The 143329-nt window shown below is 52.3% G+C and overlaps 1 protein-coding gene and 1 long non-coding RNA gene across 3 annotated transcripts; one reads left to right on the top strand and one right to left on the bottom strand.

Annotated features, from left to right (window-relative positions):
• LOC102172104 lies at positions 35141-88157 on the bottom strand. 2 transcript variants are annotated; one of them, XR_001919830.1, is made up of 2 exons: positions 86924-88157; positions 35141-35605 (listed from the first exon to the last, which is right to left on the bottom strand). It is a non-coding gene; the product is annotated as an uncharacterized LOC102172104 (long non-coding RNA). The 2 variants fall into 2 exon arrangements; XR_309772.3 differs by lacking the exon at positions 86924-88157 and adding an exon at positions 69034-69220.
• Positions 86025-125647, top strand: HS6ST1 (heparan sulfate 6-O-sulfotransferase 1). The gene is made up of 2 exons (XM_018065928.1): positions 86025-86636; positions 122366-125647. Exons 1-2 carry the CDS (start codon positions 86110-86112, stop codon positions 123072-123074), a joined length of 1236 nt encoding a protein of 411 aa, XP_017921417.1. The 5' UTR covers positions 86025-86109; the 3' UTR covers positions 123075-125647.

The following is a 143329-nucleotide window of genomic DNA, read 5'->3' as shown; positions in this document are numbered from 1 at the left end:
TATGGGTAATTATAATAAACTTCCCTTCTGTTGAGTTTCATCAGTTACTCTGATAGCTAAGCAAGACTTACATTGTGGTCTGATAAGGTAACAGTGTATGCAGAGGAAATACTGAAGAGTCATAAGTAGGGAAGGATCAAGGGACTTGAAAGGAAGAAAGTTTGATATATTTCATTAAAAATAATAAAATGTTGATACAGTATACTGAAATCTGTAGCACTAAATGTTACAAAAGAGTCAAATCAATAAAATAAGCTCCCACCTCTAGAAACTAGAAAAAAATTTAAAAACATAAAATTAATCCAAGCAAGCAAAAGGAAGGAAATACCAAAGGTAAGAGCAAAAGTCAACGAAATTGAAAATAATAATGCAAATCAAGAGACAAAAAGCCAGTTCTTTGAAAAGATCAGTAAAATTGACAAAGCTTTACCAAGACTGACCAAAAACAAACAAAAAAAATGCTGACCACTGTAAGGTATGTTACAGGAGCTATCACCACAGCAGCTAGAAACTTTAGCCACCAAAAGTGTAATAAAGGATTACAGTGGGCAACTCTCCACAGATAAATGCACAATGCAGGTAACACGACGGAGAAGGCAATGGCACCCCACTCCAGTACTCTTGTCCGGAAAATCCCATGGATGGAGGAGCCTGGTGGGCTGCCGTCCATGGGGTCGCTAAGAGTCGGACACGACTGAGTGACTTCACTTTCACTTTTCACTTTCATGCATTGGAGCAGGAAATGGCAACCCACTCCAGTGTTCTCGCCTGGAGAATCCCAGGGACGTGGGCTGCCGTCTGTGGGGTCGCACAGACTTGGACACGACTGAAGCGACTTAGCAGCAGTAGCTGCAGCAGGTGACATGAACCACTTCCTCAAAAAGGACAAAGTGCCACAACTCATTTAATATGAAATAGACTGTTTGAATAAATGTATAACCCTCAAATAAATTAAATTTTTAAGTTAAAATTCCAAAAATTAGTAATCTCCAAGCTCAGATGGTCTCACTGAAGAATTCTACCAAACACTTAAAGAATTAACATCAATTCCATACAATCTTGTCCAGAAAACAGAAGAGGAAGAAATACCTCCCAATAAATTTTGAGACCAGTAGTAGCAAAATGAGACAAAAAGAGTACAAAGAAAACTATGGTCCAACATCTCACATGAACATAGATACAAAAATCCCTAACATAGTATTGATTAACAAAAACTGTAAATAAACACAGCAAAAAAGAATTATACACCATAATCGAGTGGGGTTTATTTCAGGTACGCAAGTGTGGTTCAGTATTTGAAAACCAATCAATGTCAATTCACCATATTAACAGACTAAAAAGGAAAATCACATGATCACATATCAGCTGATACAGAAAAGGTGCTTGTCAAAATCCAATACCACTTATGGTAAAAAACACTTTTAAAAAAACAGGAACAAGGGAATTTCCTCAACTTGGAAATAATTGTCTACAAAAACCCGGTAGCTGACATTAGACTTAATGATGAAAGGCTAAACATTTTCCCCCTGAGACTGGAACAAAGCAAGCACTTATCACTCCTAGTCAACATCATACTGGAAGTTCTAGCTAATGCAACAAAAGAAGGGAGGGGAGGAGGGGAGGAGAGGGAAGGGAAACAGGTTATTTTCTCTTTAATGTTGTGTGTGTATGTGTGTGTGTGCACGCACCCTCATACACATATCATCTTGTAACCAGTGAACTTGCTGAACTCTATTAGCAGTTCTAACAGATTCTTCTGTGTAGACAACCATAGTATCTGCAAATAATAAATATTTGTTTTTTCTTGTCTAAACCTTACATAAATGTTTTTAAAGTTTTCTTGTACTGGCACAGTGATGAGTGAAGCAATTATAATAAGTACTTTTGTTTTCTTTGTTATTGTTGTTCAGTCACTAAGTCGTGTCTGACTCTTTGTCTTATATCTGACTTTAAATAAATTATCCAACAGCCTCTCCCGGCTCTCCTTGACAGGGGTCCAGGACATTTTTAATCATATTAAAGCATCTACAGGAATCCATGTAAGAGTTTAACTGGTTTTTAACATGTCTTCTTCTAAGGACTTTTTCATACAAATGTATTGACACTAGCCATTTTAACTTTGATAATAACAGTTCCATTACTTCTATAACTTGTCCTTCCTCATTCTACCTGTCAGAGTTTCTGGAGAAGAAAGATTTTTGTCTTGTAAAGGTTTTTTCCTCCTTTGGGTTTCCTGGATCCTGCGGGGCTGGACCTGGCCACGAACAGGAACCGTAAGTATCCTCCCTCATGTTGCAGTTACTCGGAATAGCTAGGACCCACTCAGGGTGCCGCAGAACCCCCCTGCATAAGATAGGCCTCCCAGTGATGGAACAGAAGGGGTGAACCCAGTGAATAACAAACCCAAAAGGTTGAAACAAACCTCATTTACAAAGGTTGAAACAAACTTTACAAGACAAAAATCTTTCTTTCTCTACAGAAATCTCTGACACGGGTAACAATGAGTTAAAAGAAGGACAACTGTTTATAGAAGTAATTTTGCAATAAACAAAGAGTTATCAAAGTTAAAAGGCTAGTGTTCAATTCCTTTTTAATTTGTATGAAAACAATGTCCTTGGTTTCAGAAGAGGACACTGTTAAATACTTGGGAGAGGGTGGGGAAACAGTTAAACTCTTAAATATATTTTACATGGCAGAAAAAGTTTCCTGTAGATGCTTTTGCTCTGTGAATATGATTAAAAATGTCCTGGACCCCTGTCATGAGGCTGTTAGAAGCCTATGGGAGAGGCTGTAGCGTGGATGGTGGTGGGTCTGCACCTTCTGTGCAGATCATTTCTTTTCCATTGACAGAGAAAAGGAGGGACACTGTGCTACCTCCCAAGGAAGAAAGAGAGGCTTGCAGGACGTAGGCGCCCTGGCAAGGCCCCTCCCCTCTATGCAAACCTTTAAAAACTTATCCACCACTTTTTGATTTAAAAGCGAGATCACCGCCACCTCCCGCTTGCGCCTCCCCAGGGCTCAGAATTCCCCACTTTGCCTCCAAAACCTCCCAGAGCATTGCCTAAAGCTAAAAAAGATAAAAAGTTTTTTGAACAAGTTCAGTTCAGTTCAGTTCAGTTGCTCAGTCGTGTCCGACTCTTTGCGACCCCATGAATTGCAGCACGCCAGGCCTCCCTGTCCATCACCAACTCCCGGAGTTCACTCAGACTCATCCATCGAGTCAGTGATGCCATCCAGCCATCTCATCCTCTGTCGTCCCCTTCTCCTCCTGCCCCCAATCCCCAGCATCAAAGTCTTTTCCAATGAGTCAACTCTTCGCATGAGGTGGCCAAAGTACTGGAGTTTCAGCTTAGCATCATTCCTTCCAAAGAAATCCCAGGGCTGATCTCCTTCAGAATGGACTGGTTGGATCTCCTTGCAGTCCAAGGGACTCTCAAGAGTCTTCTCCAACACCACAGTTCAAAAGCATCAATTCTTTGGTGCTCAGCCTTCTTCACAGTCCAACTCTCACATCCATACATGACACTGGAAAAACCATAGCCTTGACTAGATCGACCTTAGTCAGCAAAGTAATGTCTCTGCTTTTGAATATGCTATCTAGGTTGGTCATAACTTTTCTTCCAAGGAGTAAGTCGTCTTTTTAATTTCATGGCTTGCAGTCACCATCTGCAGTGATTTTGGAGCCCAAAAATAAAGTCTGACACTGTTTCCACTGTTTCCCCATCTATTTCCCATGAAGTGATGGGGACCGGATGCCATGATCTTGTTTTCTGAATGTTGAGCTTTAAGCCAACTTTTTCACTCTCCTCTTTCACTTTCATCAAGAGGCTTTTTAGTTCCTCTTCACTTTCTGCCATAAGGGTGGTGTCATCTGCATATCTGAGGTTATTGATATTTCTCCCAGGCAATCTTGATTCCAGCTTGTGTTCTTCCAGTCCAGCGTTTCTCATGATGTACTCTGCATAGAAGTTAAATAAGCAGGGTGACAATATACAGCCTTGAGTACTCCTTTTCCCTATTTGGAACCAGTCTGTTGTTCCATGTCCAGTTCTAACTGTTGCTTCCTGACCTGCATACAGATTTCTCAAGAGGCAGGTCAGGTGGTCTGGTATTCCCATCTCTTTCAGAATTTCCACAGTTTATTGTGATCCACACAGTCAAAGGCTTTGGCATAGTCAATAAAGCAGAAATAGATGTTTTTCTGGAACTCTCTTGCTTTTTTCCATGATCCAGTGGATGTTGGCAATTTGATCTCTGGTTCCTCTGCCTTTTCTAAAACCAGCTTGAACATCAGGGAAGTTCACGGTTCACGTATTGCTGAAGCCTGGCTTGGAGAATTTTGAGCATTACTTTACTAGCATGTGAGATGAGTGCAATTGTGCAGTAGTTTGAGCATTCTTTGGCATTGCCTTTCTTTGGATTGGAATGAAAACTGACCTTTTCCAGTCCTGTGGCCACTGCTGAGTTTTCCAAATTTGCTGGCATATTGAGTGCAGCACTTTCACAGCATCATCTTTCAGGATTTGAAATAGCTCAACTGGAATTCCATCACCTCCACTAGCTTTGTTTGTAGTGATGCTTTCTAAGGCCCACTTGACTTCACATTCCAAGATGTCTGGCTCTAGATGAGTGATCACACCATCGTGATTATCTGGTCGTGAAGATCTTTTTTGTACAGTTTTGTGTATTCTTGCCACCTCTTCTTAATATCTTCTGCTTCTGTTAGGTCCATACCATTTCTGTCCTTTATTGAGCCCATCTTTGCATGAAATGTTCCCTTGGTATCTCTAATTTTCTTGAAGAGATCTCTAGTCTTTTTCCATTCTGTTGTTTTCCTCTATTTCTTTGCATTGATCACTGAAGAAGGCTTTCTTATCTCTCTTGCTATTCTTTGGAACTCTGCATTCAGATGCTTATATCTTTCCTTTTCGCTTGCTTTTCACTCTTCTTCTTTTCACAGCTATTGTAAGGCTCCCCAGACAGCCATTTTGCTTTTTTGCATTTCTTTTCCATGGGGATGGTCTTGATCCCTGTCTCCTGTACAATGTCACGAACCTCATTCCATAGTTCATCAGGCACTCTATCTATCAGATCTAGGCCCTTAAATCTATTTCTCACTTCCACTGTATATTCATAAGGGATTTGACTTAGGTCATACCTGAATGGTCTAGTGCTTAAGTCTGAATTTAGAGCTTCTCCATTTGCTTTCTTTGTTCTCTGGCATATCTTCTAAGTTCCAACAACACAAGAGAAGACTCTACACATGGACATCACCAGATGGTCAACATCAAAATCAGATTGATTTTATTCTTTGCAGCCAAAGATGGAGAAGCTCTATACAGTCAACAAAAATAAGACCAGGAGCTGACTGTGGCTCAGATCATGAACTCCCTATTGCCAAATTCAGACTTAAATTGAAGAAAGTAGGGAAAACCACTAGACCATTCAGGTATGACCTAAAGCAAATCCCTTTTGATTATACAGTGGAACTGAGAAATAGATTTAAGGGACTAGATCTGATAGATAGAGTGCCTGATGAACTATGGACGGAGGTTCATGACATTGTACAGGAGACAGGGATCAAGACCATCCCCATGGAAAAGAAATGCAAAAAAGCAAAATGGCTGTCTGGGGAGGCCTTACAAATAGCTGTGAAAAGAAGAAAAGCAAAAAGCAAAGGAGAAAAGGAAAGATACAAGCATCTGAATGCAGAGTTCCAAAGAATAGCAAGAAGAGATAAGAAAGCCTTCTTCAGCGATCAATGCAAAGAAATAGAGGAAAAGAACAGAATGGGAAAGACTAGCGATCTCTTCAAGAAAATTAGAGATCCCAAGGGAATATTTCATGCAAAGATGGGCTCGATAAAGGACAGAGATGGTATGGACTTAACAGAAGCAGAAGATATTAAGAAGAGGTGGCAAGAATACGCAGAAGAACTGTACAAAAAAGATCTTCATGACCAAGATAATCATGATGGTGTGATCACTCACCTGGAGCCAGACATCCTGGAATGTGAAGTCAAGTGGGCCTTAGAAAGCATCACTATGAACAAAGCTAGTGGAGGTGATGGAATTCCAGTTGAGCTGTTTCAAAACCTGAAAGATGATGCTGTGGAAGTGCTGCACACAATATGCCAGCAAATTTGGAAAACTCAGCAGTGGCCACAGGACTGGAAAAGGTCAGTTTTCATTCCAATCCCAAAGAAAGGCAATGCCAAAGAATGCTCAAACTACCACACAATTGCACTCATCTCACACGCTAGTAAAGTAATGCTCAAAATTCTCCAAGCCAGGCTTCAGCAATACATGAATCGTGAACTTCCAGATATTCAAGCTGGTTTTAGAAAAGGCAGAGGAACCAGAGATCAAATTGCCAACATCCACTGGATCATGGAAAAAGCAAGAGAGTTCCAGAGAAACATCTATTTCTGCTTTATTGACTATGCCAAAGTCTTTGACTGTGTGGATCACAATAAACTCTGGAAAATTCTGAAAGAGATGGGAATACCAGACCACCTGACCTGCCTCTTGAGAAATCTGTATGCAGGTCAGGAAGCAACAGTTAGAACTGGACATGGAACAACAGACTGGTTCGAAAGAGGAAAAGGAGTACGTCCAGGCTATATATTGTCACCCTGCTTATTTAACTTCTATGCAGAGTACATCATGAGAAATGCTGGACTGGAAGAAGCACAAGCTGGAATCAAGATTGCTGGGAGAAATATCAATAACCTCAGATATGCAGATGACACCACCCTTATGGCAGAAAATGAAGAGGAACTAAAAAGCTTCTTGATGAAAGCGAAAGATGAGAGTGAAAAAGTTGGCTTAAAGCTCAACATTCAGAAAATGAAGATCATGGCATCCGGTCCCATCACTTCATGGGAAATAGATGGAGAAACAGTAGAAACAGTGTCAGACTTTATTTTGGGGGGCTCCAAAATCACTGCAGCTGGTGATTGCAGCCATGAAATTAAAAGACATTTACTCCTTGGAAGAAAAGTTATGACCAATCTAGATAGCATATTCAAAAGCAGAGACATTACTTTGCTGACTAAGGTCCGTCTAGTCAAGGCTATGGTTTTTCCAGTGGTCATGTATGGATGTGAGAGTTGGACTGTGAAGAAGGCTGAGCACCGAAGAATTGATGCTTTTGAACTGTGGTGCTGCAGAAGACTCTTGAGAGTCCAAGAGCACACAACGAAGTAGCAGTCTGGGACTGATGCCTGCCCCCGTGCCATTGCTGGTCCCACCCCCACAGGCCAGCCTCTACCCGGCTCCTGAACACCCTGCCCTCAGAACCGGCTGCTTTCTTTCTGAGATGGCTACTGGCGGGCCAACATTTCAGTTCAGTTATAATAGGTACTGAAGCCCTGACAGTACTTTGGCCACCTCATGCAAAGAGTTGACTCATTGGAAAAGACTCTGACGCTGGGAGGGACTAGGGGCAGGAGGAGAAGGGGACGACAGAGGAGGAGATGGCTGGATGGCATCACTGACTCGATGGATGTGAGTCTGAGTGAACTCCAGGAGTTGGTGATGGACAGGGAGGCCTGGCGTGCTGTGATTCATGGGTCGCAAAGAGTTGGACACGACTGAGCGACTGAACTGAACTGAACTGAACTGATCTGCATATATCTGAGGTTGTTGATATTTCTCCTGACAATCTGGATTTCAGCTTTGATTCATCCAACCTGGCATTTCATGTGATGTACTCTGCGTAGAAGTTAAATGAACCGGGTGACAGTACACAGCCTTGACATACTCTTTTCCCAATTTTGAACCAGTCCATTGCCCCATGTACGGTTCTAACTGTTGCTTCTTGTGTGTTATACAGGTTTCTCAGGAGACAGGTAAGGTGATCTAGTATTCCTGTTTCCTAAAGAATTTTCCACAGTTGGTTGTGATCTACACAGTCAAAGGCTTTAGCATAGTCAATGAAATGGAAGCAAATGTTTCTCTGGAATTATCTTGCTTTCTTTATGATCCAAGAAATATTGGTAATTTGATTTCTGTTTCCTCTGCTTTTTCTAAATCCAGCTTGTATATCTGGAATTCCTGGGTTCACATATTGCTGAAGCCTAGGCTGAAGCCTAGCTTAAAGGATTTTGAACATTATCTTGCTAGCATGTGAAATGAGCACAAGTGTACAGTGGTTTGAACATTCTTGGCATTACCCTTCTTCGGTATTGCTGTTACCCCGAGAGAAACACTCACTTCCTGGGTAGGTGAACCCAGTCCAGCTTCCTAAAGCCTCTTGCCTGCAGGCGACAATGTAAGCCACAGAGAGAACAAAAATTAAATCTAAACTACAATGGAAAAAAATAATTTTTTAAAAAAGATTGTATACGTAAGAAGAGCCATATGTATACCTATGGCTGATTCATATTGAAATTTGATAGGAAACAATAAAAGTCTGTAAAGCAATTATTCTTCAATTAAAAAATAAATAAAACAAAAAATAGAATATATATATATAACAAAAAATTATATATATATATGTACATATGTATAACTGAATCACTTTGTTATACCTCAGAAATTAATGCCATATTGTAAATCAACTATTTTGTTATTGTTTTTGTTCAGTCTCTGAGTCATGATGGACTCTTTGCGATCCCATGGACTGCAGCACCCCAGGCTTCCCTGTCCGTCACCAATTCCCAGAGCTTTCTCAAACTCATGTCTGTCAAGTCAGTGATGCCATCCAACCATATCATTCTCTGTCATCCCCTTCTCCTTTTGCCTTCAATCTTTCACAGAACCAGGGTCTTTCCAAAGAGTTGGCTCTTCGTATCAGGTGGCAAAAGTATTGGAGCTTCAGCTTCAGAACCAGTCCTTCCAATGAATATGCAGGGTTGATCTCCTTTAGGACTGACTGGTTTGATCTTCTTGCAGTCCAAGAGACTCTCAAGAATCTTCTCCAGCATCACACTTCAAAAGCATCAGTTCTTCAGCCTTCAGTCTTCTTTATGGTCCAACTCTCACATCTATGCATTACTACTGGGAAAACCATAGCTTTGACTATACGGATCTTTACTTCAATTTAAAAAATTAATTGTTTTTAAAAAGCTAAACTAACTAAATGTTGGATTTCAGGCTCCCAAATTCTAGGCTGCAAAGGGCAAAGGAGAGATTCATTGACAAGGTCCAATCCTCTCTTCTGATTGTCTCATTAGAAAGCTGAGAGCTTATCAAAAGGGGCCTTCAGGTAAATCTCTTTTCTTTTTTTTTTTTTTTAATTTTTTAAAACTTTTTATTTTGTATTGGAGTATAGCCAATCAACAACGTTGTGATGCTTTCAGATGGACAGTAAGGGAATTCAGTCATACATATACACATATCCATTGTCCCTCAAACTTCCCTCCCATCCAGGTTGTCACATATAAATCTCATTTCTAATTGCTTATCTGGCATGAACTCTTCCTGGGGAGCCGCTGCAGCTATCCTTTTCAGGTAAGAAATACCCAACAGTTATCCAGGAAATCAAGGTAGCAGGTACAGGAAAGACCACATCAGAAAAATAGAGAGAGGCTGACACAGAAGGCTTCAAACACCAGCAAGAGAAGGCTTTGGGGTCTCAGAGGGAAGGGGCAATCACCCTGTGGGAAGATTAGGGTGAACATCACACACTGCCAGGCCCAGAGGGAAAACATCAGGGATGTCTCTAGCTCCCAATTCACAGGGAGAGAAAGTCTCATGGTAGGGTGCTTGCCTTTTGTCTGAGTCCAGGTTTCAAGTCTGAGGCTCATTAAGATTGCACATCTCCTTGGGAAAGTAACCTCCTGTAAGGTCATGGAGGACACCAGAATGTTGCCCATCACGTCTGTCCATGGTCACCTCTGGCACAAACAGCAGCAACATCCACAGATGCAGAAGGGCCAGGGAACCAGAGAGCCCTGCTGCCTTGGGAGGGGGGCCTTAGCAGCCCTCAACAAGCCTCTGCTGAGCGAGGCAAGAGCAGCCTGGGACACAGTCCCTGAGCTACCCAGAAAAAGGCCAGCACTACACACACAATTTCATTTCCCCACAGACCTTTCTTACAGTTTTTTATTTTCTTTTCATAGTCTAGGAAAGAAAATATTATGCATTTTTTCTCATTAATTTACACTTGTATCATTAAAAACAGGTTTTACAAGAATTTTTAGCATCCACAAAGCTCTGTTTTTAACCCCTTCTCGTACTCCTTTCTCAAGGAAGAAGCAAATGAATTTTTGCCAAGAATAAACTCCTTGATTTCATTTCAGTTCAACACTGAGTCTCAGGCTCATACTCCCAACAAGGCTCTCAACAAGATTGAGAAAGGAAATTCCTCCCCAGCCTCAAAGCTTCAAATAATAGCCCAAGTTTGTAACCAGCAGGACTTTCACACACAGACACACGGAGACACAGAGCCAAACAAAACAGCAGAATAAAGCCTGGACAGACTTCTGCAAGCTTGGCGTCCAATCACATCCAGTATCCCCTCTCCCCAGCAGAGCCATCCTTGGGAATCTAGATGGAGTTTTTCAGCTGAGGCACTTCACACCCTGGGCAGCTGCAAGCCCTCCATGGGAGATGCAGTCTTGAGCAATACCCTGTGCGTGGAAGATGCACAGTCAAGCCATCCTGCTCACTGGGACCTGAGCTCTCTGAGTCCTTTAAGAGGTGGCAGCAACATGGCGCCAGGCAGGCACCAAAGGAAGACTATGCATGTGTGGAGGAAGGAGAACTCTATCTGTGCCCAGACGAGAGCTTGGCCGCGCAGTGAATCACACACAGGGAGAGGCAGCACCAAAAGACAGCTGAAGGGCAGGTGGAAGAAAGGAAGGCAATTTTGCTGGTGCAGTCGGGTGTCACAACTGCAGTGATTACTGAACTGAAATTGTCCCTGACAATTCAGGGACACTTAGTGTTAAGAACTGAATGTGTGTGTCCCCCTAAAATTCACATGGTGAATCCCCAACCTCCAGTGTCTGGTATTTGGAGATGGGGCCTCGGTGAGGTAATTGGGGTTAGATGAGGTCATAGGGGCAGGACCCTCATAGCGGGATTAGTGCCCTTATGGGGAGAGACTCCGAGAGCTCACTTAGTCTCTCTCCAAGCACACCCAGACAAAGGGCCATTGTGAGCACAGAGTGAGAAGGCACTTAGCTGTCTGCAGGCCTGGAGGGGGGCCATCACCACAACCCCACCATTGCTGGCACCCTGATCTCAAATTTCCAGCCTCCAGACTGTGAGAAAGTAAATCTCTGGTTCTTAAGCCTCCCCAGTCTGTGGTATCTTGTTAAGGCAGCCCAAGCAGATAAGACATTTAGTCTGAGAGTTTTACTGCCTACAAGGGTGCCCCAAAGTCCTAGAGTTTGCAAGCAAGCTGCCAGAGCACCCAAGAATGAAATCTACCAACTGTGTTGGGCAGAAGGCTGCCAAGTGGACAGGTGAGTTGCCATATGCTTGTTGTCCTGCCTTCATCACTGATTCAGTGAACATGTGTTCCCGTTCCCCAGCTCAGCCTATCCGGAACCCAAGGCCACAGCACCTCTACTCAGCATCTCCCAGGAACCCCAGCCACTCGATCTCTTTTTAGAATGACAGACGGCTTCCCAGACTATACCTGGAGACTCCTTTAGAACATTCTCTGGATCGCCAACAGCACAAGGCCTGAGCCTAACCCCCAAAGGCTGATCCTGTAGCTCTGCATTTGGGGCAAAGTCCACAGAGGCTTCTGGTGAGGAACTGCTGAGGGGATGGAGGTTCTAAAGCCGTTAGAACCACAAAGGCCTGACTTTAAGTCCCAGCCCTGACACTTAGGAGCTGTGAAATCTTAGGCAGATTATGCAAAGTTCCTGAGCCTCAGTTTGAGCCTCACACCTGTGTTGCATTAGGAGAAAGGCAATCTTGGATTCACTCTTCTTGCTGGAAGTAATCCTTTACTAATTCTCCCAGAGAGGCACTGTGTACAATAGATTTCTTGAGTCCTTCTGTGTTCAGAATATCCTTACTCTGCTTTCACACAAAATTGATATATATTAGCTGGGTAGAAAATCTTAGACTCGGCATTATTATTTTATTCCTGTTATTTTCGAAGGCTTTGGTCCATTTCTTATACAAATTTTGTTAATGAGAAGACTGACGTCATCTGGTTCTCATCCCTTTGTAGACAAAAAGTTTATTTTTTTTTCTTTGCTTTAATTTTGGTTTTGATTTTTTAGAAGCTCTTATGACTCTTTTCTGAAATTTTTATATTGATGACCAGCTATGGAGATTTCTTAGCTGTCCCACAGTGCCTCCCCTTATTTTTCTCTATTCTTTCCCTCTGGAACATCTGTGTAGAGGAATGTTTGCACTTCAGAACATATTTTATGTGTCAACTTTTCTTTAATTTTTCCATCTCATTATCCCTTTGTGTTCTAGTCCAGTGCTTCTCAAACTGTAATAGCCATACACATTGCCTGGGAATCTTGTTCAATGCAGATTCGGATTCTGAGACCAGCTGCATCTCTAACAAGCTTCCAAGCGATGGTAATGCTGCCAGCCTGTGGACCACACTCTGAGCAGTAAGGTTCTAGCACATTTTCTCCACTTGGTCTTCTAATCATGAGACGCTCTTCAGCTTTGCCTATTTATTGTCCAACCACATACTGAATTTCCCATTGCCAAAGTCTCTTCATTCACTTTTTTCATAACCGCCTGTTCTTGTTTTGTGGATGTGATAGTCTCCCTCATCTCCTTTGACTTTTAAAGTTCTACTTTCTTTACTACTTTGTTTCTCTGGGTGTAAGCTTTTTCATTTATACACCCATTTCTGATGCTAATTTCAGTACCTTTGAAACTGAATTACAGTTAATTGTCTGTTTAGCTTGTAGTTGATACACAATTATACTGTCTGCTTTACAGTTTATAAACCTGTCTTGGGGAAGATACAGAGGTTTTGCAGTGAGAGGGGAGGGGCAGGAAATACCATGAGGGGGGGATATCCCTACAGCTCATTTTCTTTTTTCCTTTTTAACTGTAGGATGATTGCTTCACAATACTGTGTTGGTCTCTGCATACACCAGCATGACTCAGCCATGGGTATGCGTAAGGCCCCTCCCTTTGAGCCTCCCTACATGCCCTCTCTAAGGTGCCACAGAGCGCTGGCTGGAGCTCTCTGGGTCACACAGCACACTCCCACTGGCGGGCTATGTTACCCACGGTAATGCACGTGTTTCCATGCTGCTCTCCCCACTGGTCCCACCCTCTCCTTCCTGCTCTGTGTCCGCCGCCTGTCTCCTGTGTCTGCATCTCCACTGCTGCCCTTCAAATAGGTTCATCGGTGCCATCTTTCTAGATTCCATATATATGCGTTAATATATGATATTTTTCTCCTTCTGACTTACCTCACTGACTTCCTCTGTATAATAGGCTCTAGGTTCATCCACCTCATTAGAACTAACACAAATGCGTTCCTTTTTATGGCTGAGTAATATTCCATTGTACCACAGCAGCTTTATCCATTCATCTGTTGATGGACACCTAGGTTGCTTCCATGTTGTAGCTATTGTAAATAGTGCTGCACTGAACACTGGGGTACCTGTGATTTTTTCAATTGTGTTTTTCTCAGGGTATATGCCCAGTAGTAGAATTGTTGGGTCATATGATAAATTTATTCCTAATTTTTAAGGGTTCTCCCTACTGTCTTCCATAGTTGTACAGCTCATTTTCTAAATTTGGGTATCCCTATTTATTATGGGTTAAATTGTGTCCCCCTCCCCTGAATTTGTATATTGGAGTTCTAACCCCCAGTGCCTGAGACTATGACCTTATTTGGAAGTAGAATTGTTATACATGTAATTAATTAAGGTGAGGGCATACTAGAGTTGAGTGAGCCCCAATCCAATATGACTGGCATCCTGATGAAAGGGGAAATTTAAACACAGACACACACACAAGGACAAAGACATGTGAAGATGAAAGCAGAAATCAGATGATGTTTCTACAAATCAAAGGACACCAAAGATTGCCAGCAAGCCATCAGAAGCCAGAAGAGAGGCATGGAACACGATCTCTCCCACCAACCCTTCTGACATCTTGATCTCAGATGTCTAGCCTCCAGAACTGTATGACAATACATTTCTGTTGTTGCAGCCACTCAATCTGCGGCCCTTTATTCAAACAGCCCAATCAGACTAATTGGAGAAGGAAATGGCAACCCACTCTGGAGTGGAAAATCCCACGGACGGAGGAGCCTGGCAGGCCATAAGGTTGCAAAGAGTTGAACACAACTGAGGAACTGCACTTTCACTTTTCAAGCAGACTAATACACTGTTCTGCCCAGGCTCCTTCATGCACCTGGGGCATAACTTGTCTCTAACCCATGACGTTACATTCCCTGTTCTCAGTCGGTGTCACACTCCACCCCTCCATCACAGCTATTTGGATCAAGACAAGGGCAAAACACAGAGCACAGACCTCCCAGCTGCTCCCAGTTCAGTTTAGTTCAGTTCAGTCATTCAGTCCTGTCCAACTCTTTGTGACCCCATGGACTGCAGCATGCCAGGCCTCCCTGTCCATCACCAACTCCCAGAGCTTACTCAAACTTATGTCCATTGAGTCAGTGATGCCATCCAACCATGTCATCCTCTGTCATCCCCTTCTCCTCCTGCCTTCAATCTCTCCCAGCATCAGGGTATTTTCCAATGAGTCAGTTCTTTGCATCTGGTGGCCAACGTATTGGATCTTTAGCTTTAGCATCCAGAGAAGGCAATGGCATCCCACCCTTGCCTGGAAAATCCCATGGATGGAAAAGCCTGGTAGGCTACAGTCCATGGGGTCGCAAAGAGTCAGACACGACTGAGCGACCTCACTTTTATTTTTCATTTTGATGCATTGGAGAAGGAAATGGCAACCCACTCCAGTGTTCTTGCCTGGAGAATCCCAGGGATGGCGGAGCCTGGTGGGCTGCCGTCCATGGGGTCGCACAGAGTCGGACACGACTGAGGCGTCTTAGCGACAGCAGCAGCAGCTTTAGCATCAGTCCTTCCAATGAATATTCAGGACTGATTTCCTTTAGGATTGACTTGTTTGATCTCCTTGCAGTCCAAGGGACTCTCAAGAGTCTTCTCCAGGACCACAGCTCAAAAGCATCATTTCTTCAGTGCTCTTTATGGTCCAGCTCTCACATCCATAGCTGACTGCTGGAAAAACCATAGCTTTGACTAGATGGGCCTTTGTCAGCAAAGTAACATCTCTGCTTTTTCACATGCTCTCTAGGCTGCAGTCACCATCTGCAGTGATTTTGGAGACCAAAAAAAATAAAGTCTATCACTGTTTCCATGATTTCCCCATCTATTTGCCTTGAAGTGATGGGACCATATGCCATGATCTTCTTTTTTTTGAATGTTGAATTTTAAACCAGTTTTTTCACTCTCCTCTATCACTTTCATCAAGAGGCTCTTTAGTTCCTCTTCACTTTCTGCCATAAGATTAGTGTCATCTGCATATCTGAAGTTATTGATATTTCTCCCAGCAATCTTGATTCCAGCTTGTGCTTCATCAAGCCCATCATTTCACATAATGTACTCTGCATATAAGTTAAATAAGCAGAGTGACAATACACGGCCTTTACGTACTCCTTTCCTAATTTGGAACCAGTCCGTTGTTTCATGTCCAATTCTAACTGTTGCTTCTTGACCTGATACAGATTTCTCAGGAGGCAGGTCAGGTGGTCTGGTATTCCTATCTCTAAATCCACACACCTATGAACACCTTATCTTTGACAATGGAGGCAAGAACATACAATGGAGAAAAGACGATCTCTTTAACAAGGGAAAACTGGTCAACCACTTGTGAAAGAATGAAACTAGATCACTTTCTAACACCATACACAAAAATAAACTCAAAATGGACTAAAGATCTAAACATAAGACCAGAAACTATAAAACTCCTAGAGGAGAACATAGGCAAAACACTCTCAAACATAAATCACAGCAGGATCCTCTATGACCCATCTCCCAGAATATTGGGAATAAAAGCAAAAATAAACAAGTGGGATCTAATTAAAATTAAAAGCTTCTGCACAACAAAGGAAACTATAAGCAAGGTGAAAAGACAGCCTTCAGAATGGGAGAAAATAATAGCAAATGAAGCAACTGACAAACAACTAATCTCAAAATATACAAGCAACACCTGCAGCTCAATTCCAGAAAAATAAACGACCCAATCAAAAAATGGGCCAAAGAACTAAATAGACATTTCTCCAAAGAAGACATACAGATGGCTAACAAACACATGAAAAGATGCTCAACATCACTCATTATTAGAGAAATGCAAATCAAAACCACAATGAGGTACCACTTCACACCAGTCAGAATGGCTGCTATCCAAAAGTGTGCAAGCAATAAATGCTGGAGAGGGTGTGGAGAAAAGGGAACCCTCTTACACTGCTGGTGGGAATGCAAACTAGTACAGCCACTATGGAGAACAGTGTGGAGATTCCTTAAAAAACTGGAAATAGAACTGCCTTATGACCCAGCAATCCCACTGCTGGGCATACACACCGAGGAAACCAGAATTGAAAGAGACACATGTACCCCAATGTTCATCCCAGCACTGTTTATAATAGCCAGGACATGGAAGCAACCTAGATGTCCATCAGCAGATGAATGGATAAGAAAGCTGTGGTACATATACACAATGGAATATTACTCAGCCATTAAAAAGAATACATTTGAATCAGTTCTAACGAGATGGATGAAACTGGAGCCTATTATACAGAGTGAAGTAAGTCAGAAAGAAAAACACCAATACAGTATACTAACACATATATATGGAATTTAGAAAGATGGCAATGATAACCCTATATGCGAGACAGCAAAAGAGACACAGATGTATAGAACAGTTTTCTGGACTCTGTGGAGAGGGAGGGTGGGATGATTTGGGAGAATGGCATTAAAACATGTATAATATCATATATGAAACAAATCGCCAGTCCAGGTTCAATGCATGATACAGGATGCTTGGGGCTGGTGCAACGGGATGACCCAGAGGGATGGTATGGGGAGGGAGGTGGGAGGGGGCTTCAGGATGGGGAACACGTGTATACCCGTGGCAGATTCATGTTGATGTGTGGCAAAAACAATACAATATTGTAAAGTAATTAACCTCTAATTAAAATAAATAAATTTATATTTTTTAAAAAAAGAATTTCCACACAGTCAAAGGCTTTGGCATAGTCAATAAAGCAGAAGTAGATGTTTTTCTGGAACTCTCTTGCTTTTTCTATGATCCAGTGGATGTTGGCAATTTGATCTCTGGTTCCTCTGCCTTTTCTAAAACCAGCTTGAACATCTGGAATGTCTCGATCCACGTACTGCTGAAGCCTGGCTTGGAGGATTCGAGCGTCCCTTTACCCGCGTGTGAGACGAGTGTTCTGTGCTCCCAGTCCCCTGGAGCTCACACTGACCCCTGCCCCCGTCATGTGTACCTGTGACCACAAGCCCTCAGCCCTGACTGCACACTGGAACCACCAGCCCACAGACTCGTGGACCCTACTCAATCCGGTCCCGTCTGCTTCCTCTTTGCACAGACTCCTCACAGTTTCTTTTCCCCTGAGAGTTCTCATTCTTTTTTAACAGAGCTACACATTTAGTTAGTCTCCTTTTAGACTATCTTTTTCTATACTTTCTAGAGGGTAAAGCTCATGTCTAGTCCATCACTTTGAAACACAAGTTGGAAATTCTTTTCCCAGGGAGACTTAGCCCAAGGCAGACTAAATTTAGACATAAGATATATGTGAACATCCTATAAAATGCATAGGTGTTATCCCTAGTTGATCCCAAGTACTGTCATATGCATGGTACTGTATTAAATGCAAAATATTTCTCTTGTCCACGGTAGCATGTGGGCTGGAGGAAGTGAGTTTGGAAGATGAGGCTCTACGCTTGAGGCTTGTCCTCAGACAGGGTGTGGAGGACTGCCCTGGGCCATCCTATCCCTGCTCTCCACATGCCTGGGGGACAGGTATGATGTCTGATAGTCTGGTCCCAGAAAGATACCCACTGACCCTCACCCGGGCCTTCTGTGACCTAGATTCTTTGGAAGTGAACTTCACCAGAATCCACCACCCTATCCAGGAGCAACTGAGGACAGAGCCTTGTTTCCTCTGCCCTTAGATACCCTGGGCCCAAGAGCATGACCTCAGTACATGTATGAGCGTGGGTGGGCACACCACACACACACACACACACGCAAATATACACACACATCAGTACTTCCCACTACCAGTCAGTACAACCAAATAGCTGACATTTAACTAATTTTATTTCATCATCTTACACCCTAAAGGGTTTAAGTCAATTTACAAAGAGGTGTAAAATAATATGAAATCACATACAGACAAAGCGGGAATAGATCAAAAGTGGGGGACACTGCTAGAGCTAGGAATGAGGCAGCCTGGCTGGGCAACCCTGCAGATCCAGACCTTCCCATCAGGGAAAAAGGAGCCTGAAGGACCCCACTGCTCAATGGGACCATGACATCCAAACAAGTGTCTGTTGTTTTTGTTATTGTTATTACATTTTGGCTGTATCACGAGGCATGTGGGATCTTTTTTCCCCAACGAGGGATCAAACCCATGCTTTCTGTGGTGAAAGAGTGAAATCCTAACCGCTGGACCTCCAGGGAAGCCCACTGTTGCTGTTGTTGCTGTTTTTAGTAGATCAGGAAAAGGATGAGTGAGTAATCCTGGGAAGACGCCTCAGAACACGGGGAGCCGCAGTGTGGGGACAGGTGTCAGGACGCCCACCCACAGCCCCTTCCCCCAGGACGGCCCCTCCTGACAGCTGCATCTGCCTCTGCAATGGACACCCAGGCCCGCTGCCCCATCCCCTTCACCCATGTCCTGAGCCCCAGTGAGGGGATCTCTCACCACAGGCTGCAGTGGAGCCAAGCCTCCCTGCTCAGAGCTGCAGGGACCTTCCTCTGCAACCGAAGCTGATCCGAGCCCCCTCTGTGGCCTCTCCTGGCTCCCAGATAGGCCCTCTTTGTACCCTTGGGGCTCCAGGGACTCCGACTTCCTTGCTTCATTTCCCACAAGGAGCTTCTCTTTCCTGCTGGCTGGCCCTCAGGACTTGCAAAGGCCCTCCCCACATAGCCCTGCCCTGGCCAACCCAGTCATTGATGGCCTGTCATCCAACATGCGCTCAATCGATACCCACCCAAGGAGTTCGCTGTTTCCCAGAACCCAGCATAGCCCTAACACAGTAAACACTCGACAAGTTCAGCTGGATGCGCTAAAACACTTTCCACCCAAGGTGCTTCAGGCACTAAGGAGGGCACCCCTGCTTCTCTAAGGGAAGTGCACATGGATGTGGGGAGCGTGACCCAAGCCTGCCTCCCGTGGAGGCAGCCTGGAAGCCAGGCCACAAGGGCTGCTGCACAAATGCGGGAGGCATTCCCGGCAGAGAGAACAGGAAGGATAAAGACTGGAGGACACAGCCTGCTCATGGGCAGCTCCCACCTGCACCTGCTTGTTGCTGTCTTATCCTCATTTTATAGTGATGAAAGCCAGCAGTTTATCGGTGATGTTAAATATTCAGGAATCTTGTAAGCCTGTTGTTAAACCTTTGGTTGCTTGAAATCAGTCATGGTTGAATTCAGAAACTGCGAAAAGCTGCAAATTATACAGCGGACAGCTTCCCACCCCCAGCCCCACCCCATCATGCTGCGTCTTCCCCACGCTTTGGCTTTTCTGGGAGAATTAAACATTTGAGAAGAAAAGCCCTGCCCAAAGGGTTGAAAGTAAAGATATGTTAGTCACTCAGTAGTGTCCGGCTCTCTGCAACCCCACAGACTGTAGCCTGCCAGGCTCCTCTGTCCATGGCATTCTCCAGGCAAGAATGTTGGAGTGGGTTGCCATTTCCTTCTCCAGGGGATCTTCCTGACCCAGGGATCAAACCTGGGTCTCCTGCATTGCAGGCAGATTCTTCACCATCTGAGCCATCAAGGAAGCCTGCCCAAATGGATGGTTCCTGAGTAAAATGAATAATGGTTTTGGTTCGGTCACTAAGGTTTGAAATGGGCTGTTAAGCAGCCAGATATGAAGAATTTTCCTCATCGGGAAATTGGGGAGAAGTAATAGTACCTTCCTCATAAGGCTGCTGTGAGGGTCCATGAGGTAAGGTAGGCCAGTGCCAAGCCCAGCAGCTGGCTCCTGGCAAGTGCTCAGCAAACATGAGTTCCTCCCCCAACCCCCCCACCCCAGGACTCCCACGCACTGCCATCCCTGTGTTCCATCAGGCTTGACTGAAATAATGATTTTGTCCCAGGACATGATTCAGACTCTTCCACCCTGGTCTGATTAATAATAAACCCTTGTTTTTCAGAGACAGAAAGATCTCAGGGATCTCCACGTGGTTCAGCAGACCATCTGCCTCAGAATACAGATTCTCCTGCCCAGATCTCAGAATCAGAACCATAGAAGGGCCCGGGAATCTGGATTTTCCACAGGATTCCTGGGCAAGCCCATACACATATGCACAGACACCCTGGGTGAGCACATACACACACATGCACAGACACACACACACAGACATACACACTTAAATACACACACACAAACATACACACACACAGACACACACACCTACACACACACACACACACACACACATAGAGACATACACACCTAAATACACACACACACAGACACAGACACAGCTACATACACACACAGACACACACACATAGAGACATATACACACACACAGAGAAACATACACAGCTACATACACACACACACACACACATAGAGATATACACACCTAAATACACACACACACAGAGACATACACACACACACACACATACACACCACAGACACATACACACACCTACAGACACACACAGACACACACACATAGAGACATATACACCTAAATACACACACACATAGAGACATATACACCTAAATACACACACACATAGAGACACACACACACAGAAACATACACAGCTACATACACACACACACCACAGACAACACATATACACACACAGACACACCTAAATACACACCACAACCACACAAGAGACCATAAACACACCCGATAACATACGACACACACAGACACACACACATAGAGACATACACACATACACACAGACATACAGAGCTACATACACACACAGACACACACATACATACACACACACATAGAGACATACACACCTAAATACACACACACAGACATACACAGCTATATACATACACAGACAAACACAGACACACACACATAGAGATATACACACCTACATACACACAGAGATACACACATACACACACACAAAGACACACACACATAGAGACATACACACCTAAATACACACACAGAGACACATATGCACACACAAACATACGCACACACACAGACATACAGAGCTACATACACAGACAGCTACATACACACACAGACACACACATACATACACACAGACATACACACACACACAGAGAGACATACACAGCTACATACACACAGAGACACACACACAAAGACACACACACATAGAGACATACACACCTAAATACACACACAGAGAGACATATGCACACACAGACATACGCACACACACAGACATACGTGCCTACATAGATACACAGACACACACACATAGAAACACACAAAGACATACACACACACAGAGACATACACACAGAGACATATACACCTAAATACACACACATAGAGACATACACACACAGAGACATACACACATACACGCACAAAGACATACACACATAGAGACATACACACACACACACACAGACATACACACCTAAATACACACAGAGAGAAACATACACACACAGACATACACACCTAAATACACACAAACAGAGACATACACACACACACACAGACATACATAACTACGTACACACACAGACACACACAGACACGCACACAAAGACATACACACAAAGAGATATACACACACACACAGACATACACACACTGACTCGGACACACAATCTCCAATCTACCCTTTCACCCAAAGCCAGGTGGGCTCAGCTGTGTCAAAATCCCACTGCAGCAGAGCCACCTGCAATACAGCCAAATCCCAGACCAAAGAGTCCACCTAGAACACGCCGGCGCGGTGATGGCCCAACGCTGAAGTCAGGCCAGCTTAAGTTCAAGACCAGCCTGTACGTCCTTAGGCTTCTTGGACCTCAGCCTCCTCAGTCTGTACACTGGGACGATCCTCTCAGGGTGCCCATCACAGGAGATGATGTACACACTTCCTGGCATGGAGAGAGTGCCTGGCAGCTATCCGGGGCCCCTCCCCCTCTTGCAGGCCCCTGTGGGTTTTCAGTGGCCTTGCCACTATGACGGTCACTGTCACCCACTTTGACATGGAGCTGCTGGTAGTCACCTCTCTTCCTAGAGTGGTCCCCAGCCTGGGCCCATGTTAGGATCATCAGGGCTCCTAGAGGTTCCTAGGAAAATGCCAGCACCTAGGCCCACCCGGATCAAAAGAGTCAACATGTCTAAAGGAGTGTTTAAAAAAAGCCCAGGTGATTTTACTACACCCCTAGAGTGGCCCTAAGGTATGTACCTGTGGAGTACCGGTACCTATTTTATTCACCCTCAGGGCCTCTACACCTAGGCAAGAGCTTTGCACCATGTGTAAAAAGAGTTGAGATGAGGTCAGGGCAGAGCAGAGAGAGGCAGAATGGACCTTCTGCCTCCCCTCTGTTGGGGGCACACCCTGGTTTCTCATGGATCAGGCACTGCTTAGAACTAGGCTTCCCAGGCCCTTTGATGTCCGTGTACCTACCCTCAGACCCCAGCAACTCCCGCAGCAGAGGGATGCAGGCATGCCAGCTCAGACCCACACCATGGCCTAAAAAACATGACAGCAACATATTTTTGTGAAGTTGGGGAGTTCCCATCTTACTCCGTAGTCGATGGACGTGAGTCTGAATGAACTCCGGGAGTTGGTGATGGACAGGGAAGCCTGGCGTGCTGCAATTCATGGGGTCGCAAAGAGTCGGACATGACTGAGCGACTGAACTGAACTGAACATCTTACTCCGCAGCTTTGGTTTCAGAGAAAAGAACAAGAACCACTGGTCGGAGAGATAGCTGATCCCCAAACACCTTTTTCTTTGCTCTGAGCATGGAACCAGATTCAAGTCTGCCTCTTGGCAGATAGCAAACCCTGGCAGGACCATGTGGGCAGCCCCGAAACACCCCTGTGCTGACCCTCCCAACTCTGTCCCCCCAAGACTCTGCAGAAGCTGCCACGTGGGCACGCTGGCAGAGCAGTGGTGGAGGCCCCAGGCGCCTCCCTCGGAGAGGAGCCGAGTGAAAGTGAAAGTGTTAGTCGCTCAGTCGTGTCCTACTTTCTCCAATCCCATGGATGGTAGCCTGCCAGGCTCTTCTGTCCATGGGATTCTCCAGGCAAGAATACTCGAGTAGGTAGCCATTCCCTCCTTGGGGCATCTTCCCACCCAGGGACCGAACCTGGGTCTCCTGCACTGTGGGCAGATCCTTCACCGTCTGAGCCAGGAGCCAACAGCTGATCTAATTGCTGTTTGGGACTCTCCGTGACTGAAAAATACCAGCCCCTGTATTAGGCCACTGTGATTCGGGATGTATCTTTACCATCATGTTTCCTTACTGTTGCTGCTCAGTCACTAAGTTGTGTCTGACTCTGCAAGCCCATGGACTGCGGCAAGCTGAGGTTCCCAGTCCTTCACTCTCTCCTAGAGTTTCTCAGACTCATGTTCATTGAATCAGAGATGCTATCCTTAACTACTCATCAACCCAAACACCGTTGTGAAGGGCAAGCAAGTTGAATTATACGGTCATGTCAACACTGGGAAGCTGGCAGCCACTACAATGGGAATCGTTCCTTGGGTGCTTATCTGCGTCTGTCCCCACGATCTATTGACGGGTGAAAGGAGCGAGGTGCAGCCCCTCGCACATGGCAGATGAGGAAGAAGAACATGTTGGATTACATAGGAACGGAACACTTCTGGAAGAGCGCAGAAGGTGGCAACAGTGATGCCTCAGACGGGAGGGGCTGACAGTCAGGGCGAGAGGGAGACTTTCCATCTTCTGACTGTCACGCAGTTGTTTTCACAACATCTGCTGCTGCTAAGTCGCTTCAGTCGTGTCCGACTCTGTGCGACCCCATAGATGGCAGCCCACCAGGCTCCCCCGTCCCTGGGATTCTCCAGGCAAGAACACTGGAGTGGGTTGCCATTTCCTTCTCCAATGCATGGAAGTGAAAAGTGAAAGTGAAGTCGCTCAGTCGTGTCCGACTCTTGGAGACCCCATGGACTGCAGCCTACCAGGCTCCTCCGTCCATGGGATTTTCCAGGCAAGAGTACTGGAGTGGCCTTCTCCATCTAAGTATTCCCTATTCAAAATAGAACAAACAAATTTTTAAAAACAATACTTTTAAACCAAACAATGTAATATAAAATGTATAAGAAATATTTATCAACAGAATTTTTTCCAATAAGAAAACTTACCATATGAGAAACCTGCACAACATATTGTTCAGTAAAGCAAATCAAACATTTTAAAAATTAAAGGGCAACTGAAGAGAAGGCGTCCCCACATCTGGCCCTCCTGGCACACATCTGGAAGAGCCTCTACCCAGACACTCCCCCACCAGCCCCCCAGGACGCTGCACCTAAACCTCCACGTGTGATCAGCTACTCACAGAGCACACCTGTTACCCAGCTATGCCCACCTGTTTGTTCAACGCAAACCATCAGGGGCTCCATTAGTATAGCCAGAAGCCCTTTTGCTTATAGAAAAAACATCGTAAGTTTCTGGAGCTAAAGGGTAACCATAGGAAGGACTCGTATTAACCATGGCTTTTCGTGTGCCAGGCCCTCTCGTAAGCTCTTCACATGTATTAAGTCCCGTAAACCCTGGTGGAGGAAACTGAGACACAGAAAGGTTTACCACGTACCCACAGCCAGTGTCAGGATGACCCAGCTCCAAACCCGGGTCCAGCCCCGGGCCCACACTGAAGGCGGCCTGTCACTGATGACACCACCATGGCCTCATGATGACACAGTTCACAGCTGTTTACATAAATGAAATACAGGCTGGACATGCCCTGGGAGCCCCTAAGAAGCTCCAGAATCTCACCATGGAGCACCCTGGCCAACAGCAGCCAGCTCTGTGTAAATCTCATCCCCACCTGTGAGTAGCTGTGCAGCCTTAGGCAGGTCCCTCAACCTCTCTGGACTTGGGTTTTCTCATCCACGAAATGGGGAGGATAATAGGGACCTGGTCAAATCATTGTGGGCACTAAGTCAGACAAGGCCACGCTTTAAATTAGACAGCTGGTGCTGCACACCACGGTGTTCATGAAGGAAGGGTTATCTAGAGTGTTGCTTGCGTGCATGCATGCTAACTCACTTCAGTCGTGTCCAACTCTTCAGGACCCTATGGACTGTAGCTGCCCAGTTTCCTCTGTCCATGGGATTCTCCAGACAAGGACACTGGAGTGGGTTGTCGTTTCCTCCTCCAGGGGATCTTCCTGACCCAGGGATAGAATCCGAGTCTCTTACGTCTCATGTATTGGCAAGCGGGTATTTACCACTAGTGCCACCTGGGAAGCCTTACCTTAGAGGGTCCTTACCATTTTCAAACAAGATCTACCATCTGTGTGTAAGAGGTTTCACCCCCTACCCAGAGAGGCCTACATGCTTAGAGCCATGAGGAAGCTCAGCCTCTGCAGAATGGGGCAGCAGCATCATGAGAGCCCTAGGTACCAGGAAGGGGAAACGGACCGGGGGTGGGGGCACACTGCCGGGACCCAGAGCATCACCGGAGGGAGGAGAGAGGGGGAGTCACACCTGTCCCTTGCTTTTTAATCCTCCTGTGAATCCCTTACCCGTTTTACAGCTGAGAAGCTGAACTGCTGCGCTCTCAAGGCCAGCGTGAGAAGCGCTGTGCAGGCAGGGGCTTGCCAGGCTGGCTGGGCTGTGGCCACATCCTCAGCATGAGGACGCCAGCTGTCACGACTCTGGAGCTCACGGAGCCCCCTCCCCAGGACGGCTGTGCCCCAGAGGCACGATGTCTCTCCTATGTGACCAAGTAGCTGGGAGCAGGGGGGTTTGCTGATGGCGCCCACGCTCCAGGGTCCACAGTTCACCAAGGTCCACAGTTCCACACAGCCTGTGCCAGCAGCAGTCGTGTGAGAAGGACAGGAATAGGACCTGCACATGTACGCAAGAGGTCCCCAGGGGCTCCTGTTGGTGGGGAGGTGCAGAAGGGGAGGCTGGAGATGGGGCCCTGCAGCCGCAGTGGAGAGCGCAAAGCCAGGCCGTGAGGCTGCACAGGGGACACACGGAGTGACCACCGTGTCCACCTCCAGCAAGGACTTTGCCTGAGAGGTGACAAGATGGGGCACTAAAACACCCAGAACTCCCGACAACAGAGGTTGGTCTGTGTGTTATGGTGCATCCCCAGGGGAAATACCACGCAGCTTTAAAATACTTCAAGAATTCTAGTCATTTTTTTTTAATGTTTATTTATTTGGCTGCACTGAGTCTCAGCTGCAGCATGGGGAATCTTCAGATGCAGTAATGCTATGTTAGTCACTCACTGTGTCCAACTCTTCTGCGACACCATGGACTGGAGCCCTCCAGGCTCCTCTGTCCATGAGATTCCAGGCAGGAAGACTGGAGTGGGCTGCCATTTCCTATTCTGTACTTAGTTGCGATGCGTAGAATCTAGTTCCCTGGTCAGGGATCAAACCCAGGACCCCTATGTTGGGAGTGCAGAGTCTTAGCCACTGGACCACCAGGGACATCTCTAATGTATCTGAAGAATTTTAACACTAGTGCAGTGCTCCCCACTAAGCGTGCCCCTTCTCCACACTTCAAGCTCTGCTTCACACGGCTACCGGATATTTGGGCACAAGGCCTGAGAATGTGGAGGAGGAGAGCAGAGAAGCTGCCTGAGCCCCCAGCGAGTCCTTCCAGCCAGATCGCCACCCTTCCCTGGGCCCCTGGGCTGTGAACTTCAGGGCACCTTCCACGGAGTTCCAGCAGGGATGAGAAGAGGAAGGCTCTCCAGGGCTCCACGAGCCCTCAGTCCAGCCCCTGAAGTTGAGCGTCCACCCAGGATGTGCTGTGCAGGCTCCAGTCCAGTCAGGGACGGTCCACAGATCTCAGTGTCGAGGCTTTGAACCAAGCTGTGGGTCACGGTGGAGACAGCCAGGCCTCGTCCACCACTAAAGCCTTCAAAGGCTGGCGGGAAGTGTCCTCTGTTGATTCCAACCACATGGCCAATTAAGTTCTATTTAGCCTCTTGCAAAAATGTTTTCCTCTCTTGATTTAATAAAAGCTGGAGCAGTGCCATCCTTGGTAGACAGGCTGGGACCCAGCTCCGTGAAGGGAGAGTGAGCTGCCTGCACCCACAAACTAGGCCATGGATCCTCAGTCATCCCCTCCGCAGACAGCATCTCTCCGAGGACTCTGAGGAAACTTACACCGAGCTCTCCCTCGGCACTGTGATTTCCTCCTCCTTTTTTCCTCTCTGACCTTCTCGGAGCATGTTGGCGTGGACAGAAAGGAGCACAGAGATGAAAGGGAACAGCTGTCATGTCTCCTGGAGCCCAAGCTCAAAGAAAGGCCCTGCTAAGGCACAGTGGACGCCCCACCACCAGACTTCCCGCCTCCCTTTGGTCCCGGGAGCTCTCCCAGGGCCTGTGATGGCTACTCCCAGACTCCAGGGAGGTTTTTACTCAAAAGGCAAGTCTTCACTCCTCGCCACTAGGGAGCCTGTTCCCACCACTCCGCTACAACAAGAGACAGATCCGTGTCCACACTGTCGCTTGGCCCTCAGCAGCATTAAACCAAACAGACCCCTGCCTCCTTCTGGAAGCTCACAACTCTCTCGGCATCTGGAGAGCAGAGCTCCTCCCCAGAGCCAGCATGCCCAGACAGCTGCTGGGAGGAAGGGCTCGGAGCTGCCTCCCCACCAGACCCTGCTCCCAGCGGCAGAGAGCTGCCTCACCCAGAGGGTGAGATGAGGCCTCCTGCAGCCAGGTCACTGCCCACGCCCCCTCCTACACCCATCTCTGCCTGTGCTCCCCTGCCAGGGGGAGTCTGCTGGGTGCCCGCATCGCCTGGATGGCTTGGGTACGTGACCCATGACAGAGAAGGCCTGGGATGCAAGTGGCCAGGACCACGGAGGAACTAAGAGCGGGCTGTCCATGCAGGCTGACCGCAGAAGGGGCTGCCGCAGAATCAGGCTCCCTGGGAGCCGCAGATCAACAGGAGTCCACCCGACAGAGGCTGTGAGTCAGCACCCAGCATCAGAAGCCAGGAGTGCACATTGGTGCCACAAGATCCAAGCGGTGGCCCAAGCACCCAAAGCAGAGTTACGGAGACAGTTAAAGCGCACAGAGTTCCCAGGGGCCAGAGAGACAGGCCTAGAGACAGCTCAGTTTATACAATCAGAATAAGTCAGGGTTGGAAGATCAAAGGCTGAGGACAGAGGCTGCTCTAAGAAGCTCCAATCCCAGGCCTGATGTCAGGTCTAAACCAGCGTTATTCCAGAACCACTGCCTGGAGGAGAGCACACACCTCTGGGAGGAAGGCTCCTGAAGGCCACAGCAAGGACAGTCAGTGGTCTCCCTCTGTCCTTCCCCAGGGGACCTACAGACACTCATTGTGAACTGGGGAGATGAGAAGGCCAGGCCCTCTGGGACTGTTAGACATTGATTCTAGGAATGTGTCCCACTGCCCGAGTGGGCTGCATGGGACCAGCCATCAGCAGAGTCCCATCCCAGCACGGCTCACAGTGGGTCCACAGGGTCCCTGCACTGGCCTATTGGTCTTCACCACCAAGCGTTGAGGCCCCAGGACATACTCCACACCCTTGTCTTTCTCTCCAAACGCTCCCTGCTGCCAGCCAGGCCTCTCTATGTGATGATTCTCAAATACATCCGCAACCCAGGCCTCTCTCCAGACTCTCCACCCCACTGGACCTCTCTGCACCTCCCAGAGGTAATGCACAAACCCTTCCTTCCTCCACCCAGGCCACACACACTGCCCACTCGTTCACCTCATCTCAGCCCCACCTGCCTGCCTTCATCAGGCTCTCCTGGCCAGGACAGACCCAGAGGCTCTCTACATCCACCCAGACCCCTCCCTCCACCCACCACAACCAAGGCCATTGTCTTAAAGCACAGGCCAGACCTTATCTTTCCCTGGGCCCCCATCCTTATGGAATGAGATCCAAAGGCAGGGTATGGCTCTCAAAGTTCTGCCTGGCTTGCATCCTGCCTGGCTTCCCAGTCCAGAAAGTTATGAGTGCTAAATAAAGATTCTGTGGACTGTCCTTGCTAACGGCCAGTTCTCTTCCATGTCCCAGCCTGCCCTGTGCCTCTCTGCTTCCTCTTCTTCTCAAGAACCAAAGCATCAGAGACCCACTTTTCTGTTTCTAAGGAAAGCCATTAGGATATGGATATTACTAGTCATCCCCTGAACTGTAAAAGACACACAAGGAAGGCAACATTCTAGTTCAAGAAAAGACTTTCTAATGGTCAATTTCAGGCGAAAAGACCAAGCCAAGAGGGAGTCAAGTGCTGCTGAGCAAAGAATTGCTTCCATATTTCTTCCAGTGAGCACCAAATCAACATTCGGGAAGGAAAGAAAAACTTCTGCCTTACACTCTTCCGATACCCGGTGCATATTTCTAGCACCATGTTATTTAAAAGTATCTGACTGGGCTAGTGAGCAGCCCCAGCAGTGCTGAGGAGCTCACTGCTGGCTGTCCCCGCAGGCCTAACAGTAGGAGATGCTGCTGCAGAATCAGGCTCCCTGAGAGCAGTGGGAAAGCCAATGTTGCCTGTTTCCTTTCCTGCTCCCCTTCCTAACTGGGAGCTTGCTGCCAGCAGCTGACTGATTATTCCCTAAATCTTTTAACCTCCAACCAGGCGCTAAGCAGGGGCTTACCCAGTGGCTCAAGTGGTAAAGAATCCACCTGCAGTGCAGGAGACACAGGAGACATGGGTTCAGTCCCTGGGCTGGGAAGATCCCCTGGAGGAAATGGCAACCCACTCCAGTATTCTTGCCTGGAGAATCCCATGGACAGAGGAGCCTGGTGCACAATAGTCCATGGGGTCACAAAGAGTTGGTCACAACTACACACACGCACGCATGCAGGCACTGAACAAGCACCCCAGAATTGGAAGAAGGGATAGAAATAGCAGGCAGAGTCCAGCGCCTCTGGGCCTCCTTCCCAGCCCCATATACACAGTGGAATCACTGGGCAAGGTTACCACAGCCCACCTCTGTCTTCCACGCCTGGGTCTGTGGGCTAGGAGCTCTGGGTGGCGGGCATGCCCAGGCCAGCCTGGCTCCTGTGCCAACACCAGCCCCAGTCCTGGCACCCAGAAAGTGCTGGTGAAACCTACTGGCTGGGCTCCTCCAAATGAGTAAGGAATTACTCCCTTTCCGGAGGCTTCATTTTGAAAATATATTTAGTAAGTTCTAAACAAAGCATACCAACCCACCCCGTTTTATTTGTTTAGTTAAATTAATTCTATGTTAATATTTCCATTAGCCATTTAATTTATTCTAAAACCTGGCAACTGCAAAGTAATAAAACCTCTCAAATATTGACAGACAGTAAAGTAAATGTCGCCCAGCTACAACCATCTGTTTTTCCTCCAAATTCCTCAAGATGGAGGGTGTGCTGCCATCGTTTATTTATGAGGTTTCCTGGCACCCACGGCATCTGCTCTCAGCCCTCTCCCATCCCCTGAGCTAGGGCTGCTGAGGCGACACTCTGTAGCCGGTCACAGGGTGAGAGGCAAAGGAGGAAGTGGTCTGGAGTGAAAATGAGAGAATCTGCTTAACAGAGAGAAATAGGCTGAGCCTGGCTCAAGTGTACAAGCCCACTGTTCCCCGCTCCCTGGCCCCACACCGGCAGTCCTCTGACGTCCTTGGTGTGCTGAGCCCTGCTCCCCATCCCCCGCCCCACTCCCCCCAGCCCTCCTGCCTGGCTGGGCTTAGAGAGGAAGGGCAGTACCGGTGCACTGCTGGCCCTGGAGGTCTTCACAGAGGCAGGGTCCGGCTGGGCCCACAGCTCAGAGCCCTGACTCACCTTCCTCTCAAGGGTTTGCGTGAGCACTGGGGGTGCGGCTGGAACCCCAGCTCTGAGGGCTTCTCCCCATGAGACAGATCAAGTGCCACCGGAACTCAAGGCCTCGGGCAGGACAAAGACGTGCTCTGGCTTCCAACCTCCGTCCCACCAAAGCTGCGGAGCCTGGCCCCTCCCCATCAGCTGAGTGAGAGATGGCCTTCCCTGTGGGTTCAGACTATGTCCGTCTGGCCAGTACAGGGGCCCAGGAGGCCAGGGCAAGGTTGCCCCATCTGCCAGAGGCCCAGTGTCTCTGGGGAGGAAGGCTATCACCTGAGCCACCGCTCTCTGAGCCCAGGATATAGGTTAGACATTTCACCCCAGGCTGAGGGGCCAAAGTGGGAGGCCGCGCCACCCCTGGGCTCTTGCACACCCGACATGTGCTTAAATGTAGCTGGTGTGTACGAGGCTCACGTGCTTACAGTTCTTCCCACGCCGCCACTCAGAGCCCAGGAAGCCCCAGCCCTCCCCATGCCCGTGTCCGGATGTGTGGCCTCAGCCCCCTCAGTCCTCTGCCCACCTGCTCCTCCTGGCTCCCCTCCCCGCAGGCTCCAGCAGCGTGGTGACCCCTTAGCATCCTCCATTGAAGACCCAGCTGGAAAGGGGAGGGGGCACCATCTAGGAGCTCAGTCCTGAGAAGAGTCCAGAGGGGACGGAAGTCCAGGCCGTTCCTTTGTCCAGCATCAGGCCTGTCAGCCCCACGACTTGCTCCAGGGATGCCAGACACCTCGAGGTACCCGGAGCCCCATGGGGACAGAGACCAGCAAGTGATGAGATGTGGCTCTGTGTCCCGGAGTCTGTGCTCAGGACAGCCTCATGAGAGGACAAGGAGGAACCTGCAGGTTAGATGGGATCCAGGAGGAGAGGATGGTATAAGGAAAGGGTCAGAGGCCACACGGCTCACCTGACTGGACAGAAGGTGTGAGAAGGAGCAAACGTGGGAAGCCAAGAGCTGCAACAGGGAAGAAAGTACAGACGTTAGCCTGAGGGCAGTGTGGAGCCGAGGCTGGCTTTAGCCTGGGGGAGGAACATGCTTCGGTTTGAATCTGAGACACATCCCTGTAGGGGACATGGAGAGTTGGAGGAACCCAGGCTAGGAGCAGATGCGAAAGAGAGTGGGGAAGAGCAGACTGAGGAAGGGTCTGAAAGACTGTCTCCAAGCAAAGGCCTGCCATGCACCTTCAGTCTGTGTGGCCCCACAAGAGGGCCTCAAGCAGGCAGAGGTAGCCAGCCAGCATCGTGCAGACTGGCAGCGGGGAAGGGAGCGCTCTGACTCAGCAGGGGACCCAGACAACACTGTCGGTGAGGACCTGGGTCTGACATCCTAGCCAGCCAGGGCAGGAACTGTTCACTGGGCAGCTACCGTGCGCAGGCACGTAGAGAGAGAACTACCATTCTGCCCACTGGCCAGAGCTCCCCCTCACACAGGAGTGGGAGCATGACACAACTCCAGCTCGGGGTGTGCAGCCAAAGAGAGCCATGGCGCCTTGAGGATACAGGGGGTGTGAGTGACTCAGAGGGGCAGAGAGGAGGGGGTGGGTCCTGATCCTTGCATCATCACCAAGCGGCTCTCCCAGCCCTGCCCCAGACAACAAGCATCCTGCCCAGATGCTGTCACCAGTTTCGAGACAGCCTTGCATGTGAGGAGTGCACAGGGGAGGGGAGACGCCCAGAGAGGTGGGGCCGTGTAGGAGGACACACGGCTGGGGACGTCAGGGTCCAGCCGGGTGCACCCATCTGCACCCCACTCTGCCCTGCAGCCCCACAAGCCTGCTCTGCCCAGGGCTCCCCTGCAACATGTGCAGCAAGTGTCCCCAGGCCTGTCGTACCCTCCCCTCCCCACACACTGCCTGCCAGAGAAAGGCCACCAAACAGCCCTTGGCAACAGTCCCCCCATTTTTTATCTACATGTTGGGGTCTTCAATTATCTCGACAGGTTCTGCTGACGTCATCCCAGGAATTCACCTAGCCCAGTGCGGCCCATCACACTCACAGCTCAAAAGAAGGAGAAAAGAAGTTGCATATTCACAGCCAAAAGAGGAGTTCATAAATTTCCCTCCGATTACCAGATGTGTGTAATTTATGGCCAAGGCAAGATGCGTCAAGCCCGTGAGGAGCTGAGAGGCGGCTGCGAGGAGGCGCCACCTGGTGAGGAGGCGTCACCTGGTGAGGAGGCGGCCACGCAGCCACAGGCTCTGAAGGAGAGTGGGGGGCGGCCAGTGACGGGGACATGGGCCCAGGGGCAGAGTCAGGAGAGACGGGCAGGTCTGTGAACGTCACACATGCGCATCTGCACAGATGGGGGCCTGGGGACATCGAGCAGCCCCCGGGCCCACCAAGTGAGGGACAGTGTCCAGCACAAGGAGCGCCTGGGATTCAGCAAGACCCTTCTTGCTGCAGCAGACACCTAAGGGCCTCGAGGCAGGGGTGTCACCAAGGTTGGACTGATGGCCAGGGCAGCCGCAGATACCTGGGTGACCAGCTCCCCCTCGTGCTGCACAGTAGGGCTCGCTGCCAGAGTCTGCAGGTCAGACTCCGGGAATCCACAGTCAGCCTTGGCACAGGAAGCTGGAGGAAAAGTCAAGTCAAAGGTCTACAGGCATCTCAGAAAAGGGTCCTCCAGGACCCTGGTCATCTGCCTCCCCATTTTCAGCTGAACACGCTGAGGTCTCAGTGGCTGTGACCTTCCCAAGGTCACACAAGTGGTAAGTGGTCAAGGTGAGTTCAAATCCATACCTGATTGTCTAACCCCCATACCCTCCACCAACTGCTCCTCCCTCCGCGGTGCCGATCAGGCAACGGTACTTGGCAACGTGTTGGTGTCACGGTCATACCTTGTATATTCTGTTGCACACACCAAATGTTTTACTTTAAAAGATAATAAAGAAAAGGTCTGAGAGCCAGCAGAAAGCAGAGGGTTCCTCCGCATATGCTTTTCACACATACAGGCAGACACACTCAGCCAGAGGTCTGAGAAGGAATCTCACCAGGGCAGGCTGTGAGCTTGTCCACGGCCCGTGGCCACCAGGGTTTGGGGAGTCCTTCCAGCACCTACACTCAGATAGGCCTGGAGCTGGTGAGAAGTGGCCCCAGTCCCTGCCAGCAAGGACATTCGGGAGGAGGGAGAGGAAATGAGGACAGTGGTCTCGATCTAGAGCACCCACCCAGCAGCACGGCTGCTGTCACTAGAGAAAGGCAGCAGGCGGCCAGTATCTGAGTGGGGAGAGGTTCTTCAGGGTCAGCCTGGAGGAGGTGGTCCCGGAGGCCGTGGAGGCCCGACTGGCCAGAGGCAGCTGCTGCTCTGAGCACAGGCAGGCTAGACCTGAAGGCAGGGAGGTAAGATTACATCATGAGGAGGCCGGAGGAGCCTTGAGTGACCAGACCCCAGTTCAAGGCTGACCGTGGAATCTCAGGCAAGCTGCTCAACCCCTCCAAGACTGGCTCTCCCCATCCAGGTGGTGGAAATGAGAATTCCTATCCTGTAGAAACATTGGTGGGGGGAAGCCAGGTCCTGTGTTTGCACATGAGACTCAGATAATATCGCAGCTCTGGTTACTAAAGGCCTTCTCTGACGGCCTCCTGCATGCAGGCAGCATGACAGTTATTTCCATTTTACAGGTGAGAGAACTGAGGCTCAGAGAGGGAGGGTATCAGGCAAAACCACAGGGCAGGAAAATGACAGGCCCACAAAGAGGGTCTCCTGGCTCCAAAGACAATGCTCTTTCCCTTATAGCAGCCCCTTCTTCAGCATAAGCCTATTCCTCAGATCTCCCCCTGCAGAGATAAAAGGTAGGGTCATTATTAATCTCCAAATTATCGCTCCTTGAAATGCTAGGCAATTCTTCCACAACGGCAGCAGCACATACAGGAGGCCACGGTGTGATGAGAAAGGGCGCTCATTCTTCTCAGACATGTACGGCAGGGGAGGGGGGGGGTCCCTCGGGGGGTCCCTCCCTGCCCTGCCCCTTGACCTTCTCCACAGGGACGACTGCAAGAAGATAAATGTTTCATTATTCAGAGATGCTTCCCGCCAAGCAGACCCAGGGCAGGCTCTGGGCTCTGGCCACCCCTGACCTCACAGGTCCCCTGGAGGTGACCCTAGATCCTCCACATTCCCCCCCTCCACATCAGGAATGTCACTGGTTCTGCAAGCGACAGCTTCAGATTCTCTGCAGGGGGACTTGAATCACAAGGGTCCCAGGGCAGGGATGGCTGACACTCATGGAGTTCCCATCAATCTTCCCACAGACACTTCAGGCTCTGGCTGAGGAGGATTTACGGGCTGGGAGGGACACGGGACAATGCCATCCTGCCCAGGCCCCACCAGCAGCTTTTTCCCACGGTCAGCACTGCAGTCCCTGAGGAAAGGGCCAGAAAGGCCAGCACGGGCTCCTCAGGCTGGTGGGCTCACCAACCACTTCACTTGCTTTTTATTCTCTTCTGTATGTGTCCAAAGGCTCTGCAAAAAAAAAAAAAAAACGGTGCATTACCTTTCAAATCCAGTGAGGACAGAAAACAATAAGGTTGTCTTGTTGTTTGGTTTTGTTTGTGAGTTGTTCTCAAGCGCTAAGACTGGACAGGCATCTCCTGCCAGCCTGCAGGGAACATGGACCCACGGCAGGGAGGCTTGATGTGTCTGAATTCCCAGGGAGCCCACATCAAAAGCCCCCTTCTCGTTAAGGAGCAAATGCTGTGCTGAGAGCAGGCACAAACCTCCCCCAAAGAAGCCAAGCAGTGTTCCAATCACAGCCCTGAACGCAGGGCCCAGCCGGCTGCCCCATTCAGCCATCCTCCCACTGCCAACCCCCCAACACCCAGAGCTGCACTCTCTTGCCGTCTCCTCTGCCCCTCAAAGCTCCAGACAGTCTGGGCCTGGTCCCTGGGCTCTGGGCTAGGTGGATAGGCCAGCATCCACAACACTTCGCTCAAGAAAGTCTGGGTACTTGGGAGAGCCCTTGATGGCCTCAGAGGAGGCAAACCTTGCTGTGTCCACAACCACCAGTGTCCAAGCCCTCCTACCAATCAGCACAACCTTGGCAAGTTCCTGGCCTCAGTATCCCAATCTCTAACTAATGTACCGAGAAAACCCCTCTCATAGAGAGGAATGAAGGAGAAAAGAGCTTAGGCAGCATCTGTCTCGTGGTCAGTGCCCATGCGTTTGCTCTCAATATTCACATTTCATCCTGCAGCAAACCAGGATCAAGCCCCACCTGAGTCTTTGCTTGAAGCAGCTACCACGACGAGAATTTGCTGCTTCCTTGCCACCTTAGATTCTGCCCACAATCTGGTGCAACAAGGCAAGAATCATCTTCGCCATGGGAAAGGTAAGAAACCTGACTGCATCCACTCACTCTGCCCCAGGTTATTGTTCACCAGAGCCTCTGCAGGGCCTCCCCCACTCCAAGAAGAGTACTAGCCCCTGCTCTGCCTTGAAAACCTCATTCTCTAACACAAGAGAAATAGGTTGTTTCTAAGTCAGAGGCCACAGGCAGCTGGGTAATCAGAGCTACCTGAAGCACAGTGTTGGGGATTCCAAGGCTGCCTGTCAGTTCAGGTGGAAAGTGCTCTGCGGTGGGTTAGTGATGCGTCCTGGGCACAGGAAGGGTCTCTAGCAGTAGGTCAGAAGCAGGCGGTGGCTTACGATGGATCCGGAATCAGATCCCAGATCCTTACCTCAATGTAGTGATCACAGGCATGGCACCACTACAGTGTCTAGAAATTATCTGTAACACTGTTAATTCCTATTTTAATGAAAATGTTACCATTTGCTATGGACTAAATTGGTTTCTCCCAAACTTCATATGTTGAAGTTTCATATGTATTTGACTGTGTTTGTGCATAGGGCTTATAAGGAGGTAATTTAGGTCAAATGAGGTCGTTGGGATGGTGCCTTGGTCTGATAGGATTAGTGCCCTTATAAGAAGAGACATCCAAGAGCGCTTCCCTCTCTCCCTCTTCTTCTCCCTCTCTCGTTCCCTTCTTCTCCCCCCGTCTTCTGCTTTCTCCTGCTATGTGAGTACATAGTAAGAAGGCCACCATCTACAGGCCGGGGAGACACACCTCCCAGAACCCCACTGTGCTGGCACCCTGAGCTCAGACTTTGCTACTCCAGAACTGTTAGAAAATAAACATCTGTGGTTTAAGACACCAAGTTTATGGTGTTTGATTAGCCCAAGCAAGGTAGATGGGCATATATTACTGGGCAATCAGAACCAGGAATGGATGCCCTGTGTCCACAGCTCTGCTCCCCCTGCTCATTGTAACATCCTTGCAAATGTGAGCAGTCACTCCCTTTCTGGTAGCCAAGGGAAGTCCCAGCCTCCTACCACCCCATGCCTCTTCCTCCTGCCCATGCCCTTTCTCAGCAGGATGGACAACTTCATTCTTGAGAATCTATGAGGAGGTAAGAGATGCTCAGAGGCTTCAGAATAACCTCCAATTCATCTCTTCATTCTCAGAAAAGCCCTTGGGCTCCCAGACCCAGGCCCATTTCCCACCCCTCATGTCCAGTCCACAGAAAAGCCGTTAGTCCTGAAGGCAGCCACCTCAGTCCCACCATGGGGGGATGGAACTCCTGGTCTGCTGTGTGGGTGCAAAGATTAGGGGCACAGATGGGGGGCCCAGGCCTGTGTGAGTCCCTAGTGCGTCAACCATAGCCTATACAGTGCTGACTGTGAGCAGCAGCAGTCAACGAGGAAGGGTGAGCAACGCCAGCTCAGTGACTGCCGCTGTGCACCTCTGGGTCCCTCTCTACTGCACGTCTCAGGGGCTCATTCCCGGTCTGGAGTGGGGCCAGAGGTGGTGGGCACAGAGGATATAAAAAGCACACACGTAGGACAGATGGCTCTCCACAGTGTTAGCTGCTATTGTACTTGTCATGTTGCTCCTGTACCAGCACTTTTCACATGTGGCCTCACCAAAGAGTCCTGTGATCCTGTCACCAAATGCGAAGTCTGTGAGCCCCATGCACAGTAGGACCGAATAAACTGAAATGTGGGGGTTTGAAGCAAAGAAAGGTTTGTTGCAGGGCCAAGCAAGGAGTACAGGGGGCTTGTGCTCAATTCCCAGTGGTTTCATGGAGAAGGTTTTAGAGGCAACATTTGGGGTGAGGGCTGCAGGGTATGTGACTTTTCTTCTGATCGGTTGGTGGTAAGATGATAGGGTGGTGCTTCCACGAATCTGTCACGGTAGATTGAGACTTCTGGCTGAGATCTGGCGTCTCGGCATACAGTTCCATCTTCCACCTGGATAGGAGTCTCAGTTCCTGCAGAAGAGCTCAAAGATATTGGTATGATTGTCTCCTGAGGGGGAACCAAGACTCTACTCCAAGGCTGCACTGTGGTTTCTCGGCTGTTCCTCTTTCATTTCTGCATCCCCTCCTTTCCCTGATTAGCAACTCTTTGAACCTGACTATTGAGGAGGAACTAAAAAGCCTCTTAATGAAAGTGAAAGAGGAGAGTGAAAAAGTTAGCTTAAAGCTCAACATTCAGAAAACGAAGATCATGGCATCTGGTCCTATCACTTCATGGGAAATAGATGGGGAAACAGTGGAAACAGTGGCAGACTTTATTTTCGGGGACTCCAAAATCACTGCAGATGGTGACTGCAGCCATGAAATGAAAAGACACTTACTCCTTGAAAGGAAAGTTATGACCAACCTAGATAGCATATTCAAAAGCAGAGACATTACTTTGCCAACAAAGGTCCATCTAGTCAAGGCTATGGTTTTTCCAGTGGTCATGTACGGGTGTGAAAGTTAGACTATAAAGAAGGCTGAGTGCTGAAGAATTGATGCTTTTGAACTGTGGTGTTGGAGAAGACTCTTGAGAGTTCGTTGGACTGCAAGGAGATCCAACCAGTCCATTCTGAAGGAGATCAGCCCTGGGATTTCTTTGGAAGGAATGATGCTGAAGCTGAAGCTCCAGTACTTTGGCCACCTCATGTGAAGAGTTGACTCATTGGAAAAGACTCTGATGCTGGGAGGGATTGGAGGCAGGAGGAGAAGGGGACGACCGAGGATGAGATGGCTGGATGGCATCACCGACTCGATGGACATGAGTCTGAGTGAACTGCGGGAGCTGGTGATGGACAGGGAAGCCTGGCGTGCTGCGATTCATGGGGTCACAAAGAGTTGGATATGACTGAGCCACTGAACTGAACTGAGCTGATTGGTACTCAGGAAAGGTCTAGGAGGTTGAAGCCTTTTTCCCACAAACAAGAAACAGGGTACATAGAAAGCATTTGCACCCAGGAGGGCCCCACAGCATCGGCCTCAGTTTCAAACTCTGTGAAATGATATCATTAATCCAGGAAGTGAGGAAACGGGGCTCCAGGAAGCCAAAGCCATCAGGCAATCCAAGAACCAAACATGAACCCCTATTTCCAGAACCCAGTGGGTAGTGATCCCAGATGCTTACAGTGGGGGAGACAGAAGTGGAGCCCTGGCCACGGGACCCCCCTCCCTGTGCCCTGACAGTGGGTGTGTGCTACCCAGGGGCCCAGGGGAGGGAGCACGGCCAGCGCCAAACAGGAGCAAAGGGGGCATGCAGTGACGATCAGGAGCAGGGAAGGCTACCTTGCAGGGGATCCGGGCAGCTGGCTGAGGAGGGTGCTGGGTTCCGGACCAGCCCTCACCACTCACCTGGATCCTCCAGGCAGTAGCACAGGGAAAGGAGAGAGAAGAGACAGGCTTGGTTATCAGGCTTTTTTCACGTTCTCCCCAACAAAGTTACCACACAGCCTCCAACCAGAAACACAGCTGTTGGCTTCAAGACTAGACTCAGCCCACCCAGGGGCTCCTGCCCTCTTCTGTGAACACTGACCACCCGCCTTCTAGGCCTTTCTGGAGAAGGGAGAGCCAGACCTCCCCAAGCAGCTGATGCCATGGTTCACGGATGATCAGCAGCTAACACCATGGTTCATGGATAAAGAGAACAGGGGAGTGGAAGAGCCCTGGCCTCCCACCCCAAGGGACATGTGGCCATCACTTCTATCTCCACACACCCTAGAGCTTCAGCTGCCCAGGCCTCTTCTCTCCCCAACACCAACCTCAAGTCTCAGATCGTTGTCTGACCAGTCTGTGAACCATACATGAAGCACCATTTTGAACATAAAGTATAACATGTATATGCAAATTCTGAGAGTTCAAAGCAATTGCTCATTTGAGGATTTTCTCACCCATTGTCTGCCTTTTCAACAGCCCTATAAGATGGTTTGGAGAAAGTACCATTCTATCCATTTTGCAGGTGGAAAAAGGAAGTCTCCATGTATGAGTCAGGGTTATTACAGCTGACTGCTATAATAACCAGAAAGTCTTGCTTAATTAAAAAAAAAAAAAAAACCTTATTTCTTATTCATTCAAACCTAGCACAGATGCTCTTCTCTGTGGCCAGATCCAGCCATTTGGGGAAAGCACTGTCTTTGGGGGGGGTCTTTGGGGTCCTCCCCAGGACCCCCTGCAAGCAGCCGGTCAATCCAGGAAAGTGTGGAGAACCACACAGGATGTGGTTCTTCAGGCCTGAAGGTTGGCATGCCCCTGGCTTCAGCCCAAGTGCTATTGACCAAATCATAGCCCCAGCTTTACTGCCAGAGAGGCTGAAAGGTATAATCCAAATGTGCCCAGGAAGAGGAACTGGGGCTGGGGCATCAAGCCGAGGTCCTGCCAGCCCCAGGTTAGATGCCTGGGCCCTCCTCCCCTCACCTCCCCTCATCCTCCCATAGGAGTTCCCCACACATGTTCTCTCTGAGTCTACTTCTGGGACACAGGCTGAACCAAGACTGTTCAAACTGAACCCCCACATGTGGCTTCAGCTACAGGATTTGTGATCAATTAAAAACCAGAGAAGTATAAAGAGACAGGAAGACATTTCCATTCACCTAAGAGGAAATTGCAAGGAGGGAGATTAAAACCACATTTGAATTACAGAGAAAATAATTGGCAAAGTTCCTAGAATCCAAGTGCATTCCTATAATGAGTAGAATTCGCCTCTCCTCCACTGCTAAGCCGTGAGCCTATGATTTCAGAAGGCCCGACTTAATTACAGTCTAGTTGGATATTACAGTTGCAGCTACTCAAGTTCATCAACAATTGCCTAATTACAAGGTCTCAGGAGGGGGGTCTATAATCAGTTTTTAAAAGAATATCTCCTACACGTAGCACCTTCCACCAGTGGCCCCTAGAATCTTTCCAAACGTGAGTTAACGTCCCTTTGGGACATTCCAGGCATGTGAACTTTGCCGTGCATGCATGCCCCATCATGTCTGACTCTTTTGCAACCTCATGGACTGTTGCCCGCCAGGCTCTTCTGTCCATGGAATTTTCCAGGCAAGAATACTGGAGTGGTTGCCATTTCCTGTGAACTTTGGTGATGGGCAAAATTTGGAGTCTCTGTCAGCAAAACAGGTGTGACTCAGATACGGAAGTATGCAGACACTGGTTCAAGGTCCAAACCACTAAAGGGAAGGTACAAAGTAAACATGTCAAGGGTAGAGAGGAGTTTGTCTTCCAGGTCTGGTGGGGAGGGAGTCAGGGGACCCAGAGGCCTATCTCAGTTCTGGCCAGCTTCCATTTCCAGAACACTGTGTTCATGCAAAGAAGGGCCTCAAAACGAGTCAGTGGTCAGCCCTCAGGTCAGGGGGTCTGCAGAGCAGAGGTAAGACATCTGGGTGCAGGGAAGTGGGCTGCGGAGGCCCCAGCCATGGCATCTCAGCACCAGCTGAGGTGCTGGGGGTTTGGAGGGAGGATCTAGCGATGCAGGAGGAGGTGGAGATGCTGCCAGGCAGGGAGGAGTGGGGTGACACCCCCTCTACCTCAGAAGGGAGGAGTCACTTGGACAGGGCACAGTAACAATTGGGAAAGGGACTCCCCAAGGAATGGGGAAGCATCCGCAAAGAGCCCCTGATTGCTCCAAGAACTGCAGGAGTTTCATGGTGACTGACACGCAGTGAGTGTTGGAGGCCGGGGAGAAGCTGGCACAGGGTAGGGAGGCAGGACCTCCTAGCCAAGCCTGGGGTCTGGGCTTCCCCTGACAGGGAGGAATTCCAGGAATGGCCTTCCTCCCACAGTGCCCCCACAGCAGGCAGCGCATCCTCTGGCCCATGAACAGGAGCTGTAGCCCTGGCACCTCCTGCATCCTGTCTCACTCATGACTGCCTCTGACACAGTACCCAGGTCTGGCCGCCAAAACTCTCCAAAATCATCACCTCTACTGCACACCAGAAAATGTGCCTCCAGCTCTCACCAGCTGCTCCTCTGCTAAGGCAAAGTAGCTGCGGGGAAAATCTCAGCCACCTGCCTCAGCCAAGCAGTGAGTGGGGAGTCTTATACCCTCCCCAAGACTGACTGTCCTCTCCCAACCTCCATGCACATCTGTACCTCCTTGCAGGCCCACCAAGACAACCCCACTTTCCTTCCAGGTACTTTCCCTGGGCAGGATTCTCCCTCAACCTTGCCTGATCCACACAGGATGCTCATCCGTCTGTCTCACTACCGGCCCTGGAAAAATGTGGGTTCGTTCCCAGCACTGCACAGCCAAGGGATGGTGCCCAGCAGATGTTGGGAGGATCATATGAACCAGGGAGTTGGTGGAGAGCCGGGAGCTTGGCAAAAACACCTCCTTCCTGATGCAGAAATCTTGTCACCAAAATATTGTTCTTCCTTCACTTTTCAAACAATTTTAAGCTGTTGTCAATCTGACCCATGGTTTATTTGGAGCCATGGGACAGGCATAATTTGTGTTATCTACTGCTGTGTAACAGATGACACAAAAACCAGTGTCAAATCAGAATACATTTCTTATCCCACAGTTTCTATGGGCCAGAATCTCGACTTGCCTTAGCCTCTGATGAGGGGGTCTCTCATGTACCCACAGTCCGGCTCTCAGCTGGGGCTGCCGTCTCATCTGAGGGCTTGACTGGGGGGCTCTGTTTTCAAGCTCTCTCACGCAGTTTTTTGACACAACCAGTCCCTTGCCACAGGGGCTTCTCCATGGAACTGCTTCATGACATGACAGCCCATATCCTTAGGATGAATGACCCAGCAGAGAGCAAGAGAAAACACCCAAGATGAGCCTTTTGTAATCTGATCTCAGAGGTAACATCCCAGCACTTCTGCTGTGTCTTGTTCATTAGAAGTGAGCCAAGAAGACGTCCCTGGTGGTCCAGCAGTAAAGAATCCATCTGCCAAAGCAGGGGACATGGGTTCAATCCCTGGTCCAGGAAGATTCCACATGGCACAGGGCAACTAAGCTTGTGCAACTATTGAAAATTGGCAAGCAGCAATGAAGACTCAGCACAGCCAAAAATAAGTAAATTAAGATTTTTTTGCAAACTTAAAGAAGTGAGCCAAAAAATTCAACCCACATCCAAGAGGAGATTACACAAAGGCACAGATCCCAGGAGGAAGGAATCCATGGGGCCATCTGAGAGGCTGCCCACCACACTCTCATCCCTGCGGCAGGTCACAGCTTCCTACAGCAGCATCTCCCACCCCACGTGCTCTTCTAGACCTTGCTGTTCGCCTGCCATGAGGTGGAGTCAATGTCCTCTCTCCTGGCACCTGGGTGAAGCCTTGAGAATTTCAATCCATATCCAGTGGCAGAGGTGATAGTGTGTGACTTTTAAGGCTTCTACCCTGTTTTCTAGAAACACTCACTTTTGGAAACAAGCCGCCCTGCTTTAAAGAGGCCCAAGCAGCCTGTGGAGAGGCAGCAAGACCTCAGGTCCACAGTCCAAGCCAAGCTCCCAGCTCATAGCCAGCACCTACGTGCCATGCATGTATACCATCTTGGGCAAGACCCCTCAGCTTGTGCCACGAGCACCCCAAATTGAAAATTTATGAAGGAGACAGATTATTGTTATTCTTAAACTACTTAATCTTGGGGTGACTTGTTGTCCAGTGATAGATAACCAATACAGTTCCCAAACGTCCCTTCCCAGTGGATGGGGTGAACCTGAGAGACCCCCAATCTACCACCCCCAGGCCAAAGCTGGCAGGAAGAACTCATGGACAAGGCCAGATAAGAGTGGCCATCTGGTATCCCACAGGTACCAGGCTGAGTCTAAGACAAGAGTATGGTGAGCCACCACCCAGAGTCTGGGAACCCCAGGACAAGTTGGGCAGGCTCACACAGGCAGAGTCTGGAGCCCAGTGGAGGGCCAGACAGCAGACCTGCCACTGTGCAGAACTCGGAACAGCTCCCTTGAAGACGTGTCCCTGGCCAGGAATGCAAGGTCGATTTCAGTCACAGTCAGCCATTCTCAGATCCTCCGGTAGGGAGGGGGACGTCAGAGTTCCCACACAAGGGTGCTGTCAGGAACGGCTGAGCTGGAGAGCAGCCTCATGAAGCTGGGGCTGGGCCAGGGAGACTCCACTCCCTGGCTGACCTGAGGGAGGAGAAGGAGGAGGGCTTGGGAGCAGCATTCAAGCCCAGGCACTAGCCTTGCCAGGCTAGTGGAGATGAGGATGGAGATCATGGAATCCTGTAGGTCCCCAGCCCTCTTCATCCAAGTCTCCAGCCCCCACTTCCCCATAGGTGGATGAGGAAGCCAAGATCAATTTCAGGGAAACTCTTGCACAAGCCCCTTTTATATTTTTATTTTTTTAGGCCATGCCATGTAGCATGCGGGATGTTCATTCTCCAGCCAGGAATCAAACCTGCACCCTCTACCTTGGGAGTGCAGAGACTTAACCACTGGACGGCCAGGGAAGTCCCTACAAGAGAATGCCTTCTGACGGAGTGCAGGTGCCTTCAGTCTTAACCCCCATGTCTCAGTCATGCACATACCCTACAGAGACTTTGCAGATGAAAGTGGCAAATCTTGCGAGAAAAAATGCATGTGTGTGTGTGTCAGTGGCTCAGTCATGTCAGACTCTTTGTGACCCCATGGACTGTAGCCCACCAGGCTCCTCTGTCCATGGGGATTCTCCAAGCAAGAATACTGGAGTGGGTTGCCATGCCCTCTCCCAGGGGATCTTCCCAGCCCAAGGATCAAAGCTGCCCCTCTTACATCTCCTGCATTGGCAGGTGGGTTCTCTACCCACTGAGCCACCTGGGGAGCCCAAGAAAAAGGCAGGATGTGGTAAAGTCAAGGGAAAAGCTGCTGTACTTACACACCAAACTCTGGTAAAGAGGGATCAGCAGGGTGGACAGGGAAGCATCTGAAGAAAGAGAACCCCCTTCTCCAAAGCAATAAGTAGGGGCCCCAGACAATATCCAGCACCCAGCCAACAAGATGCCCAAGGGAACTGGTGAGCTGGCAGTGTTTTCTTTCAAAAGTGACCCTTTCTGTGATCGTATCAGAGAGCCAGATATCCAGATATCAGTGACATCACACACACACACAAACACACATCATCTTTGTATAAGAGTAATCATAACCAAAATATAAGAATAAGATAAAATTGCACTTTTAAAAAATGTTTACATTAAATATCTCAGTGTGACGTCCCATGTAAACCTCTTTTTAAAACAATGGTATTTTGGTGCCTGAAACGTGATAACATTTTCCATGGCCTTTTTCTAGTACCCCATGCCCTGGGGCCAGGTCCCAGGTGAACTGGCCTGCACCTGAGCAGAAGCTGCTGGATGGCCTGGGAAGGCCTGGCTGGGCAGGTTCCATTAGGCAACAGTGTGGAATGGCCACTCCCCCTTCCCCCGACCCTGGGGGTGGGACTAACCAGGAGCCGGAGCTAAGGCTTGCACAGCTCTCCACTTCCAGGCTGAGAGGGGCCTGGAAAGGAGCAGACATGCTTGGAATTCCAAAAATGTACCTCTGCCTCAGGCCTCTGCCTGCTCCCCAGGCCTCCTGGGACTCCAAGAGCAGGGAATGGGGCCTGGAAAATAAGCCCAATTACCAGTCCTCCCAGAGACAGGGTGGAGTTCGTGCCCACCCCCCACCCCCACTGAGTTCAGGATTTCCCACGCTGACCCCCAAAGCTGCCTGCGTGCCCATGGGCCACCTCCAAGGATGAATGCTGGCCCTGCCACCCCTATAATGCAGTCTTCAGTGACCCCATCCACACGGAAATGTCCAGGAGGGGCCAAGGAGCAGACATAAGCGGGGAGGGGGGACACCCTAGTCAGACGCCTGCCCCCTGACACCTGGCAAACTGTTTTCCCTTAAGACCTTTGAACTCAGCTCATGCAGAATATCCTTCCTGACACTGGGGGCATTCTTAGAGGAGCCCACGTTGAAGAAAAGTTTATGTCCCTGAGACCAGGTTGGACAACGTCCAGCAAGCAGGTGTGGGCTCACAACAGTAGAAGAGATGGCAGGCAGGTACAGCAGAGAGGACACAGCAGACGGGGGACAGCAGACGGAGACAGCAGACGGGACACAGCAGACGGGGGGACAGCAGACGGGACACAGCAGACGGGGGACAGCAGACGGGACACAGCAGACGGGGGACAGCAGACGGGACACAGCAGACGGGGGACAGCAGACGGGGGACAGCAGACGGGACACAGCAGACGGGGGACAGCAGACGGGGGACAGCAGACGGGAGGACAGCAGGACGGGGACACAGCAGACGGGGACACAGCAGACGGGGACAGCAGACGGGGGACACAGCAGACGGGGGACAGCAGACGGGGGACAGCAGACGGGGGACAGCAGACGGGGGACACAGCAGACGGGAGGACAGCAGACGGGACACAGCAGACGGGACACAGCAGACGGGGGACAGCAGACGGGGGACAGCAGACGGGGGACAGCAGACGGGGGACAGCAGACGGGGGACAGCAGACGGGACACAGCAGACGGGGGACAGCAGACGGGGGACAGCAGACGGGGGACAGCAGACGGGGACACAGCAGACGGGGGACACAGCAGACGGGGGACAGCAGACGGGGGACAGCAGACGGGACACAGCAGACGGGACACAGCAGACGGGGACAGCAGACGGGGGACAGCAGACGGGGACACAGCAGACGGGGGACAGCAGACGGGGGACAGCAGACGGGGGACAGCAGACGGGACACAGCAGACGGGGGACAGCAGACGGGGGACAGCAGACGGGACACAGCAGACGGGGGACAGCAGACGGGACACAGCAGACGGGGCACAGCAGACGGGACAGCAGACGGGGGACAGCAGACGGGGGACAGCAGACGGGTGGACAGCAGACGGGGGACAGCAGACGGGGGACAGCAGACGGGGGACAGCAGACGGGACACAGCAGACGGGGGACAGCAGACGGGACACAGCAGACGGGGGACAGCAGACGGGACACAGCAGACGGGGGACAGCAGACGGGACACAGCAGACGGGGGATAGCAAATGGGACACAGCAGACAGGGGACAGCAGATGGGGGACCTCAGAGGGGGGACAGCAGACGGGGGACTGCAGACAGGACACAGCAGACGGGTGACAGCAGACGGGGGGACAGCAGACGGGGGACAGCGGTCGGAGTGCGGAGAGGAGATGGCTGATTGGACAACAGCCTTCTCTCTAGCACCCCCACCTGTACTAGAGACCCTCCTTACATTCTTTATCTGTGCTTGAAAGTGTAGGTGGGTAAGTTCTTGCACTAAGCTGACCTGAGTCTGATGTCAGTGGTTTTAGTACAACTAGAATTGATTTCCCCTCCAATCACTACTTTCAGATATGTGTCAAACTTTCCTTTGGGCACATTCTAGTACTAAAAATTCCAATCTGAAAAAAAAAGTGTCCATGTATCTGGTCTCATTAAAACTCATCCTACTAGCCATGCTTCCCTGACCCAGGCTGCTGGGAAGATTAGAGCTGAGGGAAAGGGCCTCCCTGGCAAGGTGTCACCTCCCCTTCTGAGGAGGTACCCAGTCAAGGTGCCTTGCTGGGATGTGTGGGCACTTCTCAGGGGAGTGGTCCTACAGGCCCCTACCCACTTGTGCCCCAACTGTTCCTGCAGTCTCCCACACAGAGCCCAGCACTCCTGGCGGGAGTTCACAGCTGGGCTCAAAGCCACCGTGTCTGGTGGGGCACCGTGACTCACAAGATGGGCAAACTCCAGGGGCTGGTCCTTCATCAGTCCTCTCCCTGTTCAGCAAAGCCCAGGCCAGAGCATGGTGTCAGCCTGCTCAGCCAAGGCCTGGAAGGCCCATCTTCCACATGCAGGGCCTTCTAAGTTCCAGGAAGGACCCTCTTTCTCTCCCAGGGCTCTCCTCTTGGGCAGCTCCAGTTCCTGTTATTGATGGCTATCTCGTCACTGTGTCCTCACATTGCTGAGTGGGATGGGAAGGGTGGTGTCATCTTTCTCTTGCATCTTTTTATAAGGGCGCTAATCCTGTTTGTGAGGGCTCCACCCTTATTCCCTAATCATCTCCCAACAACTCCATCTCCTAATAGCATCACATTGAAGGTTACGAATTTGGAGAAACACAAATATTCAATTCATAAAAGAGACAGATATTCATGATACTATAAAATTTATGATGCTCTCTAGGAACCCCTGGGCTAACCTTTCCAGGGGAGTTGAAATGTCAAATTATTTTCATAATAATACTGAGACATTATTTGCCTTTTTCACTGTCATTCTCTCACAAACACACCCAGGAGTTTCTCAGAGCCTGATGACATGTACAACATCCCCACTCTGATACCTAGTGACATGTATATTGTGTATTTCTATGTTTTACAAATTTCCCAATTTTGAATTATGAGATGGTGAATGCAGGTAGATATAACTGTGTTGCTGATAAGTGGTAAACAACCAGGTATCCAAACAATAAAGCCCTGATATGTAGCATTTGCCATTTCCATATTGTAAATATTCTCTCCATGGCCCATTTTAAGCCACCAAAGTAATGTCACTGAACAGAGTTAGCAAAAGAAATTACAACCACCAGCCAGCTGGTCAGAGACAGCTCCATTACAGCACAGTCCTGGAAAAAACACAATGAACAGGAGCTCTTTAGGGTCTTCAACAATTTTTAAGAGTGTAAAAGGGTCCTGAGATCAAAAAGTTTGAGAACTACTACTCTACATCACCCTGACCAAAAGATGTACAAAGGACAGCCCTGGACACATTCAGAACACAGGAAATTGGGGAGCTGGTTCCCTAACATGCAAGCCTGCCAGGGGAGTGCCTGGTGGAGACTCAAGCAAGGGGGACTTCACTAGAGGGTCAGAGAAAGTGCAGCGGGAGGACTGAGGGGGAAGTGACCTCAGGTCTGGAAAGGCAGGAGGAGCAGGCCCTTGGCCAGGGGCTGGAGAGCCCAGCTGGAGAGCCTGGGCTCAACTGTCAGGGGTCCTGGTACCTCCAGAATCTGCTGTGCCCAGCCTGTTGGCCCAACTGCCCTGGTCTGCTCTGAGCCACTGTCCTCCACAGGACCCCTCAAATGGAGCAGCAGGAGGCTGGTACGTTGAAGAATGATTTCAACAGAGAAGACCTCTCTGGAAGGCAACGAACTAAGCCAGATAGGCTAGACATGAGCTTAGGCGCTAACCCTGAGACCAACCAGGAGAAGCGAGAGCTGCCCGGCTGAAGCCAAGGCCCATGACCGCCCTGACCTGGTCAGCTCACCATGCTTTTACCCAGCTCCCCCACCAGCCCAGCTCTGCTCAAGGAACTAAGAACCCCAAGAAGAATAAGGCTGTCCTGCCCTCCCTGGTGGGGGACAGACAGGGAAAACTTGGGGGTGGAAGGGCCACAGGATACAGACAGGATACAGGCCCAGGGGAGGCTTCAGCCAGTGCACTGGTCAGTAAGGGTCGAAGGACCAGGTGCCAGGCCATGAAAGTGAAAGTGAAAGTCATTTAGTCATGTCCAACTCGCGACCCCATGGACTATACAGTCCATGGAATTCTCCAGGCCAGAATATTGGAGTGGGTAGCCTTTCCCGTCTCCAGGGGATCTTCCCAACCCAGGGATCAAACCCAGGCCTCCCGCATTGCAGGCGGATTCTTTACCAACTGAGCTATGAGGGAAGCCCCAGGACATGAAAGAGCCCTGCCTCCCAGTCCCAAGGCTGGTTCATACACCAGGGCACTTTGAACCAGCCTTGGAACTGGGAGGCAGGGCCTTAGGGCCCCCAGAGCACAGAAAACACTGAGGGTGAAACCCTATGCAGGAAACAATGGCCACAGAGCAAAAGTTCCTTTAGATCATCCAGCTAGAAACTCCAAACTGCCAGGTTTCCTGGGTCCCAAGGGGCCAGATGAACTGGTCCCTGTTTCATTCACATGCTCTGCCCAGAAAACTCCCCATCCCCCTTCTAGGGTGGAAGATCCCCCACTCCAGATCCCTCTCCCCTGCCACCCTCCCCTCCCCCCAGCTTGGGTGCCCAGGTGAATGTCAGTAAATGCCCTTTCGGCCCAAGCCCTGTGAAGGTGGTTTGGTTTTAGTGACCTATAATTAAAAATCAGATGTTCATTTGCAGAAGCACAGTCAGCAGTGGGGAAATGAGGAATCAGATCATTGAACAGGAGGAATTAGCAGTGCTCAGGGCTAAGCATGGATGAACAAACAGCGCATGTTGGCCATAGTGTCACTTCATCTTTGTCATCATTTCCCCACCTACTGACTTTAAAATGTGTCAAGTGCCTTTTTCACAAACCTCCCACTTAATTTTCCCAATCCCCACAAGATAAGCAGGACTCACCCCCCATTTGCTGTTGTTCAGTCGCTAAGCGGTGTCCCACTCTTTGTCACCCCATGGACTACAGCATGCCAGGCTCCCTGTCCTCCACTCTCTCATTTGCTCAAATTCATGTCCACTGAGTCAGTGATACTATCTAACCATCTCACCCTCTGCCGCCCCCTTCTCCTTTTGCCTTCAGTCTCTCCCAGCTTCAGATATATATAATAAATATATATAAGTTTGAAAACAAAGTAAAACAAATGTGCCCAAAGTCGCCAGCTGGTATAGTGGGGCCAGGATTCACCTCAGGCCTACCTGACCCCACAGCCCTCAGCCACCAAGATCTGCAGGTCAAGACAACCTGTTAGCTTCAGACGCACAGCCAGAAACAACACTAATGCACCTTGAAAAAGCTGAAGAAGGGGAAAATAGAATGGGATTTCCATTGCATTCCTTTCCATTTCCATCAAGTAAATACTCGATGTACATGCAAAACCATCGAGGCTGGCCTCATTCACAGTGAACCTTCCCCGTCGTTGCAGAGCTGCAGGATGGCTTGGCTGTCAGAGGGATGGCCAGACCCCTGTCTGGTGGAGGCAGAGGTGAGGGTCCACTGGGCAGCGCAGCAGAATGAACATAGCAGGACCTTCTTCTCAGCTTGCCCGCAGCTCCAGGAGGTAAAGTCTGTAACCTAGGCTGATCCCAACAGCACATTTCACCCACTGGGCCCCTGTGCTCAGTTCAGGTATGAGCAGGTGGCCCAAGTTCATCTGATTAGAAGGAGTAGCACGTGGGCAGGAATTCTAAGACACGGGGCTTACTCTGGTTCTAAATCATGTAACTGTGCAGGAGTGAGGCCTGGAATTGAAACAGACATCTGCTACTGTGACGGAAATCAGTCTGAGAGGAGACTAGCCATAGAATTGAGTACAGAGGAGAATCACAGAGAAATGAAGACAGAGGTCTTGAATTTTACTTATAGGAGACAATGGGGCAGGGACCTCTGGGTGCCTGCAAAAATATCCATTCCTTCCTCTATTTCTCTTAGAAACAGAAATGTGATTTTGTACAGCAATGTGCCCAAAAGAAAATTTACATTTCCCAGCCTCCCTTGCACCAGAGGAGATCATGTGACCAATTGTGTCCAATGGTACATTGGTAGAAGTTCTCAGACAGGGCTTCCAGAAAAGCTTCTTTCAAAAGGAAGCCCTTCCAATCAATAGTGTTCTGAAGGTTCTAGGCCAAGCAACTAAGCAAGAAAATGAAATGCAAGGTATCCAAATTGGAAAGGAAGAAGTAAAACTAGCTACTTAAAAATCACATGATCTTGTACATACCCTAAGGAATACACGCTAAAACAAACAAAAAAAGCTCTTTGAGCTAATTGAGGAAATTTGTAGGATACAAGATAAATATACCTAAATCAGTTGTATTTCTATATACTAACAACAAATAACCCAAAAATGAAAATAAGAAAACAATTCTATTGACAATAGCAGCAAAAATAAAATACTTAGGAATTAATTTAACAAAAATGTAAGAATTGTACACTGAGAATTACAAAACATTGTTGAAAAATTAGAGCTAGGCAAATAGAGAGATACTTGGCATTCATGGATTGGAAGACTTAATATCCCCAAATTGTGCTACAGAATTCAATACAATCCTTACCAAAATTCCAACTATCTTTTTTCACAGAAATGGACAAGTTGATTCTAAAATTCATATGGAAATGCAAGGGACTTAGAATATCCAAAGCAATCCTGAAAAAAAGGACAAATTTGGGTAAACACAATTTCCAATTTCAAAACTTACCATAAAGCTACAGTAATCAGGACTGTATGGTATGGGCATAAGGCTCTACAGAGAGAGATAGATCAATATAACAGAATTGAGATTTCAGAAATAAACTCACACAAATATGATCAATGGAGTTTCAACAAGGTTGCCAAGACAATTCAACAAATGGTGCTTGAACAATAGAATATCCACATGGAAAATGAATTAATATGGACCCTGGCACATATGCACGCTAAGTTGCTTCAGCCATGTCCAACTCTGCCACCCTTTGGACTGTAGCCCACCAGTCTCTCCTGTCCATGGGATTCTCCAGGCAGGAATACGGGAGTAGGTTGCCATGCCCTCCTCCAGGAGATCTTCCCAACCCAGGGATCAAACCCATGGCTTCTGCACAGCAAGCAGATTCTTTACCGCTGAGCCATTGGGAAGGTCCAATATGGACACTCACCTCACACCATATACAAACATTTACTTGAAGTGGATCAAAATCCTAAATGTTAGGGTTAAAATTATAAAAATCTTAGAAGTAAACAGGAGTAACTCTTCATGGTCTTAGGCAAGAGTTTCTTAGGTATGACACCCAAAGCATGTGACCAAAATTAGAAATAGGTTAATTGGATTTCATTAAAGTTAAAGCTTCTGTATATCAAAGGGCACTATCAAGAGAGTAAAAAGAAAACCCACAAAATATGGAAAATATTTTAATTCATATAACAGGTAAGAGTTTATATTCAGAATATTTTTAAATGAATTTTAAAATTAGTAAATGATTTAAATAGATATTTATCTGAAGAAGATATACAAATGGCCAGTAAGTGTACATGACGATGCCCAGCATCACTAGCAAGCCCAAATCACTGTGAAATACCACTTCACGCCAACAAGGATGACTTCAATCAGACAGACAGAAAATAACAAGTATTGGTGAGGATGTGATGAAATTGTAACCTGCATGAACTGCTGATGGAAATGTAAAATAGTTCAGCCACTCTAAAAAACAGTCTGACAGTTCCTCAAAAAGCTAAACACAGGGTCACCATTTGACCCAGAAATTCCACTCAGAGTATGTACATATGAATAGAGAAATCAAAATTTGTCTACACAATCAGTTGTAGAAAAATGCTCACAGCAGCGTTATTCATAATAGCTGAAAAGTGGAAATACTCCAAATGTCCATCAACGATGGATGAATGAACATAATGTGGCGTATCTGCAGTGGAGTACTATTCAGCAATAAAAAGGAATGAAGTACTGAGACACACTATGACATGTATGAGCCTTGAAAATCTGATGCTAAGTGAATGAAGCCAGACACAGAAGTCCTCCCAGAAAGGGCAAATCCAAAGAAACAGAAAGTAAGTTCCTGCCTGCCAGGGTCTGGAGGAAGAAAGGAGTCAGAGAGGACTGACTGCTAATCGAGACAAGGTTTCTTTTGGGGGTAATGAAAATTTCTGCACTTAGCAGTGGGAATTGCACTTTTGTGAATCTTCAAAAAACCTCTGAATTGTGTACTTTAAGATGGTGAATTTTATGGTATGTGAGATGCGTCTCAGTTTTTTTAAACAATCTTTATCATTTAAGCCAATTTGAGGTAGATTTTCTCTTTTTCTTGTGAACAAAAGTAAATACCTCTTCTCTGATATTCAGTGGGGCTCCCCTGTCTGCTCTCTGTGTTATTACCTTGCGGGGAGGGCAGTCTTCTTTCTCTTGGAACGTACCAGGGGATGAGGCCTGGCTGTGACCGCCTGGGCCACTGGGACCAGGGATGGCCTGAGAGAGCTGTCTCTAGGACCAGAGGTGCCCCCCAGCTCCCGAGAAGGGACAAAGTCTCAGGTGCCCCCAGCTCCGAGAAGGGACAAAGTCTCAGGTGCCCCCCAGCTCCCGAGAAGGGACAAAGTCTCAGGTGCCCCCCAGCTCCCGAGAAGGGACAAAGTCTCAGGTGCCCCCCAGCTCCCGAGAAGGGACAAAGTCTCAGGTGCCCCCCAGCTCCCGAGAAGGGACAAAGTCTCAGGTGCCCCCCAGCTCCCGAGAAGGGACAAAGTCTCAGGCTCTGGCCCACGTACCCTGGGTTTTGCTAGCTCTCTTGAGGAGCAGAGACCACAGAACAGCCTCCTCAGGTGGTCTCGTGAACCACCGTCCCTCCTTCTGCAGGCCCTTGGCCAGCCCACGCGGTCAGATGCCTGTATGGTACCGCAGTGGCCTCCCCTGGGCCAGGGCAGCCTGCATGGCTTCCATGAACAGGACAGAGAGGTGACGGGAGTCATGACTGACAGTCACCTCAGCCCCTTCCATGCTCGCATCCTGAAGAAGGCCGGTTATTCTGCTAAGCACATGATATGAGGTGTCTGTGTGTGTGTGTGTGTGTGTGTACACGTGCTGAGAGGTCTCTCTGAGGCAGGTGGTAACTCTAGCTTTGGAGTGGTCCAGCCTAAATTCCCCACTGCTGCTGCTGCTGCTAAGTCGCTTCAATCGTGTCCGACTCTGTATGACCCCATAAACGGCAGCCCACCAGGCTCCACCATCCCTGGGATTCTCCAGGCAAGAACACTGGAGTGGGTTGCCATTGCCTTCTCCAATGCATGAAAGTGAAAAGTGAAAGTGAAGTCGCTCAGTCGGGTCTGACTTTTAGTGACCCCATGGACGGCAGCCTACCTGGCTCCAATCCCCCACAGCCATGCTCAATGATGGCAGGCTTTCAGGCCCCTGCCTAAAACCTGGGAACCTGTGGCCCGTCACCAGGGACACCCTGGGCAGCTTCCGTCACAGGAGATAAGTCATGTGGATTCAGATGAGAACAAGCGAGGCTCCCTGTCTCCTTGAGCTGATGTCCATTCCATCATCACAACACAGGTCAGCCACGCTGATGGGCGGCACGTCGGGACAGACCTCCAACCCTCTGCTCTCCAGCTTCAGTCAAAGGAGCGTTATTCATGGAGGATTGCCCAGAGAACACACATTCCTTGGGCTCCTGGTGATCACATCCTTCAGAGAGCTGCAGGCCTGGCTGTGTGGTTTGGCCCATCAGCATTGTCTGCTAAGGGCTGTTAAGACAGGCCCAGGAGACTAGGATTCTGTTGTTATTATGCTATTGATTTGTTGAGGGTTTTCAATCTTTATTAAAGTATGCATTCACACCAAAAAAGGCACAGAAAAAAAGTGTGCAGGCAGTGAAGTAAACACCCATGTAACAACCACCCAGAGAAGGAAAGAATACATTGCCAACTCCCCAGAAGTCCCTGAGGCCCTGACCTCACCAAAGATAACTTCATTTAAGTGGAACTATACAATTTGTTGGAAGGAAAGTTATGACCAACCTAGATAGCATATTCAAAAGCAGAGACATTACTTTGCCAACAAAGTAATAGTCAAGACTATGGTTTTTCCAGTGGTCATGTATGGATGTGAGAGTTGGACTGTGAAGAAAGCTGAGCACCAAAGAGCTGATGCTTTTGAACTGTGGTGTTAGAGAAGACTCTTGAGAGCCCCTTGGACTGCAAGAAGGTCCAACCAGTCCGTCCTAAAAGAGATCAGCCCTGGGTGTTCCTTGGAAGGAATGATGTTGAAGCTGAAACTCCAATACTTTGGCCACCTCATGCAAAGAGTTGACTCATTGGAAAAGACCCTGATGCTGGGAGGGATTGGGGGCAGGAGGAGAAGGGGATGACAGAGGATGAGATGGCTGGATGGCATCACTGACTCGATGGACGTGAGTCTGAGTGAACTCTGGTAGTTGGTGATGGACAGGGAGACCTGGCGTGCTGCGATTCATGGGGTCACAAAGAGTCAGACCCGACTGAGCGACTGAACTGAACTGAACTGAACTGATACAATTTGTACTTTTGTGTCAGGCTACTTTCGCCCAAAGTTAAGCTTATGAGTTCTATTCATGTTACTGCATGCATCCATAATGCATGTTTTTTGATAGCTTAAGTATTCCACTGTGAGAATGAACTATGAATTGACTATTGGATCCTTTTCCCACTGGGGTCTATTACTAAGAGTGCTGTCAGGAATGTTCTGGACATGCAGCCTGATGTGCATATATATATACATTTTTGTTGGATATATTCCTATAAATGGAATTGCTAAGCCATTGAAAATGGTGGCCTTCAATTATGTGAAAATAATAGAAATAATTCAAAGTATTTTCCAAAATAGTTGCACCCATTCACACTCCCATCAGCAGTGTGAGTTCCAGTCACTCCACGTCTCACCAGGACTTGGTATTGTCAGTCTTTTCAGTGTTAACTATTCTGGTGAGTGAAGGTGCTATATTAGCTACAGTCACATAACAAAGTACATTAAAACAGTGAGCATTTACGACCTCAAGGTTTCTCTGAGTCAGGGTGTCAGGAGTGGCTCATCTAGGTAGCTCTCGTTTAGAGTCTCTCAGGAGGCTGCAGTCAGAACATCAGCCAGGGCTGTGGTCATCAAAGGCTTGACTGGGCTGCAGGACCTGCTTCTAAGACGTCCACTCGTGTCAGAGCAGGAGGCCTTGGTTCCCCACCACCTTTACCTCGTGCTGCCTGATGGTCCTCAGGACATGGCATCAGGCTTCCCCAGCAAGAGATCTGGGAGAGGGGGCCAGAGAGAGGCTACAGTGTCTGTTATGACCTGGTGTTGAAGGCAATATGCCATTACTTCGCCACATCCTATCATTAAAAGTGAGTCGCCATAATAGATAAGAATATGAACAACAATATACATGTGTATAACTGAATCTCTTGGCTGTGCCGCAGAAATTAAAACAACATTGTAAATCAACTATACGTCAATAAAATTTAAATGAATTTTTTAAATTAACTGCTATTGGCATATAGTTGCTTTACAATATTGTGTTAGTTTCTGCTATACAGCAAAGTGAATCAGCTGCACCTACACGTATATCCCCTCTCTTCTGGATTTCCTTCCCGTGTAGGTCACTGCAGAGCACTGACTAGAGTCCCCTGTGCTGCACAGCAGGTTCTCATTAGTTATCTCTTTTATACACGTTGTTGTTGCTGTGCTGTGCTCAGCCGTGTCCAGCTGTTTGTGACCCCACGGGCTGTAGCCTACCAGGCTCCTCTGTCCATGGGATTGTCCAGGCAAGAACAGGAGTGGGTTGAGCAAGAACCCAGGAGCGGGTTGCCATTTCCCACTCCAGGGGATCTTCCAACCCAGGGATCAAACCCGGGTCTCCTGCACCAGCAGGGGGATTCTTCACCACCGAGCCATCTAGGTATCCATTTTATACATAGTAGTGCATTTCTTTTAAGTGAGTCACTTAGGTCCAGCCTACACTCAAGGGCAGAGGAATTAAGTTCTACCTATTGATAAGAGGAGTATTCCAGAATTTGCGGGCAGATTTTAAAACTACCAGAGGCATTTCATTGTGGTTTTAACCTGCATTTATCTGACTTAAAGAGGCTGAATACATTTTCATGTGCTTACTGGCCATAAGGATTAACTCTTTTACAAAGAACCTATTCAAGTCCCTTTCCCAGTTTCCTATTAAGGTGTTCATGTTTTCCTACTGATTTGTAAGAGTTGTTTGTATATGCTGGATATGAGCCCCGGTCAGCCATGTCCCACAATTGTATAAACTGTGTTTTAAGTCCATACAGTCCACACGTATATGACCCCTTACTGGTTCTGCTTCTCTGGTTGAGTCCTGACTGACACATCTGGATTATTTTGCCTTCCCCATCGACATGTAAACCCGCATAGAGTTGATTTTTGTGTTTATGATACAAGATGGGGGTCAAGGATTTTTTTTGCTTGTTTGTTTGTTTTCCATTGAGACACTCAATGATCAGCACTATTTATTTAAATAACCTTCCTCTCCTACTGCTTTCTAGCTTTGTCACAAATCAAGAATACATATACTTGCAGGTCTGTGTTTTCCAATCTGATCTGCTTTGACCAGCAAGAAATTCAGTTTCAAATTTGCTGCCCACTTTTTTTTTTTTTTTTTTTGTTAGTAAGCTATTTCTTTATTTTTTTTAAAACTTATTTTAATTTTTTATTTTTTTTTAAATTTTAAAATCTTTAATTCTTACATGCGTTCCCAAACATGAACCCCCCTCCCACCTCCCTCCCCACAACATCTCTCTGGGTCATCCCCATGCACCAGCCCCAAGCAAGCTGCACCCTATGTCAGATATGGACTGGCGATTCAATTCTTACATGACAGTATACATGTTATAATTCCCATTCTCCCAAATCATCCCACCCTCTCCCTCTCCCTCTGAGTCCAAAAGTCTGGTATACACATCTGTGTCTTTTTTCCTGTCTTGCATACAGGGTCGTCATTGCCATCTTCCTAAATTCCATATATATGTGTTAGTATACTGTATTGGTGTTTTTCTTTCTGGCTTACTTCACTCTGTATAATTGGCTCCAGTTTCACCCATCTCATCAGAACTGATTCAAATGAATTCTTTTTAACGGCTGAGTAATACTCCATTGTGTATATGTACCACAGCTTTCTTATCCATTCATCTGCTGATGGACATCTAGGTTGTTTCCATGTCCTGGCTATTGTAAACAGTGCTGCGATGAACATTGGGGTACATGTGTCTCTTTCAATTCTGGTTTCCTCGGTGTGTATGCCCAGCAGTGGGATTGCTGGGTCATAAGGTAGTTCTATTTGCAATTTTTTAAGGAATCTCCACACTGTTCTCCATAGTGGCTGTACTAGTTTGCATTCCCACCAACAGTGTAGGAGGGTTCCCTTTTCTCCACACCCTCTCCAGCATTTATTGCTTGCAGATGTTTGGATCGCAGCCATTCTGACTGGTGTGAAGTGGTACCTCATTGTGGTTTTGATTTGCATTTCTCTGATAATGAGTGATGTTGAGCATCTTTTCATGGGTTTGTTAGCCATCCGTATGTCTTCTTTGGAGAAATGTCTACTTAGTTCTTTGGCCCATTTTTTGATTGGGTCGTTTATTTTTCTGGAATTGAGCTGCAGAAGTTGCTTGTATATTTTTGAGATTAGTTGTTTGTCAGTTGTTTCATTTGCTATTATTTTCTCCCATTCAGAAGGCTGTCTTTTCACCTTGCTTATATTTTGCTGCCCACTTTTAATAATGCATGAGACTTTATGACATGATTTCTGATACTAATTTACCACTGACTTCACCCTGTAATTCAGTCCTTATTTTCCTTCATGCTGGTGCACAGTTAGATGCTTATTAAATCTTGGTTTCCTCCCTTTCCTCTGCTTAGGAAAACCAAGAGCCCAAGAACTGAGCTACAGGATGGCTGTTTTCATGAGGGACACAAAGGGTGAAGAGGGCCCATCAGCTGCACTGACACTGATGGCAGAAGGGCAGATGTTGGTGCGAATGTCTGAGCTGAAACCTGGCCGAGAAGCCCAGCACGCAGACATGGGCGTGTGGGCCCAGGCAGGGACAGCCCCCAGCCTACAGGGACAGAGGGGTCAAGACGGTGGGCCACTACATTTGTAACTGCAATTTGTTAAAATTACAAACCTCCTGTGGAAACACTTCTGTGCCATTGACAACATTGCTCTTAAGAAAGTGGATAAGAGGATTTCCCCAGTTGCACAGTGGATAGGAGTTCATCCACCTACGCAGGGGACACAGGTTCAATCCCTGGTCCAGGAAAATGCCACGTGCCACAGAGCAACTGAGCCTCAGGGCAACAGCTACTGAGCGTGCGATCTACCGCCTGAGAGCAGCAACTACAAAGCGCACGAAACACAGCTGCCGAGCCCAGGCCACACAGCTGCTGAGGCCTGCACGCCTAGAGCCTGCGCTCTGCAGCAAAAGCCTCCACAGTGAGAAGCCCGGGTAGCACAACGAAGAGGAGCCCCCACTCTCAGCCTGCCCCCCGTCCCCTCACCACAAGCGGAGAAAGTCTGCATGCAGCCACAAAGACTCGGTGTAAACAAAAATAAATAAATAATATTTTTAAAACAAAAATGGGTAAGAGCAACCCCCCACCTAACCCAGCATTGCTCCCCACCTTTCCTGTGCCCACGTGACCATGGGATCTTCCCCACACAGCATTCTCTCTTCTTCACAAAATGATATCACCAGTGGCCTGTGGGCTCCTGCCTCCTTCTGGACGCACCACGGCAGCTGGGCTCACAGTGGGAGCTGCACACAGGCGTTTGGAAAACTAGGGACAAGCCTGTTTCAGTTCACCATGATTTCTCCACTCTGTGAACAAGGATGGAACTCCAAAAATAATAAGGAATCTCCACATTACGTCCTGACACAGAGCAGGCTCCTCTATAAAAGCAACACAGAGTGTGTGGACTGGCTGCCTTTTCTGCAAAAATTGGGAGAAACAAAACTGTACACAATATTTGCTTAAACATGCAAAGAACACGTCTGGGAGAAGACCCAGAAATGTGTGATGTCAGTTCCGGTAGGGAGGGAGATGGCGTCGGAGGAACAAGGCCAGAGTGGCCCTTCACTGGAGCCTTCCACAGTGCCCGGCATTTCAGCTGATGAATACCCTGCCTGGTCGCAGGCGAAACAATTGTCTTAAGAAAGAAAGGAAAGGAGGAATGAGGCACCTCAGGGTGCACCTCCCCCTGCTGAGTCAGGACTGTGGGGCCTAAGAAGTGGGCTTGCCCACCCTGGACGGAGGCTGTGTCCCACCAGCCCACCAGCCCCACCAGCCCCGGCTGCCATACCTGCCAGCTCCTCCCTTGCAGATGCTGCTCTGGCTGGAGCCCCCATCAGAGGCTGCAGAAGCCAGCCCTGCCAGGTTGCACAGCCTCCCTGGTATTCCTCTGCCCTGCAGCTTCTGGCAAGACACCTCTTTTTCTTGGCACACTTTGTGAAAATGTGGTGGCCACAGGGCTGCATCTGCAGACAATGGCTTGGACACAGTTCGAATCGGGAAAATCTCTCTTAATCCATGCTCTTTCAATCCCCACTCCCTGACAAAGCCAAGCCAGGCACCAAGGGGCAGAGCAAGGAACAGGCTCTGGGGAAGGGCTCTGAGGCAACACCTGAGGCAGAGGTGGCAACTGGGAGTGAGCGCAGGTGCCCGGAGAACACAGCCCTGGCAGGCGGGCCAGGATGGGGAGTCCACAGGCACGCGTGAGAACAGACGGCCGGGTGAGCGTGAGTGCCAGTATGTGCACGTCTGGGCACATGCACGTGTGCAGGCCAGGCCCAGGACATGTCAGAGAAGCCGAGTCTTGCAACAGGACACGCATCTGGGGGCCCTCCATTCGGGCTGAGGCAAGTGTGACATGATCCACCTGTGGAGTCCAACACCTGCTTCACCACGTGCCTGCTGGATCTCTGGAAAGTTCTGCTAGTTCTTAACTCTAGTTGCTTTATCTATAGTAAGGAGTAGTGATGAGGACTCAAGAAATAACTTGTGTGAAGGGCCCCGCACAACTGATGGCACTGATGCAGGACGAGCAGTGCCTCCGTCCCCCGCCTCTTCACCAAGGCTGCCTCGGCTCGCCTGGACCCCGCCTCACATCCCACACCAGAGGGCCGGGGATCCAGGAGGCCAACCCTCCCAGCAGAACTGGCCTCAACACAGAGGCCAGAGGCAACCCAGATACACCGCATGTTCATGTTGAGATGTCCTTGGTGGAAAAGGAAAACAGAAAACGTCAAGAGGCAGCAATCTGGTGGCCACAGCCTGGCCTTTGGGCCTTATTTTTATGACTTTGACGCTACAGCCCACTGATGGGCCTTTCTGGTCCTAAAAGCACACAGCCTTCCACCCAGGCCAGCCAAGGCCAGGGCTTGGAGTCCAGGGCGCAAGGCAGGGCCTGGCATGGGGCAGGTAGAGAGACACCAAGGTGAGGGGTCAGCGAACCAAGTAATGCCCCCTGGATTTGCCCACACCTGCCAAGGATGACTGACCCCACAAAAGGCTCACTCTGTGAGAGCGGCCAAGGCTCCAGTCACTTCCCAAGATGGAGCAGGCTGGACAAATGGCTAGGACACCTGCCTCCTTCTGTATGTAAATACAGAAGCCAAGAGTCCAGCCTACAGGCCCCACACTGAGAGAAAACAATTCTGGAAAGGACCTAAAGCGAAAGCAGAGAAAAAGGAACAACAAGGGCTTGAGCCAGAGCCACAATTCCAGATGCGTCGCCAGTGTGCCAGCCTCCTCTGTCTGCCCTCCTGGCCATGCTCCTCCACCTACGGGACCGGCTTGGAGGGCTCTTTTCCCCTAGGCCCTCTGGCACCACTAGCAGATCAGGCAGAGAGAGGCCTGGCACTGATTCCAGCAGCCTTTTCCCTGCTGGACCACAGCAGACAAGGTCCAGTGATAAGTGCATTACACCAGACAGCTGGTGGCCTGTGGGATTGTCCCAGGCAGGAAGGCACTGTGGGCTTTACCACCATCACCTCCACCACCACCACAATCATCACAACGACCACCACATCCACCATCACAGCCACTAAAACTACCATCCCGACCATCACCTCCACCACCACCACAATCATCACATCACCTCCACCATCACAGCCACTAAAGCTACCCTCACAGCCATCACCTCCACCACCACCACAATCATCACATCCACCACCACCTCCACCATTACAGCCACTAAAGCTACCCTCACAGCCATCACCTCCACCACCACCACAATCATCACATCACCTCCACCATCACAGCCACTAAAGCTACCCTCACAGCCATCACCTCCACCACCACCACAATCATCACATCCACCACCACCTCCACCATCACAGCCACTAAAACTACCCTCACAGCCATCACCTCCACCACCACCACAATCATCACATCACCTCCACCATCACAGCCACTAAAACTACCCTCACAGCCATCACCTCCACCACCACCACAATCATCATATCACCTCCACCATAGCCACTAAAGCTACCCTCACAGCCATCACCTCCACCTCCACCACAATCATCACATCACCTCCACCATCACAGCCACTAAAGCTACCCATCCCACGGCCATCACCTCCACCTCCACCACAATCATCACATCACCTCCACCATCACAGCCACTAAAGCTACCATCCCAGCCATCACCTCCACCTCCACCACAATCATCACATCACCTCCACCATCACAGCCACTAAAGCTACCCTCACGGCCATCACCTCCACCTCCACCACAATCATCACATCACCTCCACCATCACAGCCACTAAAGCTACCCTCACGGCCATCACCTCCACCTCCACCACAATCATCACATCACCTCCACCATCACAGCCACTAAAGCTACCATCCCGGCCATCACCTCCACCTCCACCACAATCATCACAACCACCACCACCTCCACCACTGCATCCACCTCCACCACAACCTCCTCCACCACCACCACAATCATCACATCCACCACCACCATCACCTCCCCCACAACCACCACTTCCACCTCCACATCACCTCCACCATCACTTCCACCAACACCATCACCTCCACCATCACCACCTCCACCACCACTTGCAGCTCTGTACCGCCAGCACCTCCACCACCATCATCATTACTTCCAGCACTATCACCCCCACCACCATCACCCCCACCACCAGCACCTCCACCACCATCCTCACAACTGCCCCTAACAGAAGTCTTAGCTTGTGCCCCACTGGCGTTAACCATGACTTGCCTTCATCACTTACTCCAAGGAAGCTGGGAAAGAGTATGTCACCTGAGCCCAGTATGCCTTGGACCCTAACAACACTGATTTTCTCTTTAAGGAAAGATATAATGGGAGGATGTTGTTGAGTAGGCAACTGGCATGGTCCCACAGCCCTCAGCTCTGACTGCTAACCACACACACCATTTCTTCTTCTGGTGATTTAGGTGGAGGAAAGAAGCATGTGGGCCATATCAACAATTTAGGGGGAGTTTTTCAAGTTAGTTTCCTTACCCCCCCACCACCCAAGCTTCTACACCATCCCCCGAGGTGTGTCTCCAAGCCCTTGAATCACTGACATCCTGAATACGTGGGGCATCCCCCAGATGTTGCAGAGTTCTGATGAAGCCTAAAGGAGAAGGGTGTGGGTAAGGGACATTTAAAGACCTTGGGATTGGCATGTACACACTGCTATATTTAAAACAGATAACCAACAGGAACGTACTATATAGCACAGGAAGCTCTGCTCAATATCCTGTAACAACCCAAATGGGAGAAGAATCTGAAAAAGAGTAGCGCTGGCGCAGTGGCTGCGTGGAGCTGCAGCAACTTTGAGGAGATACCCCATGTCCAAGGGCAGAGAAGTCCCAGCACGATGGTAGGAGGGATGAAATCACATTTAGAATCAAACCCAATATCCCCCCGAGACGCTCAGAGGGCTCAAATAAACCTTGTGTGCACCAGGACCCAGAGACCCCACAGAGACTGAGACAGGACTGTGTTTGAGTGTCTCCTGTGGAGGTATGGGTCAGCAGTGGACTGCTGCAGGGGCAGGGGCTCTGGGTGCAGTAGACCTGGGTGTGGGATAAATCCTCTTGGAGAAAGTCACTGTTAACCCCACAATAGAGTCACCAGAACTTACACAGCACTGGGGAAACAGACTCTTGGAGGGCACAAACAAAACCTTGTGCGCACCAGGACCCAGGAGAAAGGAGCCATGACCCCACAAGAGACTGACCCAGACTTGCCCGTGAGTGTCCAGGAGTCTCCTGCAGAGGCGTGGGTCGGCGGTGGCCTGCTGCAGGGTTGGGGGCACTGAGCACAGAAGTGCGTGCATCGGACCTTTTGAAGAAGGTCTCTTTCTTTATCTTCATTACCTCCACCATAGATTGGCCTCAGGTCAAACAAGAGGGAGGGAACACAGCCCCACCTATCAACAGAAAACTGGATTAAAGATTTACTGAGCATGGCGTGCCCATCAGAACAAGACCCAGTTTCCCCCTCAGTCAGTCTCTCCCATGAGGAAGCTTCCATAAACCTCTTATCCTTCTCCATCAGAGGGCAGACAGAATGAAAACTACAGTCATGGAAAACTAACCAACCTGATCACACCCTTGTCTAACTCAGCGAAGCTATGAGCCAAGGCATGTAGGGCCACCCAAGACAGACGGGTCATGATGGAGAGTTCTGACAAAATGTGGTCCACTGGAGAAGGTAATAGCAAACCACTTCGGTATTCCTGCCTTGACAACCTCATGAACAGTATGACAAGCCAAAAAGGCAGGACACTGAAAGATGAACTCCCCAGGTGGGTAGGTGCCCAATGTGCTACTGGAGATCAGTGGAGAAATAACTCCAGAAGGAACGAAGGGATGAAGCCAAAGCAAAAACAACACCCAGTTGTGGATGTGACTGCTGATGGAAGTAAATGCATGGGAACCTGGAAGGTCAGGTCCATGAATCAAGGCAAATTGGGAGTGGTCAAAGAGGAGATGGCAAGAGTGAACATCAACATTTTAGGAATCAGCAGACTAAAAGTGACCGGAATGGGTGAATTTAATGACAGACAGATGACAATTACATCTACTACTGTGGGCAGGAATCCCTTAGAAGATTGGAGTAGCCATCATGGTCAACAAAAGAGTCCGAAATGCAGTCAGTCAGTCAGTCATTCAGTCGCTCAGTTGTGTCTACCTCTTTGTGACCCCATGAATTGCAGCACGCCAGGCCTCCCTGTCCATCACCAACTCCCGGAGTTCACTCAGACTCACATCCATTGAGTCAGTGATGCCACCCAGCCATCTCATCCTCTGTCGTCCCCTTCTCCTTCTGCCCCCAATCCCTCCTAGCATCAGAGTCTTTTCCAATGAGTCAACTCTTATGAGGTGGTCAAAGTATTGGAGTTTCGGCTTCAGCATCAGTCCTTCCAATGAACACAAAGGACTGATGTCCTTTAGGATGGACTGGTTGGATCTCCTTGCGGTCCAAGGGACTCTTGGATGCAATCTTAAAAATGATAGAATGATCTCTGTTTGTTTCCAAGGCAAGCCATTCAATATCACAGTAATCCAAGTCTATGCCCCGACCAGTAATGCTGAAGAAGCTGAAGTTGAACGGTACTAGGAAGACCTACAAGACCTTCTAGAATGAACACCCAAGAAAGATGTCCTTTCCATTATAGGGGCATGGAATGCAAAAGTAGGAAGTTAAGAGATAGCTGGAGTAACAGAATTTGGCCTTGGAGTACAAAATGAAGAAGCGAAAAACTAACAAGAGTTTTGCCAAGAGAATGCACTGGTCATAGCAAACACCATCTTCCAACAACACAAGAGAAGACTCTACACATGGACATCACCAGATGGTCAATACCAAAATCATATTTATTATATTCTTTGCAGCCAAAGATGGAGAAGCTCTATACAGTCAGCAGAAACAAGATGGGAGCTCAGATCATGAACTCCTTATTGCAAAATTCAGACTTATATTGAAAACATAGAGAAAACCACTAGACCATTCAGGTGTGACCTAAATCAAATCCCTTAGGATTATACAGTGGAAATGACAAATAAATTCAAGGGATAGATCTGATAGATAGAGTGCCTGAAAATCTATGGACAGAGGTTCGTGACACTGTATAGGAGGCAGGGATCAAGACCATCCCCAGGAAAAAGAAATGAAAAAAGGCAAAATGGTTGTCTGAGGATGCCTTACAAATAGCTGAGAAAAGAAGAGAAGCAAAAGGCAAAGAAGAAAAGGAAAGATATACTCATTTGAATGCAGAGTTACAAAGAATAGCAAGGAGAGACAAGAAAGCTTTCCTTAGTGATTAGTGCAAAGAAATAGAGGAAAACAATAGAGAGGGAAAGACTAGAGATCTCTTCAAGAAAATTAGATATACCAAAGGGCAGATGACACCACCCTTATGGCACAAAGTGAAGAGGAACTAAAAAGCCTCTTGATGAAAGTAAAAGAGGAGAGTGAAAAAGTTGGCTTAAAGCTCAACATTCAGAAAAGGAAGATCATGGCATCTGGTCCCATCACTTCATGGGAAATAGATGGGGAAACAGTGGAAACAGTGTCAGACTTTATTTTTGGGGGCTCCAAAATCACTGCAGATGGTGACTGCAGCCATGAAATTAAAAGATGCTTACTCCTTGGAAGAAAAGTTATGACCAACCTAGATAGCATATTCAAAAGCAGAGACATTACTTTGCCGACTAAGGTCCATCTAGTCAAGGCTATGGTTTTTCCTGTGGTCATGTATGGATGTGAGAGTTGGACTGTGAAGAAGGCTGAGCGCCAAAGAATTGATGCTTTTGAACTGTGGTGTTGGAGAAGACTCTTGAGAGTCCCTTGGACTGCAAGCAGATCCAACCAGTCCATTCTGAAGGAGATCAACCCTGGGGTTTCTTTGGAAGGAATGATGCTAAGCTGAAGCTCCAGTACTTTGGCCACCTCATGCAGAGTTGACTCATTGGAAAAGACCCTGATGCTGGGAGGGATTGGGAGCAGAAGGAGAAGGGGACAACAGAGGATGAGATGGCTGGATGGCATCACTGACTCGATGGACGTGAATCTGAGAGAACTCCAGTAGTTGGTGATGGACAGGGAGGCCTGGCGTGCTGTGATTCATGGGGTCGCAAAGAGTCGGACATGACTGAGAGACTGAACTGAACTGAACTGAACTGAACTGAAAGGAATATTTCATGCAAAGATGGGCTCAATAAAGGACAGAGATGGTATGGACCTAACAGAAGCAGACGATATTAAGAAGAGGTGGCAAGAATACACAGAAGAAATGTACAAAAAATATCTTCACAACCCAGATAATCACGATGGTGTGATCATTCACCTAGAACCAGACATCCTGGAATGTGAAGTCAAGTGGGCCTTAGGAGGAATCACTACGAACAAAGCTCATGGAGGTGATGGAATTTCCAGTTGAGCTATTTCGAATCCTGAAAGATGATGCTGTGAAAGTGCTGCACTCAATATGCCAGCAAATTGGGGAAACTCAGCAGTGACCACAGGACTGCACGAGGTCAGTTTTCATGCCAATCCCAAAGAAAGGCAATGCAAAAGAATGCTCAAACTACCACACAGTTGCACTCATCTCACACGCTAGTAAAGTAATGCTCAAAATTCTCCAAGCCAGGCTTCAGCACTATGTGAACCATGAACTTCCAGATATTCAAGCTGATTTTAGAAAAGGCAGAGGAACCAGAGATCAAATTGCCAACATCTGTTGGATCATTGAAAAAGCAAGAGAGTTCCAGAAAAAAAAACATCTATTTCTGCTTTATTGACTATGCCAAAGCCTCTGACAGTGTGGATCACAACAAACTGTGGAAAATTCTTCAAGTGATGGGAATACCAGGACACCTGACCTGCCTCCTGAGAAATCTGTATGCAGGTCAAGAAGCAACAGTTAGAACTGGACATGGTTCAAGTCGGGAAAGGAGTACATCAAAGCTGTTTATTGTCACCGCTTATTTAACTTATATGCAGAGTACATCATGAGAAACCCTGGACTGGATGAAGCACAAGCTGGAATCAAGATTGCTGGGAGAAATATCAATAACCTCAGATATGCAGACAACACCACATCCTGTTGTACACCTGAAACTAACACAATGTTACAAATCAACTGCAGTCCAGTGTGAAACAAAAAGTTAGAAGATAGAAAGTAAAGCCATACCCTCTCGCAATTGGCCCCAGAGGCGAAGGTCCAGTTTTCCTGTTATCCACAGGTCTTCCATAATCCCCACACACTTCATTTCCTCTGACCCTTACAGATACCCTTCTTCTCCCTGGGACACTTCCTTCCAGAAGACTCATGTGTAACAACAGAGGATGGGCAGAAAGTTTCTTGACTAATGGTGGATTTAGAGACCTGCTAAAGAAATAAAAAGCGTTATTAAAAGTAAAACAGTGGGAGGTAATGTTTAACCAGCTCATAAAGGCACACTCCTCAATCATGTTCACAATTGCCATGAAAGCATGAGCATATGTAATATTTATACAATTAGTAGGAAGGCAAACTTAATATAAGATTTCAGGTAAGAAGTCTACTGTTGGTCATTGGGTTACATAAGGAAGTTGCCCTTATTTGAAAACAATAAAATTTTATAAAAAGTTAATACTTCAGACTTGTCAAAAATTCCACCAGAACTGGCTCAAAGTCACAAGCTTTTGTTGATTCTGGGTCTGATATTAAAAACCACCAGGAGAAAGTTCCAGAAGCGGATGATCCATAAGCATCGTTGGTGGTAGGAGCAGCTGTTCACACTACCCTTTTGTCTAGGCTACAGTCCTTGGTGAAAGTTGACTCTAAAGCTTTCACACTGAATTTTTATGGAATTAAGTGATAAAACCATTGGGTCATTAAACAGCTGTTTGATTTTTTTTTTTTTCTTTTACGAAGGACTGAACAAACTCTATCAAAGGCAGGACAGAGCAAATGAAGTTCAAGGAGAAAAATTCACTGGCTGAAAATGCTGAAAGTCTGTGTTAGAAAGAGATGTTACAACTTAGATATATTTGCATGCCACTAATGTTCCAGTTCCTTACAATTTCCATTTTTTAACATAAATTTTGTGGTATTCCAGTTGGTGATGTGTTGAATTTACTTCCAACAACTGAGACCAACTAACACAGCTATTCAAGGCCATGGCTACAAGTCTGTATGCCTGGGGAACTCCCAGGGCTGGGGCATTTCTTCCAGAGTGGGTGGTGCCAGGGTTGGTGAGAACAGCAAGACCCCACTCGCTGGGGGTGAAACAAGAGGTGCAGAGGCAGCTCCCTGCCGATGGCAAGAGAGGGGCTCATGCTCCAGAGAGGGGCTGGTGGAGGGCGTTAGAGGTGGCAAGGAGAGAAGGACCAGGTGCAGGTGGAAATGCAGATGCTGGCCTCCCTGGCTTTGGCCCCAGGTGCCCAGGGAGTCATCAGAACCTGGAGGGGTGGGCAGCAGGCTCAGATGGTGAGGTTGGTGGACAGGGGTGGAGATCTGCTCCCCAACCTGGCAGTGTACAGGAACCCAGAGAGTGCTGGAACAGCTTTGTTGGGTGACCTTGGCCAGGCACCCTGACTCCTTGAGCCTCAGTTTCTTTATTTCTAAAGCAATGCAGGAAGCATTCCTGACCACAGGGTGTTTGTGCTCAGACTTAGATCATCGCTGGCACACATGGTAACTACATTGTTACTGTTTTCCCCATTTACAGAAGAGGTTAAGGGATGTCTCCCAGGCCACCCACCTGGCGAGGGGTAGACCAGCAGTTAGCCCTGCCTGCCAGCTGCTTTCCCCATGGTGGAAGTGTAGGTGGGGGAACCCCATGAGCCCTGCTCCCAGGCTTGTCCACAGCAGGTGTGTAGACGGCACACAGGCAGGGTGAGTGGGCAGGCTCGGTGGCCGCGGCCCCACGGTCCTGACATCCTGACCCCAGGCGCTAGCCCAGGATGTGCCCTGTGAAGGCCTGAATCAAGGCCACTTCTCCACGATCCCTCTCTCCCCTCACCCCAACATCCTGTCCTCAACTGTACAAGCTCACGTCCTCACACAAAACCAACACCTTGCAACAGTACTGCGGTCAGACTCGCACAGGTGGGCCGGTCATCCAGGGCCTTGGTGGTCCCCTCTCTGAGCTGGACAACAGAAGGGCCGCCGCTGGGAGGATGGCGGAGGAGGTGCTCCTCAGGCTGCTAGTGACGGTGCCTGCCCGCGCAGGTGCTCGAGGACCCATCTCACCACATAAATAGTTCTCGTCTAGACAAGTTCCCCAGGGTCCCCACCACTCAGCGGGTGGGCTTTCCATCCCATCAGACACCTCCAGCCAGTGAAACCAGACGTGGCCGGGGTGAGCAGCCAGTGAAACCAGACGTGGCCGGGGTGAGTGGCCACAGCACCCTGACCAGCCCAGCACTGCCCACACCACCAGCAGCGGGCTGGCACACGCCTGGGTCTGGCGAGCTGGACCATGGAAAGCCCTTGCTTTACCAGCCTGATTTCAAACATGGTTGGCTAGGATTAAGAGTTTTCTTAGAAAGACATGAGAAGAGCGTGGGTGTGGCTACAGAGACGACCTGGTGGGAGGCCCAGCGTGCCGCGTGGCCACACACCGCTGACAGCATTTCTTTGTCTGATCAGTGCTGACTGAGCATCTACTACACGCCAGGCGCTGCCCCACGGGGCCCGCCCTGCGAGCAGAGAGGCCGTGCCTGCTCACTCACCTCAAAACGTCAAGCTCGTCTCCGAACCATCCTATGTCACGTCCTCTGCAGAAGGTTTTTGCGTGTGTTTTAAGAGAATCATGAACTTTTTCTCCTTGTATTCTTAGTATAAGTCCTATTTTGTCATAGTTCAGTATTACTAGATTTAATTTTCTCCTATTTATTGTTTTTACACTTATATTCAAAAGTGAGTTTCATCTACAGTTATATGCACATGTGCATCTGTGTGTGTGTGTGTGTATGCACACACATGTACACATAGGTGCTGACCTTATCAAGTTTGACATCAAGGAAAGTCTATGGGAACAATTTACCTAAAGTTTGGTAGATTTTAACTATAAAATTGCTTGTACCAATGAGAAACTGCAACAGAAAAAAACAAGCATTCTATTTACAGCAGCAATACAAATTAAGTATCTAAATTTCTCTCGGCCGTACTGTTCTTTTAATTGATATATCTTTTACATACAACCGAATGCACAGATATTCACCTTCGAGTTCAAGAATTCTGACAGTTTCAAATAGCCAAGTCAAGTTCCAGAATATTTCCATCACCCCAGAAAGCTTCCCCATGCTCTTTCACTGCCAATTTTTGACACACGCTTTGACAATCAATCACCATTCCGATTTCTGCCACTAGAGCCTGGTTTCGCTCGCTATAGAAATTCATGTAAATGAAACATACCATATGCACTTTTTGTGTCTGGACTCTTTCACACAGCGTGTTTTTGATGTTCAACCACAGAGACATGTATATCAATAGTTCATGTTATCGGTAAGTAGCGTTCCAAAACTATATAACAGAACTGTTTAATTCATTCACCTATGAATGGATTTTGGATATTTCCAGAGTTTGGTAATTTGAATAAAACTGTAAGGTACATTTATGTGCAAGGCTTTTTGTAAGTCCCTAGGAGTGGAATTGCCAGGTCATAAGTGTTTATTTAGCTTCGTAAGGAACTGCCATCCTATTTTACACGCCCATGTATAACGTATGAGAGTTTCAGTTACTCCACACTTGATATTCTCAGTTACCGCTATATACTGATCTAGAAGTTACAGCTAACCTAGTAGGTGTACTGGTTGGAGAAGGAAATGGCAACCCGCTCCAGTGTCCTTGCCTGGAGAATCCCAGGGATGGGGGAGCCTGGTGGGCTGCCGTCTCTGGGGTTGCACAGAGTTGGACACGACTGAAGCACCTCAGCAGCAGCAGCAGGTATATAGTGGGAACTCTGCGTGGTTTTAATTTGCTTTTATTGGATGACTACGAATATTAAGCATCTGGTAAGTGCTTATTGGCCACTTATATGTCTTCTTTCGTGAATTGTCTACAACTCTTTGCCCATTTTAGTTTGGATTGTCTGAATATTAATGGTTTTTAGGAATTCTTCAGCGCATATTATAAATATGAATCCTTTATCAGATATCCATATCATGCTAACGTTTTCCTCATCTGTAGCTTGCCTGCTAATTTTTTCTTATAGAATCTTTAGATGCTCTTGATGATGTCCGGTTATTATTTTTTGATTTATGGTTCACGTTTTTTGTGCTAATCCGGTCAGTGTCTTTGTCTTCCTCAAAGTTTTAAATAGTCTCCTGTTTTCCTTCTAGAAGACTGATGGTTTAAGTCCACATTTAGATGAAGTTTTGAATTATTTTCTGAGTGGCACTGTTTCATACAAATATCTGGTTTCTTTCAGCATCATATGTTTAATGTGTTCCTTTCCCCTTTGAATTAATTTAGCTCCTTGATAAAGAATCAGCTGAAAGACAAAGGCCTTTGCCCCCCTGTGTTCACTGCAGCCGAGATATGGAAACAGCCTAAATATCCGTCCACAGATGAATGGATGAAGAAATGTGCTCCACATACAAAACAGAATGTTACTCAGCCTTCAAAGAGAAGGAAATCCTGTCACTTGTGGCAATATATATGAACCTGGAGGACATTACGCTAGTGAAATAAGCCAGACACATAAACATGTTGTATGATCTCGCTTATGTGCGGTGTATTCTTTTAAAAATCCAAACTCATAGTAAGAGAAAGTGAAATAGTGAATACTAAGGTTTGGGGCATGGAGAAAAGGAGGAAATTTTTTTTAAAAATCAATTGACCACATTACATAGGTATATTTCCCAGCTCTCTGTTCTGTTCCACGGATCCATTCATCTAGCCTTATGGCACCCTATAGCCCCTCGATTACTGCAGCTGGAAGTTCTAGACCAAGTATGCACCTCTTTCATATTACTCTTTTACAAGATACTTTGGCTCATCTATATCCTTTACTTTTTCATATAAAGTTTAAAATCAGCCTTCTCCAAAATGACTGCATGGAATTATGTTTGGTATTGTGCTGAGCCCATAAACCAATTTGGAGAAAATCGGCATCTTCTTGATACTGTGAACTCTGATCCATGAACATGGTGTATCTCTCCATTACCTTGACCCTTATTTAATCTCTCTCAACAATGTTTGTGCAGTTTTCAGTATGAAGGTCATGTTCATCTTTCATCAGATTTATTCATAGGTATTTTAATGTTGTTTTTGAGCATTTTTCATCTCGCTTGTGTAGTTTTAGTATGCCTTCTTTATAAGACTGAAGACATTCTCTTCTATTTGTAGGTAGCAGAGATTCTTTTATAATGAATATATGTTGAATTTCATCACATTTTTTCTGCATTTTTAAAAATAATGATACATTGTTTATCCTTTAGTCATTTAGTTTTCTTTATTCATCACTTTATGGTGGTGAGTTACATTGATTTATTTTGTAATTAATATTAAAGGGATAGAGGTCTTTATCCCTGACATAAATCCCGCTTGATCATTATATGGTGCTCTTTCTAGCACTGCTGATTTCTTGCTAATATTCTGCTGAGAATTTTTGCATATATGTTTATGAGAGATATTAGTCTAATTATAATTTTTGGTCAAGTTTCGGTATCAGGGTCAAGCTGGTCTTATAAAATGATTTGAGACACATTCCCTCCTCCTTTATTTTCTGCAAAGAGTTTTGTCAGATTGACAGTGCTTCCACAAATATTTGATAGAATTTCCTGAAGAAACCATTGGGCCTAGAGTTTTCTTTGTAGGAAAATTTTTAATTATAAGTTTAATGTCTATGATAGACATAGGGTTATTTAGACTTTCTATTCTTGTGTGTTTCAGTAATTTGCAGTTTTCAAGGAATTTGTCAGTTTCATCTAAGTTGTTGAATTCCTAGCATAATGTTGTTCACAATATTCTCATTATCACTTCAATATTTGTATGATCTGGGGTGAAAAGGTTTTTTATTTTTGTTTTTGTTTTTTTTTCATTTCAGTATTTAATGCTGTTCAATGAATGGGTAACTTGCAAAAGAAAAAATATATATGACCAAAAAGAATGAAAATGGCTCATTGTAAATAGTACTTGAATAAATACAAATTAAAACAGTGAGATACCATTTATCACCTGTCAGCCTACTGCAGTTTGAAAATAACGAGTCCTTCATTTAATAAATATCTGTTCAGCATCTTCTACATGCACCATCTGTATGTACCCCTGGGAGCTGGAATTGAAGGGTGAACTGGCAATCTCTGCAGTTAGGGCCAGGTATGGGCAAGACAAGGGGACAGGGAGAGAGGCCTGAAAGAACAGGAAAGGAGATGATGGGGGGAGGGGGTGGCTCTTTTACATGAGATGAATCAGGAAGGCACTTCTAATCAAACAGTATCTCCGGAGAGACCTGAAGACAGTGAGGGCTATTCGGATTTTCGAGGAAAAAATATTTCAAGAGGGATCTGCAAGTCAAGTCAGGGATGAGCCCCTGGTGGCAGGATACGCTAGGAACACTTAGACTCTAACAGTAGGAAAGCCATCCTGTCTGGGACTGAAGTCGAGCAAACAATGATGAAGTCCTCAGAACTAGTTTTCTCACACACTGTTGGCAGAAAAATTCATGGGCAGAACTCTTTGGAGGACAACCTAAGGACCGTTATCAAAAGCCTTAAGCTACACGTATCCTTTGACTTCAAAATTCAAAATTTCTGAATTTCTGAGGCAATAATCAGATGAATGCACCAAGATATACATAGAATAATGTTCATCACAATATTATTTACTGTTGAGAAAATAATATAAATATTTAGTATTTACATTGTAAAATATAAAACAGGGTAACCTACACTTTCAACATGTGTGGTTATTGAAATTGTGTCTATTCATACAATGAAATTCTACATTAAGAACAACGATATACTTGCATGCTTCTTGACAAGGAAAGACGGTCACAATATGTTTTTAAGGTAAAAAAGGAAATTATAGAATGATATGCATTTTATGATTACATTTTAGCTAAAATGTTTGTTCATATGCATTTGTGTACATAGAAAAAAGTCTGGAAATACAAATATCAAAACACGAATGGTGGTGTCTGCTGAGTGGTGGGATTGTAGTGATTCTCTCTTTAATAAATAACATGCTTAATCTTCTTGCAATCACCATGTATTACTCATTAGCCTAGAAGTAATGTTTCAAAATCAAATGAAACACCAAAATAACCAGGAAAAGCGTTTTGTTTTGTTTTGTTTTTTAATGAGTTTCAGGAAATCCCGAGGAAAAAAAAAAAGCAAGGTTCTTTTTGACCACTACAAAGAATTTACTTTTATTTTCACAAGTTTAATGATGACATGTCTTCACACAAATTACTTTGGATTTCTCTTATTTGGGGCTCACTCAGCTTCATGAGTCTGTATGTTTTTGTATTTTGACAAATAAGAGATGTTTCAGTCATTATTTCTCCAAGTACTCTTAAGCTCACTGTACTTCTCCAGCGGGACTCCAACGATACATGATGCGAAGGCTGGATCTCTTGTCATTCAGTGGGTCCCTGAGGCTTTCTGTTTGGGGTGTTTTGTTTGTTCGTTTCAGTCCATTTTCCCTCTTTTGCTCAGATTGGATGAATTCTATTGTTCTGTCCTCACATTCACTGATTTCCTAACCGCTGTCATCAAACTGTAGTACTGACCGAAACAAGTGGACTTTTAAAAAAATTTCTGTAATTGTACTTTCCAGGTATAGCTTTTAAAACTGATTTCTTTGCTGAGATTTTCTATTTTCTTCACTTGCTTCAAGAGAATTTGGTAATTGATTGTAATTGCTTGTTGAAGCATTCTTATGGTTACTGCTTTAAAATCCTTGCCAGACAAGTCCAACATCTGATCCTGAGTTGGCATTGATTTTTTTTTTATTTAAGTTGTGATTTTCCTGATTCATTGTATGATGCCTGATTTTTATGATATTCTTGACGTTTTCTTATTATGTTTGGCGACTATATGATCCTATATTTCACCACAGCAGTCACCAATTTAGATTTAGCCTGGAGGTTCTGGCCTACCATTATGGACTGGGTTTCCAATAAGAATCTACTTTTTAGAGACTGACAGGACTCTTTCTGTCTGTTAAAACCCATGCTGCTGGAGCTCCCATTGGTTCCTGCTGATGCTAGACAGGCAGATGGGGTTTCCCCAGGGTGGGGTCCCTTGTGGAGGTGCAGCTCTCCCTTACTGTGGGCTGGTGGGGAGGACGGGAAAGAGTGGAGGCCCAGCAGGAAAGGAGAGCATCTCACCTGACCGCTCACTGTCAGGGACCTCTCCAGCGACTCTCCTCCTGGTGCTGACCGGCCCACCGCCAGTCTTCTGGGAGCGGGATGAGCCCATCCAGGCTCCTTATGTTCCCAGTCTTGGGGCAGAACATACCAAGCCCGGGTCCCTTCCTCTGTCACAGGGGGTCTGTGTGCGGCCCTGCCCTGTGCTGCCCTCCAGTCCCAGGGTCTCACACTAGCTTACCCTCCCCTTCCACCTCCCAGAAGCCCCCTTAGGTGGTTTCCTATGCTTTTCCAGGGTTCGTAGCTGTACTTAGCAGGAAGCAGGAGGAAGAAACAGGTCCAGACCAGAAGCTGAAGCACTGCTTTTGATTTCTCCATCTGCTCCAATCTGCTTGACAGCCCCATGCCAGGGTTACAGCAGAGAACCCCTGATTTAGCCCCACCCGGTCATTCTAGTCTGATCCAATCATTGTTAAGTCTTTATTTTAATTTTTAGCTTTTGTTTTTGAAAAGTAGAAATTCTCACGGAAGTAGAGAGCGTAGTATAATGAACTTGCTCCTGCTCATCAGTTAGCAACATCTACAGATACCAGCCCACACCCATCATGTTTCATGGGCACACCCTCTCCACAGAAGCGTATTCCAGCACATTAAAAGCACGTCCCATAAGTCATTCAAATTGTGTCTCTCATCATACTGTGACCCTCAAACCCTCCCTTTGGACAACCTGATCTCTACTTGCATGGCTCAAGTAAATTCTTTCAGAATTCTGAATTCCTAGGAGTCTAGGAGGGCCCAGAGCAAGAGAGAACAGGAGATGCACAGGAAGCGGGCTGGCTGCTGGGGTGGATCTGGCCACCGTCCTGCAAGGGAAGGCTGGTGGGGCGCCCCGCATGCATGGGCATGGGCCTTGCTGCAGCCCCAGACCTGCCTGTCACCCAAATAGCCTGGCCCCAGTTGGCCCAGGGGAAGCCACCCTGCTCTGGGATACAGTCAAGTTCTATATCCCTAGAAGGGGCACCAGAAGCCTCTGGGCCCCCTCTCAGCCACAAAGAAACCAAAGGCTCCTTAGGAGAACAAATTCTACCCTATTGGGGCCTGCCCCTGTTGGCACGGGCTGCCTTGCAGAGCAGACTACCCCACCAAGCAGCTCCGAAGCGACTGGGCCCCTCACAGACACCTCAGCATTCAAAAACACCTACTTTCATCTTGAAATGTTAAAGAAAAAAGATTTAGAACATCTGTGTCTCTCAGTGAAGTTTGCCTTTTAAGCCAACTTGTTTGTTGTTTAGTCACTAAGTCATGTCCTACTCTTTTGAGATCCTAAGGATTATAGCTGGCCAGGCTGCTCTGTCCTGGGGATTTCCCGGGCAACGATACTGGAGTGGGTTGCCATTTCCTTCTCCATCAAGCCAACTGGCCAGGTGCAAAGTCAGAAAGCCTCATTTTGGAGTTCTGAAGCTGAAGATTCCTCCTGCATGCCCAAACTGCCCAAGGCAAGAGGATGCCTCCAGCAAAGGAGAGAGATGTCAGGACCACAGGGTGCAAATGAGATGGGTGTGTTAACATATTCAAAACGTCTTATTCCCATGAGGATGTGATGGAGGCTGTGTGAGGGAAACAAGAGCCTGGAGGCCCACTCGGTGGAGTCCCAGGGCGGGAATACGGGAGTCCCAAATCTGCCAAGCCAGGGAGAGGTGGGCCAGCCCAGGGGGAGGGGAAGGCTGGACCACAACCCAGAACCAAGTTCTTGAATTCTCCCAGGGCTGGCTGCCCAGAAGTGGGAAAGTGATAGGACCCTTAGCCACAGTTCTCACCAGGAAGGTAACATTGCAACCTTGGCCAAGTACTTACACTGGTTCAGCCTAGACTTTCCCAGCTGTGATGGGATCCTCTCTGCCAGGGTACAATGGTGCCCATAGGGCAGCTGAGAGAACTGGATAAGATAATGTCCAGAGGAAGCCAGCACATGAGAGGAGCTGGTGGTCTGTATTCAACCGAGTGTTTACCTGGATCTTTAGCCCCTGATGTATGTTAGCTCCCTTATTCCTTACGACAATCCTATGAAGTCATCTAGGCTTAGAGAGGTTAAGAAACCTGCCCTGGGTCACACAGGTGGTTGGACAGAGCTGAGAAGTGAACATAGCACTCTGATTCCTAGAAGCCCCACTGTTTTTATATGGCAGAGGTGGAGACCTTCCTCCTTGGGATCCCAGCCCAGGAGGCCTCAAGGGACCAGCCTGAGGAGTGAAGGAGTGTCCCAAGCCTTGGTCACCCAAAAGCCAAAAGTCCCCAAGGAGACTCTTACCCAGCCCCAGGGCAGCCAGGGTCTGCAGGCAGCCCCCTCCCCCAGGCCTCCTCTTCTGACGGGCGGCCTCTCCCTGCCTTGCAGAGAAAGCCCTCCATTCCCTGCCTGCCTCCTCCTCTTGCTGGCCTTGCAGCCTTGGCCTGGCCTCCCCTAGTCTCACTTTCATCTGTAGAGATGGGGGCAACAGCCAGACTTGCCTGAAAAGTTGCTATGTGCGCTGACAGGTTCCATGAGAAGCTGCCTGAGAGGCTGGTCGGGCTGGTTCCGGGGCCAGCGGGTCTGTGCTGTGCTTGCCAGGCTCTGCTGCCTGCTTGAGCCAGAAGCAGGCCCCTCTCCTGACCACCCGCTGCATGCAGCCTCCGCCAGGCCTCATCCACAGCCCAGGCCTCATCCAGGCGGATGTCCCACTTCATCCCATCCACAATGTCACCCCTGCCCCCTAGCAGCCACAGAGTTGAAGTTGATGCTGTGGCCAGGGAAGAGCACCCTCATCCCTCTTGTGGTGCCCAGAGGGGTGTCGCCTGCCTCCTACTAGCTGCTCAGAACCCCTCAGCCAGGGCCTGGTTAGGCCTGGGTCACAAAACACTCCTCTGTGGAGGAAGGGGTTAAAGAAGTGAAGAGAGAAAAATGAGTGGCAAGAACATTCCCATCTGGAGAGACAGGTGGTCACTGCAGAGCCGGGAGCGGGCACCTTGGCCAGTCAGGTCCCAGCCGCTGGCTCGGGGGAACAGGGCAGCCATGCCTTCCAGGGTCCAGCCTCCAGGACAGGCCAGCCCCCTCCCCACCCGCCGCTGGGGCAGGCCGCCCACACTAGCAGCAGCCCAGGGACCCTCGCTGCCACCCCGCCCTCTCCGTAAAGCTGCCAGCATCCCCACTTCTGTGTCCCCACCCCGGCTCAAGGCCCCCCTGACGGCCCTGGGCCTGTCACAGAGAGAAGCTGCCACTAGAAAAATCAACCAAATGTCACACCAACTTGAATCTATCAGGAGGGTGAATCTTAAATAACTGCCTAAAGTAACAGAAGAATCTGTTTAAAAAAAAAAACAAAAAGAGAGGCAGAGACAGGAGGAGCAGGCCATTATCCGGCAGGAAGGACAGCTGAGGCAAAAGTGGGAAACACACCCCCACGAGGCTCCCAGAGAAGTTGGTGAGGGGCACATGCTAAGTGAGAGGTGACCAGCTGAGCTGGTGACAGAGAGCCGCAAGCTGGTTACAAGCCTCACATGGAGTGGAGGGTGCTGACCACACACCCCCCAGCTTTGTGAGGCATCGCGGCCCTGGACACACCCTCCCTCACCCCCGCCCCATGCCCCGGCCCCCAGCCATGGTCCTGGGGGCTCACCCCCAGCTGTTCCATGTTGCCCTCAAAAGGGCCGTTGTCCCCCCAGGGGATATTCACTGCCCTTCCAGGCGGCTCCCCGACACCAGCTAGGCCAGGGCCCCTTCTGGGAAGAAAAAAATCATATGAATCTGGAATGAGGTCCCATTTGGAGCTGGACACACAGACACTTCTCACATCACCCTTCCTTTGCCCTGGAATTTCCAAAGGTGTGTCCCTTTATGAGAAGTTTCCACATAGAAGAAAGGGGACAATGCCCTCAGAATAACGTGATGCCCATCCACGCCTCCCCAAGCTGGCTGGACCTGGCCCTGTCGACAACCTGAGGCAGGCAGACGAAGGGCCCACCAGGGAGGAGGGTGGGCCTCACAGCTGTCCTGTGGGCCAGCTGGGGAGGGAGACTCAGAAATGGATCATAGGCCAGGTGGGTCCCTGCCTTCCCCCGTGCCCCCCATCAGTCCCCTCTACACAGCAGGGACCAGGCAGAGGAGCAGGCCAAGCTCCCAGGCAGGAGCTGTCAGCAGCCCTGACCCCGGCAGGAGCTGCAGAAGAGTCACTCACACCCATCTCCCCCTGGGCCACAGCTAGTTCACAAACTTCAGCTTTCAGGGGCACGGAGAGGATGCAGACTAACTCATTTTCATCTCAGAATGGCATTTACAGAGTCCTGCTTGTCAGGCTCTGCTCTGCCCTCCAGACACTGGCCACTGAGCACTCAGGACACGCAAAGAGAGAGTGCGGCTCTCGGGCGCCCCTCCCCCAGATCGGACAGGCCCCAAAGCTTCCAAAGTTCAGGCAGAGGTGGGGACTGCCCTTCAACCCATAACCCTGGGTTGGGATAAAAGGAAGGGGGTACTGCGCAGAGCCTGCAGTGCCAGCCAGCCCTGGACAAGGGGACAGCCCTGCGGTGTAAGGGGCAGGTGAGAAGGCTCCTGGAGGAGGAGACCTTAGACCGGCAGGAAGAACTCCTCAGACCAGGGGAGAGGGTAGTTGGGGCCAAGACTGGAGGCACAGATGGAGCAAGCAGAGTGGGGACCCCTGCAGAGAGACGCCTTCATAGAGGCGGGTTAAACCAGAGTGCCCGTGAGACGCCCAACTCAGCCCCTGGCGCCCCGACCCACCCAGACCCACTGGGGTCAAGACAGGCGTCTCCTGTCCCCCGAGGCGGGGTCAACCGCAGCTACGCCGATTCCACCGCGATCCAGGGTCGGCTCTAAAAGTTTGTCCCCAGACAAACCCCGCTTTCTCTCCACCCCTCCGTGGGAAGCGGGGCCAACCCCGGAGAAGGGTCTGAGGACACAGGAGGGTTGCCTTCCTCCACCCGCCTCAGAAATAACAATAGGCGACCGGCCGACAGAGAAGGAGGGAATCAAGTGTGGAAAATCCCCCTGTCCCGCAATGTCAATGCTGAGCACGGCCGGCAGGCGGGTGCGCGGCCGCGGCGCTGCCCCCACGCGCCCTTCGGTGGAACTACAAGCCCGGGAGAGAGGGGCGCCGTAGATTGATCTCCTGGTTCTCAGACTCTGAGGACGCACGACAGCGAGGGAGAGAAAGCTTGCGTTTGGATTCTTCAGGCTATTTTAGGCTCAAAGGAAATTACATTTTATTCCTAAAGCCTGAATCGTCTCACTTCTTGCACTTTCCCAAAGCAAACGTACAGTGACTTGTTTTTATTTGATCATCACATCCTACCATTAGCCATGTTCTTTCCCCTTTCTTCTACATTAAGCCAGAAATTATACATTAAAGACTTTATGAAGTGAATATTCAGAGCACAAAGAAAGTCACAGACGGGAGGGCGGCGACTGCTTTTCCCTGAACTGTGAAAATACTCAAGGCTGGGCGCTGCCTCCAGCAAACTATTAGCCCTCCTTATACTCATACCCGATCTTAGAACTACGGGGAATCTTGGCTACCAAGCTGATCAAGTGGGGAAACAAAGGAAACAGTGGCTGAGAAGGATCCCCCTGAGCGCCAGGCACCTGGCGATGCTGCGACCTCACATGAAACGCACACTGCCCCTTGGTGCGCGTGTCTCTGCCAGCTTGTCAGGGGATGACGGGGATGATGAGGCTTAGGCTGGGGAGAGGGAAAGTCTGAATTCCATCCCTTCCCGAAGGTCCACTGAGTCACTGAAGCAACTTGACTCCATCCACGGCTCCTCTGACTCAACTCTGAGATGGAGAAACTCCCCGACAGCCGTGGGCTCTCATAATGTGTGTGCAGCACTTAAACGGGAAAACAGTAAAATCCTATGGCCATCTAGGAAGAGTTTCTTCCCCCTGAAGAGAATTTCTATGAAGAAAGGGCTTCTAAGCTAAATATGGGGTTCCCTATGACCATTCCGGCAGAAACAAAGCTGGATTAAACAGGTTCCCTATTGTTGTTTAATCACTAGGTCATGTCTGACTCTTTGTAACTCCATGTACTGTAGCCCACCAGGCTCCTCTGTCCATGGGATTTCCCAGGCAAGAATACTGGAGTGGGCTGCCATTTCCTTCTCTAGAGGATCTTCCTGACCCAGGGATCAAACTCCTGTCTCCAGCTTAGCAGGCAGAGTCTTTACCACTGAGCCGCCAGGGAGGCCTCCAGCTTCCCTGGGAGAGCTGCTAATCCATGGGTCAGGCAGCTCTGGGCAGGGCAACCACCCACTGGGGACCCTGTACTGGGACTCTTTACCCTCTCTGGGCCTCAGTTTCTCCACTGGAACAATCAGATTGTCACAAGATGAGGCCACAGGCTGAGCACAGATGGTTTGGTGGCCTTTCGGGAACAGTCCAGGTTGCTTGTGAACATTCTGGACCACATTCCCATGTGGCAGCAGACATCACCGTGAGGAGCTGAGGAGTGGTCCTTCCAGACCTCTCTCTGAGCCCCACTCCAGCCTTGGCCCCTGATCTCAGGAGCTGAGTGGAGTGTAGGGGTGAGTAAGGGCCAGACAGGCCAGGATCAGAATCCCAGCTCTGCTGACTTCACAAGAAAGGAGCTCAGCCAGGCCTGGGGGACACCTGGGATCTCCACAGGGGGCCTAGGCACCCAGGGCTGATGGAGCAGGGTGCCTGAGGGGGAGGCTTTTGCTCAGGTTTTGTGCACCCTGCTCTCGTGGGTCAGGAAGAGAGACCACCGGCCACCCGTGAGATCTTGGCCAACATCTTCACCTCTCGGACCTCAGCTTTCTTTTCTGTAAATGTGTGTCAAGACCTTCTCTGCAGACTTGCTGATGGGATCAGAAACAACACAGCTACAGCAACTGGTACCCAGCGGTTCTGGATAAAGAGCAGCCTTAATCACTATTCACCACATGAGAGAGTGTTGGCATCTGGGTAAGGACACCGCTGGGCGGACCCAGGTCAGCGCTGCCCTCCAAGTCTGGACTGCCGCCTCCCGGGTCCTATAGGAAGGCTTCTCAGGCCAAAACGGGGTCACGTGACTGCAGACAGGCAGGCAGCCCCAAGTTCACCGCTGCGCCGGCCTCCACTCCTGGCAAGAATGGATCCTCACTGGAGAAGGCTGACCAGGCCACCCACAGGGCTCCGGGACCAGATAGTGTGAAAGTAGCTACAGAGGGGGCAGGGATTTTGAGGCCCTGGGTCACACTGGGGACTGGCCACCCCACCACACTCCCAGTGGGCCCTAGGTCACCCTGTATTGTATTCAGGGTGCTGCAGCAGAGCGGATGTGCCTTCAGCCCTTCTGAAAATAGCATGCTCCCCTCTTAGTTGGATTTGGGGGTGTGAGTGGTTGGTTTTCCAGTTCTCTGGGTTTGCTTCCAGAAGGGATTTCTGGTGTGATTTTATATATTAATATTTTCAACAGTTTCATTGCAATATGATTGACACAATAAATCCTCACAAAGCCTCTTCAGGACCCACATCACAGAAACCAGGGAAGGCCCTGGCAGAGGTGTATGCGGACATTTGAACCCAGGCCTGACAGCTGGAATCGCCCTGAGACCACTGGACCTGAGTCCAAACACTAGCGCCCGCCCTCAGCGAGGCAGGGCAGAGACTCTCAACAGGTCATTTCGCAATCTGGGGCACTTCCTGTTCTATGAAGACGCCAGAGCGTCTGAGCCCAGTCAGGACCAGGCTGTGTGGTTCCGGGGAAAGAGCAGGGTGTGCGGCTCAGGGCCCAAGCTGGAAGGCGTGGGGGCAGGCTGGGCTAACCAGGAGAGAGGCCCGCGGGGGCGGTGGGCCACCACCACGGACAGGAAAGGCCCAGCAGCCAGACCCTCTGACCCATGTGCCAAAGCCAGAAGTTGAAATGTTTTTGTGGACGCTCACAACTTTAAATATTGGCTCAACTTTTTATAACTTTCTCATTGAGATTATAATTAAACTAGGAGGAAAAAATGCACGTTGGCTAAAGAACGAAAGACTGCACAAGGCTGCCCGAAGTCTTCCGCGGACACTTCAGCATCGCTCCGCGAGGGGCTCCGGGTCAAGGTCCAAAGCCGGGGTGCCGGGATAGAGGAGGAAGGTCGACGGCCGTCGTGGACCCCAGGCTCCCGGCCCCCAACCTTCCCTTTTCCTTTCGCGACCCGCGCCCTGACCCACCGCCCCCAGATCCCACCAAGTCCATCCAGCCCCCGACCCCTCGCGTTTGGAACTTCAAAGCGGCCGGCTTGCAAAGTCACGGCGTTCCCTCCCGTGAAGCTGGAAGGGGGACTCAGTCCCCACAAGAACCCGTCGCCGCGAGCCCCCGCCCCCCACGCACCCCAGAACGGCCATCTGCGCCCCGCTACACGTTTCTCCAGTCGCTCCCCACGCCTCTGCGGACATCAGTCAGTTCCCGGTTCTCGCTACCCGCCTCGGATGGGCCTCGATGAGGCCAGAGACCAGCGTCCGAGCGCCGGGTCGGACCCGCCTGCAGCCCCGGATCTCTGGGGGCGGGGCCGAGGATCTACTCGGGCGGCGACGGCAAGAGGCGCGGCGGGGGCGGGCCGGGGGCGGGCCTGGGCGGGGCGGCGGCGGACTGCGGAGACGCGGCGGCGCGCGGGGCGGCGCAGAGCGTTCTGGCCGAGGCGCGGAGCGGAGCCGAGTGGCCGGCGTGGGGCCGCAGGGGGCGCGAGCCGGGGCAGGGCCGGAGCCGAGCCGGAGCCCAGCGGGGTCGGGCCGGAGGGCGGGGGCCGGGCAGAGAGCAGCCATGGCGCCGCGAAGGGCCGGGGCGCGCGCCGCTGCGGGCGGCCTGGGCGCCGAGTAGCCGGGCCGGGCCGGAGCGCGGGCGGCGGCGGCGGCGGCAGCAGAGCAGCTGCGCCCGCGCCCCCCGCCCTCCAGGCCCCGCGCCCCGCGCCCGGGCCGCTGGCGATGGTGACACATGCGGCGGCGGCGCGCCGGCGGCAGGACCATGGTTGAGCGCGCCAGCAAGTTCTTGCTGGTGGTGGTGGGCTCGGCGTGCTTCATGCTCATTCTCTACCAGTACGCGGGCCCGGGCTTGAGCCTGGGCGCGCCCGGCGGCCGCGCGCCGCCCGACGACCTGGATCTCTTCCCCACGCCCGACCCGCACTACGAGAAGAAGTACTACTTCCCGGTGCGCGAGCTGGAGCGCTCGCTGCACTTCGACATGAAGGGCGACGACGTGATCGTCTTCCTGCACATCCAGAAAACGGGCGGCACCACCTTTGGCCGCCACCTCGTGCAGAACGTGCGCCTGGAGGTGCCCTGCGACTGCCGGCCGGGCCAGAAAAAGTGCACCTGCTACCGGCCCAACCGCCGCGAGACCTGGCTTTTCTCCCGTTTCTCCACGGGCTGGAGCTGCGGGCTGCACGCCGACTGGACCGAGCTCACGAACTGCGTGCCCGGCGTGCTGGACCGCCGCGACCCCGCCGCGCTGCGCACGCCCAGGTGAGCGTCCACCGACGGGCCGGGACGGCGGGGTGCCGGCTCGCGGCCGCTCCCCCGGGCCCGCCCCTCGCTCCCTGCCCTGCACGCCTGCCCTCTCGGCGCTGCCACCCGCCGCAGCCCTCTGGACCGCCTCCTTACCTCTGGGCGCCCGAGCCCGCTGTGCTCCCCGCGCTCGCATGCCCCCTCTCCCCGCGTGCTCGGCACCTCTTTACTTTTCCCCACCACCCGCCGGGCCGCGCGGCGTCTGGGCTTCCCGGGGTCACCGCCCCCTGCCCACGGGCTGTCACCTGTCAGGCCTCAGCTCTGCGTCCAGGCTGGCCTGTGTCGTCGGGCGGGATTGCGGGTTTCTGTGCGCGTGTAGCCCACCTGGCTTCCCCGCGCGGCTCTCGCGCCCAAATCGAAAGTGGGAGAAGTGAGGGGCCTCTCCCCTGCACCTGCGGGCCACCCGCCCCACCCCCGGCCCGCCAGCCTGCCTGGAGAGGGCTGGGGAGGAGCTGCCGAGCCCAGGTGTGCAGGTAGAACAAAGGCCCGAGTGTCACCTGGGGCTGGGGGCGGGGAGGAAGCCGTGCTGCCCGCCCCGCCCCTGCGAGCTGGGCCCTGACTAGGGGCAAACTCGCCCTGAAAGAGGAGCAGCAGCAGGCCAAGGGCAGGCTGAGGGGAGCTGAGCTGGCTGGAGGCACCTGGGCACCCAGACACCTCCCCTGAGAGATTGGGGACACAGGGCTGACCTGTCGCAGGGACAGCTTTCATGGGAAGGACTTTTTAGCCGGAAACACCCTCCCTCCCCACGGTGCAGGGTTTCCAGGGGTTAAAGTTGGGTCTCTTTTTCTGTGGTTTGTGTTCATGCCCTGTGGGGCGGTCTCCCTAGGACGTTTAGAGCGGGAAGGGCCAGAAGGGAGGTCGTCTTGCCTGCCTTTTGTTTATGTCCCATGTTTGCCTTAAGATTGCGGTCATGGGAAGGCTGGGCTTTGGGCGCTGTGTGACCTGGGTAGCTGTTTGTTAGCACTGCTAGGTCGAAGGTGCAAGGTCTTGGGTGTGTTTGGAAGATGAAGGTTTGGTATCTGGCCAGCTCTGGATTCCCTGCCCGACTCAGTCCCTCTCCTGTAGTGTTTCCTAGGCTGTCAGAGTTGAGGGGAAGAGAAGGGATCTTCCCACTTTCCCTTGGCTGTCCCCACACCAGCAGCAGCTCTCAGCTTGAGAAGTGTCCTGCTGGGTCATGTAAGGCTACGTGAATTACCGGTCAGCCTGTCTGGGGTCTTGAAAGCCCTGATGGCTGCCCAGCACTTGGTCTGATGTGTACAGGTGCGCTTTCCCGGCCTTGTACCACCTCCTTGCCCCCCGCTGCTACCCAGGGTCCAGCCCCTCTGTGCTAGATTGAGCTGAGCACAGGGGCTTGCAGCTACCTGCCCATCCATCCTGTTCGCCAGAACCATAGGCCCCCAGAACTGGACACTGAGCAGCCCAAATAGGCCTAGGTAGGCACCTCTCACCCTGGAGAAGGGAATGGCTACTCACTCCAGTATTCTTGCCTGGACAGTTCCATGGACAGAAGAGCCTGGTAGGCTGTATTCCATGAGGTCCCAAAGAGTCGGACATGACTGAGCGATTAACACACACACACACAGGCACCTCTCTGCCTGTAGCAGTCAGGAGTGGGAGTCAGAAGAGTCCCATCTGCCAGAGGGAATTAGCTAGGGAGAGCCCTGGAGGGGAGAGTGTGCCGGCCTCCCTCTGGGCACTGTCGAGAGGCTTGAGTCGAGCTTGCCCAGCAGACGTATCCCTCGGCCCTAGTTGGCCACCAGGACGCTTTCCTACAGCCCCATCTTCTGAGGCTGATTTTCTCTTTGGCCCATCAGGGTGAAAGGCCCCTGGTCTCTCTTCTCCAGAGCCTGTCCACCAGAGCAACAGGCCGAGCCACCCCACAGACAGGAGTGGGGGGAGTGGGGAAGCCAGCTAGAGTCTCCAGGTGCTGCAGGAGGGAGGGATGCCTGGCGCCCCCTCCTCCAGGTGGACTCGAGGAGCAGGAATGGAAGACTCCGTGCGCGGTTGGCCTGCTGCCTGCCACACTGGGAAGTTGCTGAGCTCAGCAGCTTCCGGCTGGCCGTGGAGGAGGGGTTTCCAGGGTCCTGGCGCGGCTCGCCCTCTGCTGTCTGCTCTGGGAGTGGGCTGTGCCTCCAGGCAGGTGACGGAGCCTTGCCGGCAATCTTTGTCACTCTCTCCCACCACTCCTTTCAGTTCCGGTCCAGGCGCTAGGTAGATGGCTTTCTTAACAAGCTTCCTGGAGAAGCCAAGGAAATCTCTGCTTTGTGTGTTTACAAGCCTCTGTGTTCCCCGAGTCTGGGGCTGGGCCAGAGAGCTCGGGGGTCAGGGTGCAGCTCCCTCATCTGCCCAGGGACCCAGCACCCAGAAGGGCAGTGGCAGTGCCCAACCTCCAAGGAGTGCCTGGTGTTGAGCGGTGCCTGGTTTCAGGAGTCTCAGATGTCACCCTGTGCTTGGAATGACCACCTGACTGGTGAACTGAGGAGTGACCGGGCACTTTGGGGTCTGGCCCTGGGCAAGCGCCCTTCTTTCCTCCTCTCTAGCCCCTAGAGCCAAGCACTGTGCACCGGGCCGAGGGCGGAGGGGTTAGGGGCGGGGTGGAGGGTGGCCAGATGTCTCATTGCTGTGAGGTGTGCTTCTAGGAGCTCTCCCCCAGCCTCTCCCAGCTCCTGGTGCCAGTGTCTGCGGTGCTTGGGGCTTGCGGTGCAGGGAAGTGAGGGTTTTCACGGCTCCCGTGCCTCGTTGCCGCACGTCATCGGCCTGCGTGCCTCTGAGCTGGGCATGCGTCGAGGTGACAAATGGAGATGGATGGGTTTCCAACGCTTTGCCGGAATATGGTTTGGCACTTCCAGCATCTGTGAGTGCTTCCTGACTTGGCAGAGAGGCACAGGTGTGGGTACAAGCATTGGCAGCTCCCTCTTTGGTCTTGTGTCCATGGTGGGAACTGCCACACCTGCTGGCGTCTGCCAGGAATGTTTGTGAGGCCCCCAGGGAGGACTGGCCCCAGAGGTGTGGCTGTCTATGGCAGCAGGCTGGTGGCGAAGCGCTGCCAAGGCCCACAGTGGTTAGAGCGTCTCAGCACCCCTTGCTCCCCTGTCACCTTGTAGGGTCAGGATGGTGCTCCTAAGGGCCAGAGTGACCCCAGAGGAGATGGAAGAGGAGCCGTGGTCAGGATCTCACCTGAGTTGCCCTGGACGTGTCCCTAAAGTTGGGCAGGTTTCATTTGGAGCCAGAGGGCACTGGGGACTCGAGTGTGGCTTCTGGGCCACCTTCATGGGGTCTCTGCAGTAGGGACCCCCCCCCCCCGGGAGCCCCTGGTTGAGCTCCCACCACCCTCCCCGGCAGAAGCTGTGCTTCCGGGCAGGAAGGAGGCATCTCCTGCTGCAGCCTCGTTCTGGCCACTCACACTGCCTCCACCGTCCCAGAGGCCTCTCTGGGTTCAGAGACCTGCTGGTGCTGGTGCTGGTCTGTGCGACCCTCTGCCCAGCACACACCCCTCCCTGCCACTGTCCTGCTGGCTCTGCCTCCCCCCCAGCCTCTGTTCTGCTGCCCCTTCCTCCAAGAAGCCTTCCCTGGCTGCGCCATTGTTTCCTTAGGTGCCCTGGGCCGCTCTCCATCTGCCATCCTGGCATGTCCATGGCATTTGAGCACCGGCCAGAGGCCAGATCGGTGCTGCCCAATCTGACAAGAAGAAAGTTCACCGCCTGGTCCTGCAGGCCCTCCGGGGGCTGCACTCAGCCTGCCCCTCCCCCATGTGTCCTCTGGCGAGTCAGGTTCGAGGAGTCAGCCTCGAGTGCACTGCGGTTCCCGGGGAACCTCGATGGCCCCACACAGGCTAGCTTGGAGCATTGCCGTGGCACCCAACAGTTTGCAGCTTGCCTTCACATAGCCTTAGTGCAGTCAAAAGACAAAGTCTGTGTTTGCCTGCAGGGGAGCAGAAGGCACCGGAGCATGCGGCAGGGACTGGCCCCCGGGGGAGTCACCCAGACAGGTCTGGGGTTGACACAAAAGGAATCTAAGGTCAAGACATTCAGAGCTAGATTTTCCTCGGGAAAAGAAACCTCTTCTTTTTAAGCAAATGTGTAAGACAAACTTTTAAATGACTTTCTGGCAATCATTTTAAATAGTGCCCAGCCTGCGAAGTCATCGGCTCGACGACAACTATTGTCACTGAAGCACCGTAGAGCATGTAGGACCAGGGTTTTCTATTCTCCCAGCTGCTTCCTCTGAGCAGTGCAGAGTGGGCTGGACACAGGGTGGGGGGCTTATTTGCCCCCCCAGCTCAGAGAACCTTCCCAGTGGGCACAGCCCTGGGGCCCAGGCACTGGTGAAGCCCCTGGTCTTTGTGGAGTCAGGGTCTCTTTCTCGGTGGCAGGACTGAGAAGTTTGCTGTCGCCCTTGGAGAGTGGCGGGTTGTCGGCTGGGGCCTGGTCTCATCATCCTTAGCTTCCCTGGGGGCTCAGACGGTAAAGAGTCTGCCTGCAATGCAGGAGACCAGGGTTCGATCCCTGTGTCAGGAAGATCCCCTGGATAAGGAAATGGCAACCCACTCCAGTATGCTTGCCTGGGAAATCCCACTTTCTCTCACTGTTTTGTTCTTTTTATAAAGTAACAATTATGGTAGACAATCAGGAGGAAAGTAAAAAAAGGAAAATGACTACTGTCTATGCATGTGCGTGTGCTGTCCTGCCCGACTCTGCGACCCCATGGACTACAGCCTGCCGGGCTCCTCTGCCCATGTAATATTCCCGGCAAGAATACTGGAGTGAGTTGCCATTCACTTCTCCAGGGCATCTTTCCAACCCAGGGATTATAGCTGCAGTCTCCTGCTTATCAGGCTGATTCTTTCCCACTGAGCCGCCTGGGAAGCCCATTCTCTATGCATACCTATTGGTTTTATTATAATTAAAACCACAGTGTGAATTGTCTGTAGACATTATTCCGTGTCATTACAATCCTAGTGACTTATTGGCTGCCAGTGACTCACCTCTGGGTGCACCGTGGTTGGTTCTCTGGTGCTGAGTGCGCAGATTTCCCGTTTCTGGCTCCCTGAATAATGCTGCAGTGGACACCCCTGTCCATAAAATAAAATATCTTGCATAGCCCTGATTTCCTTTGGAATTTCCTAGGAGTGGAATTTCTGAGTTGAACGGTGTGAATGTTTAAATGCTCTCAACGTATATGTTAAATTACATCTCAGAAAGGCTATATCTTGTAGCCACGAATGGTATTTGAGTGCCCATCTTGTTGATATTAAATACGTTCTGGGTTTAAAGAGTTGACTTTCTTAAATGACTAAACTGTGCCTGGTTTTTATTGAGAAGTCCTGCCTGACAAGTTACCCTTGAGGGCGGTGTATCACTTTGGAGGTGGAGGGTGTGGACACCCCAAATGCCAGTCCGTATGGTCACAGATGTCTGCAGTTCACCCCTGCCCAGAGCAAGGGTGCAGCTGTCTGCCACGTAGGGCTAAAGGGGAGGCTGATGGGCCATGAGGGCCCAAGTCTGGGAAGCCAGGGTCAGCAGATGGATGGGTATAGACGAGACGTTGGCTCTTGTCCCCTGAGTGCTCAGTGGGTATTTGGAATGGGGCGGGGGGGGGGTCATCTTGTTTAGCTCCCCCACTCCCACAAAGCAAGTGCATAATAGTTGTCCCTATATTCCCCCACAAGGAGGTCGAGACCCAGAAGAGTTAGGGAGCTGGCGTCCCAATGTCTGTCTGTTCTGAGGCCTGTGTGCCCTGCACACCGCCCCCCGCCATGGTGCCCTGACCTGGAAAGGCTGACTGCGGTGAGAATCACTGCCCGCTGTCGGGCATCCCACCCAGGCAGAAGGTGTGGGCTCCCCAAACCCTGGGCGGACACAGGCAGTGTACAGTGCAGATCTGGGCTGTCCGTTTATCGGAGGACGTCTGGCAGCCTTGACTTGTGTAGCAGCAAGGAGGGAATCAGGCCACATGCTCCTGTCTCTGGCAGGCAGCTAAGACCAGGCGCAGCGCAGGGGCTCCCAGCCCAGTGAAGCCAGTGCTCCACCACCTGTCCTGGGGACCAGGTCCTCCCCGCGCGGTCCTGGGCCTGCAGCCGCAGGAAGGGCCTGCTGGAAGGGCTGTGGGATTCAGGCCAGGACCTCATTGAGTGGGCCTATGGGGCAGACAGGACGGGAAGGGGCTGTGGGCCCTCCAGACAGCGGTCTCCCTGGCGGGGATTTATAGCCCAGAGATCCATCTCGCGGCCACCCACTCTCCTCTTTGGGGGCCTGTCCTTTGGCCTCACTGGCCTGCGCTCACAGGCAGAAGGCACGTTTGCAGGGTTTCCGTCTCTCAAAACTCTTAGTCCTGAGTGTTCCAGAGCTCAGTTCCCTCTTCCTCTTGCTGTTACATTTTTGCTCTCAGTTTGATTTGTCTTATTTTTTTGGTTTGGGGCGGGGGAGGGGGGGTGGTGGTATTTGGACCTTTTTTCTGCATAACAGAAAAAAATTACTCCTGATCACAAAAATAGGAGTGTGAGTCGTGACAGCAGGAGGTGTGACCTGCAGTATCTGAGGGGTTGAGAGGAGGCACCTCTGCACGGGGCTTTGCAGAAGGGTCACTAGGAGTGCAGACCAAAGCAGTGCTCTAGAACCAAGGTTACTTGTCTTGTCTGAGACCCACAGAAGCAGCCACAGAAGCAGGTGGTAAGGAAAGAGGGCACTGGGGACGGGGAGGCGGTGTGCGTGGAGAAGGGCCCTGTCACGTCTGGCTACGGGATATGCGGCCTGAACTCTCTGTCCCTCCCTGGTGAAGTGTCCCCTTCCTGGTGTGGCACTGTCCCAAGTCCCCAGCTTACAGGGCCTGTTATTTTGGAAAAGTGTTGTGTGAACATACTCCCACCGCTGCTCCCAGGCTGCCCCTCCCCACCCACCCAGGTGGGTATCATGGGAGAATCTCAGGGTCAGCAGGTGGGCCCAGGAAGGAGGCATTCAGCCCCTGAGGACCACAGACACCCTGTCCCAGCCTCCATGTCGACCTGGGGCCTGTTTTCCTTGATGGGGACGCAGAAACTATCCCGAGCAGCCCTGTGCTCCCACCACCATCAACAGCCCTCAGCCAGGCTCCCAGCTGGCTCTGGGTGCTGGGAGCTTTGCTAAGGCCATGCAGCTCCCCAGCTGGCCAGTGGCCTTTCCTGTAGCACTGCCCATGTGCATCTCTCTCAAGGCTTCCCCGGGACAGCTGGACCATTTGGAGGCCCTGTCCCCACCCCGGCTGTTGGCCTGTTCAGTCACTCAGCCAGCTACCCAGAGTCCGGAACCTTGACTCACCAGGGCTACCTGCAGGGACTGACACACCCCGAGTTCTGCAAGGCCGCCCTCTCTGTGTGCCCGAGGCTCAGGCTCCAGGGCCTGAGGTATGTGGGGACTCAGCCCTCGGGTTCCTTTCAGGAAGCCCAGCCCATAGCTCTGGGCCCCAGCAGCCCAGACTGGGACCCAGAGGAGGAGAGAGGAGCCCCGGGATCCTCTCTAACCTTGTGCCTGGAGCTGGTGGGTCTTGTGGGCACAGAGAAACAACCGTCTGAGGCTCAGTTTCCCCATCTCTAAAATAGGGATGGGAAGCTTATCATTTGAGTCTGTAGAGGAACCAGTAGCCTGTCGCCCATGGCCCCTGGGCCCTCCAGCCCCAGATTGTGTGTGTCCTGTTGAAGCCACAGCCACTGGTAACCCCACAGAATTCTTCAGCCCAGGGATGCATGCTAGCCTCAGTGCCCGGGAGCAAGGTCCAGGCCCTCAGTTATGCAGGGGGGCTGTCAGCGGCTTCCTGCTGCACGAATGTGGAAGGGGGGTGGGCCTGGGGCCCTGTGGGAGCGTCCGGCTGTCTGTGAGAGTCCCCTGTGAGCAGCTCAGTAGCCTCTTTTATATGGAGAGCTTTAAAAGGCCCCAAGGGGCCTGGGGCGGGGGATCAGAGCAAATCAGTAATTGTCTGGAAATGTGTTAATTGTAACTAAAAAAAATAAAAACTCTGGAGTTATCGGTTTATAAAGGTGTAGAGTTGAAGCAGGTCAGTGGTGTGGGAGACGCACATTGCCCGTTGGTCACAGGCAGGAGCTGGGCCCCCAGCCTCTCTGCAAGCCATGCCTCTCCACAGAAGTCTGTGCTGGCCCCAGCGCGCCAGGTGGACACGACCTGAGTCAGACCAGTCTGGGCTCCAGGTCTGGCCCCACTCCCCACCTGGATCCTCATGCGGCTCTGAGCATCATTTTCTTGACCCGCCTAGTGGAGGACTCAGTGGAGTGTGCTGTTCCCCAGCAGGCTGTCAACTCCATCAGCTTATCTCTGCCCTCCAGGACAAGGAAGGACACAGGTCGTCCCTGGGCTGCCCACCAGTGGGGGAGCGGGAGCAGCCAGTGGCCAGGCCCTGCCTCCACCAGGGAACTCCAGCTCCATACCGCGGGTGGCGGCAGAGCCAGGCTGGGGGCCCAGGCTTGGAGCCACAGCAGCTAGGTTGAATTCCCAGTTCTGTCACCTGCCAACTCTGACTTCTCTGCCTTGATTTTCCCATCTGTAACATGGGTCTGCCGACAGTGCCTGCCTCATAGGTAAGGACTTGGAACTGTGCCTATTGCTGGGGGCTCTGTTATATTTTACAAGAGGCTATAGCATATCGCTTCTCTCTGGGGACAGGAAAGAGCCCTTCAGAAGCGGCTGAGAACTTGGCTCCTGTCCCCATCGGGGACAGCTTAGGGGCCAGCTGCTGAAGTCTGGGCAGTTGTCTGGGCTGTCCACAGGCATCAGTGGCCTTCTAACAGGATGACCTGGGCGTGCTCTGCTTCTGCCATAGGGGTCTCCTGCCCACCCAGGCTGTGGCACTGGGCACCTCCCTGCCTGTGCCCACTTAACAAAAGGGTTTGTTCGTTCCCTGGATCGCCACAGAGCCCCCACCTGTCTGTAATGATGGCCTGTGGGGACAGTGCAGGTTAGGCCTGGTGTCTGGTCTCTGTTGGCAGCAACTTTCCTGCCTGCCCCCCTGAAACCCCTAGAGACCCAGCCAGGAAGAGCTCAGTGGAGAGGGCAGGCAGGGGCAGAAAGGCCAGCTGGGTCCCCGGGTCTTGCTCCTCTCCGCGCTGCCCCGCAGGAGCCCAGGGGTGCGGTGGTCCGTCCCCCTCCCTGGCCCCCGTCTGCTCTGGGCGCCTGCTCTGGGCGCCGATGGAGCGGCGGGCTTGTGCGTTCCCGTGGCGGCCGCCGCGTGCAGTGCTGTGCCCCGCCGCTGCCTTCCGCCGCTCTGCGGCCTGCATCCGGTGTCGTACCTGCGCCCCTCCGACACGTTCACTCAGTGTGGACACGGCCCTGTGGCGAGCGCTCGGCACCGCGGGCTGTTACACACCCTGGAGCCTGTGTCAGGCTGTGCTCGGCCTGCCCCTCCTCCCTTCGCGCAGCCTTGCTGGGGCGGCTTGTCTGTGCGGCCCCATGACGGCGTGTGCATCGACTCCCGGCTTTGTCTAGACACATCCTCTTCCTTGTGCTTTGCTTCAAGAGGAGATGGGGGCCGCGTTTCGCAGGCCAGGTGACAGTGACCAGACTTGCCCACCCTCCGTGTCCCCAGAAGTGAGGCAAGGGAAGGCGGCCCATCCTCGGCGCTGCTGGACGTGGCCAGCGCTCCCCAGACGGGCTCCGCGGACACACCACCCCACTCCCTACCCCAGCCGTGCCAGAGGCCCGCACCATTTGGCTTGTGAGGAGTTGCCAAACCGGTGAGATGGTCCACTGTGGTCTTAGCACACATTTCTTCCCCCGTGACAGGCGAGATGGGCATCCCCTTGTGTGGTTCCTGGCCGCAGAGGTTCCCTCCAGCCGCTCACCTACTCACGTCTCTGGGCTGTATCTCCCCGGGAGGTGGCTCGTCCCCTTTGTGTGTCCTGGTACGAAGTCCTGTGTGTGCTGTGCTTGCCGGGCTCTCCTCCTGACCAGCCTGTGGGCCTGGGCCTTTGGTTTACTGGTGCCTGGACCCGGAGGGGCCCAATGGACCAGACGTGTCCTTGTCCTCGAGCCGATGGCCCCAGGTACCCCTGCCGGGGAGGGAGGAGCATGTTCCTGCCGACCTCGGAACTCCTCCAGGACCCCTTTGTGGCGGGGACCCAGCCAGAGGCCTGGAAGGGTGAGTGGGCAGACGGTGCCCGGCTGACCAGCCGTCCCCTCTGCAGCAGGGAGGCCCCAGGCCCTCATCTGAGTCTGTCCTCAGCAGCGCCCAGAGCAGCAGCTGTACAAGCCCAGAAAGCCAAACAGGCGGTCTTCCTGCCGTATCTCACGCCCATCAGCTCTGCCCCGTGAGGGCCCGGTGAGAGCTGGCTGGAAGAAGGATCCTGCCGCCAGAACCAGAGCTGGAGCCCAGTGCTCTGAGGCTGTGGCACCTCCCACCCCTCCTGATGGAACTGGGCAGGGCTTTCCCAGAGGCCTTACTCCAGCACCCCCCAGCCTACGATACCTCCAGCTGGGTCCCCCGTCTGCAGCAGCCACGCCCCAGGACTTAACCCCAGCATGACCCTCTATGACAGAGCTTCCCACATCCTCCTGTAAAGGCACCTGGGGCAGGGCAGCCTTGGCATGCAACCCCCAGCTTGGCCACCGCCTGGACCACCTCCCACGCCGTTCATCTAAGAGTTAGCTCCAGCTACCACAGAGCTCATAGGCCCCGAGAACAAGCACAGCAGGCATTTGCGGCCCGTGGGCAGTGGGCGAGCATCTCCCCTCGGAGTTATGCGCTTGAAAGGCTCACATGTAAATATTTACCTCCCTGGAGCGTTGGTGTCCTTGGAAAACGAGGGCCTGTGCACATGGAGGCTTTGTGTTTGCATCACCGCTGCAGGAGGTGGGGTCGGCTGGCTCACTGTCTCAAAGCAGTGAGAGTTTCCTCCAAGCCTTTGGTGAAGCAGGATCCTCGGGGATCCTACTCAGCGGGAGGAAGTCCTCCAGCCTGACCATGGTCGGGGAGGCAGGGGCTGGGGAAAGCCCAGTTCCCTGTGCGCCCCCCTTATTCAGGGTGCTGTGCTCGTGCTGGGAGCAGGCTGAACAGGTGTCCTCGCCCAGAGGGCACAGTCCGGGGACAGAGAGTGGCTGTGCCGACAGGCAGCCTGGGTGCCAGGCCTGCCTCCCTCCCACCTCACCGTTAGGGCCCTCCCCTTGCAGATGAGGAAACCAAGGCACCAAGAGCCTAAATGACCCATCGCCCACGGTCACACATCACAGGGCTGGGCCTCATGCCTGGCCTGTGGCCCCAGGGTTTCCTCTTAACCTCTCCCCAGTGGCAGGGAGAGGGGAGGGTCCCCCGAGAGGGGAGAGCTGGGCATCACCCAGGCCTATAGGGCTCAACCTCACCACATTGCCTGCCTGTCATGGAGGGAGACGTGGCTGCTTTGAGGGTGGGCTTTCTCAGCAGCCCAAGATGGTACAGGGTCCTGGGGGAGACCTCTGGTGACTTTTGAGCCCCCTTCTCTGGCCCAGCCGGGCGAGTAGCCGCCCTCTGGAAGCAGCTGAGCCGTGAAGTCTGATGTGTTGCTCCCCAAAGGTTGCAGGCAGGTGGAACCAGGGCAAGCAGAACACATGGACTCCAGGGGTTTGGAGGTTTCTGATGTCACCTGTGAGGAGGGGCCCTGCCAGGCAAGTACACAGCATGGGAGCACAGTTCCTGCCTGCCTGGGCACCGCAGCCTCGCCTATGCAGCCTCCCAGCCTTGCCACTCTTCCCCCAGTTGCTATAGCCCCCCAGCCTTTGTCCCGAAGGAGAGACCACAGGTTGGGCACAGATTCCACCCCCCATTCCCCTTAGCAAGCAGGTCGGCAGAGAGGCAGGTCCAGGCAGCGTGCTCCACTAGACAAGCCCAGACAGAAGGCTGCTGGTTGGCCCGCGGTCTGAACCCTGCAGAAATTCAAGGCCTCCTGCTTTCAGACCATCCCTCAGTCAGGAAGCCCATGCCTGTAAGGAGAGGTCTGTCCTTTGCTTTCCTGGAAGCCTGGCTGGCAGAGTGCCCAGCGGAAAATACTGTTTTTATCAAGTCAAATGCGGTCACATTTCAGACAAGTGGGTCAGAGACAGGCAACAGGATGGTGGGGGGTGGGAGGGCTGCCCCAGAGCCGAAGTGGACCCCCAATCACTGGATCAAAAGGGGGCCCAGTGGGCATCAGACAGGACTTGCCACAGGGCACGGGCTGCACCCCACATGGCAGGGCCAAGGCGGTGTGCCAGCCTCTGTCACCCTCCCCCAGCCAGAGCCCTGCTGTCTTTGGCCAGAGGCAGCCTGAGGTGGTACCAGGCATGGAGGGGCAGTCGCAGAGCTGCTGGGCGGGGAGGGGAGCTGACTCAGCCCAGCCCCCACCGTGGGCCAGAGGGGGTGGCAGGCAGGGGTGGGCCTCCTGCAGAGCGGCCGGTGCAGCTAATGCGGCACACGAGCAGAGCGTTTGCAGAGGAACTGCCCTTCAGAGGGTCAGTGTTAGCACAGAGCCCAGGGGACGGCCTGCGCTGTGTGTGGCGCTCGGTCGCTCCCCCCGCCCAGTCCACCCCAGCTCTGACCCCTGACCCCAGAGTCAGCTGGCACAGGAGTCTGAGATTTGTGGGCCCCCGGCTGTCACCTCGACCACCTGGGGCTCTGTACATGGACCTCTTTTGAGTCCTTCAATTCGTTTAGGAAGTTTTGACTGAACACTCACTCCATGCAGTCTCCAGAAGGGTGCCGGTGTGGAATCCTGGCCCCCAGCCGTCCCTGCCAGGGCTGCCCAGCTGTGTCTGATGGGCATCCAGAAGTAGGAGGCCCCAGGCTTCACGGCATCCAGCACCACCGTCGGATGGTGCTTGCAGCCCCCCTCGAGTTCCCGGGCAGCACGAGGGCCTTGGCCCCTCAGATAGTGACTGCCAGCCTGCACTCTGGTTTTCTCCAAGTGACACCCAGTCAGGGTCCCTGCACACACACACCCTGTACCCCCAGTGGCTCTGCTGGACTCTGGGCACTTGGCCCTGGCCTGCAGGGACCCACGGGCACTGCCCCAGGTGGACCGTGAGATGCCTCCGCAGTTCTCCTGTTACCAGCGGGGAGGCGGAGGCACGGAACAGTCAGGGAGCTGGCGAGGGCCCCCAGGCTCAAACCCAGTGTCCGGATAGGTGTGATCCCGTCTTTCCCATCCATGCCCACGGCTGCAGCCCCTTAGCAGCTGTCACTCAGCAGGGGCCATGCTCAGATGGCCTGCCGGGCCTGCCCAGGTAGCAGCGAGCAAGAGAGAGGCCATCACAGGGAGGCAGCTGGCGTCTGAGGGTGCCTGGAGCCAGTCCACTCTGTCCCACATACAGCAAAAGGGAAGCTCGGGTTGTGGATAATTTTGTGTTGGGCCTGAAAACTAGTTTTTTTAATATTTGCTTTCCATTTTTCTCCCTAAAACAGCAATATGTATCATAGCTCAGGAATTGCCTGGGAGTCGTGGGGCCCGGACAGGGCCTCCTTCTCACGCTGCCTCTCTGGGGAGGCCTCAGCACTCTGGCCACACTGCGTGCTGCAAGGGGCCAGGCGGGAGTCTTCTCTGACTGACTGGGAATCGACTTTACCCAGGGAGAGGATGGTGGGCACATGGACGGGCTGGCACTCTGCCCCGCCTCCACCCTCAGGCCCAGCTGGGACCTCGGTGGGTCTGGCTGGGGAGACGCAGGGAGCTGAATCCCGAGGGCACTCGGCACCAAAGTTCCCACAGGTGCTGCCGGACGCTGGGGGGCCAGGCTCTGGTTGGCAGGGCCACAGCCTTGGGCCTGCGCACTCGTGTTCCTGAGGTCAGAGCCAGCACCTCCCCCGCGTCCTGGGCACACACCCGGCAGCTCCTAGGCTGACCCTTCTGGGTCTGCGCCCGGCTCCCAGCCCCACGCCTGCCCTGCACACCCCAGGGTGAGCGCCGACAGGCGTGCCCTGCTCTAGTTCGGAGGCCCTTTCTGTGATGTCTGCTCCAACTCATGGAGCAGCGACCTCGGGCTGGGGCCGCAATTCCTCAAGGACACGCGCCCCTCCCCAGGGAGAGGGCAGGGTAAGGGGCCGGGAGCCTCCCAGGACTGACCACAGGCTGTGCAGGGCGCCCGAACACTCAGGTGGTCACACAGCCGCACACGCGCCTGGCCGCAGCTTGTGCTGCCGGGCCAGTGGTGGCTCAGAAACACCCTGGAACAAGAATCCCTCTTTCCTTCCAAGTGGTTGGCACTTTGAGACATTTTCTCCCATTTGATTCCTTCCCGCTAGCCATGTTTAAGAGCTGAGTGGTTTTTCCACTCCGTGGCTGGGCCACCCCTTCATCCCTGCCACCTCAGAACAGGCCGGGACATTAAGGAAATAGTGTGTTCATGGAAAATTCGCTCTTGTCGTAAAAGTAGGGCCGAGCCCTCAGCCCCCTGCCCCCAGAGACCTGGGCCTGGGCTCTGCAGGAGGCCCTCTAGGGGTGAAAGGCCAGACTCCTCAACAGCTGGGCCCCGGAGCTGCCTGCCTCTCTCCTGCCTCCCAGGAGTAGGGCCCCTGGCTGATGACATCTGTCCTGGTTTCAGGCAAGTGTGACTGGGGTGAGGGGCCTGTGAGTTAGCTGTGAGAACTCAGGGTCACAGTTTACTTGAAGGGGCCCTAGAGTCCGTTGGCCAGGCAGAGCCGGGCAGCCCCCGCCTGGCTGGGGCCTGATATCCCTCGCTGCCCTGGCCTGGTTCATGGTGACCCCGCCCGCCTGGCTGGGGCCTGATATCCCTCGCTGCCCTGGCCTGGTTCATGGTGAAGTGGAAATGTGGTCGCTGCGTGTGGAGGGCATGAAGAGGCCAGCAGGACCGCTGGCCCCAAGGTGGGGTGTGCAGCCCCCTGCAGCAGCGCCCCAGCCTCTGCCTGGCAGATGGACAGTGTTTGCAGAGCCGGAGGTCGGGAATAGGCCATGGGCTTCTCTCCAGCCTAGCCCCCTGCCTGTTGGCCTCACGACAGTCGGGGTTCCTCAAGTCAGGCCCAGGCCACTGGAACTCTTCTGTGGGTCCCAGCTCTTGGCTGAGGACCTGAGCATGGAATAGGTCGTGACCTTAGAGGCACCCTAGCTCAAGGGCTCTGTGTTCTCACCAGGTGCACTCTCGGGGAAATGTGATGAGTCTGTGCCTCAGTTTCTCCATCTGTCCATCGGGGCCAGGGCTGCTCTTCAGTACCCCTGAGGGCAGGAAGCATGGCCTGCTGGGGTACCTGGCACCCGGGGGGGGTCCCAGAGGAGAGGGCATTGCCCACCATCCCTTCTGTCCACCCCTGTGTCATAGGTTTGAGACCAGGGAACCCTGAAAGGGCTACCAGTTGTCTCCCTGCCGCCCTGGGCTGAGCTTGAAGTCTGTGCCATATTGGTTTTGAGAGTGCTGGGTCACCCAGCGGGGCAGAGGCCTGGAGCCCCAGTTAGTTTGTTTGTCAGGAGGGTGGGACAGCAGAGCCCCACCTCACAGGCAGTCGGGGTTAGGGACCCCATCGTTGGCGTGGTGTGCAGAGGGTGGCTGTGTGCCCCTGTCCCCACCAGACGAGGCAGGTGCTTGCTGCCCCCTCGCTCTGTTCAGCCAAAGAACAGAAGTGGGATTCTCAGCAAGGTCACGCTCTGGGCTCATCTTGGTCCTGTGCACCTCCCACCAGGAGAGCTGAGGATATGCCCCGTCAACCGTGGTTGGGGGCAGATTTAGACGGGGCGAGTTCCACTTGTCACCTCGTCGCTGAGGCTTTCTGGAGTGGCTGTACAGAGAGCAGGGCTGCTTTCTTTCCTGAGAAGCCTGGTCTGGTTTTGCCTGAAACTTGCCCAGCCAGAACTGGCTGCAGACACTCCACTGGAGGAGAGCTGTGTGCGTGTGTGTGTGTGTGTGTGTGTGTGTGTGTGTGTGTGTGTGTGTGTGTGTGTGGTGATATATGCGTCACATAAAATTTACCATTTTAACAGTTGTTAAGTGTGTGACTCAGCGGCATTAAGTGCAGTCACACTCTTGTACAGCCATCAGCACCCCCATCCGCCTCCAGAACTTGCCTGGCTCCCCCAGCTGAAGCTCCACCCATTAAGCAGACTCCCCGCTCCCGTCCACCAGCCCTGACGGCCCCCCTTCTGCTCTCTGTTTCTGTGAACTTGACTCCTCAAGGGTCTTCATGTAAGTGGAATCAGATGGCATCTGTCCTTTTGTGACTGGCTTATTTTGCTGAAGATGATGTCCTCAAGGTCCATCCGTGTGTGGCAGGTGACAGAATTTCTCTCCTTTTTCAGGTTGACCAGCACACCATTGCATGTGTATACCATGCTTTGCTTTTCCACTTACTGTTTGATGGACACTTGGCTTACTTCCACCTCTTGTTCCTGGGAATGGTTGCAGAAGTATCTGTCCGCATCTCTGCTTTCCATTATTTTGGTGGAACTGCTGGGCCACAGGATAATTATGTGTCTAATATTTTTAGGGAACTGCCATCCTGCCTCACTTTCCCATCAAGAATGCACATACATAAAGGTTCAGTTTCTCACATTCTTGCCAACATGTCTTCTTCTGCTGCTTGGTGACTGGCTGGTCGTGACCTAGGGCAGGACAGTCTAGAATGTGGTCCAGAATGATGGCATGGGAGTTGCTTACGGCCTCAGGAGGAGTCTGGCAAAGCCAAGTTCAAACTCCATGCGCCTGGAAGTTGGGGAAGGCTGGAGGGTGGGGGGACAGTGCTGTGTGGAGTTGGGGGCAGGTGTCTAGCGGAGGGTCTGGGTAGGTGCAGAGAGGAGGGGGTACATCCCCCCACGCTGGCTCCAGCTCTGAGCTGACAACTGGCAGCTGTGTGGTGTGCTTGGCCCTGTGGTGATCTCCGTGTGGACCCACGGCGGGGCCAGGCGCACACCCTGGGAATCCCAGCGTGGCTAGTCCGCTTCTGCCAGGCTCAGCGTGGCCGTTTGGTCGTCTAAGGACAGCTGGAAGACTAAGCAGGCCCCGTCCTGGCCAGGGACCCCTGCCCTGTGTGGCAGGCAGGCCCCAGCCCACGCCGGGCCGCGGCTGTGTCTTTGCTCCGGTGGGTGGCCTGCACTCTCCCTGTGACCTGCGGTCGCGCACACGTGGGCTTCTTGAGTCAGGCCACCCCAGTGTCCTCTCTGCCCGTCTGTCCCTGGGACGCCATGCTGGGCAGGCTCGAGGGTGCTGGGGACCCTGGGCTCACGCGGCGTCACTGCATCGGGCTGTCCATGGCTCAGGGGCCTCAGGCCACCGTGCTGTCGCTGCCCCTCTCCTGGGCGCAGGGCTTTGAATGGCAGTCAGAATACTTACGGCGCCGCTCCCGCAGGCTTGTTGCCTTCACATTCCTGCTTCCCGATTCCCACCAGGACTCGCGCCCCATCAGGGCAGCGCAGTGGCCTTTGCCTCGGAGGCTGTCGCTCAGCAGCCGAGGCCCTGGCTGCACAGAGGTGGGATGGCAGCGCCCTGGAGGCCTGGAGGCCGCAGCCCTTTGGCTGACCTTCCAGACGCAGTTCGGGCCGTGGTTCTCTCCTTCCTCATGAGACGTTTCCACAGTGCACATACCCACTTCCGAGTCTCCTGGGGCCTGGCAAGCTTGGCGAGCTCTGAGGCCCCCTAATGGGTCCCCAGCCCTCCCTGCAGAGCCCCTGTGGGGTCCACTGTCGTGTACAAAAGGCTGGGGTGCCAGAGCCCGTGCAGGGGCCGTGGTCCTGCCCTTCAGGACGCACTCAGACCCCATCTTGCAGCGCCCTCGTCTGGGTCCCATGGGTGCCATCCACCCCCAGGCCCACCCTGCTTCTCCACGCAGGCTACACACAGCCTGACGTGTGCTCTTGGCCAGCAGGGAGTCCACCCCCAGGGCCTGGGGGCCCATGGTTTTCCTGCTGCTGATGCTCTTCAGCCTCCAGGGTCCTTCCTCTCTAGGAGTCGGAGAGCGTGGTTTCTGGGAAGTCTGGGATCCACTGTCCTAACCGCCTCCTCTGTGCACAGAAGCTACCTGATGGGTGAACGATGGTGGCCGAGCCCACCCCAACTCACTGCTCTTGCTCGGGGCCTCAGGGAGTGAGCGTCAGGCTCCCTGATCACTTTCATCTCCAGCCTCGGAGCCTGAGTTATTCTCCGAATCCTTGCTCTGCCCAGGCCCCATGCTGGCCCTGGGGACTAGGGCAGATGGGCCAGGCTAGTGGGAGACAGGCCAGGAGAAGGAAAAAACCACCCCATGGCTGAGAGGTGGGCAAGGGCAGGGAGCGTCTGAGGGGAAAGAAGGGGAGAAGGAGGGTCCCTGGAACAGGACTGGGGAGCAGCGCTTCTTGGCACGGAGGTGCACGTGCAGCTGGGGGCTGGGTGCCTGGTTCACACGGGGTCCCTGCTGCACACAGAGGGCTTGCCTCCTGGGGCGGAAGGAGCAGCCTGGAGGGTTACTGAGCAGGGGAGCAGTTCAGCCAGGGCCCCTGAGACAGAAAACCAGGCCACACATGCACAGCTAGGAACCTGCAGCCACACAGAGGACCCCAGACTTGGGCCTGGTTGTCCCCAGGGTAGTCTCCAGGGACCGTTTGGGGCAGGAGTGGGGTCAGAGCTGGGAAGGAGAGGCAGGTAGTGTCACAGTGGGTGAAGAGCATGGGGCCAGAGAGGAAGGAGGCGAGCCTGCACTCAGATCCCTGAGGGAGCCCCCTCCCCAGGGCCCTGGCACAAAGAAGCCAGCCATCAGCCACGCTCGTTGCGGCAGGCGTGTGGGACCTGCCCTCCATCTGTCACCCAGCTCCGAGGGTAGTGATGGGCTGAGTGGGCTCCGACGGCACGGGGACCTCGGTCCTAAAAAAGACCTGTGTCTCCAGAGGACTTGCAGGGCCCGAGTCCTTTGGAAGCGCTGGGAAGACCTGGGCTGGGATGGGCCTAGGTCGACAGCAATGGGGGTGGCTCCCCATAGCCCCGCCTCAAGTGCCCAGCGGGCCAGGCCCACACGGAGCCCAACAGGCAGGCCTTGGCCGTGGGCTCTGCCCGCCCTGAACCTTGGGGAGACAGACATGACCAGAGGGGAATGCTGGGACGACCATGGGTGTCTGGGGGAAGCAGATAAGGTGGCCTGCCGTCCGGAGGGGTGGATAACCCTGTGCTGCAGCCCCTTGGACTTGTCTAGAGAGGCCCTGAAGGGGTGGGCGCCCCGCTGTCGGGGCCCCCAGTGCCCTGATCTCTAGGCCTGAGCTGTGACCTCTCCCTCCTCACATCCGTCGTGCTAGCCGCACCCTGCCCCTGAGCCAGGAGGGGCCCCCAGGTCCTGCCCGCTGCCACAGTGGGGCGGTGGGCAGCCTGTCCGTGCTGGGACGTGTCCTCTACCGCGGAAGTGGAGCACCGGTGACCAGAGGCGTTGGCGGGCCAGGCAGAGCCCTGACCACAGCCCTGCTGCCAGGCTGCCTCCCTCGCACACTCTTTATTGGGATCTGTGTCTGGCATTGTCCCACGTGAGTCAAGCTGTCCTTTGCAGGTGGAGCCTGTCGGCTGACTGTACCCCACCCGCCACTGCCCCCCACCCCACCCCCATGCCCAGTGAGTCACACGCCATGCCCTGACCCACAGCCCTGGGAGATCCCTGAACCCGGGGCCCTGCTCGCTTACTCAGACGCTGCTCCCTGTGTTGCAGGACAGCCTGGGCCTTTGCCTAGTGCCCACAGCCCGGAGGGACCCATGTGCTGCTACTGCCCGTTCACGTCGGCGTCATACCAAGGGGTTTCTGGGCAGACTGGCAGTGCTCCCACCAGGGATAGGGTGCTAGATCAGGTGCTGGCATCCGCCCTGTCCTGCCCCATCGCCAGACCTAGAGAGCCCTGCTGATGGGCGGTTTGGCCTGGCTTCTCCTCGGAAGCAGGCCCCTGAGCTTCTGGACACCGAACACTCTTTGCCTTTAGTACAAGGCTCCAACCCTGGGTGGTTCTGTATCCAGGCTCGTGTGGGCCTGGGCCCAGCGCTTCCTCGTCAGCATGTGGTGTGGGTGTCCCCGCCTCAGTTGCTGGGCCTGAGTGTGTGGCTGTAGGGGAGCCAGAATCCCGCCAGGCTCGGCCTCTAGGGCAAGACAGACGTGAGTGACTGGGGACAGCCCTTCTGAGGCCTCACCCCTTTCACCTGAGCTCGTCCTTGTGCGGGGGGAGGCCCTGGGGCCTGCTCGGCCCGGCCTGCCGGCTTCCTGCCCGGCTTTTCCTGTGTGGCCCTTTCCCCCAAGTGCTGCCCAGGGCAGCCTCCCTTAGCTGGTTCCCTCCACCCCAGAGAGACAGGGCTCCTCTGCTGGGCATGCAGGGGCCTTCTGGGTCAGAGTCTCTCCCTGCCGCCACCCTGGGATCAAGGAGCTTGGCGGGGGTTTGCCTGGGCAGGTCGAGGGTAGTGTGATCCAGGTGACCCTGGGCCATGATGGAGTTAGATGGAGGGAAGGGAGCGCTGAGAACCGTCTCCTAGGAGGCACAGTTCTGCTCAGGCAGGACGGCACCTGTGGGATGGCCAAACCAGATGGAGTGCGGGCAGGCCCCAGGGCCAGAGCCTTCTGAGCTTAGGGCAGAGCAGCTGGGACTCATCCTCGCAGGGGCTGTCCCCTCCGGTCGGTCCATATGCCTCCTGTGTTTCCTGAGTACACTCATCCCTCCTGCAAATGGAGAAAGGGCCAGCTGATTGAGGCAGTGAGGGCCGGCGCCAGGAAGCAGGAAATGGGCTTGGAGAGGCCTGGCCCCACATCCTGCTGCCGTAGGGGCACTCCTGGGCCACTTGCTCCAGATGACACGGCAGTCTCTGGAGACCCCAGGTCATACAGCCAGGGGCTCGGGGCCAGAAGCCAGCCCACTGAGCTCACTCGGAAGCGGGCACTCAGGCAGCTGACGCATCTGCTGAGCTTGCCCAAGGTCCAGGCCCCAGGAGGCTCAGCACTGGGAGCATGCAGAGCTGCCCCAAGTCTCCAAAACCCTCAGCCCTCCAAGAGCAACCCAGACCCTACCTGTGGGTCAGTCCAGGTCCCAGCAGAGAGCATTGGACGTGCAAAGCAGCCCCCTCCCCGAGCCAGGTTCTGAGGGTGAAGCCTGGACACAGGTGCTCAGCAGAGACACGGTAGACAGACTCCTTCCTGTCATTTCATCATTAGACTGGAGAGATGCAGCGAGGAGAGGAGGGGCCTCTTTGCCCCATTTCTTGTCGTAGAGAAAATGCATCGGACTCTTTCCCCACTGGGGCCATGTTTATTCTAGGTTCTTTTGGATACTTTTTCAGGTTATAGGAATTCTCTCCTAATCATGAATAATTATTGAACCTCCAGTACTCTTGCCTGGAAAATCCCATGGGCGGAGGAGCCTGGTGGGCTGCAGTCCATGGGGTTGTGAAGAGTCGGACACGACTGAGCGACTTCACTTTCACTTTTCACTCTCATGCATTGGAGAAGGAAATGGCAGCCCACTCCAGTGTTCTTGCCTGGAGAACCCCAGGGACGCGGGAGCCTGGTGGGCTGCCTCCTATGGGGTCGCACAGAGTTGGACACGACAGAAGCGACTCAGCAGCAGCGCATCATAATTTTACATAACTTCTTACACATCTGTTGATGTCTGTAATCTGCTGGTGTGAAAATCCATATGTGGATTTTCTCATGTTAAATCATCCTTACATACCTGGGGTTACCTGATTTAGTCATAGTGTCATATTTTATATGCTCTACTGGATTCGATTTGACAAGATTTTTGTTTACAGTTTTTTTATATCTATAGTGAGAATGAAAAGAGTTTCAATTTTCCCTTCTTCTCCTGTGTATGTTTGATTTTGGTATTGGTTGTGTTGGCCTCATAGAATGAGCTGGGGGTAGAAGTGTGCGTTTCCTTACTATTATCTGTGAGAGTTTGCATAAAGTTGAGTAATCTGCTTTTAACATTTGGTAGAAATTTTCTGTGTAGGAATTGTCCCTTCACTTTTTATTTTGAGAAATGTCAGACCTACAAAGTAGTTAAAATAGTAGTGAAACTTTAAACCTTTCCCCTAGAAAGACACTGCTGTTCGTGTCTGCCATCTCGGCACACGTGTGGATGTGTGTGCTGCGCCTGTTCTCTTGTGTGTGCGTCTGTGCATGCATGTGCTTCGTCTCTGTGTATACACGCACTTGTGTCTGTGTGTATGCATGTACTCGAGTGCGTGTCTGCATGTACGTGTGTCTACATGTATGTGTGCGTGTCTGTGCTTGGTTTTGTTCTCTTGCACTTTGGCAGAACCGTGTGAAACTAGGCTGCAGACATTCCTCGGGACTCGAAAACCTGTAGGAAGATTTTTAACTACTGCTTTGATTTTTTTTTTTTTAAGCTTATGGGGCTGCCTGTGAGTTTTCTAGTTCTGACTGACGGCTTCTCTCTCTCTCTCACACACGTTCTCCTGGCGCCCCTGCCCACGGATGGCAAGAGCAGGTGAGTTCGTTGTGGCTGTTTCCTCTCCTGTGGCCCTCCTCTCCTGCCTTCTGGCCAGGTGGGGGTCCCTGGGACGGCGTGGAGTCTGTGTTGCACGGTGAGGAAATGGATACAGAGATGTTCCTCGGGTTGCCTATCAGGGCCACATAGCAGTTAAGGGGCTGAGCTCCCGGCAGGCAGGGACCCCTTTTCCTGGTGCATCCTGCCCCAGCTCCTCCTGGAGACCCTGCATCCGGGGTCAGTGGCAGACACACACACCAGTTATCGCTCTCGTGACTGAGGGACTTTGGTTGAGGACCCCCTGAGCCTCAGGTTGCCTGACTGACAGTGGTGCCCGCCCCGGAGGTCGTGGGAATAAAGCAAGTGAGTGCCAGGTGGGACCCGGCCACAGAAGCCCTTGGAGGGGCTCCTGAGGTGGCCCGGGGGTCCCTGTTCTGTAAAGGACCAGGGACCAAGGTTCATTGCTGAGGTGGCCACCCTCCCAGCTCCCGGCTGGTCGCCCCCCGGGAGCACACAGACCGCACCGCAGGGGAAAGCAGGACGCTGAGTCAGCGTGGGCATCACGTGGATTCTGTCTGGAGCACGTGTCGTTTAGGCTCTGAGCTTCTGTATCAGGGAAGAGCAGTTCCTATCCGAAGAGCCCGTCAGACCGTCAGTCCTGCTCCACCCTGTGCCCCTGTGCTCCTGTGGGAGAACGTGTGTGCACGGAGCAGGGGCCGCAGGCCAGCCCCTCCTCTCTGCTCAAAGCCCTCGTGCAGCCACAAGGGAGGGGACCAGGGGGATTCATCTGGGAAGACGGGTATCGTGGAGCCTGGAGCCAGCTGCCAGCTGTGGGGTCAGAAGGCTGAGCCTGGAGGGAGTATCGGGCTGCCCCCAGTGGTCCCCCGATGAGTGCTGGCGCTGCTGGCCCCCAGATAAGCAGTAACTGCTGGTCTCACGGCTTTGGAGATGTTTGCACAGCCGCCGGGAAGGCCCAGATCTTCCTAGGCCTCTGACTTCACACCTCTAGTGAGAGAATCAGATTAGATCAGGCGCACAAAGGGCCTTTAATCTTTTTGTTTGTTTGCTCTGTAATACATGCTTGGTTATATAAAACAGGGAAAATAACAAAACATTGGAAGCAGAAGAAAAAGTTGCCTGGAGCTGCAGCCTGGGGCCAGGCCCCTCCACCCTTGGCGTGTGTTGTGTCTCTGCCCTGCCTTGCCTCTGTGCCCAGTTTGTGTGCTGCCCAGAGCTGGCATCAGGTTGTAGCAGACTCTGATGCGGCGCCTTTGCTCATCATGCGTATGTTAAGTGGGCCCCTGTGTCATTGCGGGGTCCCCGGGAGGGCTGTCCCGCTTGGCATGGGGTCGTCAGATGTCGGTTTCAAGCTCCCTGAGCTCTCTTTGGGCCCTGAACTGTTTGTGACCTGGCAGAGCCGGTGTCCGCTGAGCTGGGCCCTACTGCCTGCGCCTTCTGTGCCGCTCTTGGCTGCTGTGGGGTTTGTCCCTGGCACAGAGGCACAGAGGCTGGCGTGGTTGGCAGACGATGGGAGCAGGTGGAGCCGGGCATGCGTGCTGCACACCCTGGCAGGGCCCGACACTGCCAGGGAGAGTGTCCCCAGGGAGTGTGCCCCCAGGCCACACTCTGCATCCTTCATGCCGCCCTCTTCAGGCCGCAGCGGGTCTGCAGGTAGCATTTCAGAGGACACAGGAGGACCAGCAGAGGCCAAGGAGCGCAGAAAGTGGCCCCGAGAGCTCTTGGCCGAGACTCAAGCTGATGACAGGGGACGAAGGTTCTGCATCAGGCCTCAGGCCCCATCACTGGGCACACAGCCCCTCCCGGGGAAGGAGCAGGCTGGCCACCTGCACTTCACCCCGAGGTGGGCACATATGGTGTTCAGGTGAGAGTGAAACCTCCCCGCCAGTGTCAGAAGCCAGAAAGTGCCAGGGGGCAGGCGTGTGTGAACGGCAGCCCCGTGGGGCCCTGCCGGTGCCAGGCTGGTCACCTCCTGAGCAGCACCTCCCTGGCCAGAGCCCTGCTCAGGAGCCGCGGATGGAAGCCTGGTGGAGTTGGAGGGCAGGGGAGGCTCCCTACTGCCTTTGGATGGCCCCGGACGGAGCACTGCTTCTGATGATCTGCTGACCGATCCAGGCCTGGGGCTGACCCTCACCGTGGGGGCTTTGGGGACAGCAGACAAGCTCCCAAAAAGCCGTCAGTCAGTCAGTTCTTTGCTTGGTAGAGAGGACATCCCTGGAGAGACGTGTGCTTGGGTAGGTGGAGTGTAACCCCAGGCTTGGCCACAGCTGGGAGGACAGGACCGGTGGACCCTCTGGTGACCTCAGGCAGGTCAGCCACAGCCTCTCCAATCAGCTGCCTGGAGTGGGGGTCAGGGCTGGGCGTCGACGCTGGGTCCATCAGTGTCAGGGATGGCAGGACGTGCATCCACAGCGGGAGGCCTGCCCCGCACAGCAGGGTCTGTTCCTGCTTGCCTCTGCAGGCAGCCTCACCTGTGCCTTCACAGGCAGAGCACCCAAGACCCCAGCGCTGGCCGTGTTGCCTGAGAGGTTCTTGAAGGGTGATCGCCCTGACCAAGACTCGAGAGCGACTGGCACCACAGGCTGGAAGCAGGAGGGCAGACTGAGCCGGGGGCCTGACTGGAGGCGGGCCGCTCGCAGCACCCAGCTCTCGCTGTGGGTCTCTCCTCCCCCCTGCATGTGCCCAGGGCTGTGCCCCCCCACAGTGTGTGTTGGCCTGGGGGTTAAGTCACACACACCCCTGCCCCATGAGTGTCCTGACGGGGCCTTGTGAGGGTCCAGTGGGATCATGAAGGTCAGGGGGCTTGGGAGAAAAGGGCCAGGCTTCGTGGGGATCCCTCTTCCTGGTCGCTTGCCTCTGGGGGAATCAGGGCTGCAGGCCCAGGAGTGCACCCAGGAATGTTCCCTGCCTTCAGGAACACCTTGCGGTCCCCGCGTGGTCAGCAATTCCTTGGATCCTCTGTGCCACAGAGCTGGGGGCTGAGATAGCCTGCTCTGCTTCCCTGAAACTGTGCTAACCTGTGTATAAACCGAGGGAAGATGTTCACACGCCTGTGAAACTCTGGCTGTTGTCAGGGGAGGAGGAAGGGACTACTGAGATATTTCCTCCACCTCAGCTAGGAAGACTTGTTTTTCTTCATACGTGTTTTTCAGCAACTTGGGATTTTGAAATAAGGACGAAAATTTCCTTTTTTCTCAGTGATGACAATGTCCTTGCCTTGTTGAAACCGCAGCCTCCTTTCCGCTCCCCGCCGCCCGTGCACTTGGTGAGCCGCTCTGTGCTCTCGGTGTGCCCACCCCGACCTGGCTGGACCCCTCCTCTCTACCCTCTGTGGTCTGGGGGCTCGTGAGGAGTGCTGCCTCCCACCCCTCCTGCTCCTGCCTGTCCTTCAGATGCCAGGTCAGGTGCCACCCGCTGGCGGCCCAGCTGACCCTGCCCTGGCATCGGGCACCTGACCACTTGGTGCGTGTTCATCCGGGCGTCTCACAGGCACAGGTCCAGCCCTTCCAATGCTGCCTGAGGGTGGGGCTGCCTTGGTCCTGCAGGTGCTTCAGTGACAGAGAGCAGTCGTACCCGAGGGAGCCGTGGGCTCCTGCAGAGGGCGCCGCTCCCAGACACAGACGGATGCGGTCTCAGAGCTCACACACCCATAGCTGCCTGGGCGGCGAGGTCCGTTACATATAGCCTTTCGCCAGATCCTTGAAGGGACCTGGGAGGTGCTGGACACAGTCACAGGCTCAGAGGGGCCGGTGACCCTCCCCAGGCCACATGGGTGGAGGTGGGGGTCTGCCCGAGTCTGATACCTCGGATCGCAGCGCCAGGACACAGAGCCGCCGTTGCTCACCCTCCTGTCTCTTGCACACACAGCCTCCTTGCCAGGACAGCTGTTTGGGCGCCGGCAGGGCCTGTGTCTGTGCTGGCCCAGGGAGCGAGTTGGGGCTCTTAGCTCCCAGCACCGCCCCTCTGAGCCAGCACTGGGCGTCATTGACGGCCAGGGTGCCCACAGGGGTAGGAAGACAATGTTTGAGCCTCCAGGTGGAGGCGTGAGGCACAGGGTGCCTGAGGAGGGCCTTCTGCTCCTATGGACTTGTGGGACGGCCCCATCCCTGGTCCCGCAGCCTGGAGGCCAACAGCACCCCCTCCCCTGTTCCCCTTTCAGGCACCCCCACGCAGGCTGTCAGCCCCCTCCCAACAGCCTGAACATACCAGCCCTGGCCGGTAGGGGGCGCACTGCGCGCCAGGGCCATACTGGCACGCCCCCGCAAGTCGTCCCATCCCTTGAGACGTAGAATCCTAGAGGCTCTGGAAGCCAGATGCTCAGAGAGGCCTGCGTCTAGAGCTGTGGACTCACGTGTCGCCGGCCACACTTAGGCCTCCAGCCAGGCCCCCCTCCTTCCAGCGGAAGCTCCTGGGGGCTTCTCCCTGGAGTATGGAGCGAGGGCCTAGGGGCAGAGCCGCTGAAGCACTGAGGTGAGGGCTCAGGCTGCCTGGCTCTCAGCCCTACCCCTCCTGCCTTAGCAGGGGCATGCGACCCTCGTGAGAGTCAAGCCCTGCCCCCGCCCAGGCTCTGCACCTGCATCAGGGTCACTAGCTAGCAGGAGGCAGGGCTGAAGCAGGCTGTGACCAGAGTAAACCTGTCTGGAGGCCTCCCCAGCTCCCGTGGCGAGGCACCCAAGGCCAGGGCCTCGGCTCTTCCCCTTCCGGGACAGCTGTCAGGAGGATGGCCCCACTGCTGGGGAAAGGGGTTGCGCTCAGCACTGCTAGTTTATCCTCTCTGTGGGCCTGGATGTGTTTTACCTTTATGCAGACCATTCTGACTCTTCATTAACTCACTCTTCTTTAAAGAAAATGAATCATAAATTGCGTCCATGGTTTAGTTTAAAATGCCACCACTTCTGACTGTTGTTTGGCAAGTGGTCAGCAGGTGGGCCAGGACCAGCCATGCCAGGTTATATGATTGTGTGCCTTCTAGGAGGGTGTAGCTCAGCAGGTGAACAGTTCTCACCAGGCGGTGACAGGGTTCAGGGGCTGGAGAAGTGCCACCAGCCAGCTCTGTGGCTGGGTCTTCTATTTAACCTTCCTGGACCTCAGTTTCTGCATCTGCAAAATGGGAATATTTCCTTCCTAAAGAGTGTCTGGGAATGTCCAGAATGACCAGGGTAAAGCATTGAGAGTTCACTTAAGTAATGCAAGTTGTTATTGGACTTCTGACACTTGGGCCTGGCTGGCCTCACCTCTGGTCATGCCCAGGTTCTCATGCATTGGTCCTAGAGTAGATGGATAAGGTTCAGAGACCAAGATAGGGTGGCAGGTTTTTTTTGTCTTTGAAAAGGAGCCCAGCGTAGGCAGGCCAGGCAGGTGGTGCAGCCACAGGAAACACCAGGAACCCAGGCTTTTTCTCTTGCCCTACCATCCCCAGAAAGCAATGTTCTGCCTCATGGCTCAAGGCGGCTGCTGGCACTCTGCAGTCACATCCACATTCCAGCCAGCAGGAGCCAAACAATGGGGAGGTGTCTCTAAGGACATCCTGATGGCCAGGCTGAGTCACACAGCCACACCTGGCTACAAGACACTTCGTGAGCGTCTTCCTCCTCAGGGATTTCCATGTTGTTTCCAAAGCCTGTGGAGTCATCTGCAGGCCCACGTGAGCACCACTCCCTATAGCTGGACTTTCCCCATTGTCTGTAAGAATTCAGCTCACTGGGTGAACCGAGGAGGGCTTCCCCACTTTGCTGGAGGTAGGTGGCGCAGGGAGCAGAGTTGTGAGACCGGCTGGGCACCAGCCTGCAGGAGGCCACGTGCCTCCAGGTGTCCCTGCTGCTGGAGAAGGAAGACTGGTGGGCTCCCATGCCCAGGTGGCCTTGGGCCATCATTTACCTCCCCACCCATCCAGCTAGGATGACCAGTGAAGGGCCAGGCCTGTCTCAGAGCTTCCATTCTGGTTCTGCCATAGATGGTGTCAGCTTTAGGTTCTGTCTGCCCTGGGCATCCAGGGCATAGGGGCTCTGGGAGGAGGGCGGGAACTGGCCCGCCTGCCTGCACACAGCACCCAGCCACTGATGCTGTGGGGCCACTCTCCCACCCCAGGTATTTTGGGAAGCAGAGTCAGTGAACTGACTAAAATAACAGCTGTGAGTTCACAGCTGCTGTGCAGACACGTGGGCCAGGAAGGACGGCCTTGGGCCAGCCTTTCCTGCATATGGAAGGGGGCTCCCCACCTGTGCTGCCAGCCCAGCACTTAGGGCGGGGGCATGCTCTGGTGCAGGGAGGTGAGTGCTAGTCCGAGCCAGTGGAGGCTGGCCGTTCACCCATCAGCTGGTTCACTCTTGTGCTCCTGGGCATGGTCCAGTGCCTAATCCTTGCCGCTCTGATCAGAGTGGGGCCCTCCTCTTCTCCCACCAGACTCCACTCGCTTGAGCCCGCACTGCCTGCTCAGTCGTGGTGAGGAGAGGGAGGTGACATGCCCCCAGGGAGCTATGCCCGTGGCCCCTTCCCGTGACAGGAAGGGGAGGGGGCAGCCAGCCCCGCACCTCAGCTGCTTCCACCTGACCATGGAAATCAGAGCTAGGTCAGGCTTGGGCTTTTTTTAAGGCACCAAACCCCTCGTGAGTTCTGCACTGCATTGTTTTACGGCATGAATGCACTCCTTGGAGCTGGCTGGACCCACATGCGGCATTTTCCAAAGCCAGGGGACTGCAGGGGGCGGGGTACTGCCAGGCGCAAGCCCTGGGGAGCGCCTGGCCTGAGGTCAGCAGTGCTGACTGCCAGCCGGAGCTCAGCTCGGTGAGCTAATTAACTCAGGTGGTTCATGCCATGATCCCCTGAAGGTTGTCGTTTTCTTGCTGGGAGCTCCCCCGAGCAGGCCCCATGGCAAATTCTCCCCTGGATCCTCCCTCTGAAGTTCCAGAGACTTCTCAGGGTGTGGTTTAAAAACAACTAACCGTCTGGATCCTGGCTTCACGGTGTGGCCTTTGTCCTCATGAAGAGACTTCTGGGCCCCTGAAAGACCACAGTATGCAGCTGGGTGCCCCTCACAGAGTTTCCCTCGTTGCTCTGGAACCCCAAAGCCCATCCTGGGGGGGAAAAGTGGCAGTGAAGCCATTCCCCCCATACATTAATTTTTTTTTTTCACTGACTGTGTATCTGGAAGTAATACGCAGTGTTGTGTTTTTTTTTTTAAAGGGGGGGGGTGGTGTTATCATTCTAATCCTAAATAAACAGTGTCCTCACGTGCAATTAGGGAGCTACAGCTCTGTTAGTACAGGTAGAAAAATCCACCTTTGTTTCAGGGTCCGAGTTTGTTTCTGTGAGTTAGACCTTGTTCACAAACGCCTGCCCGCAGAGCCCACCACCCAGGAGGGGAGAGGGCGGCTGGCATCCTGTCACAGAGCACACAGGAGCACACACCTTGCAAAGCTGGCCCTTTTTGATGGCCTCTTTGCACCCCAAGCAACAGAGATGTTTTATAACCTTTATTACTTGTTTAAGTTACTTAAGTAATGTGTGCTCACTGCAGGCAATGCCAAAGTATAAAAAAGAAAATTTTTAAATCACCTATTTGGGCATATGAGTGTTCACTTTTCTTTAAGTTTGAAGTTTGTCATTATAAAATGTTAGAAAAGATCCATAGTCTCACCATCCTGAGAGCCTCTTTGCAGTGCCTTCCCATCCTGGGTGGGGGTCACGGGTCACAGGTGTCACCACACAGGTGGGCACAGGCCCTGCTCCATGCCAGCAGCCTTGTGCCCTTGGCTGCGGGACTGTCTGCCATGTGTGTCTGCCCTCAACTTATGCATCCATATCTCCCATGATGCCAACATGTCACCAACATGCAACAACCTCACCATTACTCAGCCTTTCTCTTTAGGGCAGATTGCCTTCTAGAAGAGTAATTACTCATCCAGCCACAGAATTGTGTACCCACATCGGCTCTGGGCTCCCAGAAGGAGGGTCAGGAGTGGGGTTTGGGTCAAACCCACACTTGGACAGATGAGAGAAAATAAAGCCCCTTCACTGCAGGTATGACCTGTGGAAGGGGAGGGGCTGTTTCTGCTTCAGAGCACAGGTGCTGGCTCTGGTTTCCTCCTCATTGATAAAGTGCAAGGGATACAAAGCCAACCTCCCAACTGGGACGTGGGCTCCAGCTTGCCTGATGCCCGCTGCAGGTGCAGGAGGGAGCAGGCTTATGAGGACAGACTGAAAAAGGTCCACTCCCTGATCCCAGCCCTGCAGCTGGGTCGGCTCCGCAGCCCCTGCCATTCAGCCACTTCGAAGCTGTCACCTTCCAAGGAAGGATCACAAAGCTGCATCTTGCAGAATTTTCCCAGAGCCCATCACTCAGGCTTTGTTGTTGTTGAACCAAGCAGCAAGAGATGTCTTAGTCCCCCCACCAAGAATTGAACCCACACCCTCTGCAGTGGAAGCACAGTCTTAACCAGCAGACCTCCAGGGTGGTCCCAGAACTCAGACTCTTAAAACTGTAGAGCTGGCCCATCCTTGTTAGCAGTGTTTGCACCCAAGAAAACACACTGCTTGTCCACTAGGACGTCTGTGACTGTGGGATGCACTGAACCAGGGCACACAAAAATGTCAGAACAGCCAGGGTTGCAGAAAGCATTAAACAAAGCGTAATTAAACGCAAGGAAGCATGACACAGGAGGTTCGTGTTTGGGCTGTTGGCTGCTTGCAGCCCATGCAAGCTAGAATTATTTCACAGCCTGAAGTTTCTCTGAAGTCCCATGTTCTGTCTTTGAAGTCCATGTGAATTTTGCACGCTGTGCCATTTCCCATCTGAGCTTGTTTTCCTGTAAATGAACAAGACCCTTCTCTGTCTGGCCCTGCCTGCGCCTCGAGCCTGTACTGCCCCCTTCTCAAGTCACGAAAGGCCGTGTCCCCACCGTCTCTGAGAAGTCCTTCTGACCTTCCCCTTGGTGAGCCGCGCCATTCATTACTTCCTCCTATGCTTGTTGGTTCTGCCCCTCCCAGCCCAGAGCACTCTGAGAGCCCTGCCCCCTCTGAGCCTGAAAGGGGGAAAGAGTCTGGGTTTGGGCTGTGCCTGGCTTGTGGTGGGCATGGCGGCCATGGCCGTTGGGGCCCTGGGGACGCTGCTGGTTCATGCCCTTTGCCGCGCATTGATGGAGTGCCTTGGGGCCTGAGTGCCAGGGCAGGGCCACGGGCTTCCACCGCCTCCTCTTCCTCACTTCCCCACCCAGCTGCAGTGGATCCTCCCACTGTGGATCCTCCCAGTTCCCAGGAGACCAGCCCCGGCCCACTGAGTTCCATGGGCAGCTTCCGTGTTGGAGGCAGAGAGGCTGAGCGTGAGGCCCCCTCCCTTTGCTCCAGGGAGTGGAGTGCACTGTTTGCCGGCCCTGTTTGCACCCCAAAGCCCTTTCGACGGAAAGCCGGCCAGCAGCCCAGACCCTCAGCTCCAGAGGAGCTGTGGTTCCTCCCCGAGTCAGCAGCAGCTGGCTGATCCTGTAGTTAGTTCACAAGCCTCAGGGCAGCCCCGACTGACCCAGAATGCTGGCCACCCTCATGGTCCCCAGAGGTGGTGCCCTGAGGGGTCCTCCCCTCCCTGTTCCCGTTATCAGGTGTGGCAGAGTGGGTGAGGGAGGAGCCGCAGACTCCTGGAGTTGGCTGGCACAGGAGTGGAGGGGAACCAGCACGCTGACAAAGCCCTCTAGGGCCTTCGCAGGCTGCCCTGGAGAACTTTGGTTTTAAAACCGCTTTCCTTATCATAAAGTGTTTGGGACAGACAAAAGAAATATGTCCCAAACATACGTTGCCTGAATGTATGTAAGGAATAAAGTAAGATAAGCCCCTCGCTGCCTGTCTTAAGCCCGAGGATGTGAGCAGTGCCGTGGGAGCCACCGTGCCCACCTCCCCCCAGCAGACCAAAGCTGACCTCTGGCTTGAGCTTTCCCGTGTCTCACATCATCTCATCTTGTTAATATTTTTAGCATCACCTTTTCCTGTGCCACTAAACAGTATTTTCTTTGGTTTTACCTTTAGAAGCTTGATAAACCACAGGGCTTCTCTGGTGGCTCAGACGGTAGTACTCTTCTGTGTTTTCTTGATTTGCTTTTTTTCCTGCGACCTCTTACTCATCGCATTGACCCGCGCTGCTGTGAGTAGCCGCAGTTTGTTCCTTCTGTCGCTGAGCCGTGCTCTGTCGGAAGAATGCACCCCGTGTGTGGATGCATGCCTCTGCGGGGGATGTCTGGGGCCGTCAGCAGCAGTGTGCTATGATGGTCTTGTCCACGTCTCCCAGAGCTCACGGACAAGGGTTCCCCAGCATGTGTGCCTAGGAGGGGACTCGAGGGTCATGGGGTGGTTGTGTGTGCCGTCAGCCTTCCTGTGAAGTCACTCCGCATCCGCTGTCCCCAGTAAACATCCCAGAAGCAGTTGTTGAAAGTTGTCATTGCCCCACTTCTGATGTGCCATTCCAGCAGGTACCCCACTGTGGTTGAGGGTGCTGTTTCCTCGATGCCTAATGAAGGGGAGCATCTCTCCATATGTCTTTATAGCCAGTTTCCTCACTGTTTTACTTTTAATGGTTTTAGTTATAAGAATTCACACACATGCTTAAAGACAAATAGCTCCAGGAGGTTTATGATAAAAACCAGCAGATCTGCTTTTCCTTTCCACCTTCCCCAAAGGACCTCTTGCAGCTCTCTTCACTAGTCTCCTGTCAGACTCCCCTTGTGGTAAAGAGGTTAGAAATCCACCTGCCGATGCAGGGGACACAGGTTTGATTCCCGTCTGGGAAGATTGCACATGCCGCAGGGTAGCTGAGCCCATTCGCCACAGGTGCCAGCCCACACGCCCAGAGCCTGTGCTCGGCAGCGAGAGAAGCGACTGTAATGAGAAGCGTGTGCACTGCCGTGCAAGAGGAGCCCCACCCCTTCAACCTGAGCACAGCAGGGAAGACCAAGTGCAACCAAAAATAAATGAATAGACGGAGAAGGGCCTGCACGTTTTTACTCTCATGCTTCTAAATAATGTTTAGTGCGGTTTCTTTTTTTTAATATTTATTTGTTTAGCTGCTCTTGGTCGCAGGACCTTCCATGTTCATTGCGGCACGCAGGGTGTTTAGTTGCAGCATGCAGGATGTTTGTCGCAGCATGTAAAATCTTTAGTTGTGGCACGTGGGATCTAGTTCCCTGACCAGAGATCAAACCCAGGCCTCCCGCATTGGGAGTTCGGCGTCTTCGCCACTGGACCGCCCAGGAAGTCCTGTAATGCTGTTTCTTGATTGGTTACTTTAGACATTATCAGTGCGCTTTCTGTTCTGGTGAATGAGGTAGGTTCTTACCCCTTATCCTTCTCCACACCCCCACCCATCCTCCAAAGAGAGTTAAAGCTCAAGTTTTTATTAGTAACCACCGTTTACATCCTAATATCTCAAAAACCAGTGTTTTTCTTCTGAGTCTAGTAGTACACTTAGTTCTTTTTTATGTAACTTTTCATTTTTCCTGGATGTAATGATTGCCCTGCTTTTTACCTAGTTTGTCTTCCATCTTCACAGACTTGGTTTTGTCCGAATGATCTCAAAGACCTGCCGTGTATCTACCATACCGTGTGTTTTTTTCCACAAATGCTCTGTGGTGTGAGGCGATCTGTCCGTGCCCCTGTTTCTAGAACCCCGTCCCTCTACTCCTGACAGGCCGAGCGGGACGCCCAGGGGATATCTAGGATCTCCCTGGGTTCCAGCTCCTGTCTCCTACACTTTTTTTTTAATTTGCTAAATGAAGTACTCATTCCAGTGTCTTCCTAGAGCAGGAGTCACAGAAAATACATTTCCCAAGCCTTCACTGGTGTGAAAATGGCTAGACCTGAGATCCATTTGGTCATTTCCTGCCAGCATTTTGAAGCCGTTGTTCCGTTGACTCAGCATCTGGTGGTCCACAGAGAAACTGAGTGCCGTTCTGACAGCCAGTCCTCTCTATGTATTCTGGTTTTCTGAACACATGCTTCATGGGTCGTCTCTGTGATCCTGGGGCTGGTCTCCACATTCATTCGCTAGGTGGCGGGTGAGCCATTTCTCTCTAGATGGATTGAGTGCTCTACTTCTCGCTGTTTCTCTCGTCACCTCCTCCCCTGTGTCCTTTCTCCCCTCCTCTGGACTCTTACAGGCTAGCGCTTGGACGGCCTGGATGGGCAGATCCTGCTGGCGGGTGAGAGGCAGGATGCCCCGTTTGTGAGGGACCCCAGATGTGAGTGCAAGAGGAGCTTCGCTCTGGGCAGAGACTCCGCAGTTTCCTCCGGTGTGGGGCTAGGGCAGGGCCAGCTTAGCCTGGGCACTCAGCGGCAGGGGCTGGCCTCCCATGAACGTGGCCTGCCCAGTTCCTCGTGCCTCTGAGCCATGAGCACCTCCAGAAAACACACATCCAGTCTCATCCTGGGCAGGCAGCTGCCTGGAGGTGGGGGGTGGGTCATCTGGGGGTCTTCTGCCCTGTGCTCACTTTGATCAGTGCCCTCGCGCCCCCTTTCCGAAGATGGTAAGCCAGCACATAAACAGCTGACGTGTCTGCTGATAGGTATAACGGGCAAAGGAGGGCAGAGATGGGAGTGGGGGCTCAGGACAGCAGGTGGCCAGGCACGGGCCTGTGGCACAGATGCCCCTTCCTTCCAGTTTGGGCAGATGGCATCTTGAAGGACGTGGGGCTTGCAACAGTTGCTGGGAGATGATACAAATAAGTTATGGCTCACCCAGTGGGTCCTGAGCTGGGTGATCTCCTGGTAACCCTCCCCCACTGGACCGCTGCAGGAGCCAAATGGAGTGGGCACAATGGGAGGCCCTGACCTAGGGGGTCTGTGAGTGACTTCTGAGTGGCCCTCCGTGTGGCACCAAGCCTGCCCCCATGAACAGCTCCTTTAAACTGCTGGATCCACATGGCTTTGGGACCACGCTCCACCCCCTGGGGGGCAGAGTCAGGTTGTCCCTAGCAAGGCATGATGCCTGGGGCTCAGGAGAAGGTCCTAGAGAGGACCTGGGACCAGGGTTCAAGAGGGCACCAGGGCTGGGCTCTACAAGACGCTGCGGTGGTCACACTCTGCATCAGAGGTGGTGGTCCATAATCTTTCCAGGTCATGCCACATTTCACACCTGGGTTTCTCATCTGGCCGTGGCCGTTAGAGAAGTGAGATGTGGGGGCCAGCACTCCCTGGAGGTCCTACAGTATAGACGCCGAGCAGTCAGACTTAGGACTGCAGCCTGCCCCCTCTTTCACCCCCAGATGGTGTCTGTATTTCCAGCCCCTGCCGGGCACCCCAGCCTCACCTCCCCGTCCCCGTCTCGTTGCAGGAAGTTCTACTACATCACCTTGCTGCGTGACCCTGTGTCGCGCTACCTGAGCGAGTGGCGGCACGTGCAGCGGGGGGCCACGTGGAAGACGTCGCTGCACATGTGCGACGGGCGCACGCCCACGCCCGAGGAGCTGCCGCCCTGCTACGAGGGCACGGACTGGTCGGGCTGCACGCTGCAGGAGTTCATGGACTGCCCCTACAACCTGGCCAACAACCGCCAAGTGCGCATGCTCGCCGACCTGAGCCTGGTGGGCTGCTACAACCTGTCTTTCATCCCCGAGGGCAAGCGGGCCCAGCTGCTGCTGGACAGCGCCAAGAAGAACCTGCGGGGCATGGCCTTCTTCGGCCTGACCGAGTTCCAGCGCAAGACGCAGTACCTGTTCGAGCGGACGTTCAACCTCAAGTTCATCCGGCCCTTCATGCAGTACAACAGCACGCGGGCGGGCGGCGTGGAGGTGGGCGAGGACACCATCCGGCGCATCGAGGAGCTCAACGACCTGGACATGCAGCTGTACGACTATGCCCGGGACCTCTTCCAGCAGCGTTACCAGTACAAGCGGCAGCTGGAGCGCCGGCAGCAGCGCCTCCGCAGCCGCGAGGAGCGCCTGCTGCACCGGGCCAAGGAGGCGCCGCCGCGGGGGGACGCCGAGGAGCCCGGCCGCGTGCCCACGGAGGACTACATGAGCCACATCCTGGAGAAGTGGTAGTGGCGGCTGGCGGGGGCAGCGGGGCTGGGCAGGCTGGCCGGCGCGCACGGCCCCCGGAACGCGGGGAGGAGGACCCCATCCGCTAGCCGGAGGGCAGAGGCGCCCTGAGCGGCGCGGGGTAAGCCAGGCGGGCGGGTTCTTCCCGCTCTGCCCGGCTGGGGTCGGCGGAATCAGCATGGGAAGTGTGTGGAAGGACACCCCACCTGGCCTGCAGGGCTGGGAGCGAGCGGGGACCCACTCTCCTGGCCCCCACCTCATGGTGACGAAAGCCACAGGTTTGAAGACTAGAAAAGGCCCGTGTGGTGGTGGAAAGCGGCCCTGCTAGGTCAGGTGTGTGGCATGCCCGCCGGGCACACGCCGCCTCCCCCAGCCTCAGGCCACCCAGCAGCCCCTCAGCCTCCAGGGAAACCCTTGCCCGAGGGCCTTCAAGGGACACAGGCAGCCCTCTGAAGTGGCCTCAGGAATGGAGCTCTCAGCTCACCCGTCTTCAAGGTCAGGGCCCACCTCGTGTAAAGCCAAGACATTTCTAGTCTAGCCCCTGGGCAGCCCACTCCCCTCTCTAGCCCAAGGTCAAAACCCAGTGTGGCCTCATGCTTTGGGTGAGGAGATCAAAGCACATCACCTGGGGTCCCCCACCCCACTGTCTGCAGTCCCTAGACTGAGGGGAGCTGCGGGGGGATAGCCCCACACTGCAGTGCCCCCTCGCATGGGCAGAGGGCACCCCAGGAATAGGAAGGCCGTGGCTGAGGACAGTGCTGCCTGTGACCGAGCAGGCCACCCAGCCTGCAGCTCAGGCAGGAAGCGGGTGGAAGTCCGGAGATCCGCCTGACCCCAGTCTCCCTCCTTCCCTCTGGGCTTTGGTAGTGGACTGCCCCTGGCTCCAAGCCCACCACTTGGACATTTATTTGAGGTTACACCCCATCGCCCCTGCAACCCTGCGTGTAAAGTTCCGTCAGAGCTCCGTTGGCTAGAACACTGCCAGCAGTGGCCGTGCCCACAAGCACTAGCTTGGGGCCATGGTGGCTCAGCACAGCCAGGGTAGGGTGCATAGTTCTTCCAGATTCTCAGCTAAGAGCTGGAAGAAACAGTTCTGGGTGGCTTCCTTGTGCCCGGATACACAAACCCCCATCCCAGCCTCTCCCCGCATTTTCCTGTGCCCTTGCCCACACCAGCTGGTCAGGCCCGTCCCTGCGGCCCTGCCGATTGGAGAAGCCATGTTCAGTCCGTTGCAAATGCTTGCCCCATTCCCATCCCTCCGATACTCGAGGGGGCCAGGCCAGCGTCACCTCTGGATGTACCCCTGTCCATGTAAGACCTGAGGTCTGGGGAGCTGAGTGTGAGCCCCACACCTGAGGTGGACAGGCTCCTCTTCTGTCCAATAGAGGACTCATACGTGACTCGAGGAGGTGAGGGCCACGGGCCACCGCAGCCTCCTGGGCAGATCCCCTGGGATTCTCCACCCCAGGCTCCCCCAGCCACCCTAGCCGCCCTACTGTGGAGTGAGAGAGTGGGAGCGGGGACCCTTCCACAGCACCGGGAAAATTAGGGTGTTGTCAAATGAGGTGGCTACCCAGGAGGCAGAATCGTTACCGCTTGTCTGGCACAGGGGCTTCCTATGCCACTGGCCACTTTGTCCTGCAGCTCAAGGGCAGAGCAGTCAGCAGCCCCCCAGAGTGGATACATCATGCTGAGGAGGTGAGCGCCAGGTGACTCAGTGGCTCTTCTGAAGGGATGTGAGGTCAGCGTGGGGATCTGCTGATACTTACATGCGGTGGGCCTGCTCCAGGTTCACAAGCGCCCTGAGGCTCACACAAGCCTGCGCAGTGGCCTCCCACTAGGAGGAGAGCTCAGCCCTGTTCTGCCTGAGCCCCTGGCACCCAGCCAGTAACCTGGCTGCATCAACCCTCCTCAAGGCGGGCTCCTGAGTGTGAGGGCCTGAGTGCAGGATCTGTTTGTACATAATGGAACGTTGTAGCTTATGGCCTGTTGTCCCAAGTCACACGGTCTCCTCGGCTTCCCCGCTGCATCCAGGAGGCGGTCCCGGCTCCGGCCAACACCCTGATGGGTGCCAGTGAGGGTCCCCCAGTGGCATCACCCTCAGCTGCTGGGGTCTCCCGTCCATCGCTGCCTGCTCAGGACACCCGCTCTGAGGCGAAGGCTTCTCATGCCTGCAGCATCTCCTCCGACGCCATGGGCTGGGGCTTCAGGAAAGGGTGGCCCCTGGCCTCTTCCCAGGGCCGAGGGACAGAGGCAAGCGTGCACTGCGCAGACAGCTGCCCCGTGCCAGCCTGCAGCACCCTTTCTCGGAGGAGGACTCAGGGACAGCAGTACTGTCCAAGCAGTGAGTCTGTGAACTCTTTTGGGAACTGGAAGTCTTTAACTTGAACCCAGGAGCGTTTAAAGCTTTATTTATTTATAGCTTCTTATTAAAAAAAAAAAAAAAATGTTGAGAAGAAGCCTTTTGGTGACTCATACAAAACAATGAGTTGATGGAAACGCAAGTCATAATCATCTAACTGTTTTTGTCTAGGTCAAGATGAATGTTAGCAGATGAAATAAACCCTGAAAAGGAGCGCGGTATGTGTGGTCTGTGGTCACATAGCCGCGCACGTGGCGTGGTGCCTGTCCCAGTTTGATTTTTGAAATGTGTCTGTGAGCCAGGAATCGCAGGAGCAGACGGGCTTCCCTCGGGGGCAGGAGGCCCAGTAAGAGGAGTTAACACACTGCGTCACGATGCCTCGCTTTGTGAAAGTAAGAGAGGTGACTGTCATCACCGCAAAGAATAACTTGGGGAATTCCCTGGTGGCCCAGTGGTTAGGACTCAACACTCTCACTGCCAGGGGCTCGGAGTTGTTCTCTGGTTGGGGAACTAAGATTCCACAAGCCTTGCAACATGGCCAAAAAAAGCTCATTAATTATAGGACTTGAAAAGCTGCTGCTGCTAAGTCGCTTCAGTCATGTCCAATTCTGCGATGGCAGCCCACCAGGCTCCTCTGCCCCTGGGATTCTCCAGGCAAGGATACTGGGGTGGGTTGCCATTTCCTTCTCCATTGAAAAGATGAGCCCAGCTTAAAGGAAGGCCCGCACCGTGTGTTTATTTCCCCTCTGTTTATTTCCCCGTGTGTTTATTTCTCAGTACCTATTTCCCCTCAACTTTTAATTTTGAAAGATTGCAAGTGACAGATTGAAAAAGTGGTTCATGGACATCATGAAGCCTTGCCCGAGATTCACCTGGGTTAACACTGTGTCATGTTTTATTACCCTGCGCTCCCACTCACCTTCTGTGTGACAGGCATCACGCACAGTCACAGGGACGTTTTTTCAAAACATTAGAAAATAAAATTTAACGTTACAAAATACACTTTAACATTATAAAATACCCCCAGAATATTTCTAAATTCTTCAGTATGTACCTCCTAAAAATGACATTCTTCCACACATACACAGACATCATATTCCTAAAATTGAACATACAGTAATATTAGCTGATATGCAGGCCGCATCCAGATTTTCTGATTATCCCCACACTGTGTCCAGAATGTTTGTGTGATCCTTATGGCACTGTCTGTCTTGCCTCTCCTGTGTCCTTAAGCTGGGCAGAGTCCCACCCAGCCCTCTTCTGCATCTGTCTCAGCCTTGACGTTTTAACATTAGGCCAGTTGTCTCGTCCAAGGTCAGAGCGTGTTTTCTCACAATCAGATTGAGTGAAAGGTTTGGGGCATCACTGCTGCACAGACGTGGTGACTCCCTGGCTGCCAGCACGGGTGAATTTTCGTTCTCAATCCCACAGGATGGGGAGGAAGGCCCTTGCTGCATTTCTGGGTCCCAATGTGCTCACAGGGCCCGCTGGCTTTTTCTCCATGGACATGGATCCGTTGGGTTTGGATGTGGGGCTGGCTGTTGCCGGAGGGCGTAGGGCCAGGAAACCAGTACCTGCACTTTCCCCCACAGGCGTAACCACATGCAGACTCTAGAAGGGCTGTGTCCTGACCCCTAGCCAGGACCCTGGCCTCCCTCCCCTTCCCCCAGTCTGTATCTGGGTACTCCTGCCTTGTGCGTGCAGGAGAAAGACCGGTGGCCCAGGCTTCCTCCCCACCCCTGCCTGCAGCGAGGAGGACAAGACAGTCACAGCTGAGACCACAGAGGTGCCAGTGGGCACAGGTGGCCACCTCCTGGTCCCCCGAGCTCCCTCTCCTACGTGGGAGAGGCAGAGAGGGGAGCAGACACAGCTGTGCCTTAAGACCCAAATACAGCGTGTGCTCCCAGCCACCTGAGCCTGCAAGGAAGTGTCCTCTCAGAGCAAAGCACAGAGTGTTGGGGAGGGGCAGAGCCTGCCACCCCCCGCCCGCCCATAGGAAGGCTAGAGTGGATGCCCTGTGTAGCCCCAGCTTCAGCCCACCCGGATACCTCCCTCAGCAAACCCAAGGAGCTCCTCCCACTGCTGCAGCTCCACGCAGCCCCGCAGGGCCAGAGTGTGAAAAGACAGAGTGTGAAAAGACAGAGGCCGGATCAGTCCTGAAGACACCTCCCCACAGAGGTATCTTCACTTTCTGTTTGAAGGTGAAGGCCACGCCCAGGTCTTCCTGCACTGGCTGCAGCCTGCGAGTCCCTCCACCTCTCTGGTCCCCCAACCCTCCCCTCTGACCTTGCTCCTCCTCAATCTCACCCCCCGACATTCTCCCCTTCCCTCACGCCCACAGCCCACTGCCCCCCAGCCCAGCCTCCCACCCCTGCATCCCTTGGTGTTTCCTCTTCACATCAGACACCCCAGCGGTGGATCCTCAGCCCCAACCTCGGGGCAAGCTCACTCTGAGCGAGGTTCCTGCTGGGGAGGAAGTGCTGACTGACCTGCCCAGGCAATTTGCATGGGAATGAGAGTGGCGACCCACTCCAGTACTCTTGCCTGGAGAATCCCATGGATGGAGGAGCCTGGTGAGCTACAGTCCATGGGGTCGCAAAGAGTCGGACATGACTGAGTCACTTCACTTCACTTCCTCCCTGCCCAGAGCACCGGGGGTCCTTGGGAGCCATCACCAACCCTGAGAGACCCCTCCCAGAGCGCGCACCTGGTCTTGGGAACCTCCAAGACCAGAGGCCTTGGGAAGATCACAGGGAGCCTTGGCCAGCACCCCTAACTAGCCAGGCCCCCTACACACAAGCTCTTGCCCTAGCAGGTGTGGCTTAGAGGGCCTGCCCTTGGCATGGGGGCTGGGTCTGGCTCCCCTCCGTGCTGCAGCAGCCTGTTGTCAGGTCAGGTTTAGATTCAAGTGGCCGCTGTCGGCCACTCTCTATACAGGGAGGGTTGCTGAAAGGGCTCACCTGCTTCTGGAAGAGAAGACACCAGAGTGGGGCCACACCGAACCACAAGTCAGCCCTGACCAGCGGCCAGCCACTGGGGACTCCTGACCCTCCCCAGGACCAACTCAATCTCACCCACTGCACTGCCCCCGCAAGGAGTGAAGCCACGTGGGCTGAGGGTCCACTACAGAAACATCCAAGGATGGTCCTCTTGCTTTCTTCCCCTCAAAGGACCAAGATGAGTTTCCAGGTCCCCTGCCCACAGCACCATCCATCCGTACCTCGTCAGCGCCACCTGGACTCCTGGCCCCACCCCCGCTGGGCACCCCGCTTCCTGCACCTCCAGCCCAGCCCACCCAGCCCCTGGGCTCCTCTGCTCAGGCTGCAGGTGGGACCCGGTTCCTGGTAGGCCCAGAGGAGGGATCTGAATACACAGCATTGCCCAACTTGCTCCCAAACAGGCCCTTTTTAAAGAAATTGTTCATATACTCACTTTAAATTTCCATTCCCTTCGAAGTATGATTGAATTTTTTAAATATGTCCATTCAAGTTAACAGACTCTCCCAATTAGAACCAGTGTGTAGGGATCCTCTCCTGCTTTCCCGCCCCTCTGGGAAGCGTCTAGGCACAGGGGACTTTCCTATCCCCCAGTGATGGGTGGCAAGGTGCTCATGCATGCCCCCTGCTGTCCCCACAACACCTTATCAAGAAGGCCATCGGGGCCAGGCCAGGACCACCAGCTTCTGTCCTCACCAGCTCCACTGTGAGGTGTCCAGAGCAGCCTGAACTCGGGGTGATCCCCTTAGCTTGGACAAGGCACAGAGATCTCCCCCAAGTCTGGCCCTCTAGCCCCTCCCCCCCCCGCCCAGGAACCCCTACACCAGCAGGCACAGTGTTCTTAAACTCCCCCAGACAGGTATCCACAGCCCACCAGTCATGGAGGCCAGCTCACTGCCCTGGCTATCCCGCTAGGCCACCCCAGCTGAGCCATCCAGCAAACACACAGCTCCAAGGCCCCAGACAGGTCACACAACGCCCCCTTTCCTTCTCCTCCCTCTCAGCCCAGCCACTCCGTCTCCAGTACCTGGCCCGGCCTAGGCCGCGGGCATGGGGCACTGAGGCCCGCTGGGCCTCCCCTTTATCTCCAGCTAAGAGGACCCCCACCCCAGGCCCCAGCAGCTTCTCCCTTTGAAGGGCCTGTCCTCACCTACCCCCCCACCCCACCCCACCTTACACACCACCCCTCTTCAACCTGTCACGGGACCCTGAGATTTCTCTGTGAAAGGAAGAGACTGTAAAACACTTCTTTAGCAAACAAAAAGCCAAGCATTCAAGGCACAGCCTCTCCGAGACTCGAGGGAGCCGGCCTGGAGCCTCGTGGCTGGGGCTCCGCGGGTCGCTTTGTTCTGTGTGGCGCGTGCCCTTCCCCAGAAGCCACAGGCCCAGACTCAGGACTCAGGGCTCCAGACGATATTGTGTGCTGAAGCGTCAGCTTGGCGCTTTCTCAGTGCCGTCTCCAGGGGGGTGCCTCAAGGGGGCGCTGGCCAGAGGGCTTCCTGTGCAGTGGAAGCTGGCTTGTGCAGCTCACACACTGCTCTCTAAGAAGGACGTTAAGGTGCGGCGTGCCCTTGTGCTTCCTACACCTGCCACGGCCTGGACTTTGCCCCTTGTCAGCTGGCGCTCCACACAGGAAGTGATCTCCACACCGTAAGATTTTCAGACACGGTCATCAGAGCCTGCTGGTTACCCCTTAATATTTGTGCTCCTCCCCTCCTTCCTAAGCAAGACAGCCTCCATGGATCAGTGGGAGCATAACCAGCCAGGGTCAAGACTACACCTCCCAGCCCCTTACAATGACACGTGGCTCTACCACGTCACGCTGACTGATGGTAGGCAAGAGGAGACGACGTGTGCAGTTTAGGAAATAATACTGGAGGAAGCAGTGGACCCTTCCTCCTACAGATTGGCTACGATGAAGATACGATGTCTGGAGGTCAAGCAGCCATCTTAGCCCATGAGGGAGAAGCCTGTGCTGAAGACAAAAGAGCAACAAGGCTGGTCTCTGATGATTACAGAACGGCCCTACAAGCTCTGAGCTGCCCGCTCCATGTAAGAGAGAGACGGGACTCCTCCACCCTCGACTGAACCTGGTCCTATCTACAGCAGGCCACATGGCGTGACCACTGAAGGCGGTTTTCCTGCAGAGGGAGCCAGCTGAAGGCACCAGCCAGGGGCAACACAGCCACTTCACCGGCAGCTGGGGGTGTGCCACCCCAAGGCTGCCCTGCCTTCACCCACGTGGACCTGTTCCGCAGGTGGAGCGGGCCTCTTTCCTGTATATACTTTAGTACCTTCTGAATTTTGAAACGTGTGAATGAATTACCTATTCAAAATATAGATGGCTGAAATAAAAACAAAAGTGAAATGAGAGATAAACACAATTCAATACTGTGATTTTCTCAGAGTTGACAGAGCAGGGAGCAGGTGGGACTCTGGCTGGAGGAATAAGGGAATTTTAAGTTTGTCTGTAAGATTTTATGTGTTACAGATAGAAAACGAGGCGCATGAAAGAATACCAGTTGTCACTTCTGGGCGGTGGGCGCAGGGCAGGGAGGTTGTCATGTTATTCCCTGTGTTCTCTGAATGAGTTATGTCTCAAAATGAAACCATCATCGTGGAAAGCCTGCACGCAGGCAGGCACCGAGCTCAGGTAACTCAGGCTTCAGACTCCTGATGCAGGAAGGAGCCAGGGAGACAGGCAAGGCCGATGACTCCCAGCTGAGATGTGGGGCTGGGGGATGTGGGGTTTGGAAACTTTGCTTCACATCATCTTGCTGGATGATTCATGGAGCGGTCGCGATGGCCCCTAGTGTGGGCCCAGCCTGCCCACACATCCGTTTGTCCCTTTCACTGAAGCGCCAAGTGTCCCCCCACTGGCCTCTCTTGACACTTGGAGTCAGGGGGTTCCTCAATACTGACCCTCATGAGGGGGCTTATCACCAGCCTATGGGGATAAAAAAAGTCCTGGCTCCCTGCTTGGCCTTCCTTTTCTCCTGCCTCCCGGCAGGGGCCGTGAGTGAGTAAACTAGGATCCCCACTTGGCCTTGGCCAGTGGTGGCGGGGGCAGGGCCACAGGTTCTTCCGTGAGGATTGGCCGGAACGGGGTGGTTATCGCCTGAGGGTTTTCCCTTCTGCTAGGCTGCCCCTTTCCTGGCCTTTTGACTATGACAGCAGGTTTCCTTAGGACTTTGCTGCCTATGCCCAGTGGTATTTCTGGGTTCCTGGCAGTTTCTGCTCCAACTCTGGGATATGTGAGGCGGAAAGGAAATTCAGGAACTCACTACCATGTCACTCCTTGGGTTTCAAAGTCCTTAGCTCTTGTGTCTTCTTTTATTTGCCATTTAGAGCCTCGATAGATAGATACATATGAGAGACAGACGCGCTTCCCCACTGGCTCAGTGGTAAAGAATCTGCCTGCAAAGCAGGAGCCACAGGAGATGCGGGTTTAATCCCTGAGTTGAGAAGATCCCCTGCAGGAGGACAAGGCAACCAACTCCAGTATTCTTGCCTGGAGAATTCCATGGACAGAGGAGCCTGGCAGGCTACAGTCCATGGGGTCACAAAAAGCAACTTAGCATGCATGCATGATAGCTAGATATAATAGAAAGATATATAGATGATGTATGTTATGTATAATATATATTATAGATAGATTTTTATATATATATACATAGATATGGTTTAACTTAGCAGGAAGAATAGGGGAAAGCATGTCTACTCCATATTCCCAGAGCAGAAGCTTCCTGTCTAGAAGACATAACCATAACCAAGCTGCCTTTGGGAGTGATTATTTTTAACCCAGAACAGGCATCGGTGTTTCCTCTGGCCGGTGTTCAGAGGGGCTCCACAAGAAGGGCCTCGGGCCCTGAGAAAGTGGGTATGAGGGCAGAGCAGTGACCACCTGGCACCCTTGCTGCCCGGACCTAGGTCAGCGCCGGGAGCCAGCTTGGCTCAGGCCCTCCTGAGCTGAGTGTTTTTCACTTTCCCAAGCACAAGAGAGACCTGACTCCCTCCCAAGTCAGCTCCGCCCTCAGCAGGCCCAGGTGAGAAGCAGAATCTGTCCAATTACCTCTGCTTCCCGCTGGTTTGGCTGCCCGTCCCTGACTAGGGGAGCTGCACACGCCGGGCCTCCCTGCAGAGGCCCTGGCTCCCCTTCAGGGCTGGGCAGGACCAAGTGACGGGAGAGGGCACTAAGCCAGGACGTGGGCATGATAGGCTCACCCCTCAGTTCCAGCTCAACTCACCTGCTCGTAGGTTGGTAAGAAAGGGGCTCCCCTGAGTGTGCTCCTATCCTCCCACCCCCGGCCACTCCTCACACGCTCCCCTTCCACGCCTACCCTTGCCCATGACTCTGGTTCTGAACCCACCAGCCTAGGAAACAGTGTAGACATTGGACCCCCAGACCCTCTGCCTGCCAGCTTTGGGGCAGAACGCTGCTCTCACTGGGCTTCCAAGGAAGCACTGGTGGCAAAGAACCTGCCCGCCAAAGCAGGGGACGTAAAGACCCAGGTTCAATCCCTGGGTCGGGAAGATGCCCTGGAGGAGGGCATGGCAACCCACTCCGGTATTCTTGCCTGGAGAACCCCATGGACGTCGGAGTCCACAGGGTCACGAAGAAGCAGACACGACTGAAGCTCTCACTGTGTCTGCCCTTCTGCTCTAGGGCGAGGGCTCAGACTGGCCCTGAGACGCAGGCAGTGGCTGCCCGGAGCTCCCTGTGAGATGCTGTTTGCAGCTGGGGAACCAGTGGCTCTGGGACAGAGAAGATCAGCCCCGAGCTCCCAGCGGGCCCCATACCCCATTCTCTGTCCAGGCCACGTGCTCCTCCACATACTGGGGCTTCCTGGAAGCACCTGCTGACCACGCTGCTTGCACTGGAATCCTTGCTTCGGGCCTGCCTATTCATGCCCAGAGACCCTGCTTCCAAGGCCATCCGCCAAAGGCCTCTCTCCACGTTGCTTCTCCCTGGGTGGAACCACAAGGGGGCTGGGGGAGGAGGCCAGCCCGGAGGTGCGGTCTGCAAGGCAGCCAGAGGTCTGGCACTTCTGAGAGTGACCACCTCACACGGCTTCAGGGACTAGCACAGACGTGCCTCCCTTGCGTGTAGCCACGTTTCAGATGCCCCCTTCTTTATCCCAGCTTATTCGGGCCAGGGCAAAATAAAGGGTAGAGGGTGAGCGTTCGGGCAAAACAAGCCTAGTTACCCCCAACAGAAACGTGACTCTGCCTTAGGCCAGACCCCCAGGGGAGGTACCTCATGGGGGGCAAGCCACATGGGGGGCTGTGCCAGGTGCCTTGCACGCCGTGTGTGCACATGCGGTTTCTGCTATAGGCCGAGTGGTTCATGCCACGCACGTTGCATGCTGTACGTGGCATATGCCATGCATCCCGGATGCCCTGTGTTACACGTTAAACACGTGAGCACGTGTGTCTGCTGCATGCTGTGCGTGTTTGTCGCATGCCATGTCTTACACCCAAGGCGTGTTGTACACCGTGTGTGCTGTGCAGCAGGTACGGTAATGTGTGTCGTATACTGTATGTGCTGTGTGCTCCGCCCTATGTGCTATAGATGTTGCTGCTGCTGCTGCTGCGTCGCTCAGTCATGCCCGACTCTATGCGACCTCGTAGAAGGCAGCCCACCAGGCTCCCCCGTCCCTGGGATTCTCCAGGCAAGAACACTGGAGTGGGCTGCCATTTCCTTCTCCAACACATGAAAGTGAAAAGTGAAAGTGAAGTCGCTCAGTCATGTCCGACTCTGTGCGACCCCATGGACTGCAGCCCACCAGGCTCCTCCATCCACGGGATTTTCCAGCCAGGAGTACTGGAGTGGGGTGCCATCGCCTTCTCCAGCTATATATGTTACATGTTATGAAAGGTAAACCTGTGAGTCGCTCAGCCCTGCCTGACTTTTTTTGGCCCCATGGACTGTAGCCCCCAGGCTCCTCTGTCCATGGAATTCTCCAGGCAAGAATACCGGATTAGGCTGCCATTCCCGTCTCCAGAGGATCCTCCCAACCCAGGGACTGAACCCAGGACTCCTGCACTGCAGGCAGGTTCGTTACCACCTGAGCCGCAGGGAGCCCCACACGTGGCTGCTCTGCGTGTTTCCTGCCGTGTATTGCTCGCTGCGTTCCATCCTACATGTCACATGCTATGCACCATACCCTGCTACACGTTCCGTGTTGCGTGCTACACATATGCACACACTGAGCCGCACGTTGTGCACGACATATGCACACACTGAGCCGCACGTTGTGCACGATCACAGTATGCGTTGCATGGCACGTGTGTTTTTGGCTTTTGTTGGAGCACAGCTGATTCACAATGTTCTGTTAGCTTCAGGTTACAGCGAGGTGAACCAGCTATGCGCGCGCATATGTCCACTCTCTTTCAGGCCCCCTTCCCAGGCAGGCCACTGCATGACATTACGTAGAGTGCCCTGTGCTCTGCAGTGGGTCCTTATCAGCCGCCTATTTTACATGCAGTAGGGGCATGTCACGCCTTACACATGCGCATGTGCGGCTCTGCATGTTTTCACTGTGTGTTATACGTGACGTGCGCTGTGTGTTATGCACACTGTACACCATCTGTCTTAATATGCCACTCCTCACAGACACTGGTAGTGTCCTGCAGTCTCCCCGGAGGAGGGCCACAGGCTGCTGCCTACTGTGCCCTCCCTGACGCTGAGATCCCTTTACCCCCAACTCTGCCGGCCAAGGTACTGTCACAGGCCCACCGATCAGGCCCGCGGGGGCCGCCTGCTCCTAGCCTGGGGAGCACCCGGCCCACAGCAAGTCCCCGCTCTGCTTTTGTAGATCAGTGACAAAGGAAAGCACATCATTTCTTTATCCATTCTCCTGTTTTAGAACACTGAGTTGTTTCTAAGCTTTAATTATTTATAAATGCACTTGCTGTTAAATTACTTACGTGAAAAATGTTTCTATTTCTCTTGGGTAAATACCAAAGAGTGGTATTTCTGAGCCATATAAAAGTGCATTTTAACTTTATAACAAACTTCCAGTTTCTTTTCTTAAAAAAGCTTTCAGTTTTCAAAATGTTTGAACTAATTTCCCCCACACATTCCACATCTTGCCAACCTTTGTTGATGTCAATCATTTCCATCTGATCATTTTAGCAGCGGAATAGTGATATCTCATGTGGCTTTTACTTTTTATTACCCAGATAAGAAATGATGTGGAGTACCTTTTCATATGCTTGTGGGATGGGAATCTTCTTTTGTAAAATGTCTCTTTTGCTCATTTTTAAAATTTGTGTTGCCTTTTCCTTTTTTATCTGTCAGAATTATTTATGTCTTCTTGATAGGAATCCTTTGCCAGTTGTATGAATTCTGGATATCTTCTCTAAGCCTTTGGCTTGACTGTTCACTCTTTTGCTGACAACAACATCTCAATTTTAATGAAGTCTAAATCATTAAATTTTTGTTGGTTTTGTGGTTAGTGATTTTTGGCCAAATAAATGTAAGCATAAATGTTATACGTGACTTCCAGGAAGCCTCCTTTAAAAGGACAGAGCCCTTCATCTTTCTTTCCTCTAGAAAGGTTGTATCTAGAACACAAATGTGATGGCTGGAGCCCCAGCCGCCATCTCAGACAATGAAGTGATTTTGAGAATAGGAGCCACAGAGAGATGGAGCCTGAGACACCACGAAAGCACCACACTGGCCCTAAACCTGTCTACTTCCTGACTTCTGTTGAGATAGACTGTGAGTGTCCTGACTGTCTGCTAGGAGAGCAAGCCTTGCAGCACCATAGATATGATTTTGTTGTTCAGTTGCTCCGTTGTGTCCGACTCTTTGCAACCCCATGCACTGCAACATGACAGGCTTCCCTGTCTTTCTCCATCTCCTGGAGGTTGCTCAAACTCATGTCCGTTGAGTCAATGATATCCTCCAACCATCTCATCCTCTGTCACCCCCTTCTCTTCTTGCCCTCAATCTTTCCCAGCATCAGAGTCTTTTCCAACAAACTGGCTTTTCACATCAGGTGGCCAAAGCACTGGAGCTTCAGCTTCAGCATCAGTCCTTCCAGTGAACATTCAGGGCTGATTTCCTTTAGGATGGACTGGTTGGATCTCCTTGCTGTCGGAGAAACTCTCAAGAGTCTTCTCCAGCACCACAGTTCAAAAGCATAGATTGTCACTCAACCTTCCTTATGGTCCAACTCTTACAATACACGACTACTGGAAAAGATAAGATAGGGGAAGATTCTTGAGACTGTCGAGCCCCTGGGGGAGGGCAGGCCAACCAGCCCAGGCTTAACAACATTGCAAGTTGTACATGACAAAACAAGCAGCGTTAACGTGAAACCAGAGCAGCAATTTGCTCACAGATTGATGATGATATCAGTTTGAGTCCTGGTCCTAGAATTCTAAGAGGAACCCTGAACCGTAATTTCTGAAGTGTCTTCAAAAGAGACGTGCTGAGAGTGGACGTGCTGCCTAGGACGTTCCTCCAGTTGTACCAGGACACCAGACTCCCCAGCGCTGTTGACGTCTGGATGCTGGTCAAAAATTTGCTGATGTATCCTCTGCTGTTTCTACTTACCTTTTCTTTTAATGTTAGTATATTGGAAGTAAGCTAAATAATTCTCTAGTAAATATTGGTAGTATTTATTTGTACATAACAAGTAGCTTATTTTGTTAACAAATCCTTTGAGCATGAGATGAAAGTGAAAACTTTCTGCAAAACGCTCCTGTCAAATAACACCTCCCTCGTGCCCAAATTGTTGTGAGAACCAAATAAGACCATGGACTTCAAAGGGATTGACCCTTGCATCCAGCCACACTTCGGGCATCGCTGTGGCACAGCATGGAGATTCTGTCCCCCCTCAAGGCCAGATGCACAGCCCTGGCCCTCGGAGCCTCACCCTGAGCCCAGATCAAGGCCGAGGCCCCCTCACCACCTGGAGCTTGTATGTTGAAACCATAAGCGCCACACTGTATTTGGGAAAGGGTCTTTAAGGAGATAACTAAGGGGAAATGAGGTCACACACGTGGGGCCCTAACCCAATAGAACTGGTGTCCTTGAAGAAGAGAAGGCACACCAGGGATGCGCACCCGCAGAGCAAAGGCCCACACCAGAAACGGTGAGAAGACGGCCGTCTGCAGTCACGGAGAGAGGCCTCAGGACAAACCAAACCTGCACACACCTTGATCTTGGGCTTCTAACCCCTGGAACTGTGAGAAAGAAGTTTCCACTGCTCAAGTCACAGTCTGTAGCATTTTGCTGCCAACCCTCGCAGACTGAGGCAGCGCCCGTGCAGCCTGAGCTCTGAAATGTGGGGGCGGCCGGCATGGCAGTGAGTGAGGCGTCCCCAGAGCACAGCCTCATTCATGCCCGACAATTTGGGCACAGGTCATCTGGGGTCACCCTAAATGTTGTCATGAAGACACTCAATTAGCCCCATGGAGAAGCACACTCGGAAGGACCAAGACCCCCAGCCAACAGCCAGCCCCACACCTCCAGCCATATTAGGTCACCATGTGCAATGGGGATCCTCCAGCCCAGGTAGCCTGCAGATGACTGTGGCCCCAGCTGTCTGCTGACATCAGGTGGAAACTACCCAGCTGAGCCTTCCCCAAATACCTGATGCACAGAGTCTGTGAGCATGAAATACCGTTGTTTTACACCACTTACATCAGGCCTGTTGATAGTCCCATCTGCCATTCTGCCATGATCATATGGTAAGCACGCTTTGAATTACATAAAAAGTCTATATGTATGTGTGTGTGTAAATATATATGTGTGTGTGTATTTAAAACACTTTACAGAAATGCATGACAGGGTTTCTTTTAATTTAATCATTTTTCTTCTTTGCTTGACTCCACATATGGCCCTCTTGTCCCATCTCATCTCCCACCTGTCCTATATTATAATTTTATTCCATCTAGTCTCCATATTCCCCCCTTGTTTGTGTGTAATAATAATTAAGCATACTTACACATTTTCATACATATAGACATCTGTATATCTGTACAGTTCATGTCCTACTCTCTGGATCCCCACGGACTGCCAGGCCTCCCTGTCTATCATCAACTCCCAGAGCTTACTCAGACTCATGTCCATCAAGTCGGTGATGCCATCCAACCATCTCATCCTCTGTCGTCCCCTTCTTCTCCTGCCTTCAACCTTTCCCAGCATCAAGGTCTTTGCCAACGGTAGAGGATTTGGGTAAATTTCTTTTACAAAGAGGGATCTGTTTTCACACTTTGCTGCATCTTGATTTTTCTCACTCAGTGGTATCCTGTAGAAATCTCTGCGAAACCTTCTGTTAGAGCGTTCACTGGATCTTTCCCATGGCTATTTCATGTTCCACATGACGAGGCATATCTTCTCTGTGTGCACAGCTTTCACCTGCTGCACACCCACTATCATGATGGCCCAGAATGGCTGCTGGGCTTGACGTAGTTTAAATTTTAACAGATGCAGCCCAGCTGTTTTTCAGGAGGCCTGATATCCAGTAAGACCTGTGCCTTTTCTTGCTGTGGACATTGGCACGCAGTGTGCAGGGCTGTCACAACCACACAGGACCAGCCTGCTCCAGCTCCCCGCATGTTCCACAGGTAGGTGTGCACAAAGCCTTCAGCAAAACCACATCCCATTGTTTCTTCAACTTTCCTCATGCATGCATGCATGCTCAATTGCTCATTCATGTCCGACTCTCTGTGACCCCATGGGCTGTAGCCCACCAGGCTCCGCTGTCCATGGAATTTTCCAGGCAAGAATACTGGAGTGGGTTGCCATTTCCTACTCCAGGGGATCTTCCCCACCCAGGGACTGAATCTAAGTCTTTGGCATCACCTGCACTGGTGGGCAGATTCTTTACCACTGCACCACCTGGGAAGCCCCTCAGCTGTCCTCAGGCCCAGCTAAACTTCATCAGAGAATCAACACCACTTCAGTTCAGTTCAGTTCAGTCGCCCAGTCGTGTGCAGCTCTTTGCAACCCCATGAATCGCAGCACGCCAGGCCTCCCTGTCCATCACCAACTCCTGGAGTTCACTCAAACTCACTTCCATCGAGTCAGTGATGCCATCCAGCCATCTCATCCTCTGTCGTCCCCTCCTCATCCTGCCCCCAATCCCTCCCAGCATCAGAGTCTTTTTCAATGAGCCAACTCTTCGCATGAGGTGGCCAAAGTACTGTGGCTTCACAGTGGTTTCAGCTTCAGTATCATCCCCTTCAAAGAAATCCCAGGGCTGATCTTCTTCAGAATGGACTGGTTGGATCTCCTTGCAGTCCAAAGGACTCTCAAGAGTAAAAATCATACCTAAATTCCTCTGTACAGTTTTACTCTCAGAGAAGAAATGTTGCCCATCAGTGGTCTAGGGGACAAGGGCAGCTTGGGCCTCTCCCCCTGCCCTTCCCCTCTCACTGTATCCAGGCCCCTCTGATGTCTTGCTTGTCCAGAGGGAGCTGCTAAACCACACCTGTGGCCACCCCTTCTGAGGGCCGATGTCAATTGTCAGAGGCAGAACCGTCTAAACCAGACGTCTCTATACTCTCTCAGATCAGAGAGATCTTGGCTCTCGGAAATACCTAAGCGGTCCATTTATCAAGCAGGTCAAAACACTTAGCAAGTATGTATATACTAATATCTTAGCTATCTGAAAGCTATATACATAAATTCCAAAGAGGACTATTTTTCTTTCATTTTTACATAATTTCCACTAGTTACTAACTGGGTATGTGGGCTTGTTGGACGCTGCATAGGCGCTCAGTCCTCGCAGATTGTTCGCCGCCTGCCCCACGATGACTTCCACATGGCACAGAAACGCATCTTTAGGATGAAAGTGCCCCAGTGTCACCAGCTGCGGCCACGACCTCGAGCCAGCAGCTTCGTGCGCGTCCAGCAGAGGGCGCTGCGTGTCCCCAGAACTGAGCATGCGCGGCCCAGCAGCTCCTCCTCCGGGGTCCTGGAGTCCACGCCGCTCATCCCTCCGCTGCCCCCACAGAAATGAGGTAGGGTCTGGAAGCAGAGGCGGGTCCTGGGCTGGCACGTCGGCTACCCAGGCAGGAGTCTGGCTCAGGAGTCGTCGCCAGCATAGAGTACAGGCGCCGGGGCCTCTGCACCCGGGACCCCATCTGGGCGCGGCTTGTCCCCAGGCGCTTGTCCCCAGGCACCAGCGCTGGGGCGGGAGCGGGACGCGCACTGAGTTCGGAAGGGTCCTGAGTGATAGGCTCACGACTGTCCCGGCCACCGCCGAGAGCGCGCCGGAGGGACTTTGGGGACTGCAGGCAGCCCTATCCCGGGCCATGGGACAACAAACCAAGACCAGAGTCTCTCTGACAATGAGCCAGGCATGGTCCACCGTGCGGTCCCCACAAACCAGGACCGGCCCGGGTGTGTCCGCGGCCTCTGCTGTCTCAGAAGCCATCCAGGGCTGGAGCCCGGGCCACGAACACGGCTGGGGACACAGAAGACGCTCTAAAGACGTTTAAAAGAACGGCCTACACAGAATGCGCGAGGGCTTCGCTGCTGGCTCAGCCCGTAAAGAGTCTGCCTGCAGTGTGGGAGACCCTGGTTCAATCCTTGGACCTGGAAGATCCCTTGGAGAAGCAAACGGCAACCCACTCCTGTGTTCTTGCTTGGAAAATCCCATAGACAGAGGAGCCGGGCAGGCTACAGTCTATGGGGCCGGGAAGAGTCCGGCAGGACTGAGGCAGTAACACACAGGATGAAGACAAAAAACGTACAAGCAGTATTCACAGTATTACTGTGGAAGTGAGAATATAAGCTGTTTTTCTGCACCTCTCTAAACGTTATAAATTACATAGGTATCACCAGAATAAACTTTTTAAAGCAATGGTTCTCTCGCAAAGCCGGGCATGCCTCTCCATCTAGAAGGGCTAAAGTCTGAAAAAGGGGATCCCAAACTCAGATGTTTTCAGGTGCCTGGTGAGTTGGGTAAATGAGAAGGCAGAACTGAGCATGAGGCAATAGGGAGGTGTGAGGACTACAGAGAGCCAGCTGCTCTGCAGGGAGCAGGCTTCTCCAGCTCAAGCTCACTTTTAATCTTCATGAAAACCCTGAGGGCAGGCCCGCTTTGAAGACAGGAAAAGGGGAAACCGGCCAAGACGACAAAGCAAGAAGCAGAGCGCTCGTTGGACGGGGCGGGCAGTGTAGAGGCGTGGGCACCATCTGCCAGGCTGTGGTTGCGCCTTCACACCCCACGCCCATGGCCCCGACTGGTGCAGTGACCCTGGCCCGTGAAGGATGACAGGGGACAGGAGTGACAGGCGTTCCATGGCCTCATTTCACCCACATGACAAAACCAGTTGTCTGACCACTCAGAGGCAGGTTGTAAGAGGAGTGAGGGGGGCCGTGGGTGGAAACACTCGGAGAGTGTGCACACCTCCAAGCATCAGTATGAAAGACACACCAGGGCAACTTAAAAAGGGCATAGGGAGGAGGATCTTCACAGCCTTGGGTCAAAGAAAGATTTCTTAAGACAAAAAAAGAACATAAAAAGGAAAAGATTGATACTTAAAACTTATCTACACTAAAATGAATGAATTCTGGTCCTTAAAAGATACTGTAAAGAAAATGAAAAGAAAGCAACAAACCAGAAAAAAGAGATATTTATGATACATATACTTGAAAAATGATTCAAACCCAGAATATATGTAATTTTTTTTAGTCTGTGACGCAAGAGGAAAAAGACAACTCAACAACTTAAAACCTAAAACTTTCCTAAGAAAGGAGGGCCAGAATATGTGTGAGAAATGTTCAACCTATGTTCAAGGAAACATAAATTAAAAACAATGATATGCTGGTCCACATTCCCTAGATTAGCAACAATTAAAATCTCTGTCAATATAGAGAAGACTTAGATTTAAAAAAAGTTCATACACAGCTGCTGCTGCTGCTAAGTCGCTTCAGTCGTGTCCGACTCTGTACGACCCCACAGACGGCAGCCCACCAGGCTCCCCCGTCCCTGGGATTCTCCAGGCAAGAACACTGGAGTGGGTTGCCATTTCCTTCTCCAATGCATGAAAGTGAAAAGTGAAAGTGAAGTTGCTCAGTCTAGTGGAACTGTAAACTGGAGCAACCGCTGTGACACGGCGTCTGGGAAAGGTGGGCAACAGCAGTGGTGCCTCCGTATGGCCCAGGATTCCACTCCTCACATTGTTTTTGTAGTTCAGTCACTCAGTCATGTCGGACTCTGCAACCCCATGGACTGCAGCATGCCAGGCTTCCCTGTCCTTCACCATCTCCTGGAGTTTGCTCAAACTCATGTCCATTGAGTCAGTCCATCTCATCCCCTCTCGTCTCCTGCTCCTGCCCTCAATCTTTCCCAGCATCAGAGTCTTTTCCAATGAGTCGGCTCTTCACATCAGGTGGCCAAAGTGTTAGAGCTTCAGCTTCAGCATCCTTCCTTCCAATGAATGTTCGGGACTGATTTCCTTTACAATTGACTGGTTTGATCTCCTTGCTGTCCTAGGGACTCTCAAGAGTCTTCTCCAACACCACGGTTCAAAAGCATCAATTCTTCAGCATTCAGCCTTTTTTATTGTCCAGCTGTCACATCCATACATGATTACTGGAAAAATCATAGCTTTGACTATATGGACCTTTGTTGGCAAAGTGATGTCTCTGCTTTTAAATATGTTGTCTAGGTTTGTCGTTGCTTTTCTTCCAAGGAGCAAGCATCTTTTAATTTCATGGCGGCAATCACTATCTGCAGTGATTTTGGAGCCCAAGAAATAAGTCTGTCACTGTTTCCATTGTTTCCCCATCTATTTGTCATGAAGTGATGGGACCAGATGCCATGATCTTCGTTTTCTGAAAGTTGAGTTTTTAGCCAGCTTTTTCACTCTCCTCTTTCACTTTCATCAAGAGGCTCTTTAGTTCTTCTTCACTCTCTGCCATAAGGGTG

This window comes from Capra hircus, chromosome 2 (assembly GCF_001704415.2).
Source record: "Capra hircus breed San Clemente chromosome 2, ASM170441v1, whole genome shotgun sequence".
Taxonomy (NCBI): Eukaryota; Metazoa; Chordata; class Mammalia; order Artiodactyla; family Bovidae; genus Capra; species Capra hircus.
Note: the sequence above shows the minus strand (reverse complement) of the source record. Positions and strands in the feature narration are given on the sequence as shown.

Excerpts from the sequence above, each read along its gene's own strand:
- HS6ST1 (XM_018065928.1), top strand. The coding sequence starts at position 86,110 with ATGCGGCGGCGGCGCGCCGGCGGCAGGACCATGGTTGAGCGCGCCAGC. Across the intron at positions 86,637-122,365 it reads GCCGCGCTGCGCACGCCCAG|GAAGTTCTACTACATCACCT; the intron begins GTGAGCGTCCAC and ends GTCTCGTTGCAG.